This window comes from Somniosus microcephalus, chromosome 6, assembly GCF_052327205.1.
Source record: "Somniosus microcephalus isolate GS21.2 chromosome 6, FLI_Smic_1.0, whole genome shotgun sequence".
Lineage (NCBI taxonomy): Eukaryota > Metazoa > Chordata > Chondrichthyes > Squaliformes > Somniosidae > Somniosus > Somniosus microcephalus.
Window position 1 is genome coordinate 24,804,972 of NC_140992.1, and position 144,179 is coordinate 24,949,150.

Here is a 144,179-nt window from a genome sequence, read left to right on the forward strand (position 1 = left end):
TAGAATGTGAGTGTGTGTTCTGGCTATTAAGAAAGTAGTTTAGCAATTGAGTATATGTGTGGTGGCCATTCGGAAGAGAACACAGCCATGGAGTGGTGTGCATTGCTGACTGTTAGAAAGTGGAAGCAGTGAGAGAGGGTGCGTGTGTGCACATGCACTTGCGTGTTTGTGTGCTGGCTATTTGGAAGAAGGTGCAGTGAAGCAGTATGTGTGTATATGTTGTTTTAAATCGTGTTTCAGTAAGTTCATTGCGGATTGTCTTAATTTTTTAGGATGATCAATGTAGCATCAGCGAATTGTTTCCTGTACTGCTGACAACCCTGTCTGCTCAGCAGCAAACACGGTCATGGAGTTGCCATGGTTACTGCTGGTGCTTGCCGATGGTAAGACCATAGCGGTTTAATTATTTTTAAAAGTGCTGATGGCTTGCAGGGAAGATATTTCTAGTTGGGTTGTTGTGCTGTGCATGAATTCCGCAGGTACGAATAATAACAAAACAGCTATCACCTGCACTGTTACACCGTCTAATGCCTAAACTAACACATAGCTTTGAATGTGTTACAACACAGTTGCAAGCCACACCAAGGATGGCATAAACTGCAAGTGCGAGGCTTGTGTAGGTGTCACCTGATGCCTCGCCGCCCCATAAGGTGCTACTACCCGGAAGTAATCTCTTTGCTGGTCATTTTAACTCTTGGCGATTGTTGTGGGATTTCTCTCTGCCCCAAAGCAGACGGAGACGAGCGTGTACTGGTTCCAAATGATCTTTATTCAGGCATGTGCAGGGAGAGGCCCTCTCAGTCTGAGCTGAGACAGGAGTCTAACTTTTACATTCGAGCAGTTGGCTTATATACAACCTTACATCTTGTTTCCTTCACATCTTCAGGACTTGGCCAATTAATTGTCCAAGTCACGTACACTTAATCACATCTCCACAAAACACATCTTGTTTATCTCATTTGCCCTGTTTCCACATCTGCCATTGTTCTGCTCTTTAGATCTTATCCAATTTCGTACACTTAACCACATCTTCGCAAATCACATTGGAGGCCCATTGTTCAATGTATGGCCTCCTTGCCTTCTTTCACTCCCCCAATCATCATGTAATATGCTTTTTCCAACTGTCTTTGTTCTGCCAGACTTCTCCTTTATTACATCAGCCAGCTAGTTGTAATGTATATACCTTTAAGGGGGGAACTACTTTTTACAGCTCATCTATACTGCAGTACCGGCAGTGACCACACCTGTATATAGCACTGAGTAGTAATCTGTACAGACCAGTTCCCATGTGAGCCACGTTGAGTAAACACCTGTTATACCGTTCTCCTGCAGTCTGTGTCTTATTATACACAGGCACAACATTGGCGACAAGGCAAGTTCGAACCTACCTGCAACTCTGCATCACCTCCCGGGGATTCGTTCCTGGAGATCAGTGGACTGGAGGTCAAGGCCAGAGACTCGGGCGTCGACCACGGGCAACCGCCCAGTCATCCAGCAGAGACTCGAGAATTGCGGGGGAGGCTGTCGAGAGCCAGGCTTGGCTTTCCAGTCGAGGTGGTCCAGCGAAACGGGCTGGCAACAGGTAGTGTGCAGACCCTTCCCAGACAGCGGCGGGCTAGAGCCCGACCGAGCGGCACAGCAAAGGGCCGAGCAGCGTCGATGGGGGAGAGAGAGAGAGGGCAGAGCGCACAGGGCACAGCCGGTGTTCAGGGGCCGAGCAGCGTCGGAGAGAGGGAGAGAGAGAGACGCACAGAAACCCGCAAGGCGCCACCATTGCCACGAGGACCACCGAGAGCGGCGTTGGCAGCAGCGCAGGAGAAGCGCGCGAAACCTACAGGGCGCCGCCATTGCCACGAGAACCGCCGGGAGCGGCGTTGGCAGCAGCGGGGGAGGAAGGAAAGCACGGGAGACGCCATTTTAAGTCATTGGGAGACACCATTTTAAACCACACCCAAAATGCCGAAGAGTGGCAGTATCACCGCATTTGACAATGAAGTCAAAGATTGGACTACATATGTCGAATGAATAGAGGTATACTGCAAGGCAAATGAGGAGTCAGATGACAAGAAAGCGTCGGTTTTGTTAAATTTATTGGGTGCAAAGACGTATGGTTTATTACGAAATCTAGTAACCCCAATGAAGCCAATGGAAAAGAGTTTTGAAGACATAGTAACAATACTACAGGAACATTTAAACCCCACACCGCTGCTGATAGCAGAAAGATTCAAGTTTCACAAACGGAACAAGCATAAGGATGAAAGCAATGCTGATTATTTAACAGAACTGCGCAAACTATCGAAACACTGCCAGTTTGGAGCGGGACTGGCAGATACCTTAAGGGACAAGTTTGTGTGTGGGCTTCAAAGTGAAGGAACCCAGAAACGGCTTTTATCTGAAAAGGAACTTACGCTGGAAAAGGCTTTCAGCATTGCGGTATCATATGAAGCAGCAGCACGGGGCGCTGCAGAGATACAACAGAGACCGCAAGACTATGGCACAAACGAAATGTCATATAGAACAGAGAAGTGCTATCGCTGTGGCAGAACAACACATGACCAGAATGATTGCTGGTTCAAAGACAAAGTGTGCAGACAGTGTGGAAAAGTAGGACATATAGCACGAGTCTGCAGGTCAGGAAAGAAAACCAGCAAAAGAAACCTATCAAAGAAAAGTACAAGAAGGTACATAAGATGACGGAGAATAGTTCAGATGAACAATAGAGTGATAACGACTCCGAAAGCAGGGAACTGAGTTGTCTGAAATTACATAATGTGATCACAACGGAGGATCACCGAACCATTTGGGTCACTCTCAAGATAGCAGGAGTCCAGGTAAAGATGGAATTGGACACAGGATCAGCCCTAACAGTCATAAACTGACGGGACTACGAGCAGCTATTCTCACACATACCCTTGAGAGACACAAAAATTATTTTGAAGACATACACGGGGCAAAAAGTCTACCCCAAAGGAAAAATAAGGGTGACCGTTATATATAACGGTAAGGAAATACCAAAACTAGACCTGTATGTATTGCAAGATGGAGGACCACCATTACTGGGATGTGAATGGATCCGGAAAATATAACTGGATTGGCATTCCATATAGGCACTGACTGTGGCTGACAAAAAGGATGACGACGTCACACCTGGGCGACTGTCAAAGATTCTAACTGACGCGAAAGAAGTGTTCCAGCAAGGATTCGGAACACTAAAAGGCATGACAGCGACGATTAAAATTGAAGAAAACGCAAGCCCAACATTTTTTAAGGCCAGACCGGTACCTTATGCGATCCGCCCAGCCATCGAAGCAGAGCTGGAGAGTCTGGAACGTTCAGGGGTACTGTCCAAGGTAGACTGGAGTGAGTGGGCTACACCCATCGTCCCTGTGATGAAAAAGTCGTTGAGCAGCATGCCTGGGGAACCAAGGAAGGTTCGCATCTGTGGGGACTTTAAGGTAACAGTGAACCCGGTCCTTCACACCGTACAATATCCACTTCCGCGGATTGAAGATATTTTCGCCTCGCTATCTGGAGGGAAACGCTTCACTAAGATTGATCTGGCCCAGGCGTATCTGCAAATGGAGTTAGAAGAAGCATCAAAAAAATACCTCACAATCAACACCCACAAAGGTCTCTACCAATACAACCGGCTGGTATTTGGGGTAGCATCAGCTCCGGCTATTTGGCAGAGGGCAATGGAACAAGTCCTGCAAGGGATCCCAGGGACCCAGTGTTATTTGGACGACATCCTGGTCACGGGTGAAAATGACAGTGATCACCTTGCCAACCTGGAGCAGGTGCTCACTAGATTGCAGAAATATGGGCTCCAAGCTAACCGCCCCAAATGCGAGTTTTTTAGAAAACAGATCTTGTATTGTGACCACGTTATCGATAAAGAGGGGTTACAAAAGTCTCCAGAGAAGATTGAGGCAGTAGTCAAGGCTCCAGCACCGGAAAATGTGTCACAACTGAGGTCGTTCCTCAGGCTGGTAAACTACTACCATAAGTTCTTGCCAAATTTGTCTACAATACTACACCCACTGAACACCCTACTGCAAACTGGGGTGCCATGGAAGTGGAATGGCGAATGTAGACGAGCTTTCCAGAAGAGCAAAACACCAATCATACCGAAAGAGGTATTGGCCCATTACAACCCAGCATTACCAATTCGGTTGGCATGTGATGCGTCACCCTATGGCATTGGAGTGGTGCTGTCGCACAAATTCTCGGACGGCTCAGAGAGTCCAATAGCCTTTGCGTCACAATCACTATCCTCAGCCGAGCGTAACTACGCCCAGATTGACAGGGAGGCCCTCAGCCTAGTGTGGGGAGTGAAAAAGTTCAATCACTATCTGCACGGGCAGAAATTCACCTTGCTGACTGATCACCAGCCTCTTGTCTCCATTTTTAATCCGAAGAAGGGCGTTCCGGTGATGACTGCGTAACGACTACAAAGATGGTCACTTTTTCTAGGGGCGCACCACTATGAGATTGAATATAAGGGCACGAAACAGCATGGAAATGCTGATGGGCTATCACGCCTGCCACTGCCTACTGAGGAGGAAGCACCAGCAGTGGATCCTGTCGAAATATTCCATTCGACTATAGTTGAATACCTATCGGTAACTAACGCTTGTATCGAAAAGGAAACTCGAAATGATCCGACACTGTCTCGGGTATATGATTTGACGGTGAAGGGATGGCCAGCACATGGCAACTCACTGTTGCCAGCATTCTCGACAAGGAGAGAACAGCTGTCAGTGTGCCGGGGGACCTTGATGTGTGGATCCCGAGTGGTAATTCCACCCAAGTTAAGGGATAGCGTGCTCAATGAGCTTCATGAGGGTCATCTGAGAGGGGTAAAAATGAAAAGCCTAGCCAGGGCTTATGTGTGGTGGCCGGGAATCGATAAACAAATCGAGGACCTGACCAAGAGCTGCTCAGGATGCCAGAAAGTCCAAAATGCACCACCACAGGCCCCTCTACACCCATGGGAGTGGCCCTCATCTCCATGGCAGCGGGTGCATATTGATTTTGCTGGTCCATTAATGGACTCAATGTTTTTAATAGCCGTGGATGCGCACTCAAAATGGCCTGAGGTCATCAAAATGTCCTCCACCACGGAGAAAACTATTGCAGTCCTACGGACCATGTTTGCCAGGAATGGCTTGCCAGAACAGATTTGCTCTGACAACGGACCACAGTTTGTGTCCGAAGAGTTCCGGAGTCTTATGTTCTTTAATAAATAGACATTCTTATTATGAACACAGCTAGCTTTTGCTAGACACTTTTATTGAGCACATGTGGACTAGGTACAGTATCTGTAGAGGCTTCCATCTTGACTGCTGCCTTGTGGGTAGCCTAGTGCCTCATGGGTAATGTAGTCTTAATATACATACAGCTGGGTAGTGTAGTCTTATACATACAGCTATATACAGCTCTACACAGCTCTACGGCTCCACCTAGTGTCCACCATAGAATGACATGTTATTGATCATTACATCCCCCTTTCCTTGAGGTTTAACAAAACCAATATCAATCAACTTTCAAGAAAACAATAAAGATAATATCAGTAACACTTTTGTTAGTGCTCTATAAACATAAACATTTTCAAAACAGTCAACACATTTTCAAAGCTTTACATTGTACTCAAAGATTAAGTCTATCAGGCTTTTTTACTTCACGTGTGGATCTTCTCAACACGGGTAAGTCTGATGTGTCTTCATGAGATTGTTCTGGCGGTGAATGACAAGATGCAGTTGCGGCATTGTCATCAATCTGCTCTTGTATAGATCGAGGTCTCCTTGCGATCTTTGCTTGGAGAGGGTTTCAGTGTTTCCTTCACTCTTCATGCCATAACTCTCAATGTAGTCAATGCACTCTCGAAAAACTGCTGGCAGCTGGATCCCATCATACAGCATAGTCCTCTCAGCAACCTCGGCTAATGGAACACCAAAGATTGGCCTGAGGGAAGAAGGAGTATCCACCGGAACTGCTTCCTGCTCTGGTGCAGGCTTCTTCTTTTTCTTTTTCTCTTTCCACTGCTTAACAAAATCTGCTGCGGTTATATCTTTGGACTTTTTCTCCTTGTGTTTTTCCTCTTTGTGCTTTTCTTCCTTTGGCTTCTCTTGGACCTTAAAGTCTTTTTCTTTCTTCTTGGAGAAACTAGGCTTTTTGAAGACATGGATACCCTTTGGCCTTTTCATCCTTGATGGGCTCTCTGCTTCATCACCTGAGTCATCTGGTCTGCTTATGGCACAGTTTATACGGTAGACTCTCTTGACCAGTTCTAAGTCTTCACAAGCTTTGTCACCTAGTATTGAATCAAGTCTTTCAGCCACAACAGAAAACATGAGATGATGCACTTTGTCTTTGACTGTCACTTTAAGTCTGCATACACCTAAGCTATCTATTTTCTGTCCATTATAGCTCTTCAGTAGTACTGACTTTTTCTGTATTTTGGGCTTTTCTTTCATATTGTTAATGTCACTCATACTGATTAAGTTTGCTTTTGCCCCAGTGTCCAGTTTCAATGTAACTAATGCTCCATTTACCTGCAGTGGGATCATCCATTTGTCCACTTTTACTGCATTGACTTTATGTTCAGCATTGTCCATTTCTGAGGGCTGCACATTTTCTGTATCTTTTTTGATATCATCACATGACACCATTCCTACAAAAAATGTCTCACTTAAATCAGTGTCCTCAATCACATTAACTTGTTGCCCTTTCGTTGTTTTTACTTTTGAAAAGCATTGTTTGGCAAAGTGATTCTTTCCATTACACTTTGTGCACATTTTTCCAAATGCTGGGCATTGTCTTAACTGGTGTTTGTAACCACAGCGTATACAATTAAAAATTTCATCCTCCGATTGCTTTTCATTTCTGTTCTGCCCATGTTTCTTCCCCTTATAGGACACAGCACCGACAGCAGCATTATCACTCATTACAATTGCATCATTATTGATTTCACTGAAAGTCTTCGCGTGCTTTCGAGCTAGCTCGCTGGTTTGGCATATTTTCACCGCATTTTCCAAATTTAGTTCGGTTTCTCTCAACAGACGTTCCCTGACTTTTTTATCATGAATACCAAACACAATCTGGTCACGAATCATGGATGCTTTGAGCTCAGAGAAATTACATGTCTGTGCTTTCAGTTTCAGATCAGTTATAAAGCTATCAAAAGTCTCATTTTGCTGCTGTGTCTGAGAACAGAAGATGTATCTTTCATAGGTCTCATTCTTTTTGGGAGAGCAATGTGCATCAAATTTTTTAACACATCTTCTAATTTTTCTCTGTTCTCCTCTGGATTAAATACAAATGTATTAAATACCTCTATCGCCTGTGGGCCTGCAACCGTAAGCAGCAACACTATTTTTCTTGCGTCTGGCTTCATACCGAATCCGATGGCTGCAATGTAGAGTTCGAATTGTTGTTTAAGAGTCTGCCAATTGTAGTCAATGTTTCCTGTGAGTTTCAAACGCTCTGGTGGCTTCAAATTCTCCATGTCGCTTTTCACAATTTTCAGCAGATCTTCACCATCCTGGTACCATCTTATGTTCATTAATAAATAGACATTCTTATTATGAACACAGCTAGCTTTTGCTAGACACTTTTATTGAGCACATGTGGACTAGGTACAGTATCTGTAGAGGCTTTCATCTTGACTGCTGCCTTGTGGGTAGCCTAGTGCCTCATGGGTAATGTAGTATTAATATACATACAGCTGGGTAGTGTAGTCTTATACATACAGCTATATACAGCTCTACACAGCTCTATGGCTCCACCTAGTGTCCACTATAGAATGACATGTTATTGATCATTACACGGAGGTTCTTGAAAAAGAATGGGGTAAGGCATTATACATCCGCCCCGTATCATCCAGCCACAAATGGATTGGCTGAGAGGTTCGTACAAACCTTTAAGAAGGCAATAAAGGCTATGTACAATGACAACATTCCGCTGCAGCACAAGGTGGGCAATTTCCTGTTCGCCTACCGGAATGCGACACATGCAGTCACCAACCAGGCCCCAGCCATGATCTTTAACCGAAGGTTAAGATCTCGCCTGGATTTGCTCAGACCAAACGTATGAAGAGATGTTGAGAGTAAGCAATTCCAGCACATCCATGAGAAGCCAACAAGGAGCTTCAATGTAGAGCAACCAGTCTTGGCCCGCGACTATTGAACAGAAAAATGGCAGCCAGGAACGATATGCACACGGCAGGGCCCACTAATGTACACAGTGGACATTGGGGAGAGCATCGTGAGATGCCATGCTGACCAGATCCTAGAGTCACAGGAACAAGTCAACCCCATGCCTCGCCCATACGTACCTGGTGGTGAACCCGACGTACAGGTCGCATCTACCCCAGAAACAGTAGCATCGGAAGCTGATGAACCAACCAACGACAGGGGGCCAGAATCGCCTCCGCACCAAGAGCAAGACACTCGGGAAAGGTGCTATCCAGAAAGGATCAGGAAGCCTCCCCAAAGACTGAATATATAAATAGACTATTTTCAGCTAATGTTGCATGTTAAAAGTGTTAATTGTAATTAGTTTGATATTTAATTGTTAAATGAGTGTTATGGTACTGTTAATCTAAAAGGGGAGGAATTGTAATGTATATGCCTTTCTTTAAGGGGGGAACTACTTTTTACAGCTCATGTATACTGCAGTACCGGCAGTGACCACACCTGTATATAGCACTGAGTAGTAATCTGTACAGACCAGTTCGCGTGTGAGCCACGTTGAGTAAACACCTGTTATACCGTTCTCCTGCAGTCTGTGTCTTATTATACACAGACACAACACTAGTCAGTTAAGCTGCTAATCTAACTGTTAACCCCTTCAGTGATAGTGTAAAACGGGCGATATCGGACCAGCCGCCCGATATACACCCTGCCCGAAGTTCCTTTCCATCGACTTTAATGGAACTTCAACCATTGCCCAAAGTTAGAATTGCGCCCTTTATATGTTACTTTATATAACATTTAACGAAAAAATTATTATTTTATTAAATTGATAAGGGTTGAGCAGTAAGTTCTTGGTGGCAGGTACCAGTGACGATAGGTTGCGATTTGAAACTGAAGTGATCTTGTATCACTTGACTCATAAGTATAATTTTCTGAGTTCACTTAGCCGGAGAGAAGAATGGGCAGGAAAATGTGGACAGCTACTGCGCTGCAAATTTAAAGATAGCGTGCATTTAATTAAATGGGCCGCACCCCCACGGTAATATTTAGAGGGAGCATTGCTTGTGACCGCTTGGAAATTAGTACCAAATTAGAGGTAGGTTTGTGCTGTGGGGCCAAGTCGACTAGGATTGATATTGAGACTGTTCAAACCCAGTTCATGTTGGGCATTTGCGCCATTTCATCTACATCATGCTGCCACCATGTCCAACATTGAAAACAGTAAGAAAATGTGTGTATTATAATGTTCTGCAGCTAATATCACCAAAATATCTTGGGAGCAAACTAAAATGGTGAAAGTTCATACAGCGACCATGAACAGCTGTACAAGATTATATAAATCCTTGCATTTTATTGCAACATTATGGCTAACAGCTATGTGTTGTCACTATGTATTAAAACAGGACTCTGGTTGTCAATGCAGCGGTGTTGGTGAGTGGAGTTATCAGCGTGCACAGTTGGGGAAAAGCAATGGAAAATACGGAGAGAGAACACGACAGGGCCAGGCGTCTCACTGAAGGCAGCGTGGGATCAAGTACTTTGGAGGAGGCGCTCATTGGCTGTCACCTTAGGGTAGAAGCTGCGAGAGAGATTGATTGAAACAAAACCTTTTAAAATGGCTATCAACTGGTTGAAAGAACGGCGCTCACTACCCACGGTGCTGGAGCGTAAATCACAGGACAGACTTCTGCCACCCATTTGGAATTTCATGTGCTGGAAGTGAGCAGTGTGTACCATCACTGTCACACGGCAGTGACTGACAGCCAGAAGGATGTAAAAAGCTCATCGGCAGATACACACTGGCTGCACTGGGACAGCTGAAAGGGCTCTTTGTATATGAATAATGCCTCTTCCCAACTAATCTGTCACGGTTTTGATGGGCAGTTTTTGATCCCAAGTTATTACAGATCAAGCTTCAATTCTTCATTGTATGGAAAGTATTTGAGCTGAATATTATCACCGAGAGCCTATCAACTGACACAGAACGCTGGGGAGGTCATGCGCAGATTGCGACAGACATTTGTAATACCGACTTTCGGGGTAATTGACTAAGCCGGCTTGTGTTAAGTCCCATTAAAATGGGATGTTGGAGCATTGCAGCTATCTTTCCTGCTTTCCCCATTTTATCAGTGGGAATTGCAGAGGGGAGGGGTGGGGGGGGAGGTGTGTCCCCACAGCGAGGAAAGAGAAGTTGAGTCACCTCAAACCATGTTCCCTATCTTTCAGCAGCTGGATTAAGAACAGGAATAGCCAAGGGCTGGCAGCAGGGTGCCTGCTGCTCCTCGCAGCAAGAGAGTGACATGTGCTGCTCACCGTGGGGGTGGGTGGGGGGAAAAAATACGTGATTTCACCATCCTGTCAATGGTAGCTAAGAAACAAAACCTTTTTACAACTGGGCGGATAAAAAGCCTGATTTTTTTGTTTGTTTGTTTGTTGTTTGTTTAAAAAGACCTTTTAAAAAAAAAAGTCTGCCATCTCTCATTGACATCGCATGATATACACTTTACTGCTATGACTGGAAATGAAAATCGGGCGGTTTCTATAACGAGCAGCCAATCCACAATGCCAGGCAGGGTGGTAAGTTGAAAATCTAGCACAGTTTGTCTGGTATCAACCGTGGCTCATTTGGTAGCCCTTTCGCCTCTGATGGCATGAAGGTCGTGGATTCAAGGCCCACCCCACGACTTGCATGCAAAATCTCAGCTGACGTACTGAGGGAGTGCTGCACTGACAGAGGTGCTGGTCTAGAAACACAAGGGCCTGTTTTTCAGACAAGCTTCCACTAAAACAGGCTCATTGCATGCCCATCATATTGGATAGGCGTCCAGGGCACGTGCAAGAACTATGTGATTTATTTATGACACTGGGCTGCCTGACTCGCCATGTGATTAACTCACCCAGCAACCTGTGGAGCTAACAGGCAGGAAGGACCTTTCAGTGCTATTTAAAGGGCTCATCCACTGTATACAGGTTAGTTGCCAATTAGTCATTTGAGGCTGGTTAATTTCTGGGACCGCGCCTCAGCACACCTACAGCTCTGTGTGGGAACCGAGTGCAGGAGTGATGTGATGCTGTCGAAGCCCCTGTTAACCCTGGTCCCCCCCAAAGCCAAGATGCCAGCTGTCTGAGTTTCCATGGCAGTGTTAGCTGCTCTAGAAGCTGTCAGCAGAGGCTCCATCACCGTGGGTGCCACTGTCGTCTCCATGGAGCTGACCTTGGTCCATGTTGGACAGAGTGGTCTCTATGATCTGCACGAAGCCTTGACACAAGTTGGAGCTGGACTCCTACATGCTCAAAGCCATTGTGCGCAAGCTTGCTGGCTGGGTGCCTAGTGCACTTAGAATTTCCTGGTGTATGTCAATCAGCCTTCTACAGTAGCCTGAGCCCTTGAAGCCTGCATTTGAGTGCAGCAGAGCTAGAGTAGGATCGCACCCTCTGGTGAGCTGGCACCTGTAGTATCCTATCCCCCTGCCCTAGTTCCTGCACACTTGTGCCTGCCCGAGGATTCACAAGGTGAAGACCCCTCCTCTATTCTAGCCTCTAAACTACACGTGCTGCCAGTATCTGAGTTGGCGCTTCCTAGGGTCAGATCAAGTGACTTTGCATCTTCAGGAAGGCTGGCCTCCGCTTCCTGAAGGTGCAAAGGTATCTCCACATTTTCAGCGCCTGAAATGAAAGAGAGGTACAAGGGTTAGCTTGTAGTAAGAGTGGAGAAAGAAGTGGCTGCTGGAAGCAGCTGCAGTTTGTCACGCCGAGTGCGTAGGGCGAGATAGAAGTAAGAATGGAAAAAGAGGATAAGGTGTGAAGAAACCCTGCACAACGTTTCCTCCCGTATTGCCAGATGCCGTGGCCACGGCGCTCACCCTTGCCCTTGATGGCCAGTACATTTTCTTCCATTGGGGAGCCGCCGAGGCGAATCGCGAGTGATTAACTACAGTGACTTCAATGGCAAAGAAAATCAGGCGGGGTGTAAACTGAGCTGGCGATTTGCTAGCATCTGTTTTGCGCTAACGGCCGAAGACCAATTTCACCCCGTCATCTCTGCAATTCCCTCTCTAAATATTTCCACCTTTTTAAAAAGCTGCTCAAAACCCATCACCCCTCCTAATTCTCCCTTCCTGATTGGCTGTCTATTTTCCTTGTGCATATCTGTGAACCTCGTTGGGACGCCTTTTATTTTAAAGGGTGAGTTTGATGAATGGTAAATTAGGTGTGCACCATGCAAGTAATTTTCCAAAAAATTAATCCCTCTGGGGTTAAACGTAACATATGAGCACAATTTCTATATTATGTCAAAAGTGTTACACATATATAAATAGGGAATGCAAGTTGCTGCTGTTGAACGCCACCCTTTTTACAAGGCTGTTAAATACGTTTGGAGGATTACTTTCGCTTTCATTTTAGAGTTGCCAGTGATCATTGCAGCATTTGCGCTCTTAACAAGGAACAGACCCCTTTGCACATCTTCCATGCAAAAGCATGCAAAGTTGCTGGAGTAGAAAATAAGGAATTAGAAAAAGATTATGTAGCACTTCAGTTTTACGTGCTTTTGAATGAGGCTGTCTCCTTGATTAAACATCACACCAGCAGGATAACTTCATCCTGTCATGCTAAGACACAAAAATAAAAGAATTTCGCAAACCATGCCACCAATCCCTCACATTAAAATGTCATTGTCTTCTGCTTAAAGAGGATGTTTCAACGTCACCCAGTTGGCGATAGACATTGGTTATTATGACACAATGTCACAGGAAGCACCGAATTTTGTAATATAGTGTCAAAATATATCACACTGCAAGACTTTAAGAAAAAGTAAAAAAAAATAAAAGTAAAAATAAGAATAATCTGCCTCTGAACACTTACTGTTATTGCACGTCAAGTAAAAATACAGCATTAAGCATCTTTACAGCATAAAAATATAACTGAGCCGTTGTGACGCGCAGAAGGTGATCGTATCTCCACAAAATGGCCTTTGTTTGCTGAGAGAACCCTCCCTGTCAATCGTAAAGGACTGCCGGGTGAATTTGATTAATGGTAAATTAGATGTGGACCATACAAGTGATTTTCCAAAAATTAATCCCCCTCGGATTAAACGTAACATACATGAGCACAATTTCTATATTATATCAAATGTGTTATGCAAAAATCAATAGGGAAGTAGCTAATGGCAAATGACACTAAGATGGTTACAGTATTACCAAAGCATTGTAACTTGACAACTGTTCAGGTTCAGGTCTTGGATTTGATTGGAATTCCCCTATTTGCCCCAACAACACTCAAGAAGCTCAACACCATCCAGGACAAAGCAGTCCACTTGATCGGCACCCCATCCACCACCTTAAACATTCACTCCCTCCACCGCCGGCGTACCGTGGCTGCAGTGTGTACCATCTACAAGATGGACTGCAGCAACTCGCCAAGGCTTCTTCAGCAGCACCTTCCAAACCCGCGACAAGGGCAGCAGGTGCATGGGAACACCACCACCTACAAGTTCCCCTCCAAGTAACACACCATCCTGCCTTGGAAGTATATCGCCGATCCTTCATCATCGCTGGGTCAAAATCCTGGAACTCCCTCCCTAACAGCACTGTGGGAGCACCTTCACCACACGGACTGCAGCGGTTCAAGAAGGCGGCTCACCACCACCTTCTCAAGGGCAACTAGGGATGGGCAATAAATGCTGGCATTGCCAGCGACGCCTACATCCTATGAACGAATAAAAAAAAATAGTGGATTTAACTGTACAAGGTTCAAGTCATTGAACACAAAGGGCTGGATTTTGCTACGGGGGCGGGTTGGAGGTGGGAAACCCACATTCGGGCTTGTTGTCCCGCCTCCATGGAGATGTGGCCAACCCACTGGGTCTTCCTCTGATTGACCTTGTTGAGCCCGCCCTGTGGGCTCAGCAGGCCAATTAAGGGCCACCCGGCAACAGGTGACGTCAGAGATTGACATTTCATCTGTCAAAAGCTTAGGAAAATCCAGCCCAAATTGTAAACAAATTGAATTTTTTAAAGCAGCATCATACAGTAGTAGTAAATAGTGAATGCTGAAGAAAAGTTACCTTTATTTTGTAGTTGTTTTTTTAAAAAATCAGAAGAAACCTTAGGGGAGAAATTCGATACCGCCCTGTTTGGGGGCGCTAAATTTTGAAAGCTTTCCCTTAATTGGGTGTTAGTACTCCAGGAAGGAAGTCGAGCGCTAAATCAAGCGCTACCACATCCCTTCTGGAGTTCTAAACCATGCAGGAGGGGCGGTAGAGGAGTGTCCCGTGCAGCGCTGCCGGGATCCGAAGCTCCTTCCCTCCTTTAAAGGGAAGGGCCATCGCTGCAGGCTCTGCATTTCAACGATGTCACTCATCGCCGACGGCAGCCAGGATCCGTGACGACCAGCCCCAAGCATTCTAACAGAGTGCAGGGCCGATCAATCGCGGAGCCCCGAGCTCTCTAACAGAGTGCAGGGCCGATCAATCGCGGAGCCCGAGCTCTCTAACAGAGTGCAGGGCCGATCAATCGCGGAGCCCCGAGCATTCTAACAGAGTGCAGGGCCGATCATTTGCGGAGCCCCGAGCTCTCTAACAGAGTGCAGGGCCGATCAATCGTGGAGCCCCGAGCATTCTAACAGAGTGAGGGCCGATCAATCGCGGAGCCCCGAGCTCTCTAACAGAGTGCAGGGCCGATCAATCGCGGAGCCCCAAGCTCTCTAACGGAGTGCAGGGCCAATCAATCGCGGAGCCCCGAGCATTCTAACAGAGTGAGGGCCGATCAATCGCGGAGCCCCAAGCTCTCGAACAGAGTGCAGGGCCGATCAATCGCGGAGCCCCACGCTCTCGAACAGAGTGCAGGGCCGATCAATCGCCGCAGTTAAAAATGTTCAAACCGCAACCTAAGGGATGGAAACAAATTTTTTCTGCAGCCCAGCGGCCTTACCTTTTAATTACCGCTCCCGAGGCGCCCGGCCACCCGAACAACACCTCCTGCAGCTGTCGGTGTTATCGCCTGGCGATGCTGCAGGGGGCGGAACCGAATTTCGGGTCCAGGGCGCTGCCGGGACACTGCGCAGCCGGATGACGTCACGATCTCTGGGCGCAGGAGATCGTGGCGCTAGGGGTTACTGCCACTGCAAACCTCCAGGTGAATTTTGCAGGCGGCGGTACTATCGCCGCGCCCGGGCAGTAAGTCGTTAGCGCCCCGTTATCGCCCCCCGGAGGCGCTAACGGGAGGCACTAAGGTACCAAATTTCTCCCCCCCTTACATAGATACATAGATACATAGAAGATAGGAGCAGGAGTAGGCCATTCGGCCCTTCGTGCCTGCTCCGCCATTTAATGAGATCATGGCTGATCCTTTAATTCAGTATCCCGTCCCCGCCTTCTCTCCGTAACCCTTAACCCCTTTTGCCCGTAGAAATATATCTAAATCCCTCTTAAATATATTTAATGAGCTGGCGTACACTGCCCTCTGTGGCAATGAGTTCCACAGGTTCACCACTCTCTGAGTGAAGAAATTCCCCCTCATCTCTGTCCTAAATGGTTTAGCCCTTATCCTTAAATTATGTCCTCTAGTTCTGTTCTCACCCGCCAAGGGAAACATTCCTTCTGCATCCAGTCTGTCTAGACCTGTCAGAATTTTATACACTTCTATGAGGTCCCCTCTCAATCTTCTAAACTCCAGTGTGTACATCCCTAAACTACATAGTCTCTCCTCATAGGTCATTCCCGCCATTCCTGGTATCAGCCTGGTGAATCGCCGCTGCACCCCCTCCATGGCAAGAACATCCTTCCTCAGATGAGGCGACCAAAACTGTACACAGTACTCGAGGTGTGGTCTCACCAGTGCCCTGTACAGCTGCAGCAAGGTATCCCTGTTCCTGTATTCTAACCCTTTTGCTATGAAGGCCTTGACTCAACTATTTTGAGTAGTAGAAATCTGGAGCTCTCCCGCACCACCCCCCCACCCCCCTCACTCCTCACTCTGCACTCAATCATTGCCGATTCTTATGAAAGCATCACTGCATGTTGTCTGCATGTAAACATACCTGCTGTTGGCATTATTCATTTTTCAAAAATTACAATTTTTCAAATAATTTTTTTAATGCTTACTGCATGAGTGGGATATTCCGATTAATGTTTAAATCAGTGATAAGGTATAGAGGTAATTGTGATGGCTGTCACTAACAAAATTGTTCAGTTGTCTGGCATTTACTGCCATATCATAAAATTTCAAGAAAAAAAAATTATCCAATCCCCTCAAACTGACCTGATATTACATTCTGATTCAGATGGGCGTTTGGCTTTTAAAAAAAAAAATTCTCATAGCTTTTTTGTTCCAACATATAGGAGGCAGAACTGCCGTAGGAGTCTAAGAGCAGTTGATCTCATCAATTAGAAGGGGCAAATGGAGAACAGATTTAAAGTCTGCTTATCGCCTGCTGTCTGGAATCACAGGTACGTTAAAGTAACAGAGATTAAAAACCCATGAGTTTTAAGTAATTGTTCCAATTTTCTGGAAAGTGCTTTAAAACTTGCATTGGAAAAATTCAGCGCTTAATAGTCATATTTACCTGGTTTAAATTCTGATGATTTGGGTTTAAAGCCAGCTGCGTAAAGCCTAAACCTTTTTTGTAATGACATGAAATTAAATTTCACTTTACGGCTTTTTTGTACACATTCAGGGTAGTGTCTAAAATAACAAGACGCAGCAGCCTGCTCTTCAATATAAAAGAATAGTTCCTCAAATTCTCTCAGTGTAAACTATTCACAACAATGCTAATGCTTCAATAACTTGACTAGCGAATTAGTTATAATTTGACTTAAATTCATAAATTCCTTTGTAAGGTGTGTGTCTTTGCTGTTCATTTTTTTTAGTAAGATCTTTAATTTTAATTTAGTTTCACGCCATATTATTTGCATTTCTAAATTATTCGGAACACATACCATGACATACAGTATATAATATGGTAATAATGAATGATCCGGCATGTTTAATGCAAGATATGGGGATTTAAAGCTGATTAAAATATGAGGTGCAAAGCTTCTGCCTATGGTCTCGAGCACTCTTGATTTGAAGCTCAGCTCTCACTACTTTAACAAGGCTAGAGACTAGGGGCCTTTCATGATTTGAATACGGTAATGCAGATCTACATAAATGTACTTCGGGATAGTCTGTACATAATCTGTTAGCAGTGCTGAACCCCGCTACTAAGAATTTTGATAAGCTGTTTCAAACTCCTGCACACTTGTGGGTGACCGAACGCTCTGTATGGTAATTTGCCCAACGTTGCCTATCTCTGTGCAAAATATGCTAGAATATTTATTGTAACTCCCATGCAGATCTGATTATATTGCAATAAAGACGATTGAGCTGCAGCACACACAATCATTCTGTAGAAAAATGACAAAATAATTAAAACAAGCCATGGCAAAAAAGTAAAAGATTTCTAAGAACATTTGCAAAGATAATCACATGTTTAGCAACATCATGCTAAGTATTAGAAGTAATGTAAATTACTGATAATATATTTGACACTCGGGAGCGGATAGGTGAATTTTTTTACACAGAGGGTTGTTAGGACATGAAATGCCCTACTAGAAACAATGGTGAAAGCAGAATCCAGAATAGCTTTTAAAAGGGAAGTGGATAAAGATTTGAAAAAGGAAACAATAAAGATCTGGGAGAAGGACAGGGGAATGAGACTTAAGTGGATAGCTCTTTCTGAGAGTTAGCACGGGCATGATGGGCTGAATGGTCTCCTGTGCTGCAAGATTCTATGATTCTATAAAAATGGATGAGATGAATGACTTTACTCACCTGTATTTATCTTGTGATCTTGTAACCGAACATAATTGTGCCCTTGTCATTTACAAACAATCGGACTATCGTAAATGAACATAGTGTACAGTGTACCTGCGCTGTGGTGTGGATTTTCAGCTTACCACCCAGACATAAAACTGGCATTCCTAATCGTCCACCCAATATTCATTTCCATTGAGCAACTTTGTTAGATCAACTTGGCTGTCGTTTTCTTTAAATGTCTCTTGGTTCGATGCTGCGGTGGTTCGCAGAGTTCATGGTTCATTTCTGCAATTGATTGTCAGGCACTTTTCTTCATATTGGCCAAACTGCTGTGGCTGGCAGTATAATGACAGATAACTGTTTTTACTTTCTAAGAGGGCTTTAACCTCAGTGGCTTTTTTGCATGTTAGTTCCAATGAGCTTAAAGCTTCTTGTCACTTCCTACGTGATCTGGTTAAACTGCAGGTGTTGGAAATCTTTTTCCAGTGACTTGAGCAGAACAAATAGCTTTTGCAGTGAGAATAAGGAGTGAGAGGAATGGAAAATTACCTTGTAAAACACAAAGCTGGATAATGGAAATAGGCAAACACAAACATTCATAAATACAATTGTTTGTATGTTAAGAATGCTATCAAAACAGATACAATAATTGCACTATTCTTTCATTCACTAATATACTGATTTTATTATTGCCAGGCTGCCAGCTAAAAAAAAATTAGCGATTACTTAATAAACTTGCACTGGTTTCCTCACCATTGTGAAACCTACCTTGTGGATGTCATCATGCACCAATTATTGGAGCATCTTAACCATTGATGTCTGCCATGACACCTGATACAAACAAGAAATTGTACTGAAAATGGGATAACATTGCCTCTATGTGGACTGGATGGCACAATGAGTTGGGCACTGGTCTTTCACCTGGAAGCTGGATATGAAACCAGCCTAGATTATTGGGATGAAAGTCATTTGTCTGCTGCTTGTCAGCGTCCTTCATGAAGTGAGTTTGGACAGCTTCATTCCAGTTCGTACTCTGTATGAGCCCACAACACTAGCTCTAATTTGGCACTCCCACTCAAATTGGCCGTAAAGATATCTAGGCCTGGACTTTCCACTTCCACGGAGCTGGGGTGTGTCTCCGGCAGGACAGGACTTCTGCACGCCAGAGAGATGCGCCTCTGAATCTACCTGATCTTACGGTCATTTAAAAATGGGAGGTGGGGCCCCAGTCTCTGCCAGGAAGCCCTGCCGAAATGGGTGTCGGACAGCCCCTGTTCTGCCTGTTAAACAAGCAATTTGTTTTTACATTGCAACTTACCTTTTGCGCCGGTGCATTCCACCACCCTGATAGTGATGGCACAGGCCCTACCATACTGAGCCTTCTCTGAGCCCTATCCGCTGATCTTAGAAAATGCTTGACCCTAACAGGCATTCCTTGCTTCCAGCCCTCAAATGACACATATGTAGGGAAACGATACGTTCCCCTCATTTGCATGTCATTTCAATATACCCGCCCACCCCCGATCCACTAAAACATCAGCAGGGGGAAGAAGGGAAATTTCAGCCCTAGTGTATAAGTTTAACGCTGGGACAGTGAAATCATACTGGAGCTGTAAGTGCTCAATGGCGACACTGTCAAACGGTGACCCACTCCCTGGAGCTGCAACATTCGCCTTCAGTGAGCACGGAATCCACTCCTTCCCGCAACCGCCCCCCCCGCAAAAGAAAGTACAACATTAAACATACCCACTCCCATGAATTCTGCAGTTGACATTACATTTAAAGATAACAGATACACGGCAGTGATTGAGAGGCTTCAATGGCACCATGGTGCTCAGATGACAGTCATAGATCTCAAGCTTCGCTCAGGAGCTTTATGACACCCCCTGAACTCTTCAGGGAGATTGCTCATTTGTTATCCTTTATTCTGTGCACAATTGGTTTTTAGCAGCAAAAGTCAATTTTTTTTTATAAGAATCAGCTGAAAGGTGTCAGATGGACATGTTTGTAACAATGTGATTGTAATTGGAAATTCCATTGTGTGCCCTACATCTCCCTCAACGGGTCAAGAAAGATCAGTACTCACTGTTTTAACAAATAAAATGGGCTGCTAGCAGAAAGCATTAACAAAATGTGTTTGCCGGATTGCCTGACTTTGAATTGAAAATTGTGTGTGTTTTTTTTTAAGCTGTTATTCTTGCAGCACTGAAAGTGAATTGCTGGAACAATGCAAAAGGCAATTACCTTTCTATGTATTACAAGCAGTGGTATAAATAAAGAAGTACAGATTGATATATTGCGATTGTTTTCTTCATGTAACAATTGAACTTTGAAATGTAAAATAGCTCCCTTTGAAAATTGAATTCTAATATAAAATCTTTTACTATTCAATAGTGTTCTCCTACTCTCTAACGGTTTCTGTACCCCTCTCTGGCCGCGATTTCGCCGACCCAGGTGGGTCCGGGGTCGCTAGTGCAGTCCCAGTCTGCTGCCTACTCCAGCCCGCACTCTCCAAGTGATATTACGTTCATTGGGCTTGTTAAGTGTAAGATGTGTACATTTTTACTCCAGTCTAACAGTACTTAGAGTTTGAACCCGTATTGGAACAGACAACTCGAGACAAAGATCTCAGGGTAAATATTCTTTATTTAAAATCAACAGCTATTACAAACAAGTACAAGCGTACTAGCACCAGCGAGTGATCAGTTCGGCGGTGACCAGTAGGTTCTCTTCTCTGTGCGACCGATCAAGTCACCCGACTCACTGCAGCTGCCCCTAGTGTCTTTCGACTGCACTTTTAATACCCCAAAACTTAGCAGGCCACCCAATGCACACATGTCCCAGGCCACATTAACAATGGCCAGTAGTTGTTTTTCTTTCTCCTCTCCTTATCTGTTAGTCAGTGGGCCTCAAGGCCAGTTATGCCATTGCCTGAAGAAGTTCCTGTTAACAATGGCTCGAAGGTTTGTTTTACAGAACTCTCAAGGCCGACTTCCTCATCTGTGATTTTTACGGAATTTGCCCAGTAACACGGCCCTCAGTCTCTCAAGGTATGCTGGTCCATTAAATTTGATCAACTCTGAGTTTAGTCACGTTACGTTACAGCGAAGATGTATTCTTACAAAGTCCACCCTCAAGTGGCTGTGTACCAGAATGTTGGGTCACAGGCACTTACACCTCATCATCGTCCTCTACTTTCCGTGTCTTCTGTAACAGCTTGAACAACTTTCGCTGTTTGCGTCGCCTGTTAACGCAGCAAGTTATTATCAGTAAATATAACACAATCACCAGCTGAACAATGACCAAGACATGGGAGATAATCCTTATCCATGGGTGAACCTCGATATTCCTAACGATATCCCACCAGGATGAATCATTCCCAACCCTGGATATTTCCTTTCGTCGCTCATGGATTTCTTGGGCCAAGGTATTATAACGCTTCTGGGACTGATTGACGCACCTCATTAAATCTACCAAGTTTTCTTGCAGCGGTGGGATGTCACAGCCGAGCCGAGTCACACACTGGTGCAATTGCTCTTTTAACTCATCCTTTACAGTAATATTTACTTGCTTATGTGAATAAATGCTTAACAGCACCCGTGCCCCAAGTCTCACAGGTCTGACTGGGGTAAAACAAAAGGCTCCCGCCGCAATAGGACAAGTCAGTTCGTTACCGTACTGATATTCTCGGTGCATATTAGTCACACAATATTCCCGCTTCCCTCGATATGCAGATCGTACGGGGAGGTGCCACCCCGGAGTCACTTTCATGGTACAATTCCACACCACCCTATCCCAATTAAACCCGCAAGCGAGGGCTGCATGTTCCGCCACATTGTAGGGCAGATGAATGTATCCCGAGCTTGAGCGCATCCGGTAAGATCTGGGGCCACCCATTTGGTCCCATCCACTCGGGTCACATATTGTGGGGGTTCATCATACTCTACTAGGTGGTCTCCCCGACGCACCCCTATGTTCTCTACATGGAATAGAGGACTTGGGGACTGCGTTTTCAGGCAGAACAGGACCATCCCTAACAGGGTGATGTTCCTTTGCCTCTGCCAATCACACTCGTATTTCACCGGGTACACCTGTACCAATCCTTTGACTTAGCACATGGTAAGTGGACATCGCCATCAGATGTCGCTCAGTCACCCACGAGGGGAGCTTTCCCTCAGCAATGCACTGTAGGTTTTCTCGGGCTTGTTCCACCAACCAAGACCCATACATTATACACACATTGTTTCACTCGGCCTCATGAGAGGCATTCCTTTAAAACCTGAATTATCATCTTAGCATGAGATTCTAGATATTTACCACAATAACTTGGTCCTCCCCCAATCCTCCTGTTCCTGATCATTCACTTCATACAAAATTTTCCTTAAATGGTTTCTAACCATCTTTACAGATTGGACTAGGCTGACCAAATCAAGGCTATTAGTGAGGGAGGTTCCGGTGTTGAAGATGGTTGCAATGTTATTCACCAGGCTCCGTCGCCTTCTGGTATGATTCCCCTGGGCAGTAAACCAAGTACCATTTTCCCCAAATGTGCCATTAGACCCATAACCATCCCTAGGGTCAATGTGATATAATGGCTCCAATTCCGATTCCGCCAGCGTTTCACTGGTCTTTTCCCAAAATCCCTCTATCAGTTCCTGCATCATTTTTCTATAAAATTGTGCTGTTTCAGGCTTGCACCAACCAGGCAGCTCCAACTCGCTCAGATTCAACATTACCGGCACTACCTCATGGTGCATGTCGTGGTACAGCACCAATCGAGTGGGGATCACCACCAGCCCATTTGTTGGCCCCGGGGTGTGTCTGGTGCAACTTTCCTGGGCCTTCTGTGTTTTATTCATAGGGAGGGGAAGTTTAGGACGGACTTTCAATTCCACCGTGTGTATTATTCCGTTGTTGCATTCCTGCACATGATAGGTCATAGTGCAGTTTGGATGACTACTGTGTTGGCATGACCGCCTTTCCTGAATGTGCCATCGGTAGGGCACGATTTTGCCGTCACTATCTAGTTTGACAGGAATTTCACATTGTGGGGGCATCTCAACATTCGGTATCCCCAGGGGTCTTACACACCCGTAGATTCCCTCGTGTACCCGCCACCATCGTGGCCAACATAACATAGTCTCTCCATCACCTTCCGATTGAGTTGGGCTCTCCTGGTTCCCCCTAGGATCCCCTATCTGATTTACCCTTGTGTTGTTACCTGCCTTCTCTTGGATAAGCCATACACATGGCTGACTTGTAGTCCCACTCTTACACTTTACACATATCCCCCTCCCTTCTTGGACCTCATACGTGGTTACCCGTACTATTCCAGAGCAACTTGTTTCACACATGCCCGAGATGGATCGGAGGGTAACCTCCCGAGCGGTACCTCGGGGTGAAGTTACTGGGTCCATTGGTAATCTGACTGTCGTAACTTGAACCGCTGGGCCTACTTTCATATATAAGCTCCACCATCGTTACTATTGTTCCGCCGTACAGCACTCTGCCACACAGCAATCAAAATAGTCTCCTCATCTTTTCCCTGCCTTGTTCTGGCCTGTGGGAGAAGAGAACAAAAGCGAAGTGTTACTCCTGCTCCTGCATCACATCCACCCTACCATCGGCTACTCAGGCTCTATACTAACTATTTGCTGTCCTGCCTTGGCCGCTCCCGGGGCCGTTGCCTCAGATTGTAACCATGCTGTACCTGGGGAGACGCCGCGCCAGGCGGAGGTGCCTCATTGGGTGGGGGCGCTGCATTAGGCACCCCTTCTCCATCATGCCATTGGAGAGGATGGGCTCGAATTTCCAAGCCCCGAGGAGGTGGGTTTGGAGGTGGGAGTGGTAGGAAAATTGCAGAATCGGGGGGCAGGAACCCATCCCGCCCCCAACCCGCCTCTGTGCCAATGTTCCAGGAGGCGGGTATCTGACCTGTGCTGGGAACCGCCTCCCCAAGGCAGGAAGGGGATTAGTGCCAATTAACTGCCTGTTAACAGGTAGTTAACAGGCAGTTTTTTGCCTAATCCCTATTTTTAGCCCTGAAGTGTGGGCTTCCCGACGGCTCCGAACCACGCAAGTTAGCGAGGCGGACCGTCGGTCTGAAGGGTTGGAGGGGTCGAGATGTCCGTTGTGCAGGTGAGTGATGGGTGCATGTGTGCAGAGGTAAGTGTGTGAGGTAAGTGTAAAGTGTTTTAATAAGTTTTATTTACCTTTACTTTCTCCTGCAGGATTCCTTCCTTCAGTTCTCAGCTCACCGGCACAGAAAGCAGAATGGCCGCTGAACTGTCAAAAGCTGCAGCCTCTGCTTTCTGGTCTGGAGAGCTCGCTAACTGAGTCTGAATAGAAGGACTCAAGTTAGAAGACAGATTGTCAGTGTTTGACAGCTTCACAGAGCTGTCAAACGCTGATTTTTCATCTGTCAAAAGCTCTTGACAGATGAAATGTCAATCGCTGACGTCACCAGTAACCAGGTGTCCCTTAATTGGCCTGCTGAGCCCGCTGGGTGGGCTTAACAAGGTCAATCAAGGGAAAATCGTGTGGGTTGGCCACAAATCGATGGAGGCTGGACTACAACCCAAAAAGTAGAAGTCCCGCCTCCAAAAGCTCCCCATTGAAATTATTCAGCCTGTTGAGTCAGCCTCACCATGCTCATGATCGTGGCTTGCTGTCTTCTGGACCTGCTGGTGGGCTGAAAAAGCTTCATCTGGTTAATGTGAAACCATTTGATTTTCTTGGGTCATTGAACCGCGTACACCATAGGACTAGCTTTGTCGACAATGCTATACGGCCCCTTGCAGTAGGGTTCAAAGACGCCCACCCTTGCATAGTTTTGTACCATCGCCTGGCTTCCTACTTCCCACTCCTGGGGTTTACTCGGAGCCAAGTGTAGCCGATTGTGTCGGTGAGCCCTCCCGATGTTGTGGCCGGCCCTCAGGTGTACCTCCTTTAAAGTTTCCCAAAGGCCGCTCAGGAATTTATCCCTGGTCACCTCCTCCACCTGCTTGTCTGTCAAAGTGGGGACCAATAGATGTGTGGATGTTCACATGGGTCTCCCTGTTACCAATTCATGTGGGGAGTAACCCATTCCTTTGGACTCTTTACTGCGTATTCCCATAAGGATTAGGGGAAGTACCTCATCCCACCTGGTGGGCTTTTCGTTCAATTCTTTACGCAGAGCCAATTTCAATGTACGGTTCATTCTTTCCACAATTCCCGATGACTGCGGGTTGTGAGCCACGTGCCATTTCCCTTCAATCCCAAACAATTTCAGAGTGGCCTGCATCACCTGACCAGTGAAATGACTCCCTTGGTCTGATTCTACCACTCGAGGGAGCCCCCATTTGGAAAATATCTCCCTAACTAGGGTCTTGGCCGTCCACAATGCTGCGGCCGACTTACACGGGAAGCTTCTACCCACTTGGTAAAATTGTCCACTAGGACTAGGCAATACTTATTGCCCTTTGTGGTGGTAGGCAGAGGTCCAATAAAGCCTATCTGAACACACTGCCACGGTCTCTCAGACCGACAGGTATGTCCTAGATATTGCCAATCAAGTCAACCACAGCGGCTACCGTGGAAGCGCAGGCGGGAATGTTTTTAGTCAGGACTCTATAATCTATAGTCATTCGTCAAGAAGCATCTGGTTTCTTGACTGGCCAAATGGGGGAATTGACATGCATCGCGAGGGGCCCCAGTATCCCTTGCTCCATCAAGGATGCAACTGCCTTTTCCAAATCTCTCTCCGCTTCCTCAGGGAACGTGTATTGTTTATGTGGCCTGGACATTGGTTCTCCCTCTACGCGCACCTGCCACAGTCATGCTTGTGGGTAGCAAAAGTTTCCTTTGCATTCCGGACTACTTGGTATCTTTCGGGCAGCCTGGCCGCCAATGTTTCCAAGTCGTAAGGTTTGGCAGGCGCTACCACCCACGCTTCCCCAAGTCGCAGGGGTATTACTGAAGGGATATTTACTAGTCCTAGCCCCTTTGTGGCTATCCCGGATCAGGCGTATTTCTCAGACATTCACTTTCAACTAAATTTTGAGGTAGTCAAATCCTAAAGATGCTTAATTGGGTCTAAAGGTCCGGGCTATCTCTCCTTAAAGGAAAGGAACAACCCAAGAATGTTACTGTCCTCCAGATAGCGCTTAATACATTTAGCTAGACTGTAACATCCCAGATATTATGAGGGTCCGGAGAACTCCTTCAGAATTATGTAACTCTTCACCAAAGAGTGTACAGAGATTGAGTTTGCGAGTTATTGATACAGAAGACTTATGTGAGACAATTCTAAAAATATATAGAGATTTATTAAAAGAACCGACATGCAATTTACAGTTGGTGAATCAGTCAATCACAACATTAACAGTTCTAAAATGAGAAAAAATACGATCTTATTAACAGAGAATCTTACTTTTAAATCTTAACTTCGCTACAGTATTACAGTTCTTAAAGTTTTCTATACAGGATATCCATCAATATCAAATACCTTTGATTCCCGAAGTACAAAGAGTTGAAGACCACAGAGCCGCCTCTGTAGCTGAGAATCGCTTTGCCTGATTAAAGCGACTCTGCTATCCCATTTGAAACTTCAATATTTATACCCTTTTCCAGTTGCATTTCCTTTAAGGTTTTCTGCTGATGCAAGTCAATTATCCCTATTCTTCTTTCTGCTGACCTCTGCAATTCTTTACTGCTACATCAGCTTGTAATATTCCAGAATCTTGTCTCATCTCTAGATGTTCTGGGGTCATCATATAAAATGGTGTGAAGGGCAGGTGTCCCTTATTTTATATCATCTTTATGAGGGCAGATGTTCCTTATCTTATGTGCCATCTTTATGAAGTTTTAATTAGAACACCTTATCCAAGGTGGACCATTGTTTTTGTTCCCAAAAGTCAGCCTGTCGGAGCTTGTCTGTTTCAATAAGGTTATTTATTCGGGGTCAACAACTTTTCCTGTTTCAATAAGGCTAGAATTCTTTCATAAGATAGTATACTTTTCTAAATAGGTTATATGGCTTATTCCTTCACATTACAACTATTTCCTCGTTATTATCCACCCCACAGACAATTGTTAGCCATGTCCACTATGACATTGTGGGCCAGCATCCAGTCTGAACCTATCGCTCCCAGCCCTGGCTAGTCCCATTTTATTAGTATGCATGCCCACTTTGTTTGGAGGGGCCCTACCTTAAAACTCAAAGGTTTTGACTCCCCCAGCCGCTGAATCGCCCGTAAAACCTCCTAGGACGCAGGGGGTTCCACTTGACCAGGGAGACCTCATCGGAGAGGGAGAGTGGGCTACCGTACTTAATGCTCCAGTATCTGCTAAGTAGTCTCTGTGGTGATTATTCTTTATGTTTAGTAAGAAGTATTGTGATTGGTTGTTTGTTTCCTGCCTTGGGATATATGCTGTAATCTCATTGGTAGTTGATGTCATGTGATTTGTGGTGGCCATCTTAAATTCAGTTCTTTCCAGCCTTTAGTGGGGACTGGGTGTTGAAGATGTGCTACAGGATTTTTAAGTTAATAAATTGAAATAAAGAATAGATTTGCCTTTCTAATCTAGGCTTTATTAACTTAAAAATCCTGTAGCACATCTTCAACACCCAGTCCCAACTAAAGGCTGGAAAGAACTGAATTTAAGATGGCCACCACAAATCACATGACATCAACTACCAATGAGATTACAGCATATATCCCAAGGCAGGAAACAAACAACCAATCACAATACTTCTCACTAAACATAAAGAATAATCACCACAGTCTCCTCTCTCTCCCTTTACAACGATGTCTATGCACGGTCTTCCCCAATCATTGTACCTGAGTGGACACAAGTACTCGGGCTGGGCACGGCCCCTTCATGCTTGCGATTCCACGCTACCTCCCCTCTTTATCGCGTGGATTTTTCCCCGGGGCATCTCATCCCGTAATTCCCTTGTAAGGGTTGGGGGCTTCTTTAAACTGGTTTAAAGTAATTTTCCTGGTCTTGCAGCCTTTGCCTGCACTCATGCCAATTCCAATAAAACCAATTTTAAAACAGCGGTTACGAATCGCTACCCCTCCTTTAGTTCTGAGTGGAGGAACTTATAATTAATGATATTAAAATGGAACAAGTGGTTTGGATGAGAGAAAAATCAAGTTTTATTACCTAAATAAACTACAATCAAAAGAGTAAACTATACCACACGAACACAGTAATTACAGTAAAACTATATAACAGGGGGTTGCAGATGGCGAAAACGAGGGATACAATGGCTACAATGTTATTTAAACAATCTTAGCAATACCCTTAAATCACCACCCCTTAACCCCTGCTAGGTTGCCTTGTTGAGGAGTCAGAAACTCTGCTCACATGTGGTCCAGCGAAGTGAGAGAGAGAGAGAGAGACTCGCCTATGGTCCCAGGAAGTAAAGAGAGAGATAGCTTCTCAGCAGCTACCTTATATATCTGGTGAGACCCCCTCCCCCCTGCTGTTCTTCCCTGCAAGGGCTGTGTGCAAAATTCCCCGCCCAAAGGGTCCAATACACAAGAGAAAGCTGTGATTGGCTAACGCAAAGTGGTTAGACTGGGTTAATGTGTCTTCCGGAGCTCCCTGGGCTGAAACAAAAGAGAATGCAACAGCCCTATTGTCCAGTGCTGAGTGATTTCGAAACCCATTCAATTCTTAAACATTTCCCATTCAAGGTACAAAAGTCTCTTCTGCAGTTTAGATGTATCCACTCGATATACAAACAAATGCTAATAGCATTCAATTGCTTTGTAAACAAAGCATTGTCCTTTGTCTTTGGCCATGTGGTGACAGCCATTTTTATCCCTGGAAATTTAAAAGCACAACGCCCAGGGATTCTTTAATCAAAAAAATTGATCTTCAGAACTGTAAATTATTGCGAATTCTTATACCCTCAGGCAACCTTTCACGCACCTGGTAAATAACGTGGTCCTATCTTCTTGGGCGGGGGCACTTGGTCGGAGCTCCTCTGATTTGGGGGGTCTCCGACCTTCCTTTCTTCGGGAGCCGACAGCTACGCGCAAATTGTCCCACACCCCCACAATTGTAACATTCCCGTCCCTGGGCTCCCCCTTTTTGGGGTAGTCCCTTCTTGTTGCCACTTCCGAGGGGGGCCCCCTTTATCGGGTCCCTTCTCCTTCATTTCGCAGAGCTTGCCTTTCGGCTTATTCATCACCTTTTATCTACCTGGCGCACCTCGAAACGCAGGGTCATTTTCCTCAAGACCCTGGCTTCGGCATTTGCCCCATCCTCCGGGTCAAAATCCGCCATCGTGGCTTGCAAATAGGGCAGACTGTGGGAGATCAGAGTCCGCAACCAATGGTTATGCACTTCTCCGTTCAGGTCTGCTCTCCTTCCTGCCCCTCCCAGAGCTACATTATAGGTCGGCCATAGCCTGTCGGTGAATGCCGCCAGGTGTTCATTTGGGCCTTGTTCCACGTCCGCCACGGCCTTAAAAGGATCTCCTGTTCCTTGCCCCATCACCTAGGCAACCCTCAACTTCAATGCCTCATAAGTGTCTTCCCACCTTTTGCTCTCCGGTGGGAGACCGGCAAAGACACTGGGACTTAGGGAGAATAGCAGCAAGCGCTTGTTCTCCTCCATATCCACGCCGTTCAAAGCGGCCATCTGTTCTACCTCCAGATAATGCCCTTGGGGGTTCCCCTCCCTGCTCCAACTTCTTCAAATCACAAGACATCTTCCTTAACTCCTCCCTATTATATGGGACCTCAAATTCCCGATCTAACACACCCCGATCCCCTCCCCCTTTGCCAGGCATCAAGTACTGCCTTTGGCGCATTGGATTCATGGGCGGAGGCCGAGCTCCCTGGTCCCTTATCCGATTTGTCATCACCCCCTTTATCAACTTCACTATCACTTTCTTCATTTTCCTGTCCATTCTTCCCGAATGAGGGGCTCACGGCACATACAATGCCTCTTTGAATCTGCAACTTCTCCTCCAATTCCCTAATCTGCTTATTACATTCAGTGTGATCCCCACGGGTGCTCCGTTCCTCTAGAGCCTGTTTCTGAGTGACCCTAAATGCAACCTTCAGGTCCTCATTTACCTTTTCTGCCTGCTCTGCCTGATGTCTCTGCTTGGACACCTCCTCCGGCCAGACATCACACTGATCCTGGTTATTCATACACTGGCTCTCAGGGTACAGTCCTTTATTACACCATCTCTCCTTTGTCTTTTCAAACTCCTCTGCGAGCCTCTTCCTACTTTCCCTTTCTTTTTCTAATTCCCTCAGAAGTCAGTTTAACACCACTTCTCTATTATTCGCCAGATCTTCTATCTCCTTTCACATCTTAATTTTCATACACTCATCATTTTTTAACTGTCTCTGGTATGCCACTAACCAGATGGCTTTAATCCTCCCTAGCCGACACATGGACACTTGTGTCCATTGTCTGGCCTCAGAGACCGGGTCATCCCTGTCTATTATGACCCATACCCATCCATCCTTGAGGGGTAACTTCCTTGTCACGTATTTCGTGACTAACTCATCCATTGTCTTTGCCATTGTTTGTTCCGAGCAGGTCCCTGTTCGGGCGCCAAAGTCTGTAAGACATGTAAATTTTTACTCCAGTCTAACAGTACTTAGAGTTCAGACCCGTATTGGAACAGACAACTCGAGACAATGATCTCAGGGTAACTATTCTTTAATTAAAATCAACAGCGATCACAAACAAGTACAAGCATACATATGTACTGACATCAGCGAGTGATCAGCTCGGCGGTGACTAGTAGGTTCACTTCACTGTGCAACCGATCAAGTCGCCTGACTCTCTGCAGCAGCCCCTAGTATCTTTCGACTGCACTTTTTATACCCCAATACTTAGCAGACCACCCAACGGGTATGTGTCGCAGACCACATTAACAGTGGCCAGTAGTTGTTTTTCTTTCTCCATTCCTTATCTGTTAGTCAGTGGGCCTCAAGGCCGGTTCCGCCATTGTCTGAAGAAGTTCCTGGTAACAATGGCTCAAAGGTTTGTTTTACAGTACTCTCAAGGCCCACTTCCTTATCTGTGATTTTTATGGAATTTGCCCAATAACACGGCCCACAGTCTCTCAAGGTATGCCGGTCCATTAAATTTGGTCAACTCTGAGTTTAGTCAAGTTACTTTACAGCGATGATGTATTCTTACATAAGCCCGCCCGGTGAGGTTCCCGGCCAATGAAAAGGCAGCAGGTCTGATGACGTCATTTGATGATGCGTCATTAGCTGGTTTCCTTAAAGGGACCATGTCCAAATTGATTTTGACAGTTGTGCTGTCAGTGTTCTACAGCATTGAGGTGCTGCAAACACTGATAAGCACTGCACAAAGGTGCACGGCTGCACCCAGCCTCTCCCAAGACTCCCTCCATATGCTTATGGAGGGAGTCACGGCACGCAGTGAGATTCTCTTCCCTTCCAATGGGCGGAAGTGACCTCCCCAGGAGACCAACACAGCCTGGTTGCACATTGCACAGGAGGACACAAGCAGGTAAGTTGTCAGGAGGACCAGGCTGCAGTGGCGCAAATCTTTTAATGATCTCCGTAGATCACAAAATGTTACTGCCAGGCCACACGCAACCTCATCCTGCAGTGCCTCTCATCACATCCTCATCACTCTGCCTTCCCTACCCTACTCCTGCACATCCTTACTCACACCAACTTACCTTGCACCTCCACCCATCCCTCTCTATCTACATTATCACATCCCCATCTCACTAGCCACCCCTCACACTCACCCTCATCCTACTGCAAGCATACCAACTAACAACTCACAAGGGTAGGCACTTGGTGGTTTAGCCAATGTTCATGTGAAGTTTCTGGTAATGTGCTGTCAAACATTGAAATCTTTATTTTCAACACTTTGCGTCCTTGGACAGATTTATGTGCACCTTTGGAAGTGACTTAGTGAGTTGCAGTGAATGGTGAGACATAACGTCACCCCCTCCGCCCCCAATGGTGATGAGTGTGAAAGGAATGGCTTGGGCATTGTAGGGATGCTTTATGGTGCTGGTGTGGGGTGGTGCCAACCTCGTGCATCATATGGCAGCTAGGGTGTACAGCGTCAAGTGAAGTAAATCTGGACATGGTGAGGCCATCCCTGGCATCCCAGACAACAATGTGCACGGCTGATGATGTGTCCTGTGCAGCATCAGTTGATTGTGGAGAAGGTTGGTGTGGATGTTGGTGATGCTGGTGTGCCCAGTGATGCTGGTATGCCCAGTGATGCTGGTGTTGGGGCTGATCGTGTTGGGATTCTGAGGACCAAGGTGAGATTTATTCAAGGGCACCGATGTTGATTGAATAGATGGCAGGTGAGGTTGAGATGACAGAAGTGATCCGTCAATGGTGAGAGAAGTTGTTTGAAATGAGGTGACACTGGATAGAGAGTTTGCTCCAAACATTTGCAAGCTGCATAAAGCTTGTCTTCCAAATCTGTCTTCCAAATGCAGTAAACAACAGCTTTTAACCTTGGAAAGTGAAGACCTATGAATTGGGAGCTTTCATAGAACATTTGCAGCTGTCAGGTTAGTAAATCATTCCATGCTGACACAACACCCGACCTACTTACCTGACGTAATCGCCCCGCTCTGGGAAACTCGTGGAAAAGCTGGTAAAATAGTAAGTACATGGTAAACTCCTGCTAAACTACCTTTTAACAAGCTTTTAACTATCTAAATTGGCTGACCCGCTGCTTGGGAAACTAACACGGAGCCGGGTTGACATCAGGATACCGACCCGCTGTCAATCTTTTTGATTTTGACAGCAGACCCGCTTCCGAACCCGTACTCTGAGCGCCGGTAAAATTGTGGCCTCTGTCTTTTTTCCCCACTCCTGTCTCTATCTTTCTCTCCATACACACTTTTTGCACACTTTCTCTCTCAAACATTCTCTCGTTCTCATCTTAGTCTGTTTCATCCAAATCTCGGCTGCCCGTGTCCTAACTCGCACCAAGTCCCGTTCACCCATCACCCCTGTGCTCGCTGACCTACATTGGCTCCCGGTAAAACAATGCCTCGATTTCAAAATTCTCATCCTTGTTTTCAAATCCCTCCGTGGCCTCGTCCCTCCCTATCTCTGTAAACTCCTCCAGCCCCACAACCACCATCCCCACCCCCCGCCCTGAGATATCTGCGCTCCGCTACTTCTGCCCTCTTGAGCATCCTTGATTATAAAGAAGAAAGACTTGCATTTCTATAGCGCCTTTCATGACCGCCGGATGTCTCAAAGCGCTTTACAGCCAACGAAGTACTTTTGGAGTGTAGTCACTGTTGTACTCACTGTAGAACTTAGGCCGAGGCCCTAAGCTCTGGAATTCCCTGCCTAAACCCCTCCGTCTCTCTACCTCTCTTTCCTCCTTTAAGATGCTCCTTAAAACCTACCTCTTTGATGAAGCATTTTGGTTACCTGTCCTAATTTCTCCTTATGTGGCTCAGTGTCAAATTTTTTGTCTTATAATACTCCTGTGATGAGCCTTGGGACGTTTTACTATGTTAAAGGCGCTATATAAATGCAAGTTGTTTCTGACTTTTTCTGCATGTCTCACATTCTCGCTCTCTGCGTATTGCACATGTTTTCTATCTTTCTGTACATTTCTTTTCCTCATTCTCTTGCTCTTTCTCTTATCTACGGATGTCGGTAAAACATTTAAAAGAAATCAGATACCCGAAATTCCCAAATAGTAATGCAAAATAGTATTCATGATCTCATGAATGGCTCAAAAGATTCCAGATGATAAATAGAACAACAATGCTACTGACCCACTGAGTAACAGTGCTACAAAGATCTTTCGGAGCTAGTTAAAAATAACTTGTAGGCGGCAGCAGCAGCAGGTGTGCATTGTGGGAGGTTGGGCTTCCCAATTAGTGGCTGTTTTAAAGAAGGCAACTAACTACAGAAATAGGAGCAAAAGATGGCACAAAATTGTAATAAAAGGTTACATAGAAATGAAATGGTGCTATTAACATGGGTGGGCATCAGTGGGTCAGGGAATGGCAGCGGGAATCATATAGCACGGAAGGAGGTCATTCGGCCCGCCGTGACAGTGCTGGCTCCTTGAAAGTCCCAAGAACAGGCGGCTAAGCGAAATATGTAGGTGGCGACAATGAGTGGATCCTGTCAAACTTGGAGAACAAAATCAGAAAAGGTCTCAGTTTTACAAATGCAAATTAACACTGCCAGAAACAGATCTTAAGTCACCTGGTTGTCTATACTGTAAAATTCTACAATGAGCAGTGGCAACACAACATGCGATATGTGTAGATTTCTCAGGAGCTTGGTTTGGTGACACTTAAATAGGGAGATAGGGTGATCACACACCTGACTGACCAAAAAGAATCTGTTAGCAAGCTTTTAATTGCTGATTGATCCTTCTCACTCTTTTTTATGAACTGTTTCCAATAAGTCAACATTTTGAAGGTCCTTTTGTCCGTTGAATGGTGTTCCCAGCTGAAAGTAATAGCCTAACTATGGTCTCAACAGTAAGCTCTGTAGGATTAAACTAACCTGTATCATTTTATAATTAAATGCCCTTTATGTGCATCCCAGTATTTCATTAGTCTTGGTAAGAAGAGCTCTGCATTGATTTGATGTTTTCAGTGAATGGTCATTAATCACACCCAAATTTCTATATTTTCCACCTTTTGTCAGTAAACCCCCATTAATAATGCATTCATCTTTCCTTTGCTAATGCGAATTAACTTACATTTTCCCACTTTAAACTCTATCCCCCATTCCTTGGCCCATCTACTTAATTTGTCAGTCACACTTACATTAGTCATCTGGTTTCATAGCTTGGTGTTATCAACAAATATTATATTTATATTTACACAAGAAGTATTGCCTTCCATATTGTTTATGGATAGTATAATGGAAGATCTGAACAAGTTACTGCTCCTCATTTACCTGTTTCCTAATTACCAGGTAATTCACAATCTAGTTAACAAATTTCATAGAATCATAGAATGGGTACAGCACAGAAGGAGGCCATTCAGCCCATCAAGCCCGTGCCGGCTCGCTGCAAGAGCACTTCAGCTAGTCCCACTCCCCCGCCCTTTCCCCGTAGCCCTGCAAATGTTTTTCTTTCAGGTACTTATCCAACTCCCTTTTGAAAGCCGTGATTGAATCTGCCTCCACCACCCTTTCAGACAGTGCATTCCAGATCCTAACCACTCGCTGGGTGAAAAAGTTTTTTCTTATGTTGCCTTTGGTTCTTTATCCAATCACCTTAACTCTGTGTCCTCTGGTTCTCGACACTTCCGCCAATGGGAACAGTATCTCTCTAACTACTCTGTCCAGATCCCTCATGATTTTGAACACCTCTATCAAATCTCCTCTCAATCTTCTCTGCTCTCAGGAGAACAACCCCAGCTTCTCCAGTCTATCCACATAACTGAAGTTCCTCATCCCTGGAATCATTCTCGTAAATCTTTTCTGCATCCTCCCTAAGGCCTTCACGTCCTTCCTAAAGTGCGGTGCCATTAATTTGATATATTTCATCTTTTTTTGGAGTCTTAATGGACACCAAGCTAAAACTTTCTGAAAATCCAAGCATGTTTTATGGATTGGACATCCTTTTTCAACTAATTCAGTTACCTCCTCAAAGAACCTTAGTAGATTTGTGGGGCATGACCTGTTGCTTTTAAAACTATGCCGTCATCATCCACATCCTCATCAGAATCCTATGACTGTCCTGCACACCCCTTTTTAAAAACTAAGCTGGCTGTACCTAATTTCTTCTTTGCTCTTTAAATGAACATTGATAGCATGCTGTAAAATACTCTGGAGCATTTTTCCCTCTAGCAATGTTAGACTGACTGATCAATAATTCCATGATTTATAGCTTGCCTCACTTTTTTTGAATACTGAGATTATATGAATCATCCTCCAGTCTTATGCACAGCCCCTGTGCTTAGAGAACTGGAAAACATATTAAACAGAGCTTCCCTTATTTCCTTGAAGGTTCTAGGGTGTATCCAATCTGGTCCAGCTGCCCTCGTAGACATTTAATGCTTTGAGTTTCTTTACAACACATGCTTTAATGACCTTTACATATGTTATTGATTCCCAAGCCTGTTTGCCTGGATCTGGAATTTGCCCAAAGTTTTTATTTGTGAAGACTGATGTAAGAATTAATTTAATGCATCTGCCATTTCCTGATTCTTTGTGATATTTCTATCTAACACATTCCTTAAAGTTACTGTCTGGTCCAACACTCCAACTACATTGTCTATATCTTATGACTCTTTTTGGTGTCGTTGGCAATCTGTACTTATATTTCACTCTTGGGCGTCTAATTGTTTTAGCTCTCTTCATCTGACTTCCTAAGATTACCTCTCCTCACTACTTCTTGGTTTACAGGCAGAAATCAGGTCAACCAGATTGGAATAGTTGAGAAGAAAATTGGGTGAGGTGTAAAACGGGCTGAAGGTTCGCAATCACTTTTTTTCCGCCTGCCGATAAAAGTTTTAATTACCCCCCTTGTATATTGTGATTTTGCCTATCCAGGCAAGTGGAAAGTATTTTATCATACTCCTGACTGAGGGAGGTTAGGAGGTAAGCTACTTGTTGCAGAGTAGCTGCCTCTGCCCTGCTCTTCTAGCCATGGTCTTGATATAGTTGCTGCAGTTAAGCTATCAGGTCAGTGGTGATCCCCCCCCAGCTAATGTTAATAATGGGGAACTTGATGATAACAGTGCCATTAGGAGAAGTGGCTGGGATTTTCCATTGGAAATGAAAATAGGGCGAGGTGTAAAATGGGCTGCTGATTCGCTATCACTCATTTTTTGTCCAGTGATAAAAGTTAAAATTATCCCCTTGTGTTTTAGCTTCTTATGTTCACAGAAAGATAGGGATAAAACACTTCCAAACACAATAGGTGAGTCTAGCTAATAAATTGCTTATTGTTTACAGTGTTTTGAGAAAACAACTGCATTTTATTATTTTACTACATTTCATTTAGGTTGTTTTGGAGGTATTGGGCTGTGGAGGCAGGATTGGAGGCGTGTGGGGGTTAAAATCCTGAAATCGGGGGGCACGAACCCATCCCGACCCAACCCGCCTCCATGCCAGTTTCAAAGGAGGTGGGTACCCGACCCGCACTGGGACCCGCCTCCCCGAGGCGGGAAGGGGATTAGTGCCAATTAACTGCCTGTTAACAGGTAGTTAACAGGCAGTTTTTAGCCTAATCCCTATTTTCATTGTTGAAATGTGGGATTCCCGACGGCTCCAAACCATGCCAAGTTAGCGAGGCGGGCCATCGGGATGAAGGGCTTGTGGGGGTCGAGATGTCCGGTGTTCAGGTGAGTGATGGGTGCATGAGTGCAGAGGTAAGTGTGTTTGGTGTGTGTAAAGTGTTTAAAGAAGTTGTACTTACATTTACTTACCTTTACAGCCTTCCTTCCCTCAGGTCTCGGGAGTCCCTCATCTCACCGGCACAGAAAGCAGAATGGCCACGATCTGTCAAAAGTCCCAGCATTCAGCTTCCTGTTCTGGGGAGATCTCTAAATCCTCCTGACAGGAAGGAATTAACTTGGAGTACAGATTGTCAGTGTTTGACAGCTTCAAACAGCTGTCAAACGCTGATATTTCATCTGTCAAAAGGTCTTGACAGATGAAATATCAATCTGTGACGTCACCTGTTGCTGGGTGGTCCTTTATTGGCCTGCTGAGCCCATTGGGCGGACTCAATAAGGTCAATCATGTCAAAATTGCATGGGTTGGCTAGAACTCAATGGAGGCGGGACTACAACCCTGAAAGTTGTAGTTCCGCCTCCTACCCGACTCCTCAATGAAAATCCAGCCCATGGTCTTTCGGATGAGATGTTAAACCGAGGCCCCGTCTGCTCTTTCAGGTGGACGTAAAGGATCCCATGGCACTTTTGCGAAGAAGATCAGGGGAGTTATCCTCTGTGTCCTGGCCAATATTTATCCCTCAATCAACATCACTAAAACAGATTACCTGGTCATTATCACATTGCTGTTGTGGGAGCTTGCTGTGTGCAAATTGGCTGTTTTTCCTACATTACAACAGTGACTACACTTCAAAAAGTACTTCATTGGCTGTAAAGTGCTTTGGGCTGTCTGGTGGTCGTTCTTTTCTTTTTAATGTTTTTTAACCTCACTTTGCTTTAAAAACTCACCATTGAAAGTAACTCTTTTTCCAAATTCCTTCTTTAGAAAAATGGCCAAAAAATGCCAAAACGTGACAATCTCACTAAGAAGAGTATTTTCTATTAATGAACACAAAAAATAATGTTTTAAGAGTGTTGAAAACTTGAGCACTGTACAGTTCAGCGACCATGTGCATTAACACTGTCTCACTCTATTAGAAAAAGCATTTTATTTTTTGTCTGAGCAATTCATAGGATTTTGTGGTACTCTGTCGGTTACAGTGCAATTATTGGTTTTATTACATTTGGGATCTATTATGTGGTACTGTCTCAACTAAAGCAGCATTGTAACTAAAATTTACTATGTTCATTGTGAACTATGGCTATGAGGTTGACTGCAGATAAACATAAATATGATTCAAGGATACATTTGATATGAATAAGGATCTCTAATGTACCGAACCATTTTGAAATCACTCCAATGGAATTCCTGATCAAAGTATCCCACATAAATACAAAAAACTGATCAAGGCAGAAAGTTGGTCAGTAACAGTAGCTAAAGTCAATTACATTTGAAACAGCCAGATACTCTACATAGTCAATCACTTAAAATATATTACAAAAGCAAAATACTGCAGATGCTGGAAATCTGAAATAAAAACAGAAAATGCTGGAAATACTCAGCAGGTCAGGCAACATCTGTGGAGAGAGAAACTGAGTTAACGTTTCAGGTCGATGATTTATCTCTAACCTTTTCAAGTTCTGACGAAATGTCATCGATCTGAAATGTTAACTTTGTTTCTCTCTCCACAGATGCTGCCTGACCTGCTGAGTGTTTCCAGCATTTTATGTGTTTACAGGAAACCTCGCGATATCCGGCACCGACGGGACCGGCGTGATGCCGATCTATGAAAACTTCTGGACAGACCAGCGCTAATGTTGAAGGATACGGAGGTTTTCATCTCCATATCTGACAACAAACACTGTTGCTTAGCAACAGCTTGTAAACAGTCGGCCCGTACCTTGGAAGCATCTCTGTAGCTTAGCAACAGCTTCAGAGAGGCTTTCCAGAGACTGACTGTTTAAAAAAATGCTAGGAGAAGAAAAAAAAAGAAGAAAAACCTAACAAAACGGCTGCTGATTTCTGCTGTTAGGTCGAGGTTTCCGGACATACAACTTCCGGATAAACCAAAGTTTCCTGTATTACTTAAAATATATTGCTCATTGCTATCTGTTGTTTTGTTTTGATCGGATTGCGGAATGAGTGACTAAATAGGCTGTAAGATACAAAATTACCTGTTTCTATTTGTGTAATTTATAAAATGCATAATTAGTTCTTATATATACATTACCCTGTCATAGAAAAATAAGGGCGCACACCCTGGACCTACCCATATTTATGAGAACAAGCACACATGTAGAACAATGGATGGTAGATTGTTTTCAGGTGTATACCTAACCCTGCATTGCACATTATGTAAATCTGTAATTTATTTCCCCAAACATCCATTATTTTTGTTTTATGTATACAAATTACTTTATCCCGCGGTTTCCCTTAGTGGAACATAGTTGTCATCATGTTACGATGGGTTGACAACACAGGTAGAGAGGCTGTCAGTAATGAAGAGCAATGGCCATGTGATGCCAGGGATGCAGCATCACAATGGATGTTTGTTGTCAACAAACATAGGGAAGTAATCGGCATGTTCTGATGCAAGAATATGCAAATTGGAAATAAATTATTTTCAGAAAATGCAAGGGCATAAAATAATTTGCATATTGACATATTTCCTATACATTGTTTTTTTATATTGTACATAGGATAACACATGCAGCCAGCTACATTACAAGAAGAACGGAGTTCATAAATTCATAGCAAAGATTCGGCTGTGTGACTGAAACAGTTTGATCTTTTATTCTTATTTATACACTGGCTCTTTGAAAGTAATGAAAAGGAAAGTTATGGAAACAGATGACAGGGAAGTATGAAAGTGTCATTTCTGCTTAAAATGTGCATTGCTTAAGAATTGGTAGTTAAGGAAATATTTGTGCAAAATGGCACATCATTTAATAACCTATTCAAGTGTTATATTGCGACCGTTATCTAAATAATAAAACTGTAAATTAAAACTACACTGAGAAATAAGCCTTGAGCATCCACGCCCTACAGCAGGCAAGCACTACATGTGTCTGTAGTCTTTTAGGCAGGCAGAAATCAAAACCATCTGTAGGTCTTTGTTGTACATGCTGTGCCTCCAGCCTCTCTGTTGTTCCAAGGCCCTTTGCTTGCTTTAAGTGATGAATTTTCCAAATAGGAACAGAATTTACGTTTCAGCTGAAGCAAAAAGCGCTGATGTAGATTTTCGCTAGATCACAGAACATTTCTGTGTGCAGGAAATTATTGAGTTTTTTTTATTATTGGTTTTTATTGTACTTTTTTCACAGTGATATTTTTGTTCTAGTGTTAGAAATTAATTAGAGGTGAAGGCCTGAAGAGTGATGTGCTGTTTTCCCTGTGTTTCATTCATTTTCTTGTACAGCAATTCTAATTGCCTTTACACTCGGCATAATAATTCTTGTGCTTTTGAATGGAGAGTCTATCATTTGAAAATTTAATACAGCTACTGTGCTATCTGGGCAGTCTATCTACTTATTTATATGATGTGTTCAGCACTGATGAGAACTGGGATAGAATTATCAGCTTGAGGTAGAATTTATTCAAATTGTGATATATAAATGAAACCCATCAGAACTGTGGCACTGTACATGACCATACATCTTAATTAGTGACTGCACTTGGTACTATTAGACCTATACACACTGCTAAACATACTCATCAATGCAACTAATTCATGTTGCGCGCACATAACTTGCCAAGCTGATTTTTATTGTATGTTTCCAATTGTTATGTTTACTAAACAATGTGGCTGAACTATTTAGTCTTCTACATAAATGGGGCTGGGGAGAAGCAATACCGTTTGACTAATCTGCGCAACATGCTGGGGCCGTTTTTCGTCATTCTGGTGCCCTGATTTAGGGTAAGAGAAGGGCAGTAGAAGTTGGGAAATCCGTTGGAAATCAGTTCCACTGTGTTCCCTCTGGGTTTAAGGCCTCGTTCTATCATCCAATCCAGTCTAGGTGGGAGCTTCAGTACTGTGTGCACGAGAGGGTGAGGAAGGGCACCATTTTCTGACCCGTGGATACGCTGATGCTCAGTCTCCAACATGCCCAGTGAAACCTGGTGAGGACAAGGCCATAAGCAGACCTGCATGCGGGAGGACATTCAAAAGGTCCACACACTTTAAAAGTGAGTGCATTAGACTGTTAAAGGTCATTCTTGCAGGGGCTTTTTTTCCCAGCTGGCATGTGGGCTTTTGCCCCAAGCTCCCTTTATTGGCACCAGAAGGTTTGCCACCAGGAATCCTTTGCCCGATGCATCCAGAGGAAAAGTGGATCAGTGGAAGTATGTGCCAAGCAGATCAGGCTGCCCGAGAGGTGCTCTGTGCCCTCCCGCCTGCACCTGCACCCATGCCCCAATATCTGCAGCGAGAGGCAGTAACCGTACTTTGGCAGGTGTTGGTGGAGGCTCCGCTACCCAATGACAGCTGTGCCAGCAAATCCTTCCATGGCATCTCAGTGAGATGTGAATGTCTGTCTATCGCTCATCACAGCATCTCATGCTTCACGTGGTATTGTGTAAAAGAAGGAATGCTGGAGCGTTCCGGTACCAGCATTGCCTTTTTGGTGCATAGAAACATAGAAGATAGGAGCAGGATCATTCGGCCCCTCGAGCCTGTTCCGCCATTTAATGAGATCATGGCTGATCAACCAAATTCAGTACCCTGTCCCTGCTTTCTCCCCATATCCCTTGATCCCTTTAGCCTTAAGAAATATATCTAAATCCTTCTTGAATATATTTAATGAATTGGCCTCAACTGCCTTCTGTGGTAGAGAATTCCACAGGTTCACCACTCTCTGGGTGAAGAAATTCCTCCTCATCTCTGTCCTAAATGGCCTACCCCTTATCCTTAGACTGTGACCCCTGGTTCTGGACTCCCCCGCCATCGGAAACATCCTTCCTGCATCTAGTCCGTCTAGTCCTGTTAGAATTTTATAAGTTTCAATGAGATTCCCCTCTCATTCTTCTAAACTCCAGCGAGTATAAGCCCAATCGACACAATCTCTCTTCATACGTCATTCCTGCCATCCCAGGTATCAGTCTGGTGAATCTTTGCTGCACTCCCTCCATGGCAAGAACATCCTTCCTCAGATAAGGTGACCAAAACTGCACACAATACTCAAGGTGTGGTCTCACCAAGGCCCTGTACAACTGCAGCAAGACATCCTTGCTCCTGTACTCAAATCATCTCGCTATGAAGGCCAACATACCATTTGCCTTCTTAACCGCCTGCTGCACCTGCATGCTTACCTTCAGCGACTGGTGCACAAGGACACCCAGGTCTCCTGACAAAGTGCCACCAACCACGTCTGCAGGCAAATGGAGACTAGGAGACATCCATTAAATGTAGTACGAAGCAAAACATTATCTAAGGGGTTTAGACGGTAGAGAGCAGTTAATGATGGGGAAATGTTAAGAGTGATATTTATGATCAAAGGGTAAGACCAATCACAAACCCGTTTAAACATATAGAGGTTGGAATTCCTCTGGTCACTGTTGTAGTTATAACATCACAAATGTATACAACAGAGGGCACCTCTTCAAGAATGCACTTACAATGTTGCTACACCCAGCCACCAGGCTAATTCTTAGATACATCAAAATATGCTACATTTTTAAACTAAAATGATTGAGGCTCACTTAAAATGAACTGATAGCCCTGGATTGTATCATAGTTTATTCATTAGCCGAGCCCCAAATTTGAGTTACTATCTGTGATTCATTGAAATATATTTGTTTTCTATGGAGATTTCATGAATATTTGATTTTTGTTCAATGAATCATTGGTGACATATTTGCTATGTTGCTGGAGACTTAAGCATTTGATGCACTGCCACTTCACAAAGGTTTGTGATTGCAGTCGAGCCCCGATGACCTCACCTGTAGATCGATATATAAATATCTTCAGGAACTAGTGGCTGGTAAGCTGACAGAGTCTTGGTTAATTACCACAATTTAAAGGCCTTCGTTAAAAACAATCTTCTGACCAAGGCATTTGGCCTTCCTTTTGTTTTTCCTCAACCATTCATTTTTATACATCCTTCTAGTGGGTAATACCTGGCTTCCACTCTGCACCTTCCCTGATGGTATGCCTGAGATCAAGAACCCATCAGGTGGAGAATCAGCAACCATTGCATAAAAAATAATGCAGAAACTGAAGGACCATGCTTAAATTGGAACAAACAGTATGTGGTAACCTATTCACTATCAATCTTTAGCCCGCCACCAGGTTCATGGAGATACCTGTCTTTCTGGACCAACCAGTATTGTTTGTTTTCAGTTTATGCATTGTAATGATGGAAATGTATTGGTACAGAATAAAACTACTTGAACATAAGCAATAGTTTTATTACTGCAGTGTTAACCCTAAACAATTAAATAAGACACCTAAAACATTTTACTGTGCTTATACTGTTGTCTCCCTCCCCATTTGCTCCTTTTTATTCTTTCACCTTTTTAAATTTTAGGTTTAATTCTGCTCTTGAGGAAATAACATCCATGGGACTGTAGAAAACCCTACCAAAGAACATTTGACAAAATTATGCACACAAGGCTACTCATTAAGCTCAAAGTGGTAGGAATATTGGGTGAATTTTGGAAATGGTTACAACATTGGCTGAAGGGAAGAAAGCAACAGCTAGTTTGAAGAGCTTTAGTGGGGTGAGGGAGAGTGCAGAGTGAGGTCCTTTGGGCCCCTTCTATTTCTTCTTCACATCAATAACTTGAATTCAGAATATCAATGCAAATTGATCAAATTTGCAGATGATGCCAACCCAGCAGGGGCAATTGAATCTGAGGAGACAGCTTGGGAACTACAAAATAAGTTTGTATAAAATATGTGGGCAGAACAATGCCAGATAAAATTTAGTAAGGACTGGAGTAAAGTACTCCTCACGGGAAGGAATCATGAGTGGCATCTTCTCTTCTTAGGCAGTCCCTCGGAACCGAGGATGACTTGCTTCCACACTAAAAATGAGTTCTCAGGTGACTGATGAGTCCAATGCGAGACCTACAGTCTCTGTCACAGGTGGGGCAGACGGTGGTTGAAGGGGCGGGTGGGTGGGGTTCTAGGGTTGACTTGCGCTCCTTCCGTTGTTTGCGCTTGGCTTCTGCTTGCTCCCGGCGAAGAGACTCATAGAAACATAGAAACATAGAAGATAGGAGCAGGAGTAGGCCATTCGGCCCCTCGAGCCTGCTCCACCATTCAATGCGATCATGGCTGATCATCCAAATTCAGTACCCGGTCCCTGCTTTCGCTCCATACCTCTTGATCCCTTTAGCCTTAAGAAATATATTCAACTCCTTCTTGAATATATTTAATGAATTGGCCTCTACTGCCTTCTGTGGTAGAGAATTCCACAGGTTCACCACTCTCTAGGTGAAGAAATTCCTCCTCATCTCTGTCCTAAATGGCTTACCTCTTATCCTTAGACTGTGACCCCTGGTTCTGGACTCCCCCGCCATTGGGAACATCCTTCCTGCATCTAGTCTGTCTAGTCCTGTTAGAATTTTATAAGTTTCGATTAGATCCCCTCTCATTCTTCTAAACTCCAGCGAGTATAAGCCCAATCGACCCAATTGGGGGGGGGGGGGGGGGGGGAATTGAGTCACACCCCCTTTGGGGCGCTAACTTCGCCGGGGCGCTACGTTTAGAAATTCATTGGTAGCGCCCTGCCTCCCTCTTGGGGCACCGCGTTACTGCAGGCCTTCTTTCCCGACCCGGGGCCCAGCTGGGCCACCAGGGATCGGAGTCAAGAGAAGTGCTGGGCTCACGGAGCACAGCCGGCACTCCGCGGTGGGGGAGGGCTGGTAAGGAGTCCGAGGACAGCAACGGGGCCAGGTGCTGGCAGGCGGCCAGCAACAAAAATGGCCGCTCGCCTTTAATTAGCACCGCCCTGGCCGCAGGTAGGCCCCCCGACCCCGTCGGACATAGCATCCGGCGGTAAGTCAGGGGGCGCTACCGAAGATCGCGGCTGGGATGTGAGCGGGGTGCTGCGCATGGTGATGATGTAATCGCTGGTGGCGCAGTGCTGCGGGGCGCTAACGGTTACCGCCGCCGCTAATCTGCTGAATTTCACAGGAGGCATTGACGGCACCGTGCCTGGGCGCTAGTTGCTTTGCGCCCCATTAGCGCCCTCTTAACGGGTGGCGCAGAGCAACCGAATTTTTAAACCTTGAGGTGTTCGGCGCCTTCCCGGATGCTTCTCCTCCACTTTGTGTGGTCTTGGGCCAGGTATTCCCAGGTGTCCGTGGGGATGTTGCACTTTTTCAAGGAGGCTTTGAGGGTGTCCTTGAAGCATTTTCTCTGCCCACCTGGGGCTCTCTTGCCGTGTCCGAGCTCCGAGTAGAGGGCTTGCTTTGGGAGTCTCATATCGGGCATGTGGATGATGTGGCCCGTCCATCGGAGCTGATCGAGCGTGGCCAAATCTTCGATGCTGGGGATGTTGGCCTTAGCGAGAACACTGACGTTGGTGCGCCTATCCTGCCAATGGATTTGCAGGATCTTGCGGAGGCAGCGTTAGTGGTACCTCTCCAGTGCTTTGAGGTGCCTGCTGTACATGGTCCATGTCTGTGGCATAATTACTGCATGAATGGTGTTGCTATTTCTGAAGATGAAATTGAAAGAAATGTCTAACTACTGTAGAACAGCAATAAACAAAGTAAATAAAATGTTGAGTGTTGCGTTTGCAAGGATGACTCAACGACAGCATGTAGAAATCAACTCATGTCGTTTTAATGGCCGATCCAACTGCTCTTACAGGCCAAGGCAATCGAGTACCTATCACCAATGTCAGACATAATATAACAGCACTATCAAACTTCATGTGCTAGCAATGTCAGACATAATATAACAATAACAGCACTATCAAACTTCATGTGCTAGAGTAACTCTAATGCAGCACTGTAACCCAGTGTGCAGACATAACATTTCCTCCCCCCTCACAGAATTTCAAACATGAAATGTAGTGACAAAGTCCTGCAGGTGGCCAGGGCGAGAACGTGTACGAACAGGCCGAGGTGGGGACTGGTGAAGAGCAGGCCGAGGTGGGGACTGGTGAGGAGCAAGCCGAGGTGGGGACTGGTGAGGTTGTGGCTGAGGCACAATATCTGCTTGAGTGTTGGCTGGCTGAGCCACATGTGCATCCCGCCACTCTGGGGGTAAGGCTTGGGGGTTAGATCCGTGTAATCCTGCATCAGTGGGTGCTGGCACCTCCCGAAGGCGGCTGGCATGCCACCGAGAGCCGTCAGTGAGGCAGAAAGTGGCTGGTCCAAGTTGGCGGCTGATTTGGAGAGGGGAGGACCAGAATGAGGCCATCTTATTGTTGCGGTGAGGCCTGCGGGCTCTGACCCAATCGGAGACTGAGATGTTGGGCGCCTTGGCCCTCTTCGACTGGTCGAAGCGGAGTTTCATCTTCTCCTGCTGTCTGGCGACTGTGGCTTGAGCCCGTGGAGCAGGGCTCTGAGCTAGCGAGGGGCGGAGCCTGCCAAGGGGCAGCATGAGCTCACGGCCTAGCATGAGGGATGCGGGTGAGACCCCTGTAGTGGAATGCTGGGAGGCTCTGTAGTGCAGCAGTGTGTGGAGGAGGGCCTTGTCAAACGCACACCCCTGGGATAGGTGTGCTCTGAGGCCATTTTTCAGTGTCTCGTTAAAACGCTCCACCCCCTCATTTGACTCGGGGTGGTAGTACCTTGTGCGTATGTGACAGATGCCCTTGCTCTCAAGGTAGGAGGTGAGTTCCAAAGAGACCATTTGGGGGCCATTGTCTGTGGTGATGGCCTTTGGATGCCCCCAGCAGGAGAAGAGGGACTCAAGGATATCGATGATGGCCCGAGAGGTGACGGAGCCCACGGCAGTGACCTCTGGCCATTTTGAGTGCAGGTCATAGGTCACCACTAGGAACCGTTGATAGTGGGGGACACCATGGATCTCCCCGCAGATGTCCAGCTGCAGGTGCTCCCAGGGCTGAGAGGGCCAGGCAAGGGGTTGCAGGGGTGGAGGAGCTTGGTGGCCAGTCTTGCCACTTACAAGGCAGGCTGCACAGTCCTTGACCAGGGCCTCGATTTCCCTGTCAATACCCGGGCCATGGATAAAACACGCGCATGAAGGGCACTTGGGACCACAGTGCAGAGCCCACGTGCAACACAGGAGTCATTCCAGCAGGAGAGCTCCTCCTTAACTCTGGAGTAGGCAGACAGTTCCTCAGGCACCTTGCGAGGCCAGCCATCTCTGATAAAGGTGCACAGCTGGGAGAGGGCCGGATCCTGTTCAGAGGCCTCTTTGAGCTCCTGGAGAGAGACTATGGTTTGGAGAGGCGTGTGCAGCATTTGTATGATATCCTGTTCCACATGTTTGAAACCGACGAGTGGGACTGGGGCAGAGACAGTGTGGGAGAGCAGATCTGCATCAACATTGTCACGTCCTGGCGTGAACTGAAGACTGAAATTGTATTGGCAGATGTGGTCAGACCAGCGGTGTAGATGCAGTGGTCTGTGGCCCGTGCCGGATGTCGACAGCAGGGCAGTGAGAGCCTGATGATCGGTTCGCAGGGTGAAGGCACGGCTATACATGTACAGGTGCCACCACTCACATGCCCAGATGCGCCAGCACCTCACGCTCGCCTACTGGGTACTTCTGTTCAGTGGGGCTAAGGGTTCGGGAGGCAAAGGCGATTGGTTTCTCCATGCCCTTCTGTATCTGCGTCACAGGTGACGAGGGTGGGGCTGGCGACGTCAAAGTGAGCCAACACTGGAGGCGATGTGAGCTGCGATTTGAGGAGACGTACAGATTCCGTACAGGCTTGTGACCACACCCAGGGCTCATCCTTTTGCAGGAGCTGGCGCAGTGGGGCTGTGGTGGCTGAGTACTGGGGCAAAAACTTCAGGTAGCACCCAGTCATGCCAAGGAAGGAGGCAACCTGTGCTGCAGAGCTGGGTTCTGGGATGCTGTGAATGGCATCCACGTTTGACTGGAGTGGGGATATACCGTCAGCCGACAACCGAAACCCCACAAACTCGATCTCTGAAACCGCAAAGACACACTTTTCACCATTCAGTGTGAGCTTGTTTTGCTAGAGCCGTGAAATCTCTGTGAAGGCATTCGTCGTGAGTGGAGGTCAAGGGCCCATGCACGACGATGTCATCCAGGTAGATGGCCACCCCAGGGATGCCCGCGAGCACAGAGGACATCACCTTTTGGAAGCAGCTGGGTGCCAAGCTAAGTCCAAATGGCATCCTGGTGTACTGAAAGACGCTAGCATGTATCACAAAAGCAGTGAGGTCCCTGCTGCTGGGGTGGAGGGGAACCTATAGATAGCCCTGTTGAAGGTCCAGTTTCGAGAACAGGATGGAGCCATAGAACTGCGCTGTGAGTTCCTCTAACGTGGGCAGTGGATATTTGTCAGGCATTACGGCCTTATTCACTGCTCGAAGATCAACACAGACGCGTAGACCACCTGACTTTTTCTTTGCGACCACCAGGTTGGAGACCCATGGGGAGGCATCAACTGGTTCGATGATGCCAGCTTCCAGTAGCTGCTTTAGTTCAGCTGTGACCCCATCACGGAGAGCAAGCGGGATGCGGCGCAGTGGCTGAATGACAGGGGTAACGGTGGAGTCAACCATGGGCTGGTGGGTGAAGGCAGTCAGGCAGCCCAGACCCTCGAAGAGTGCTGGCCATGTTTGGCACCACGGTGAGGCGACGTGCAGAATTGCAGACCCGCCGGTGTCCAAGAGAGAAAAACCCAGGTCAGTGAAAAGATCCAGTCCCATCAGGTTAGCTCCTTGGTGTGCCACATGAAAACAAAAATCTGGCAAAACTTTTGTTCCATAGCGTACAGTGAGGTTGACTGAGCCCACTAGTTCAATTTTTGAACTACCATACCCGCAGAGGGCAGTGGAGGGCACAGAGAGTAGCAGGGAGCTGAAAAAATGTTTGAATGTGTCCACATTCAGCAGTGAGACACTGGTACCGGTATCCAACAACAGAGGAATGCACACATCATTCAGGTTAATTGTGCATGACTTGAAAGCCACTACTGGCCCAGAGCTCACGATGTGAATTATAGTGCTTGAGGATTGAGAGTGTTCATTTGTAGCAACAGAGGCAGAGCGGCAGACATTTGCAAAGTGATTTTGTTTTCCACAATTGCGACAGGCTTGGCCGCGCGTGGGGCAATTCTGCACTCTGGGAGCATGTGAACGAGTTCCACAGTTTCCACACTGTTGCTGCGGTAGCGCGCGTTGCTGCCGTCGCGCGAGTATTACAGTGTCAGAGCTGTTGGGGCCGAGGGCGCTGTCAGCGCTGGAGAAGCCGCTCACTGGATGTCTTGCTAGTTTCGCTGCGCATTCGGCTGCAGACTCCACTTGAAAGGCAATGTTAACTGCCTGTGACAACAACAGATTGTCGGACTCGAGTAACAGTCTTTCATGCACTCTCACGTTGTTGGTGTGCTCTATTAGTTGATCACGCATCATCTCGTCTTGTAGTGCACCAAACTTGCACGAGCTAGCTAACCCCCTCAAATTAGCCACGCACTGATGCACAGACTCACCAGGAAGTTGACGACGCTGTCTAAAAATGAATCACTGGAGGAAGGCGCTTTGTGGGGCAGCTTAACAGAGCCACAGCCACATCATATGTTTGTATTGAGTCTGCTGTCCATAATGTCCCAAGAACACGCTGGCCCTCCGCTCCCAAGCAATGGGATAACAGTGCCTGTTTCCGTGCTGCACTCACATTTTCTAGTCCGAGAGCGATGAGGTAGGTTTCAAAGGACTGTACCCAGCGAACCCCTGGGATCGGGGGCTCACCGGGTAGTGCAAGGAAGGGAGGAGGTGGTGGAAGAAAGATTTCAGCCATCCTCGTCGCCAAATGTTGCGTTTGCAAGGATGACTCAACGACAGCATGTAGAAATCAACTCGTGTCATTTTAATGGCCGATCCAACTGCTCTTACAGGCCAAGGCAATCGAGTACCTATCACCAATGTCAGACATAATATAATGATAACAGCACTATCAAACTTCATGTGCTAGAGTAACTCTAATGCAGCACTGTAACTCAGTGTGCAGACATAACATTGAGCTATACAACCAAAACAGTAAAGTAAAAAGCAGAGGAAACCATGTTTAAACTGTACAGTGCTCTGGTCAGGCCAGACCTTAAATATTGTGTTGAGTTCTATCACCAAGATACAAGGGAGACAATTCAAGTCATGGAAGCAGTTCAGAGAAAAGCCATGAGGCTGATCCCTAGAATCAGGATACTTGGGTATGAATAAAAACTACAGAAAAGTGGCCTTTTCAGGTTTCAAAAGAGGCAACTGAGAGGCGACCTTATAGGGGTATGTAAAATAGTAAACAGTAGATCTGGAAAATTACTTCAAGCTAAACCATGAAAGTAGGAAAGAGATATCGGCCGCGATTTCACCGACCGAGGCGAGTCTGGGATGGCTGGGGTCGTTGTCACGGTCCCAGCCCGCTGTCTACTGCAGCCTGCGCTCCAAGCGATTTTTTGTTGATTGAGCTTGTTAAGCCCCGCCCTACCAGGTCCCTGGCCAATTAATAGGAAGCGGGTCTGATGATGTAATTTGATGCTACGTCACCAGCTGGTTTCCTTAAAGGGACTGTGTCCAAATTGATCTTGACACTTCTGCTGTCAGTGTTCTACAGCATTGAGGTGCTGCAAACACTGACAAGCACTGCACAAAGGTGCACGGCTGCACCCAGGCTCTCCCATTACTCCCTCTATATGCTTATGGAGGGAGTAACAGCACGCAGGGAGGTTCTCTTCCCTTCCCATTGGTGGAAGAGTCCTCCCCAGGAGATCAACGCTGCCTGGTTGCAGATTGCACAGGAGGGCACAAGCAGGGATGTCGTCAGGAGGACCAGGCTGCAGCGGCGCAAACCTTTCAATGATCTGAGCAGATCACGAAACGTTACTGCCAAAGCACTCTGAACCTCATCCTGCTGTGCCACTCATCACATCCCCATCACTCTGCCATCCCTACCCTACTCCTGCATATCTTTACTCACACCAACTTACCTTGCACCTCCACCCATCCCTCTCTATCTACATTATCACTTCCCCATCTCACTAGCCACCCCTCTCACTCACCCTCAACCTACTGCAAGCATAACAACTAACAACACACAAGGGTAGGCACCTGCTGGTTTAGCCAATGTTCATGTGAAGTTTCTGTTAATGTGCTGTCAAACATTGAAATCTATATTTTCAATTATCTTATTGGACAGATCTGTGCTCACCTTTGGAAGTGTCTTAGTGAGTTCCAGTGAATGTTGAGACATAACTTCCCCCCCCCCCCGCCATTGTGATGAGTGTGTAAAGAATGGCATGGATATTGTAGGAATGCTTCATGGTGCTGGTGTGGGGTGGTGTCAACCTGGCGCATCATGTGGCATCCAGGAAGTACAGCGTCAAGTGAAGTAAATCTGGCCATGGTGATGCCATTGCTAGCCTCCCGGGCAGCAATGTTGTCGGGTGCTGATGCCCTGTGTCCTGTGCAGCATCAGGTGATTGCAGAGAAGGTTGGTATTGTTGTTGGTGATGTTGGTGTGCCTGGTGATGTGGCTGATCGTGGAGGGATTTAGAGGACCAAGGTGAGATTTTTTCAAGGGCACCGATGTTGCTGGAATAGATGGCAGCTGAAGTTGAGATGAGAGTGGTGAGAGTGCTTGCTCCAAGGTGGTGACAGTGAATAGAAAGTTTACTCCAAACACTTCCAAACTGCGTACAGCACAATAGTGTCTTCCAAGTCCTGAAGGCTCAAGCTTCTGACATTGGAAAGTGAACAGCTGTGAAATGGTAGCTTTCATACCACATTTGCAGCTGTCACGTATTAAGAGCAATGGGGAGACACGGGGGGAAAATTGGCTCGTGCCCCCTTTGGGGCGATAACTTCGCCGCGGCACTACTTTTAGCGCTCGGAAAAAGGTTAGCACCCCAGCGCCCAAAATTCAATGGCAGTGCCCCAAGTAGGAGGCGGGATTTCACGGGAGACGTTAGCGGCACCGCGCCCGAGTGCTAGTTGCTTTGCGCCCCATTAGCGCCCACTTGGGGCTCTAACGGGTGGCACAAAGGAACCCAATTTTTCCCCCATAAAGAACCCGACCTACTTACCTGACATTAATACGATAGCAAAATACTGCAGATGCTGGAAATCCGAAATAACAACAGAAAACACTGGAAAAACTCAGCAGGCCAGGCAGCATCCGTGGAGAGAGAAGCAGAGTTAATGTTTCATAGAAACATAGAAGATAGGAGCAGGAGTAGGCCATTCGGCCCCTCGAGCCTGCTCCGCCATTCAATTCGATCATGGCTGATCTTCCAAATTCAGTACCCGGTCCCTGCATTCTCCCCATACCCCTTGATCCCTTTAGCCTTAAGAAATATATCCAACTCCTTCTTGAATATATTTAATGAACTGGCCTCCACCGCCTTCTGTGGTAGAGAGTTCCACAGGTTCACCACTCTCTGGGTGAAGAAATTCCTCCTCATTTCTGTCCTAAATGGCCTACCCTTTATCCTTAGACTGTGTCCCCTGGTTCTGGACTCCCCGACCATCGGGAACATCCTTCCTGCATCTAGTCTGTCCAGTCCTGTCAGAATTTTATAAGTTTCAATGAAATCACCTCTCATTCTTCTAAACTCCAGCGAGTACAAGCCCAATCGACCCAATCTCTCCTCATACGTCATTCCTGCCATCCCAGATATCAGCCTGGTGAATCTTTGCTGAACTCCTTCCATGGCAAGAACATCCTTCCTCAGATAAGGTGACCAAAACTGCACACAATACTCAAGATGTGGTCTCACCAAGGCCCTGTACAACTGCAGCAAGACATCGTTGTTCCTGTACTCAAACACTCTCGCTACGAAGGCCAACATACCATTTGCCTTCTTAACCGCCTGCTGCACCTTCGAGCTTACATTCAGCAACTGGTGACAAGGACACCCAGGTCTCGTTGCACTTCCCCTTCTCCCAATCTACTGCCATTTAGATAATAATCTGTCTTCCTGTTTTTGCCACCAAAGTGGACAACCTCACATTTATCCACATTATATTGCATCTGCCATGTTTCTGCCCAATCACCCAACATGTCCAAATCATCCTGGAGTTTCTCGACATCCTCCTCACAGCACACACACCCACCCAGCTTTGTGTCGTCTGCAAATTTGGAGATATTACATCTAGTTCCCTTGTCTAGATCATTAATATATATTGTGAATAGCTGGGGTCCAAGGACCGATCCCTGCGGTACCCCACTAGTCACTGCCTGCCACTCAGAAAAAGACCTGTTTATTCCAACTCCTTGCTTTCTGTTTGCCAACCAGTTCTCTATCCAAGTCAATACATTGCCCGCAATCCCATGTGCCTTAACTATACACGCTAATCTCTTATGCGGGACCTTATCGAAGGCCTTCTGAAAGTCCAGATACACCACATCCACTGGTTCTCCCTTATCTATTCTACCAGTTACATCCTCAAAAAATTCCAGTAGATTAGTCAAGCACGATTTACCTTTTGTGAATCCATGTTGACTTTGTCCGATCCTGTCACTGTTTTCAAAGTGCTCTACTATTACATCTTTTATAATGGACTCTAGCATTTTCCCCACTACTGATGTCAGGCTTACCGGTCTGTAATTCCTTGTTTTCTCTCTACCACCTTTTTTGAATAGTGGGGTAACATTAGCTACCCTCCAATCCATGGGTACTGTTCCAGATTCCATCGAATGTTGGAAGATGATCAGCAATGCATCTACTATTTCTAGGGCCACTTCCTTAAGTACCCTAGGATGTAGATTATCAGGCCCTGGGGATTTATCGGCCTTCAATCCCATCAATTTCCCTAACACCATTTCCCTACAAATACTGTGTAATGAAATCTGTTTGTCTTGCCTGTATTCGTTTTGCACTCATGTATATTACCCTCCCCCACACAGTGTATAGTTTCACTTCCTCTTTCCTGACTAACCTGGAAGGTTCCAGGTCTTGGCTCTTGGCTCCGCCCCTGACTTCTCTTATTTAAAGATCCCAGGATCTGTATGACTCATTCCTGTGAGCCAGTCGGTGTGTTGAGATGTTAGCTCTGATCTTAGTCATTAAAAGCCAACTTGTTAAAGTCTATAACTTCTAGTTTTGTGGTTATTGAAGGCACATCAAATCGAATTAAATCCGGCAGAGACTGCTGGAGAAGGAGGTCCTGGACTTAAAAAAGGCAGTGGCCACTGCGCGATCGCTGGACGTGGCCCAGAAAAACTCTGACTCTTATTCTTCCGGCCATGCGGCCCTCACCGCCTCGTGTGCGCCAAGCGGGCCGCCATCTTGGAATCAGCCATCTTCCCCATCCATCTCAGACCAGCTCTATACCGCCGGAGTCCCCACACAGAAGTTCACCCAGGAGACCTACTACAGCGGCAATGTCTCGAGGCCCGAAATGCTACTTCTGTGGCCAGGCCAAGCACCCCAGACAACGATGCCCAGCGAAGGACGCTACATGCTTCAAATGTAAGAAAAAGGGGCATTTTAGCAAAGTCTGCAGGGGGAATCCGATTTCCAACTCCGTTACCGCCTCGTGCGTGCCGTACAGGCCGCCATCTTGGGATCCGCCATCTTTTCCCGACTCAACGGCCGCCCAGGGCCCAACAGTGGCTTCGATCACGGTGGCTCAATCCAGGCCACACCCGTTGACAAAATCTATGATGGACATACAGGTAAATGGTAATTTAACGAAATGTTTAATTGACTGTGGGAGTACCAAGAGTTTTATCCACCCTAGCCTGGTACGGCGGCACTCATTAACGGTAACCCCTACACAGAGCAGAATTGCTATGGCTGCTAAGCCCCACACTTCAGACATTTTGGGCTACTGTGTGGTAACACTGACTGTAAAAGGCACGGACTACAAGGATTTTAAACTCCTCGTGATGCCAGAACTCTGTGTTAATGTAATCTTGGGCCTGGACTTCCAGTGCCACCACGAAAGTGTCACGCTAGCATATGGCGGGTCCCAGCCACCACTCACAGTCTGTGGCCTATCAACCTTAAAAATCAGCCCGCCCTCTTTATTCGCTAATCTCGCTCCGAACTGTAGGCCCATAGCGACCAAAAGTAGACGGTACAGTCTGGAAGACAGACACTTTATCAAGGCGGAAGTGGACAGACTCCTGCGGGAAGGCATTATTGAATGCAGTACCAGTCCGTGGCGTGCCCAAGTAGTCATAGTTAAAAATAGCGAAAATAAATGGATGGTAATAAACTAGAAGATACCTACTCCTATCTGGACAATGTCACTATCTGCGGGCACAACCAGCAAGACCACGATCTAAATCTTGCGAGATTTTTAAAAACTGCCCTAAAGCTGAATCTAACCTACAACGAAGACAAATGTGTCTTCAACACAACCCGTCTCTGTATCCTCGGCTGTGTGGTGGAAGATGGGGTAATTGGACCAGACCCTGACCGATTACGCCCCCTAAAGGAACTGCCCCTGCCACACAATCCCAAAGCTTTAAAAAGGTGCCTGGGATTTTTTTCGTATTATGCCCAATGGGTGCCCAATTACTCTGATAAGGCCCGACCCCTCATTAAATCGACGTCCTTCCCACTATCAGTTGAAGCTCGGGAGGCTTTCACCAGTATCAAACAGGACATTGAAAGGGCTGCACTGTGTGCAGTGGACGAAAGCATTCCCTTTCAAGTCGAAAGCGATGCGTCAGACTTTGCCTTAGCTGCGACCCTCAATCAGGCTGGGAGACCTGTGGCCTTCTTCTCCCGAACCCTTCAGGGACCTGAAATCAGGCACTCTTCTGTCGAGAAGGAGGCACAGGCTATAGTGGAGGCAGTGCGGCACTGGAGACACTACCTAGCCGGCAAACGTTTCACCCTGCTCACCGACCAGCTTTCATGTTTAATAACAAACAAAGGGGGAAAATCAAGAATGACAAAATACTCAGGTGGAGGATCGAACTATCCACGTTCGACTATGATATTATGTACAGGCCGGGAGCCCTTAATGAACCCCCAGACGCCCTATCGCGGGGAATGTGTGCCAGCATTCATACGGACAAATTACAGGGTCTCCACAACGACCTCTGTCACCCAGGGGTCACCCGACTATACCATTTTATAAAGTCCCGCAATCTGCCCCACTCCATCGAGGAGGTCAGGGCAATGACCAGAGCCTGCCGCATCTGTGCGGAATGCAAGCCTCGTTTCTACAGGCCTGACCGTGCACAACTTATCAAAGCCACACGGCCATTCGAGCGCCTAAGTCTGGACTTCAAGGGACCCCCTTCCCTCTGCCGACCGTAACGTATACTTCCTCAATATCATCGATGAATATTCCCGCTTCCCCTTTGCCATTCCCTGCCCAGACATGACCAGTGCCACGGTCATCAATTGTCTCTGTAATCTATTCTGCATGTTTGGCATGCCGAACTACATACACAGCGATAGGGGGACGTCATTTATGAGTGACGAACTGTGCCAGTTCTTGCTCTCAAAGGGGATAGCCACTAGCAGAACCACTAGCTACAACCCCCGGGGTAATGGGCAAGTGGAAAGGGAGAATGCTACTGTTTGGAAGGCTGTCACGTTAGCCTTAAAGTCAAAAGGCCTTCCGACCTCCCGCTGGCAGGAAGTCCTCCCAGACGTGCTCCACTCCATAAGGTCTCTGTTATGTACAGCCACTAACGCTACCCCTCACGAAAAGATGTTCGTTTTCCCCCGGAAATCCACCTCGGGCCTATCTCTACCCGCGTGGCTGACGTCTCCGGGGACAGTACTATTGCGGAAGCACGTGAGAGGCCATAAAACGGACCCCCTTGTGGAAAAGGTACAGCTCCTCCATGCAAACCCTCAGTACGCCTATATCGAATACTCTGACGGGCGAGAGGACACTGTTTCCATAAAAGACCTCGCTCCCTCGGGGAGCGGAGAGAACGATGAGAGACTACCCGAGGAAGACCTACACCAAAAAGAGACAGGACGCCCAGAGGTATCAATACCCAACTTTAACCTGGAGGACACTGCAGATAACCTGGAAGACACTGCGGAGGCCCGGACAGCGGAGGAACCAGAATCCACTCCACTAGAGGCACCCCAACCGGCTTTGCGCCGATCACTGAGAACTGCAAAACCTCCTGACAGACTCACTTATACCAACTTTTAAGAAACATCACCCCGATGGACTAAATCTAAAGAAGGGGTGAATGTAATGAAATCTGTTTGTCTTGCCTGTATTCGTTTTGCACTCATGTATATTACCCTCCCCCACACGGTGTATAGTTTCACTTCCTCTTTCCTGACTAACCTGGAAGGTTCCAGGTCTTGGCTCTTGGCTCCGCCCCTGACTTCTCTTACTTAAAGATCCCAGGATCTGTATGACTCATTCCTGTGAGCCAGTCGGTGTGTTGAGATGTTAGCTCTGATCTTAGTGATTAAAAGCCAACTTGTTAAAGTCTATAACTTCTAGTTTTGTGGTTATTGAAGGCACATCATACTGATTTCTTTCAGTTCCTCCCTTTCATCAGACCCTATGTTCCCTGGCATCTCTGGGAGGTTATTTGTGTCCTCCTTTGTGAAGACAGAACCAAAATATGTATTTAGTTGGTCTGTCATTTCTTTGTTCCCCATTATAAATTCCCCTGATTCTGACTGCAAAGGACCTACGCTTGACTTCACCAATCTTTTTCTCTTCACATATCTATAAAAGCTTTTACAGTCAGTTTTAAGTTCCCTGCAAGCTTACTCTCATATTCTATTTTCCCCTTCTTCATTAATCCCTTTGTCCTCCTTTGTTGAATCCTAAATTGCTCCCAATCCTCAGGATTATTGCTTTTTCTGGCCAATTTATATGTCCTCTCCTTGGATCTTATGTTATCCCTAATTTCCCTTGTTAGCCACGGTTGAGTCACCCTTTTTGTTTTATTTTTATGCCAAACTGGGATGAACAAATTCTGTAGTTCATCCATGCGGTCTTTGAATGTTTGCCATTGCCTATCCACCGTCAACCCTTTGAGTGATATTCCCCAATCAATCCTACCCAACTCGCGCCTCAGACCATCGTAGTTTCCTTTATTTAAATTTAGGACCCTAGTCTCTGAGTCAACTACTTCATTCTCCATCTTAATGAAGAATTCGATCATATTACGATCGCTCCGACTCAAGGGGCCTCTTACAACAAGATTGCTAATTAATCCTTTCTCGTTACATAATACCCAGTCTAAGATGGCCTGATCTCTGGTTGGTTCCTCGACATATTGGACCAGGAAACCATCCCGTAAACACTCCAGAAATTCCTCCTCCACAGTGTTGTTACTAATTTGGTTAGCCCAATCTATATGTAGATTAAAGTCACCCATGATGACTGCTCTGCCCTTATTGCACGCTTCTTTAATTTCTCTTTTAATGCCATCCCCAACCTCCGCCTTACTGTTTGGAGGTCTATATACCACTCCCACTAATGTTTTCTGCCCCTTGGTATTTCTCAATTCTACCCATACAGATTCCACATCATCAGAGCTAATATCCTTCCTTTCAATTGTGTTAATGGAAAGCAAGTTTAGGGGCTGGGAAAAGGGGGAGGGGATGAAAGAACAAAAGGGAAGGTCAATGATAGGATAGAAAGCAGGAGAGATTAAGAGACATTGAGAGACATTGAGAGATATTCAAGGCAAGAGGAGGTGGTAATGGGACCCTAAACTTGCTTTCCATTTCCTGCTTTTTTCCAGTTCTGACGAAGGGTCATCGACCTGAAACGTTAACTCTGTTTCTCTCTCCACGGATCCTACCTGGCCTGCTGAGTTTTTCCAGTGTTTTCTGTTATTTTACTTACCTGACATGATTTCTGAACAACGTGAAGCCCATTAAAAACATGGGAAAATCGAAATAGGTTGGCAAAATAGTAGTTGTTTAACAAGCATTTAACTATCTTAAAAGTCTCCCCCGCCACTTGGTGCCGGGTCTGTTCTGAAATCGCAGACCCGACACTTTGAACTGGATTTTGTCAATGGGGCGCGTTGGAGGCAGGATTGCTGGTCGTTGGGTTTCAGTCCAGCCCTCAGCGATGTCTGATCAACCCACGCTATTTTCCCTTGATTGACCTTGTTAAGCCTGCCTTACTGGCCAAATAAGGGAAAGCTGGTGACAGAGGACGTCAGCGTATGACATTTCATCTGTCGAAATTTTTTTGACAGATGAATTGTTAGCGTTTGACAGCTTTGAGAAGCTGTCAAACACTAACAATCTCTGTTCTAAGGTGAGCCCTTGCACTGAAGGCACACCAAAACCTCTCTCTTCAGCAGAAAGCAGATGGCTGCTGCATCTGAGAATGCAGCAATAATTCTGTCATTTCTGCCGTTGAGATGAGGCACCTCCGAATCCCCAATGTTTAAAGCCTGCAGGTAGAAGCAAAGGTAAGGAAACTTTTTCCAATACTTTACACTCATCTCTCATACTTACCTCTCCACACTTGCACCCATCACTCACCTCTACAGCGGACTTTTCGATGCCTCTTACCCCCGCAGACCCACTGCTCGCCTCGCTGACCCTGGCGAGGTTCGCAGCTGTCGGGAAGCCCGCACTTGCTGGGGTAAAATGGGGATATGCCTCAAAACTGCCTGTTAACAACCTGTTAACAGGCAGTTAATTGGCTCTATTCCCCTTCCTGCTTCGAGGAGACAGGTCCCTGCGTGAGTCGGGGACCCGCCTCCCAGGAAGATGGCACGGAGGCAGTTTGGGAGCGGGGTTGGTACCCGCTCCCAGTTTCTGCCATTTTCCTGGCAGTCCCGCCTCCATACCCGCCTCCCCAGGACTGGGAAAATTCCCCCCTTTGGAAACTTACATGGAGGCAGGTTTGGAGTGGGTTCTCAACCCGCCGTCAATCATTTCGATTTTGACAGCGGACCTGCCTCCGACCCCGCCCTCTGAGCACCGGCAAAATCGCGGCCATAGGGAGGGAATTTTATCTCCCCCACACCTCCCCCCCTCACCACCCACCCTCCACCACCTCCCCTCAGTGGAAACTGGATGTGAAGACAGATAAAATGGAGCGGGAGAGCGCCCAATCCGACTGAGTGCATTTTTAAATTGTAGGTGCCAAAGCTGACAGGGTGCCTGCTTAAATATGCAGATAGGGTCCTGATGACACCATTGGGGTTCAACTGCAATCTTAACCCCAGGACTGTGTGGGAAAGTCCACATGGCTTGTCACCAGGCCAAAGCTGATGGGCAGTAGATCTAGGGCCAGAAGAGGCCCAAAAAGTTATGTTTTTGAAACATTTTTTGGGTTTCCTTGTGGGCCCTAATGAGCAACAACAACAACAACTTGCATTTATATAGCACCTTTAACACAGTAAAATGTCACACGGCGCTTCACAGGAGCAAGTATCAAACAAAATTTGACACAGAGTGACATAAGGAGGTATTAGGACAGTTGACCAAAACCTATGTCAAAGTGGTAGGTTTTAACGAGCATCTTAAAGGAGGAGGGAGATGTAGAGAGGCGGAGAGACTTAGGGAGGGAATTCCAGATCTTAGGGCCTAGGCAGATGAAGGCACGGCTGCCAATGGTGGAGCAATTAAAATCAGGGATGCTCAAGAGGCCAGAATTGGAGGATCGCAGAGATCTTGGAGGATTGTAGGGCTGAAGGAGGTTAGAGATAGGAAGGGATGAGGAGTGCTTCTCCGGGCCCCACAAGGAAACGTAGGGTTTCTCCTGCCCCAGGCATCCCTCCCCCTCTCCTGACCGTAATCCCCTCTGGACCCACCCCAATCAATTACCTTCAGGTCCCTGGCAATGGTCTCCGGACGCCCGAAATCCGGCTCCTGCCCGCTGGGCAGCTAGTGATTCCCATCAGGTTCTGGCAGAAGTCCGACCTCCAATATTAAAAACTATTATCGATTCTACTTTCACAACTGCTTTTTGTGTTGGCAATCCATAACCTGACAATCCTCCTAACGTCTCCTTTCATTCATTTGATGATAGTTTTGCATATATGCTGTTTATTTTCTGAGCAGTGAGAATCATTTTTCCTCATTTACCCTTTAAAAATTGTTCATAATTTTCAACACCTCTTGTGATAGAACCAATACTTTTACAATGTGACAGAATGAGAGGGTTTTTTTTTGTTGCAGTGCATATCACATGACAGGAAGAGATGGTAAAACTCGGGGGGTTTTGGGTAGGACGTATCACATGACAGGAAAGGACTGTGAAATAGAGGTTTTCTTTGCAAGATGTTCCCAGGTTACTTGCTGCTTTGTATATATTGTAGAACATCATTATCTATTTTTCTTATGAGGATACAGCTATTTTCCAAAAGATTAAAAGCTTCTAGTCAACATTCAAACAATTCAACTTAATCTTATTTTATCATTTCATTGTTGATGTTTGGCATTTTGATTTCCTCAAAGCAGCTACATCAATATATGGCCTCTTTTCAAATCTCTCTGTTAGATTTATATTCAGTCTCAAATTTTAAACATAAGATACATAAAGGCAGTGAGTTTTCCTTGCTGTTATTTTCCTTTGTATTTCTAGACAGCCTTCATGCGAGTACAATGTCTTTAATATCAAACATTTTAAATGATGCTTGAAATATCAGTCACTTGACTTTGATGTCACACACAATTAAATTCAACCCATCTTCCCTCAGTTAATAACAGCAATCTCACCAAGTCTAGTGCCTAATTAATACATGCTATTTGTCACATAGCAGTGACACATGTATTTCAGAGTGCCTGAAATGTTGTTTGGTGCTGAGGTGCAGCTAGCCAGCCCTGCGACAGTGAATCTGTCTTATGTTTGATTGGCTTTAATGATATCAAAAGGCTCCAGAGTCTTGTGTGTTCAAGCTGGGACTCGACAGTGCATAGAAGGTGTTACTGATGCGTTGGTTCCCTTTAGGCTGCTAAATGGTGAGGTATTTAGGAAGATATGTAGCTAGAACTGAAAGGTTCATACTCACTAATTCATTAAGGTGGACGACAGAAGGAGAAAAGACCATTCCTATGGTGATTTGTTTAACCTTGTCGGGGTTCTGCTGTTTTAAAGCTATGTGATACAATACACAGTCATAAATTTTCTTATTTTGCCTTATCTGTTTCATAACTCTTAATGTGAAGCTTTTCTTAAAAAAAGAAAATATTAGAAATTGCTGAAAGTAAATTGTAAACACCAGTTAAAACTGACAGAATAAGTGCTGGAGACATTTACCCATCAGAACATCAAAAAAAATAATAATAGTATTTTTCTCTCATTATTCTTCCTTTTATGCATCTGCTATTATAGATTCAAAGGATTTTTTTTTTTTACCAAATATGTGTTAGCAATAGCCGCAAAAGTGATTTGTAGAAAATTGCTGTATACAATTGTATTTATGTTAGGTGAATGTAAAATGTTAATAGCCTGATGCTTTCTCAGGAGGAGCAGATGGATGCAGCTGATGATCAGACTAAAAGATTAAAATTGGAGGGTATCTTACAGAGCTTTGAGAAATGAGTTTTTACTTTTGTAAGGAGAAAGTATAAGCTTGGAAAGGGATGTGCTTAACGTACGCCTATCAGAATCCTTTCCCACTTTTTTATTTAACAGAAGCATTAACCCATTTATCTTGCGTGTATTCAAATAAATTAGTGGAGAGAAATTTAGGATAAGTATGTTCAGCAATTGTACAATAACAATATTGCAGTCACTTTTAGTCTTTTATAGCATGTTTCATTAATAACTAACATACACTAATCTGATTATTTCACACACATTTTTCCAAAGACATTAATAAATTGGAATGTATGCAAAATGTCAGCAGTGAAAGTGCCACAAAAAGCTCGACATTGTTTGTGCAGAGGACTAACAGTGCCTGAACAGAGATGTACACTATTTATCGAGCTGCTATACCCATCTGAGATGTTTGACAAATGAACACCAACTCCTTCATCACCAATTCAGCTGGTACTGTTCTGAAATAGTGTTTTTTCTTTATAGTGAGCATCAACCTTACCTGATTTTTACAGCATGTTCGTACATGAGTTGACACAGAGACGTAACATTAGCTGTACCAGATGTGAGTTAGAGTGGATGCATTCGAGGGAATACAAACCTCCAGCTGGGTATGATTTGTGTTATTGGGTTTGTCCTCCTACCAAGTGGTGTTATGGAAATGGGGTCAGGTTGTAGGGATGCTGCATCCCACAGTGGCTTTACCTCTATGCTGGCACAGATTCAATTAACTTATTGAAATCCAGGAGTCATTTTCTAATATGTGTATTATGATGAAAGATAGCGAGTTGAGCGTGTGAGAATGGGAAGAGAAAAGAAAACATTAACGAGAGTGAGTGCAAGAGGTCTGTGAAGAGGAGAACTAATGGCGGATCAAGGAAAAGACTGAGTGTGGGAGGGAAAGGGTCAGCACGTGCACGAGAAGCTGCATCCATCTTAACGGATAGGTATGATGCTGCACAAACATACTGGCGTAGACTTTCAACCGACTGCCCAGGCATAAAGATGATGTTGTCAATTGGCCATGCGTTATAGACACTGCCAGATTTTGATTTCCATTGTAAATCGGGCAGCTTCTATAATGGGCGGCCCACATGCAATGCCAGTTTTCCGCCCGAGCGTTAAGTTGAAAATCTACCCCACTGTCTTATGCTAATGAATTTATCCCAAGTACCGGAAAAGATAAAGCCAGTCATATAAGTCAAGATAAATCTGTTAGAGTTTTTTTGAAGCTGTAACTAATAGGATAGATAAGGGGGAACCAGTGGATGTAGTGTATTTGGATTTTCAAAAAGCATTTGATAAGGTGCCACACAAGAGGTTATTAGACAAAATTAGGACTCATGGTATTGGGAGTAATATATTAGCATGGATTGCAAATTGGTTAATGGGCAGAAAACAGAGAGTAGGAATAAACTGGACTTTTTCGGGTTGGCAGGCTGTAACTAGTGGGGTACCGCAAGGATCAGTACTTGGACCCCAGCTATTCACAATCTATATTAATGACTTGATGAAGGGACTGAGTGTAATGTATCCAAGTTTGCTGATGATACAAAGTTAGGTGGAAAAGTAAGCTGTGATGAGGACACAAAGAGGCTGCAGAGAGATAGAGAGGTTGGCTGAGTGGGCAAGAACATGACAAATGGAATACAATGTGGGGAAGTGTGAAGTTATCTACTTTGGTAGGAAAAACAAAAAAGCAGAATATTTTTTGAATGGTGAGAGACTGGGAAATGTTTGCAATCAAAACGACTTGGGTGTCCTTGTACATGAATCACAGAAAGTTAACATGCAGGTGCAGCAAGCAATTAAGACAGCAAATGGTATGTTAGCTTTTGTTACAAAGGGATTAGAGTATAAGAGTAATTCTTAAGGGGCTTGACAGGGTTAATGTTGAGAAAATGTTTCCCCTGGCTGGGGAGTCTAGAACACGGGGTCACAGTCTCAGAATAAGAGGTCGGCCATTTAGGACCGAGATGAGGAGAAATCTCTTCACTCAAATGGTTGTGAATCTCTGGAATTCTCTACCCCAGAGGGCTGTGGATGCTCAGTCATTGGGTATATTCAAGACAGAGATCGATACATTTTTGGGAACTAAGGGAATTAAGTAATATGGGGATTGGGCGGGAAGGTGGAGTTGAGGTAGAAGATCAGCCATGATCTTATTGAATGGCGGAGCAGGCTCGAAGGGCCAAATGGCCAACTCCTGCTCCTATTTCTTATGTTCTTATGTTATGTTCTTAAATGAATCATGCAGTTAGCTGTGTAGCTTGTCAATCCTGTCTTTAGAATAAATAGCTGTTCCCTAAAATAGCAATTGTAAGTTAATAAGTATGAATAGATCTTTGAAAGAATGATAGTTTGGAATATTTTAGGCTTTTGCAATAATTATACGGCAACGATAATTGATGACACAGAATTCTTTAATAGTTCATAATGCCATGACAAATCTGGCCCATTTTAGTACTTTCAGCATTAATTCCTTGGAAATTATACTGGAATGCATTTAGTTTGAATAAAAATCAAGATAACTATTTGGATTGGAGGTTGAATAATTGCTCAGGTTTGCAGTGCCTTTTGGAGCAGGAGGTTTTTGTTAATAGAAGGTTATGACTCTTTCCTGCAAATGCAAACATGTACATTAGTGGCGATATGGGATAGGCTACTGCCCCTCCACACTACCAACCAGTACATGACTCTGCAACATATGCTTTATAATGAATACCTTCAGCTCCATAATATTTCTGACAACAAAGTGATGCCATAATACATAAATTGGATGTAGAACGATTGGTATTTGTTAGAATTTTGTACTTAATTGTTTAAGATATTTATAAGATGTCCCATCTTGGGTGTTAATTGAGACACCCCAGTGGAATTGGAATATTTCCATTTATCAGATCTGCATCTGTACTGACTGAAAATCAGTTGGTATATGAGGAACTGCCCCTATAAAGAAATATCAATATGTATTGTGCTCCCATTAAATGTAATCAGTGCTGTAACAGTATATTGTCATGGCATGAATAGGGAGATTAAGTGGTACTTCATTACTGTAAATGTGAAATTCTGTTAATTAAAAATCTTTTGTAATTTGCAAATTATTTAATAGAATAATTTAATTAGGAACATATTGCCAAGAAAATAAAGGCCGTGACACTGGGGAAGAATGTTATTAACTATTCTAGAATATATTCCCAAATACGAAGAAACTTTGCTCTCTGAGCATATACTTTGGTAATTAACTGCACAAGGATAAGATAGGCTTGACAGGATAAAGATATATCTGTTCCTCATCGCCAATGCAAATTACAAATGCATTTATGAAAGCTGTCTGTTACGTTAAAGGATGTTGAATGAATATCTTACCCCAACACAAAGCCATATTTCTTTTTTCTGAATTGCTTTGTAGAATTACAGCACAGAAGGAAGCCATTCAGCCCATCACCCCTGTGCCACTGCTAACTCTACAGCTACAGTAATCCCATTTCCACAACTTTCTCAGTTTCCTTTCATGTTCATTTTTTTCAAATATTTATCCAAATTCCATTTTAAATTATGTCTTTGCCTCAAAAGCCATTTGTGGTGAAGCATTCCAGGGGTGTGATCGGTGGCTTAAAGAGGCTGGTAACGAATCGACCTCCCATTTTACACCCTGTCACCTTTTTATTACCACCGCAGATCAGTTTCATCCCCTCCTTGAGAAAAAAAAAGTCTCCTTTAACTTTCCCCTTTATTCTTTTAGTGGAATTCCTGAGACGATGCCCTTGTGTTACTGATTTGCGAACTATTGGAAACAATCTCTCTTAGGGACAAAATTAAAAACCTCTGGTAGATTCCCTGTACATTTCTCTGTTCCAGTCGAAAAAATAATTCATTTTTTTGACACTTTCTTCATAACTATAACTTCTCATTTTTGCTATGCTCAAACTGCATGTAGCTTGGGCATAAAACTGGCATTGCGTGTGGGCTGTCCATTATTGAAGCCAGTTGATGGCATAACCAAGGGGCGCGATCTTACAAAAGGTAAATCGTGCTTGACTAATCTACTGGAATTTTTTGAGGATGTAACTGGTAGAATAGATAAGGGAGAACCAGTGGATGTGGTGTATTTGTACTTTCAGAAGGCCTTCGATAAGGTCCCGCATAAGAGATTAGCGTGTAAAGTTAAGGCACATGGGATTGGGGGCAAGGTATTGACTTGGATAGAGAACTGGTTGGCAGACAGAAAGCAAAGAGTTGGAATAAATGGGTCTTTTTCGGAGTGGCAGGCAGTGACTAGTGGGGTACCACAGGGATCAGTCCTTGGACCCCAGCTATTCACAATATATATTAATGATCTTGACAAGGGAACTAGATGTAATATCTCCAAATTTGCAGACGACACAAAGCTGGGTGGGCGTGTGTGCTGTGAGGAGGATGCCGAGAAACTCCAGGATGATTTGGACAGGTTGGGTGATTGGGCAAAAGTATGGCAGATGCAATATAACGTGGATAAATGTGCCACTTTGGTGGCAAAAACAGGAAGGCAGATTAATATCTGAATGTTAATAGATTGGGAGAAGGGGAAGTGCAACGAGACCTGGGTTTCCTTGTGCACCAGTCGCTGAAGGTAAGCATGCAGGTGCAGCAGGCGGTTACGAAGGCAAATGGTATGTTGGCCTTCGTAGAGAGAGGGTTTGAGTACAGGAACAGGGATGTCTTGCTGCAGTTGTACAGGGCCTTGGTGAGACCACACCTTGAGTATTGTGTGCAGTTTTGGTCGCCTTATCTGAGGAAGGATCTTCTTGCCATGGAGGGAGTTCAGCGAAGATTCACCAGGCTGATACCTGGGATGGCAGGAATGACGTATGAGGAGAGATTGGGTCGATTGGGCTTGTACTCGCTGGAGTTTAGAAGAATGAGAGGGGAACTCATTGAAACTTATAAAATTCTGACAGGACTGGACAGACTAGATGCAGGAAGGATGTTCCCGATGGTCGGGGAGTCCAGAACCAGGGGTCACAGTCTAAGGATAAGGGGTAGACCATTTAGGACAGAAATGAGGAGGAATTTCTTCACCCAGAGAGTGGTGAACCTGTGGAATTCTCTACCACAGAAGGCAGTAGAGGCCAATACATTAAATATATTCAAGAAGGAGTTGGATATATTACTTAAGGCTAAAGGGATCCAGGGGTATGGGGAGAAAGCAGGGACCGGGTACTGAATTTGGATGATCAGCCATGATTGCATTGAATGGCGGAGCAGGCTCGAGGGGCCGAATGGCCTGCTCCTGCTCCTATCTTCTATGATCTTACCTTTTGGTGTGAATTGGGAGTTCAGATCAGCCATGGTCTTATTTAATGGCGGATCAGGCTCGAGGGGCCAAATGACCTGCTCCTGCTCCTACGTCTTATGTTCTTATGGGAGTGGGTCAGCTGACTTGCGGGTTCCGATCCCGCTCCCAAAGACTCCCGACGCACAGACGTAATTTTACGTAAATTGGCCTTGCACACTGCGGGCTTGCCAGCCAATTAAGAGAAAGCCGGTGTCAGATGACGTCAGTTGATGACGCGACATCTGCCGGTTTTCTTAAACAACGCTCGAGGATGTTTAATTTCCAATACTACTTAAGACCATGGCATTCAAACTTCACTTTAGTGCACATTAATCTGGGTATTCATCACAAAACCCAGGCAGGTTGGAGAAGGTGTTGGAACTTATTACATGAAGGATGTCTACTTTAATTTATTTAACAAATCTTGGGCAATAATGGATGGCCAGTTGTGCACATGTCAGGAATTTTACCACAGCATTGATTACTTTGGTATAAAATGATGTCAAGTGCTAAAATGGTTCCTTGCATTGCGTGAAGTTCTTTATTACCATTAAGTCAGCAGGCTAGAAAATACTGAAAATTATGCTTTAACTGATAGTTATTCCTACCAGCAACTAGAAAAGAGAGACTGTGCAGAGTGAGCAGAGACAATATATACTGAGAAAAGATAGACACAGTGTACATCCGGCACAGGCACGATGGGCCGAATGGCCTCCTTCTGCACTGTATGATTCTATGATACTAAGAAAATATAGATATTATAAACGAACTGTAGACACAGTGGGAACTACAAAGAGAGAAGAGGAGCAAGGCGGAAAAAAACAGGCTTTTACAGCATTGTGATAACCCAGCTCCGCATTTGTATTGTTTTAACAAAGATCCATTAATGGTTAACTTCTCATTACCTTTATTGTTGGGAAACACATTTCTGAAGCAATAATAATCCTTTTTGGTTCTTGCAAGCTAATTCAATGTGGGCATTGGATAGAAGTCTATAATAAAGTGTAACAAGCATTCTTCGTTGTGCTTAATTAAGAATCATTAAAACATATGCACTTCGAGGGAGAGAAGTATTTTTAATGTAAAGTACTCATCCCATACAGTTTATTTAAAAGAAAATTATTTATCTTACTCATTAGGAACAATCACGCAACAGCAGCAGCCTGCTGGAGGCCACCAGCCAGAAAAGAGTCACCTAGATGACACATCCCAGTCTTGGACGGTGATCTCCGAGCTCCAAAGCAATTTAAAAACTGTTGTGTGCATTTGGGAGTCACCACCAGTATTTAAATTGCTTTGGAGATAAATCAAGTCTTGACCAGTACTGACTTCTGTTCTGGATCAACATCCAGGAACTGGGAAGTATGCCAATCCGTATTTGTACAATGAAAGCCGTTTTACTGACACACTTTATCTGTCAGCAAAGCAGATCTCTTTCAGCAGTGAGACTAACCATGGTTGGGCTGCCAGTGAGCAATACAACAACAACAACTTGCATTTATACAGCGCCTATAACGTAGTAAAACATCCCAAGGTGCTTCACAGGAGTGTTATTAAACAAAATTTCACACCGAGTCACATAAGGAGATATTAGGACAGGTGACTAAAAGCAAAGAGGTAGGTTTTAAGGAGTGCCTTAAAGGAGGAGAACGAGGTAGAGAGGCAGAGAGGTTTACATAAGAACATAAGAAGTAGGAGCAGGAGTAGGCCAGACGGCCCCTCGGGCCTGCTCCGCCATTCAATAGGATCATGGCTGATCCGAACTTAGACTCACGTCCACTTCCCTGCCCTCTCCCCGTAACCCCTTATTCCCTTATCAGCCAGGAAACTGTCTATCTCCGTTTTAAATTTATTTAATGTCGCAGCTGAAGGCACGGCCACCAATGGCAGACCAATTTAAATTGGGGATGGGCAAGAGGCCAGAATTGGAGGAGCGCAGAGATCTCGGAGGGTAGTAGGGCTGGAGGAGGTTACAGAAATAGGGAGGGCTGAGGCCATGGAGAGAATTGAAAACATGGATAAGAATTTTAAAATTGAGCCTTTGTAGCACTGGGAGCCAGTGTAAGTCAGCAAGCACAGGGGTGATGGATGAAAGGGACTTGGTGCGAGACAATGTGTGATTGCTTGTACCAGATAGCAGAATAAACTTATTATTTAAAAAATATGTTGGAGTAGGACTTCACATTGAAAGAGCTCCTTATCTGTCATCCTGAAAGAACATAAGAAATGGAAGCAGGAGTAGGCCATACGTCCCCTCGAGCCTACTTTCTTTTTATTCATTCGTGGTATCTGTGCGTCACTATCAAGACCAGCATTTATTGCCCATCCCTAATTGCCCTTGAGAATGTGGCGGTGAGCTGCCGCCTTGAATCGCTGCAGTCCATGTGGTGAAGGTACTCCCACAGTGCTGTTAGGGAGGGAGTTCCAGGATTTTGACACAGTGACGATGAAGGATCGGCGATATACTTCCAAGTCAGGATGGTGTGTGACTTGGAGGGGAACTTGAGGTGGTGGCGTTCCCAAGCACCTGCTGCCCTTGTCCTTCTAGGTGGAAGAGGTCGCGGGTTTGGGAAGTGCTGCCGAAGGAGCCTTGGCGAGTTGCTGCAGTGCATCTTATAGATGGTACACTCTGCAACCACGGTACGCCGGTGGTGGAGGGAGTGAATGTTTAATGGGGTGGATGAGGTGCCAATCAAGCGGGCTGCTTTGTCCTGGATGGTGTTGAGCTTCTTGAGTGTTGTTGGGGCTGCACTCATCCAGGCAAGTGGAGAGTATTCCATCACACTCCTTACTTGTGCCTTGTAGATGGTGGAAAGGCTTTGGGGAGTCAGGAAGTGCCATTAGGGATGGGCAATAAATGCTGGCCTTGCCAGCGACGCCCAGATCCCATGAATGAATAAAAATAAAGTGGACTCGAGGGGCCGTATGGCCTACTTCTGCTCCTATTTCTTATGTTCTTTAAGGACGACAGATACGGAGTTCTGCCATTCAATACGATCATGGCTGATCATACTTCAACTCCACTTTCCCACCCTATCCCCATATCCCTTGATTCCCCTTGTGATATTCTTCTTTAAAGGGGAATCGTTGTTGTTACTGGAAAGTCATTGGCATAACTTTCTAATGTAGTTTGTCAACAACCCATTACAAAATACTATTATAATACTTCCAGAGGTTGTCAATTGACCTGCAGCTGTGGTGTTCTCTGTCCCTCCCGAAACTAACAATGATCACCCTTTGAAGCAAACATTGGTGAGATGCTCATCTTAATTACTTAACTGTCATTCATCTATAACCAGGTTATGGGTACAGAAGATAGAAACAAGATCAAGGAGGCAGGTGGAATTGCTTGCTATTCATCCAACATCTGAATCACCAGTTTGCCAGCAAATCCAATTTGCCACAATTATGTAAGGAGTCTGAGCCCCAAGGCTGTTTCTAACTCCAACCCTAATGCCAGTCTTTGAAGAAGTGTCCCAGTCTCGAGGTTGCCTGTAATGTGAAATCTTTAGTCCCTCTTTGTTGACATGTCCCAACTCCAAGCCAGGCTGTCACTCCAGCTGACTAGCCTCGACTGGGAGGAGTTTCCAGAATCCAGAACGTTCACCCCTCCTAATGGGAGGATGATACCTGATGGTGAGAAATTAATAGTGCAAAGGGAGAAGGTGAAATTAATCAGAAAACAGGAGCGTTGAATATTTATGGTTAACAGTTAAAAGATTGAACATGGAGGGAAAAACTCAATTACATAAAAGTGGAGACTACTTCAGAAATAGTTTCAGCTTTCTATTCTTTCTTTCTATATAGAGGCACTGGCGAAGGTGCAAAAATGATTTACTAGAATGCTACCAGACTGAGAGCTTGTACCTATCAGGATTAGATTGAACAGGTTGGGGCTCTTTCCTCTGGAAAAGAGAAGGCTGAGGGGTGACCTGATAGAGGTCTTTAAGATTATGAAAGGGTTTGATAGGGTAGGCATAGAGAAGATATTTCCACTTGTGGGGGCGACCAGAGCTAGGGGCCAAAAATATAAGATAGTCACTAATAAATCCAATAGGGAATTCAGGAGAAACGTCTTTACCAGAGAATGGTTAGAAGGTGGAAATCGCTACCACAGGGAGTGGTTCAGGCAAATAGCATTTAAGGGGAAGCTGGATAAATACATGAGGGAGAAAGGAATAGAAAGATAAGTTGATGGGGTGAGATGAAGTAGGGTGGGAGGGGGCTTCTGTGGCACATAAAGATCGGCGTGGACCAGTAGGGCCAAATGGCCTGTTTCTATGCTGTAAATACTTTGTAATACTTTGTAAATATAAGGATCGATTTTAACCTAGCCAGGCTGGCGGGAATGCTGCAGGTGGGGGGAGGGGGGTTCAGCCCCTGAACCCCACCATTTTAATTTGCCTTAATTCAAGCATGGGAAGGCCACCTGCTTCAGGAGCAGGGGGGACCTAATTCCATTGGCAAAGTCTTTCAAGACAGAGATCGATAGATTTTTGGATATTAAGGGAATCAAGTGATATGGGGTGGGAAAGAGGAGATGAGGTAGAAGATCAGCCATGATCTTATTGAATGGTGGAGCAGGCTCGAAGGGCCAAATGGCCGACTCCTGCTCTTCTTGTGTTTTTTCAGTCCTGACGAAGGGTTTCAACCTGAAATGTTGACTCTATTTCTCTCTCCACGGATGTTGCCTGGCCTGCTGAGTTTTTCCAGCATTTTCTGTTGTTATTTCAGATTTCCAGCATCCGCAGTATTTTGCTGTCGTCCTGCTCCTATTTCTTATGTTCTTGTGTCTCAATTACATTCTCGGGACGCACACAGCATTTTAACTGCAGGTGTGACTAAGGCCCACACAGTCTCCAATCTGTCAGCAAAAGATGGCAGCAGCGAGGATCCAGCCACGGGGGTCCCAGGTAGGTCCGTTTTTTTTTAAGCAGCCTTTGGGCTGGATTTTCCACCGGGGTGGGTTTGTCACTGTTGGTAGGTCAGTCTACGATTTATATCTGCTGTCTAACCTGCAGACAGTGGCACTGCTTTAGAGAAGGAAGAAAAATTGGCCACTTTCACCAGTCCCACACGCCCACTGTCATTTACACGTGTTGGGGCGATCATGGGTTGAGCGGTTGAGATCCTTGCTGAGAGTGGGGGTGGTGGGGAGGAAACATTTCCAGCACCATCTTCAGGGGCAGGGATCTGGCGTTGGGCCTCCCCAACTCAATATCCTACTCCATATTCCCTTCTGCTCTGTTCTCCCACCTTTTTTCAGGCAGTATAGTGGAGGAAGATTCATCCCTTCATGTCCTCTGGCCATCCCAACGTGCTTCACAGCCAGTGATGTAATCCCTTGAAATGCAGTCATGGTTGTTATGTAGATAAATGTAGCAGCCAAATTGTCCACAGCAAAGGCTCACAAATAGCAATGAGATAAAAAAGCAGTTGGCTTTGGTTGAGGGATAAATTGCTGGCTGGTGTTAGGTCCGTGGTTCAGTGGATAAATAATCACACGGATGCTGTACATTAACAAATAACAGGTCTTTACTGGAGGAGGGTAATCTCTAGACTGGGGTACAGAGGCATGCACACAGCTTATATACCGGTGTGGTCACTGCCGGTACTACAGTATACAGGAGCTGTAAAAAGTAGTTCTGACTTAAAGGCACATACACTACAATTCCTCCCCTTTTAGATTAATAATACCCCCTTAATATTCAAATAACAATTACATTTTTACAAGTACATTAGATAACAAAAGTCCATTTATAGATTCAGTCTTTGGGGCGGCTTCCTGACCCTTTCGGGATAGCGCCTTTCCAGAGGTTCTTGTTCTTGGTGCAGAGGCAATTCTGACCCCTTTTCATCGGGTAGTTCATCGGGTTCCACTGCTACTGGGTCTGACGTAGATGCTACCATTATGTCGGGTTCATCCCCAGGTACTCGAGACATGGGGTTGACGCGTTCCTGTGACGCTATGATCTGATCGACGTGGCGTCTCACAATGTTCTCCCCGATGTCCACTGTGTACATTAATGGCCCCTGCCTTGTACATATCGTTCCGGCTTGCCACTTCTCTGTTCGATAGTCACGGGCCAAGACTGGTTGCCCTACATTGAAGCTCCTTGTCGGCTTCTCATTGATGTGCTGGAATTGTTTGTCCTCAACATTTCTTTGCACAGTGAGTCGCCATGTGTTGGCCATCCCCTCACCGTCAATTCATATACCCGTGACAGCGTCGGATCATTGCGGGTCTCCTTCTCTATATCCGCGTTTGTTACTGGCAATCGTTCAATTATCGATGAATAAAATATCTCGATAGGGTCCACTTCTGGTGCTTCCTCCACAGTAGGCAGTGGCAGGCGCGATAACCCATCCGCGTTCCCATGCTGTTTCGTGCCTTTATATTCTATTTCATATTGATTCACCCCTAGAAACAGGGACCATCTTTGTAACCGCTGTGCAGTCATTACTGGCACGCCCTTCTTAGGATTAAAGATGGAGACAAGTGGTTGGTGGTCAGTCAGCAAGGTGAACGTCTGCCCATGCAGATAGTGGTTGAATTTTTTTACTCCCCATACTAGGCTGAGGGCCTCCCTGTCAATCTGGGCGTAGTTGCGCTCGGCTGAGGTTAGTGACCGAGACGCAAAGGCTACTGGCCTCTCCAACCCGTCTGGGAATTTGTGCGACAGCACCGCTCCAATGCCGTAGGGTGATGCATCACATGCCAAACAAATTGGTAGTGCTGGGTTGAAATGGGCCAACACCTCTTTTGATGTGATCAATTATTTACATTTCTGGAAAGCTCGTCTACGTTCGTCATCCCACTTCCATGGTACCCCTGTTTGCAGTAGGGTGTTCAGCGGGTGTAATACCGTAGACAAATTTGGTAAGAACTTGTGGTAATAGTTTACCAGCCCGAGGAACGACCTCAGTTGTGACACATTTTCCGGTGCTGGAGCCTTGACTACCGCCTCAATCTTGTCAGGGGACTTATGTAACCCCTCTTCATCGATGACGTGGCCGCAATACGAGATCTGTTTCTGGAAAAACTCGCACTTGTGGCGATTAGCTCGTAGCCCATACTCCTTTAATCTGGTGAGCACCTTCTCCAAGTTAGCGAGGTGATCACCGTCATTTTCGCCCGTGACCAAGATGTCGTCCAAATAACACTGGGTCCCTGGAATCCCTTGCAGGACCTGATCCATCGCCCTTTGCCAGATAGCCGGAGCCGAGGCTACTCCAAACACCAGCCGGTTGTATTGATAGAGACCTTTATGAGTGTTGATCGTAAGGTAATGTTTCGAAGCTTCTTCTACCTCCATTTGCAGGTACGCCTGGGCTAGATCAATTTTGGTGAAGCGTTTACCACCAGATAGCGAGGCGAAAATATCCTCAATTCGTGGAAGCGGATATTGCACCGTGTGAAGGACTGGGTTCACTGTCACCTTAAAATCCCCACAGATGCGGACCTTCTTTGGTTCCCCAGCCGTATTACTCAACGACCTCTTCATTACAGGAATGATGGGTATAGCCCACTCGCTCCAGTCCACTTTGGACAGTACTCCTGAACGTTCCAACCCTTCCAGCTCTGCTTCAACAGCTGGTCTGATTGCATAAGGCACTGGTCTGGCCTTCAGAAACTTTGGGCTTGCATTTTCCTCTATTTTAATTGTTGCTGTTATTCCTTTTAGTGTTCCTAGTCCCTCCTGGAACACTTCTTTTGCGTCAGTTAGCATTTGTGACAGTCGTCCAGGTGTGACGTCGTCATCCTTTTTGGCCTCAACCTTCAGTGCCTGTATGGAATGCCAATCTAATTGTATCTTCCGGATCCATTCACGTCCTAGCAGTGGTGGTCCTCCATTTGGCAATACATATATATCCATTTTAGGTATTTCCTGGCCTTTATATGTCACTTTCACCCTTATTTTTCCTTTGGGGTAGACTTTTTGCCCCGTATACATCTTCAAGACAATCTCTGTAGCTTTCAAGGGTATGTGTGAAAATAGCCGCTTGTAGTCTCTTTGATTTATGACTGTTAGAGCTGACCCTGTGTCCAATTCCATTTCCACTTGGACTCCGTCTATCTTGAGTGTAACCCAGATAGTCTGGTGATCCTCCATTTCGGTTACATTATGTAGTTTCAGACAACCCAGCTCCTTGATTCCGGAGTCTGTGTCACTTTTCTGTTCATCTGAACCACTGTCCATCACCTGGTGTACCTTTTTGTACTTCTCCTGTGGAGATTTCTTACTGTTGGTTTTCTTCCCAGACCTGCAGACTCTTGCTATGTGTCCTGCTTTCCCACACTGTCTGCACACTTGGTCCTTGAACCAACAATCTTTCTGGTCATGTGTTGTTCTGCCACAGCGATAGCACTTCCCTGTTCCATAGGTCATTTCGTTGGTGCCATACTCTTGCGGTCTCCGTTGTATCTCTGCAGCGCCCCTTGTGGCTGCTTCATGTGATACTGCCATACTGAAAGCTTTGTCCAGCGTAAGGTCCTTTTCTGATAGAAGCCGTTTCTGGGTTCCTTCACTTTGTAGCCCACACACAAACTTGTCCCTTAACGTGTCTGCTAGTCCCGCTCCAAACTGGCAGTATTTCGATAGCTTGCGCAGTTCCGTTAGGTACTCAGCATTGCTTTCGTCTTTGTGTTGGTTCCTTTTATGGAACTTAAATCGTTCTGCTATCAGCAGCGGTGTGGGGTTTAAGTGGTCCTGTAGGATTTCTACTATGCTTTCAAAATTCTAGTTTACCAGCTTCTCTGGGGTTATTAGATTTCGCAGTAACCCATAAGTTTTTGCACCCATGGAATTTAACAGAACCAGTGCTTTATTAGCATCTGGCACTTCATTCGCCCTGCAGTACACCTCAATATGTTCCACATATGTCGCCCAATCTTCGACTTCATTGTCGAACATAGAGATACTGCCACTCTTCGGCATCCTTGGTTGTGCGTGAACTATCACCAATGGCGCCTCCCGCGCTTCCCCTTCTTCTCTGCTGGCACAAAATGGCGTCTCCCGCCCTTTCCTTCCTTCCTGTGCTCGCCCTTCTTCTCCACTGCGGCTTCTCAAAATGGCGTCTCCCGCGCTCTTCCTTCTTCTCCGCGGCTCAATGGCGCCTCCCGCGCTCTCCCTGCTTCTCCGCGGCTCAATGGCATCTCCCGTGCTCTCCCTGCTTCTCCGCGGCTCAATGGCGTCTCCCCTTGCTTCGCCCCGCCGACCCTGATCAGCCCGTGATCCCTGGCTGTGCTCTGCGCGTTCTTCTCTTGATATTTGTCGACGCCACTCAGTCTAGAACCCGGCTGTTTCTTACCCTCTCTCTCTCCGGTTTGCAGTATTTTCCCTCGACGCTGCTCGGTGTTCAACCCCCGGCTGTGCCCTGTGCTCTTCACCCTCTTTCTTACCCCGTCGACACTGCTCGGCTCTCTCTCTGCCGTCGGTCGGCTCCAGCCGCCGCTGCTCGGGAAGGGTCTGCTCTGGACCTGTCGTCAGTCTCTTACTGCTCGTTGTGGCTGGGGAACCAAGCCCGGCTCTCCACAGCCTCCCCAGCGAAGTTGGATCTCTGCCTGACTGCTGGGCGGTTGCTCGTGGTCGACGCCCGTGTTCCTGGCCTCGACTATTTCTTTTTTTTTATGTTGCAGGTAGATTCGAATCGACACTCGTCGCCACTGTTAGATCCATGGTTCAGTGGATAAATAATCACACGGATGCTGTACACTACAGCTGGGACATCAGGAAAACTCCCCTGCTCTTCTTTGAATAGCATCATGAGACTGACGTAAGAAAACTACTAGGCACTTGGTCTAAGCGTTAAACAAAGCTTTAATCAACTGTTTTACAACATGGAGGTCTAGTTGTGTCCTTCCCTAGTTCCTGTTAAGAATGTCCTGCGCAACTATGTCGTGCCCGAGTATTTATACTCTCCCTGGACAGCGCCACCCGTAGGCCGCTCAGTATTATTTCATAAGTCTTTCTTCCATGAATGACTGATTCATGTCAGAGACCTTCTACAAGCACCGAAAAAAAACCTGTTTGGTATTTCATCTAAAAAATAGCACCTATGCAAATTCAGCTCTCCCTCAATACTGCACTGAAGTGTAAGCTTAAGAAAGAAAGGACTTGCATTTATATAGCACCTTTTGCGACCTCACAGCCAATGAAGTAATTTAGAAGTGTAGTTACTGTTGTAAGCAGTGAAATGCAGCAACTAATTTGCACACTGCATGATTCCACAACCAGCAATGAGATAAATGACCAGATAATCTGTTAAGGTGATGTTGGTTGAGGGATAAATGCTGGTAAGGACACCAGGAGGAATCCCCTGCTCCTCTTCGAATAGCACCATGGGATCTTTTGGGGGAGAAATTCGGTATCTTGAATTATCGGCCGTGCGCAAAGTTTAGCGCCTGGCGTTAATTATCGCCTCCAACTGCAAACTTGGCTTTTATCGCCCCTGGAGGTGATTGGAGCACTAAATCAGGCGCTAACACCTCTCTTAAGGCGCTAACACCGAGGAGCAAGGCACTACCTCAGAGCGCTAGCGAAGCTCATGTGATGTCAGTCAGCAATGGAACACAGACACACTGGCGCTGGCCAGTTCTTAAAGGGGAGGGTCGATCTTGCTCTCCATCCACACCCTGCTCATTGCCGCCTTGAATCTCGGCCTGGAGAGACCTGTACATCAAATCTGCTGGAAAGAACAATGGAGAGACCCAGGGAAAGAGCTCAGAGCGCAGCCCCCATAGTCTCTTCTAAATCGATGCAAGGAAGGTGAAATCAAAATGAATCTGCAAAGTGCTGCTCAGTACCCAAAACTCCTTCACACAGCGTTGAATCTCTCCAGAAGTCTCTCTCTCTCTCTCTCTCAGAATGCGTGGTGCAAGAATGTCGCCGACAAAAAAAGGCAGGAAGCGGTCGCCATTAAATAGCGCTCCCCCAGTCCCTTCCCGACTGCAAAACGCTCCCCTCAATCTGTCATTGCTAGCGGCAGGTGGTAAGGCAGGAGGCACCACTCAATATCCAGTCCAGGGCGCTACCGGGGCGTTGCACGCTCAACTGACGTCACGATCTGCCGGCGCAGAAGATCGTGGCAGTAGTGTTTAGCGCCGCCGCAAAATGTCTGGTCAATTTCTCAAGTGGCACAAACATCGCCGCACCCGGGCGCTAGTTGCTTTGCGCCCCACTTAGGGCACTAGCGGGAGGCGCAAAGCAACCAAATTTTTCCCTCCTTATGTCCACTTGAGAAGACAGACAGGGCCTCAGTTTAACATCTCATCCGAAAGACGACACGTGCAATGGTATATGTTATTTGTGGGAGGGCAGGTATGGGGCTGGAGGAGGTTGCAGAGATAGAGTGGGGTGAGGCCATGGAGAGATTTGAAGAGAATTAGGATTTTAAATTTAATGAGCTGGGGGAGGGCCAACCAATGTAAGCCAGTGAGGACTGGAGTGATGGGCAACCGGGACTAAAAAAGTGTAGGGCAGAACGAAACAGTGCAAAGCAGTCTGAAATATAGTTTATATTGAGCTGTATAGTGCTAGTGGTGTTAGAAACTGCATGGTGCTCCTCTGGGTTCCTTAAATTACATTGTCATTAAATTTCCTCTTTGTTGAGGAGATAGTAATGCAACAGAGCAGAAAGCTTCTCTCATATACAAGTTCTGCACGGGGATTAGCTAATCAGAACTGTCGGTTTCCTGAACCTATGAATTGTATTTTCTTTTCATTTATTACTTAATAAAACATTTCCTTAATAGAGAAGTGGGCAAAATAATTACATCCTTCCTATCTACTATAAGAAGAGCAATCAGCAGGAACTTTCTATTCTTGAAGACATCGTCAGCTCATAGTACAATAAACAAATAACCGTGAGCATGTTGCAACTGCTGCATTGCTCAGCAAAAGAACATGGTTTTTTTTCTTCTTGAAGTTTCATTTTGCAACAGGTTGTCTTCTTTAGTTTGGAAGATCTGGCAGTTTAGATTGTGATGAAATATATGCCTTCATCACCCCCTGTGTTTTACCTGCTTTGTATTGTGTGTGTACCGCCCCCTTTTTCCTATTGTGTGTATTGGCTACGCCCCTGTCTCTTGCCATATAAAGGTCTCAAGAGCTGTATGAGTCATTCTAGCAGGCGAACCCGATGTGCAAAGACCTGCAAAGTTCTTAGTGATTAAAAGCCTTTAGTTGAATCTTTAAACTCCTTGTCTTTGAGTTATCGATGGCACATCATAGATCACAGGTTACTCCACGGAATTCCTTAAGTTCAGCTTCATAATCAGTTATGGCAGACTCGTTTGCTACCTGCCGCGTTTTGCCAGTTTTACGCCCAGTCCAAGCTGGAGCAGTCCACAAAAACAAATCTACAAGCTCAGTAGTGACGGGACGGCTGGAGTGACAGGCAGCCCAGGAATTCAAACTTCAAACCTTCTGAGTGTGAGCCATGAGGCACACTCTACCATCTGTATTACTGCACTGCCTCAGGCAAACATTGCATTGTAGCAGTTTGAATTTGGAATAGTTTCCCAGCAGCAATACGGGTTGTTTAAATTTGTTTTTTTTAACTATTTGCTGAGCAGTTGTTGGTGTGTATATATGAAGGGGATTTAACTTGAGCCCTAGCTAAAATAAATATCTCTGACATCACTCACGTGCCAGGTGAATCCCAGGGGAAAAGTGGAATTGGAAAACAAACGCAGTTACTTAGAATGGATCAGGATGCTTTACTGCATTTGTGCATCAAATACTCCCAGTTAAGGTGTAAGAGGGGTCAGATGCAGAGCAAAGCTTCCAGTAATTCGACCCATGGGGTCTTCACCCCAGATAGACCTCCCTCCAACTCCTCACTCCCCTCACCAGTGTGAGATTTCCATTTCCCACAACCTTTCCCTATGGCCAAGTCAGGCCGTCAACTTAGTGCCAATTTGCGCTGAATTCTCTAAACTTTCTGCTGTGGACATATGCCCACCAAAAAAATAATGTTTTGAGATGGCACCATCTTATTTCATTTAATGTCGGAAAATCCTTAAAGCTGACAGTGGGATGATTTTTTTTCATCTGATCAGTCTGAACTGGATTCAAGGTTAAATGACAGTGTGCCAGTCCATTGCACCCCTCAGCTCCCAGTGCTGGCTTTTAAAGCAATGACATTAATTATAGGACCTACATGTTAGGTTAGGTGATTTTTTTATTTTGACAACAAAATGCCTCAGAAGAACAGTGGAAACCATCTTACCTGACTGATTAAAGTGTCTTTCATATCTCAAAAGTTCCTAATAAAATGGATTATAAAAAATTGCTTTTGTAAGTTTTTATTGAACAAATATGAAAGCATATAAAAGATATTGTGGGAGAAATTCGGTATCGTCCCGTTTGGGGCGCAATTATCGGCCGAGCGCAAAGTTTAGCGCCTGGCGCTAATTATCGCCTCCGACTGCAAACTTGGCTTTTATCGCCCCTGGAGGTGATTGGAACGCTAAATCAGGCGCTGCACACCTGTCTTAAGGTGCAAAGGCCGAGGAGCGAGGCGCTAACTCAGAGCGCAGGCGCAGCGCAGGTGATGTCAGTTAGCGATGGAACACAGACACACTGGCGCCGGACAGTTCTTAAAGGGGAGGGTCGATCTTGCTCTCCAGCCACACCCTGCTCATTGGAGTCTTGAATCTCGGCCTGGAGAGACCTGTGATTACATTTTCCACCAAGGACTATGGAGAGGGTGAGAGAACGAGCTCAGAGCTTTAGCGAGCAGGCCTTGGAGTCTCTGGTTGGCACGGTGGAGCACAGAAGATCTATACGCTACCCTGAGAGTGGCAGGAGGCCTTTGCCGTGCGACTACAGAAGAGTGTGGAGGGAGGTGGCTCAGCACGTCTCCTTCAGGAGCATGGTGCCCAGGACCCATAATCAATATCGCAAAAAGTTCAATGACCTCACTCGGGTCATCAGGGTGAGTGGCTTTTTTTCAATACCTCTCCATCCCTCCATCTCAACCTCACTCTATGGCCAGAGGGTCTTAAAATCCCAATGCCCAACACTCATCCAACATCTATGGCCCTCTCATGAAACACACACACACATTCCACACCTTGCATATATTAATGGCTATTCAATTATGGGAGGCACATCAGGCCAGACCATGGCTGTATATTTATGCAGACACTGTCCTTTTTCTTGCAGGCCAAGCTATCTCACAACAGGAGACAGCAGCAATGGACAGTTGGAGGGCAGCCTCAGCTGCAACCCCTCAGCGATCTTGAGGCACGTGTCCACAGGATTGTGGCAAGCCAGGTGATCGGTCCCGTCGCCCCTGGAGAGGCCGACCCCGTTCGGGACAGCAATGGCAAGGTCATCGGCTTTCTCTCCTCTCTCATTCCACTTGTCCCTCACAACACCAGCCTTTGATACTTTCAATCCAACTTACTAAATCGCTCCACTCCTTCCTCCCTTACTGCCCCCCTGTCCTGACGCTAAAGTCACTCTTGTACCTCCCTGCTTTCAGATGATGATTCACCAGCTGAAGAGACGGGCCCTCAAGCTGCCAGTGGGTGCAAAGCCGCAGGCGAGGAGGAAGAGGAAGCCGGAGCATCTGCGCCACCCTCTCCCGAGGAAGCCCATGCCCACACTTGGACCACGCCTTCCCTGGAGGGGAGCAGGGGGGAAGGGTCTGATGAGGGTGAAGCTCTGGGACCCAGCGGGCTGCAGCAACGCGATGTGGCTAGGGAAGCTCGGGGGCCTTCTCCCCGAGAGGGGAGTAGGCCAGCAAGTCCTGCTGCACTGGACGCAGAGGAGGAGCGGCTCATCGCTGAAATGAACACCCAGGTGGTGGATATGCACACTCAGCTCATGGGTGCAGTGGGAAGGGTGCCCGAATGCATTGATGCACTGGCAAGGAGTGTGGAGCACTCTGCAGCCACCCATGCAGAGTTGGTGCAGTTTGCAGCCGGGCCCTCCAGGCCCAGAGCTGGTTGAGGCCATCCTTCAAGGGCATCTGTAGTCTCAGGTTCTAATAACCAGCAGCCTTCCACCAGCTTTGCTGCAGCCACTGGGGCCCCATTATGGAGGAGCAGTAGGGTGGGAAGGGGGGAAGTGTGCAAGGGAAGGAGATCACCCTCGAAGGGCAAAAAGTAGGAGGTGTGACAAAATGTTGGGAATTTTTTTATTAAAGGCCGAGGTTCGTGTTCAAACTTTAGTTTAGTGTTTTGGACATTATCTCCACGTTGTGAGAACCAGTTATGTTAATTAATGATTTTTTGTATTCAAAATGTACAGGTTTGGCCTTTGGAATCATTGCTGCCTTGGTCGGCTTTGGGGTTGCGAGTTGCTTTCCATCATGTTGTTCTCCATGCCAGAAGCCATTTCCTCTGTAGGGGTCTAGAAGCGGCTTGCTATCAGCCGTTGATGGACGGCCCTTGCAGTTTCAACATTGTGGACCTCCCTCCCGCTTTGGTGCTGCTGATGATCATCCTCCTCCTCTTCCTCCTTCTCTTCCTCCTCCTCCGGCGGTGCTCCAAGGACTGGTGGCATTGGCTGGGTCCTGAGGATTGCCAGGTTATGAAGAATGCAGCACACAACTATGAAGAGGGAGACTCGCTCAGGCGAGTACTGCAGGGCTTCTCCTGGGTGGTCCAGACAGCGGAACCGTTGCTTGAGCACGCCGATCGTCTGCTCAATGATGTTCCTGGTGGCGAGAGGGCTCTCATTGTACCACAGCTCAGCAGGGGTGTTGAGGTTACGGAGCGGTGTCATCAGCCAGGTGCAGAGTGGATAACCCTTGTCCCCGAGGAGCAAACCACTTGGCTGATGCGGTGCCTGGAAAAGTTCTGGTACGGCATCATGGCTGCTGCCAGCATAGCGGGCATTGACAGCGAGTATCAGCTGTCTGTGGTCACAGACCAACTGGACGTTTAAGGAGTGGAACCCCTTGCGGTTTCGGAAAACCTCTGCATTCTCATGCGGTGCCCGCAATGCCACATGCGTGCAGTCAATGGCGTCCTGCACCATGGGGAAGCCCGCTACCCTCGCAAAGCCCAATGTGCGTTCATGCTATTTGGCCCGAGTCATCAGGAAAGAGATGTACTGGCGTCTCCTTTTATAGAGGGCATTTGTGACCTGACAGATACAGCAATGGACCGCGAACTGGGAGATATTGGCAATGTCCCCAGTAGCTGCTTGAAAGGAGCCGGTGGCATAAATATTCAGAGCCACTGTGAGCTTCACTGCCACCGACAGAGATGTCCTGGTCCTCAGTTGAGGCTGCAGATCTGACTGCAGCAGGTGGCAGAGCTCAGTGACCACCTCCTTGCTGAAGCGCAGCCTGCGCAAACACTGCTCCTCAGACAAATTAATGTAGGAGAATTGTTCCCGGAATACCCTGGGAGGGTAAGGTCTCCTGTGCAGAGGTCTGTTGGCCCTCCTCTGTCTGGCCATGATTGCCACTCTCTCTCTGCGTCTCTGTTGCCTCCGATTCTGGAGGCGCAGGACGATGCCCCGAATCAGTGCAGCCCCCATAGTCTCTTGACAATCGAAGTAATGAAGGTCAAATTCAAAAGTACCTGCAAAGTGATGCTCAGTAGCCAAAGCTACTTCACACAGCGTTGATTCTATCCAGAAGTCTCTCCTTCTCTCTCTCAGAATCTCTCTCTGTCAGAATGAGTGGTGCAAAGATGTCTACCAGAGAAAGAGCCAGGAAGAGGCTGCCTTTAAATAGCGCCCCCCCCCAGCCCCTCACCGACTGGGAAACGTTCCAGTCTCCCTGTCGTTGCTTGTGCCAGGTGGAAAGGAGGGGGGCGCCACTCAATATCCGGTCCGGGGCGCCACCAGGGCGTTGCAAGCTCGACTGACATCATGATCTCCGGGTGCAGGAGATCAGGGAGGTAAACTTTTGCGCTGCCGCAAAGACTCTAGTCAATTTCGTGAGCGGCGCAAACATCGCCGCGTCCGGGCGCTAGTTGCTTTGCGCCCCATTAGCGCCCGGGAGGCGCAAACCAACCGAATTTTTCCCCCATGTATGTTTGTTGCATTTATACAGAACAAACATCTCACATTCTATAAACATGATTTAAAAAAGGACAATTGAAACCATAATACCATGGTGTCAGCTGTGGCTCAGTGGGTAGCACTCTCGCTGAGATATTAAATCGAAGCCCCATTTTCCCTCTCAGGTGGATGCCAAAGATCCCATGGCACCTTTTGAAGAAGCGCAGGGGAGTTCTCCCCGGTGTCCTGGCCAACATCACTAAAAACAGAATATCTGGTCATTATCACATTGCTGTTTGTGGGAGCTTGCTGTGTGCAAATTGGCTGCCGCGTTTCCCACATTACAACAGTGACTCCACTTCAAAAAAGCACGTCATTGTCTGTAGAGCGCTTTGGGATGTCCTGAGGTTGTGAAAGCTGCTATATAAATGCAAGTTCTTTCTTTATTTAAATACAGTAGATCTTTTGAGCTTGTTACATAGTTCTGTGTTCCTCAATGTATTGCTTCACCCTGTCTTGAAAGTGGGGACTATTAAACTTCGCACTAAATTGTCTCTAAGCAGTTCCACACCCACTCATTTCTATTGTTTTTTTTGTCCTTGCCTTAAAAATGATATACTTGAGATTTTCTATTTGTATAAGTTGAAACATCAGTGGAATTTTGTTGAAGTTTGTTTCTTACCAAAGGCAAAGGATTCTTCTTCATGGCATTAATAGAGCTGTCTGAACCAGCTGGCCTTTATAACCCAGGATACAGATCATTGCCAGATTGCCTAAAATGTAGAGTAACACCATCAATTTTTAAAAAGTACATTTAATTTCTCCAAAAGGAGTGTACCTTAGGAAGTAAATGAGAAGAGTACCCTTTGACACTCTCACCTACAACATACGGAGGAGTAAACACTCATATGTTTAAGATGGCTGTCTTGTGTAGACTGTATTTTAATGCATCACAGACTTGTACTGTTATAACTGCGGCAAATCTGGACACATCGTTCGGAGATGCAAGGCGGAGAACTGTGGGGTGAGTCACAAAGGCCCCACCCGCTATGTGTGCGGCAGAAGGAAGCCCCTTGAGTGACGAGGAGATGGGAGAAGGAGAAGGAGCAGGAGGTGTGAGTGGAGCGGCTGGAGGAGCGGAGCAGGCAGAGGACACAGCTGGTGAATGGAAGGAGAAAAGAGCGCAGGAAGAGGCAGAAAATTGCAGAGCAGAGAACAGGATGGAGATGGTGGAAAACACAAGTACAGTGATAAAGGACAAAGACAGCAGAGGGCAGCACGGGTCGAGGGCAGAGTCGAGCCAGAATACGGTTCAGCTCTCCCTAAAGAATCTGTGGTCCGCGGGGGGGGAGAGGAGGTTGGAGTGGGGTGCGTGATAAATGTAAGTACTCCAAAGAAAGATGGGGAGTCGGATATCTCGGTGAGCAGGAGGGGGTAAGACAAGGAGAGGGTGTGAGAGGCAGGAGCCTTAAAGGGGCAGCAAGACAGAAGCGGGGAGACAAAGACGCCAGAAAGGATTAAGATAGGTGCAGATGCGCCATTGTCCCAGAGAGAGAAGAAACGGGGAACAAGGGTCAGCGGTGGAGATGAGGCCAAAGGGAGTGGCACTGTTGGAGAAACTGTGATAGCAGGAAGACTCTCGAAGGGAGATTATCTATCTGATGGGGAGCAGGGACGGGATGTTACAGAAGAACTTGAGAGTGAGGAGTCAGAGGGGGATAGAGACATGGAAGTGGGAGGGTGGGGTGGCAACATGTGGAAAGGGAAAGATTAGTGAGGGGCAGAAGGAGGGAGAATGGGCAGCTCCTCAGCCCAAACCTAATGTAAGGAAGAGGCTGCAGGGAAGGTTCAAACAGGAGGTGAAAAAGAGCCGGAGGCTGCAGGAGAAAGCAACAGCTGTCCGAAAAGTTGGAAAGGAGCATGAGAGGAGGGAAGGGCCAGAGATTAAATGATGGGGGGATTATCAGGCACACTTCCCTTATTCAGAGTCAAGGTTACTGATCAATTTTTAAAGTACAATAAATTAGTATATGTTATGGGAGACAAATTAAACTTCAGGTTTTGATGTGTGGTGATCATTGCTTCAGATATGTGGTGGAGGAATGGCTGTGCAGAGTGGCGGAATGGATTTGTATGATACAATGGAATGATCCCGATGTCGTAAATGTTTTTAATGTTCAATAAATAATATATAATAAAAAAAGTGAGTAGCAATCTCACCTCTGAGTCAGAAGGTTGTGGGTTCAAGTCCCACTCCAGAGACTTGAGCACACAAAGCTAGGTTGACACTCCAGTGCAGTGCTGAGGGAGTGCTGCACTGTCAGAGGTGCCGTCTTTTGGATGAGACGTTAAACTGACATCTGCTCTCTCAGGTGGATGGAAACGATCCCATGGCACTGTTTCTTTGAAGAAGAGCAGGGGAGTTACCCCCGGTGTCCTGTTCAATTATTAGCTCTCAGTGAACATCACTAAAAAACAGCGTTCATCATTGAACAAACTTTAAAAAAGTTTTTGAAAGTTTCTTAAAAATTGCAATTTTAATTAAAATGGAGAAATTTGACACTCCACAAAATTAAAATTAGTTTTTCAGGGCCATAACATTTGTTTAGCAGTCAATACGCTGTTAAACCCGTTACACCTAATCCAACAAGGTTTATCTTTCAATGGGGTATTTAACCGCGATATTACCACGGTGGCATAGTGGTTAGCACTGTTGCCTCACAGCGCCAGGGACCCGGGTTCGAATCCGGCCTCGGGCGACTGTCTGTGTGGAGTTTGCACATTCTCCCCGTGTTTGCGTGGGTTTCCTCCGGGTGCTCCGGTTTCCTCCCACCGTCCAAAGATGTGCGGGTTAGGTTGATTGGCTATGATAAATTGACCCTTAGTGTTAGGGGGATAGGGTGGGATGTGTGTTGGTGTAGGGGTTATGGGGATCGGGTGGGATATGTGTCGGTGCAGGCTCGATGGGCCGAAATGGCCTCTATCTGCACTGTGGGGTTTCTGTGATTTCTGTGAAGAGCCGAAGTTTTCATCAGTTTCACTAATTTCACTGATAACATTGATTTCCGGCTAATGGAGGGGCCAGCACAGCGCAGCCAGTGTAGGAGCAGTGAATCACCGTCCGCAACTTCAGGATCTCCGCTTTAGGATGCGCACGTGCTCAATCCTGAAGTTGCGGTCAGTTTCAAAGGGGTAATAACAGCGGGTGCGTTCGCTGTTATTACCCACTGCAGATTCCAGGCCATTATCTGGCCATTATCACATTGCTGTTTGTGGGAGCTTGCTGTGCGCAAATTGGCTGCAGCGTTTCCTACATTACAACAGTGACTACACTTCAAAAAGTACTTCCTTGACTGGAAAGCACTTTTGGGACGTCCTGAGGTCGTGAAAGGCGCTGTAGAAAGGCAATTCTTTTTCTATAGAAATACAGAAAAAAATCTGGAGTTTAAAATTCTTCTGATATTGTCCTCACAACCTGGTCCAGATCATAGAGAAACCTAATGCCTTTGTAGACTTCCTCAGATCTCCTCGCAGACTCCCTGAGGGTCTGCAGATGCCAGTTGATGAACTTGCGGCCTAGAGCTACCCTGCGCCCTGGAAAAAACAATAGTAACAATCAAAAGATAAATACTTTAGTCCTGATGGTTCTGTGCCACTTGCGAGTAAGAGCTTCACAAGTTACACAGCCTTGTGTGTTCAGAACATTAAGATGGTATTCCATGGTCAGTTATCCACTGAGTACCTAATACTTAGGCAGATGCACAGCTTACGTTGAAACGTTTAATCCAAAAATAAACCAGTTCCCGAAGTGCAATGCAGCGATTCACGTTTCTTTCTGCATCATACTCGCCCAGAAAGATGTGGGGGAGGCAGATTTAACAAAGCAGCGCAGCGGCCCTGGATGAAATTGCAAATCACATGGAATTAATAAGTGTGAAAAATCCATTTTTGGAAATGGGAGGAGCTTGTAAACTGACTCAGGTTCCTTTCTAGTTTATTGATGGTTTTCATAAGGGGGAGAAAAATAAATGCAAATTGCAGTTATCATTAGTTGTGCTTTTTTTTACTTTAAAAAGCAGTGTAAACAACTATTTTCAGTGAAAGTGTCGTGTTCCAGCAATCAGTCAGGGTGTTTTCATACAGTAATTTTAGCTTTCTCTCAGCATGTGGTAACAGAACATACTGTAGTTTTTTCTGCCTTTGACAGGGCAGTCATTCCACGTACCTCTTATATCCGTCCCCATTTATTTTTCATATATATGCAAAAGAACTGACATGGTCTTCTTTACATTTTCGTGCTTTTGCTGTACATCTGCAAAGCATGTTGTGGGGGAGCAGCTCGCACGAATGATGGACTTTATCTACCAAGCTACGTCTTGTTAGATTCCCCAGCCTTTGAAAATGTGGTTTCTTTACTGGATGAACAGACTAATGTACCGTGCACCAGTGTAGAATTATTTGATGCAACGTTGAAAGAGTCAATTCATTCGCATAATTCTACATGTAATACCATGACTTTAAGGTAGCTCAACATTCCTGCCGACCCAACATATTATGTCACTTTGACAAGTTAATCGTACTCGTGTATAATTAACTACATTTCATGACAAAGTGAACTTTTGTACCTGTGCATCACAGCTTGCTTTTATAAGAATCTAATATCGGTGCTTTTAAGAAGTGGTGTTTCACTGGGCACCTTTACCATTTAAATACACTGAGATGGAACAACATTAATGTTGTGTTACATCTGGAGTCCTTGACTGAATAAAAGTGGGAAAGGAGTGTACTGTACAGCACACACAGCATGGACACTGTTTATATCTCTCGGGGGATCCCCAGGTATCGCTGCAGTAATGCTATTTTAAACTTGGTGGTAACCCACTGGTATAACCACCAGAAAATATCCAGTTTCTGCCCTTTTCCTGATCTCAGTGGTGAAAAGCTGTAGAGCCGTGAATCATAGTAAGGGATTTGCTCCTCAGCGGGCAGATTAAACATCTTGACCTGAAAATTGAATAGCGCCTATCTGGGGTTAAGACGCCGTTTCTCATGCACTAAATGGGCGCCTAAGCCGCCAATATTGTGGGCAGGACGCGCATGCTCATTACGAGCCAGAGGTGCGCCGCCTGCCATATTGGTGTAGGCAAAAATAAATAGGCGTCTAGGGCCTATGCCTAAACCAGGCGTTAGGCCCTATGCATATTCAAATAAGGGGCATGTTTGAGGCCCCAACTGCAATATTGGGTTGCCCTGAACGCAGCCGCCCTCAGTGTTAAAAATATATTTACCTGCCTGCTGAGTTGATGCTGCTCATGTTTCCACATTCCACCGCCGGCAACTGATTCCCCGCCCCCGCCACCCCCCATCACTGCTGCTAATGCTCCCCGATCGCACCGGCCTCAACCCCCCTCAGGTCCCACCTCTACTCTTCCGATCACTGCCAACCACTACCCACCCTTCCCGATCGCCGCTGACCGATAACCACCCCCCCCCCCCACCGATCACCCCTCTTGCCGGTCAATCACCTTCCCAGTCCCCCTTTATGGACTTACCTGAGAGTCGCTGTTGGCGTTGCAGCGGTCCCACCTTCGAGTCCATTAGGTGACTGCAGTTCACCGGCTTGATGATAATGAGGCCTGAGGCCCAGTATTACGTGGGCCTTGGGCCTGTCCATTCAGGCACAAGGAATGATCCTTGCACTAGACCCTGCCTGCCCGATTATGGTCGTGTTCGAATTTCTAGACCCTGCTTATCTCTATCTCTGTTTTGGAGCCCCACAAATAGGAGCCAGCAAAGGATTCTGTCTTTGCTGGGACCTAAAATTATTCTGTTTCAGCCATTCCATCGGGGAGCCATTGAACAGAAACCAGATTTTGCCTTACAGAGAGCATAATAAGATCATAAGCCTACTAGCAACTGGTTAGAAATCAGCACTAATGTAGCCTACCTAGTAAAGCAATGTAAATCAACTAGGTTTGCAAAGTTTTATAATGAAACTGCACCAATTCGCTATTATCTTTTATGTTGTAAATGATTGCATATTTATTCGATAATTGCACAGAGGATTTGCTGAAAATGTGACTCCAGTATAAGAACAACAGATTATTGAGTGCTTTGTAGTTTGTGACTGTGATTAGGGTGCTGGCATTAAGCCATAAAGAAGTAATGACCTTTGCAATTGTCATGAGATCCTGAGATTCCCATCTCACTCAATGATGTTTTGATTATATTACAATTCATCTCCCATTTCAATACCCATGGAAAACAAGTGAGAAGCTTTGCCATCCTTGGTTTGAAGTTCGGGTGGATTTGGGGAGGCTGGTATGTACATAATTGGAAAAAAAAACATGAAGCTGTTTTGTGATGTCCATGCAAGCAACACAGTTGTTAATTTCCCTGTTTGGTTGACTGTGAGTAGTGGTTTCAGGGTTTGTTAGAAAGTGACAATCCCATCTAACTAATCAGGTCTCTCAAAAATGACACCATTCTATTTAATGATCTAGATAGACACCTGTTGTGTTTGTACCGCTATACACAACTACATAAAATAATAAAGCAGCAGAGACTGAGAGTAACTTCAAGTGATCTTCACTGGGTAACTGGAACTTCGGCACTGCCTATACAAATCGATACGCGTCTGTTATATACGCTCGCAACTAAGGATGTACATCCGTAAAACAAAGTAGTCCCCTAACACCCTTGTTAGCTTTTTAGGGGTTTTTCCGGTCTTTTTTTTAACAGTAGATTTTTTGGGGGAGTGGTTCAGCATCTCTGATCATATTCTTAGGTGAGCCCACATTCCCTATATCCCAGAGAATGCTTTTACTTGCCCCGATCTAGGTAATTCATAGACTGCCCAGGGATCAAAGTGAGAATCCTCCACCTTATTTGCACTTACTGGTTTCATCCCATACCCTAACTTGATCTCCTTTGATTTTGTGAAATGGAAGAATATCACTACACTAAACTGCGACTTAACTGGCAAACAAATTTATTCAACATTAAAAGAACAAGTGAATCGTAGCAATGACACAATGTACATTTTATAGTAGTTATTAAGTTGAACTATATCCTTGAGTGAGATAAATTAACAAGTACTGCTGTCCTAAACTATATCTTTAATGGGGGCAGACTTTGAGGGAATTAATTGGAACTTAATACTGGTTTAGAGAAGTACAGAAGAAAAGTAGGAAGTATTTAAGGAGCTGTTGCTAAGTCTACAATTGGAAATGGGCAGTGAGAAATTTCACAGAGCTTTATCTCCTTGTGGTTGGCTGCCTCCCTCAAGGGATTGAACGGGTTGGGTGGAGTTCATGATTGGCAAATTGTGCATGCTTATGAAGGAAACAGAAATGATGGGCCAAAGAGTCGTTTCATATTCCATACTTTCTTGGGTGTTTTAGTAACCTTCTTGGGTGTTTTAGTAACCTTATGATTATAATATGTACTGGCCATTTTTGTCTATCTCATACAGTTTCTCAGTCTTGTTATTTTCTGCTGTGGTTCTATATGAGGCAAGGAAGTTGCTGGGGCCAAGCGTTATGTTGGCAAACTCTTCCCTTCTATGTGTTTTATGTGTGGTGGTTCTTGTGTCCATGGATACAAATATCTCGCCCCTTTCAATAATAATATTGATAAAACAGAGGCTGAGTATTGTGTGTAAGGGGTCGAGTATTTAGACCCTGTGAGTTTGTACACTAAGCTGACAGCTGAGAGCAGTGCACAATAATATGCATGGGAGTTAACAATATTATGCTGTTGATGACTTAACATTAGGGATGTGGGTGTTGGTAATGTTTCCCTTATATTGTAACACCTGGAAACAGTAGTGCTATGTACAACATAGCAATCATCCATTATGGCCAAAGGTTACCCATTTCTGACATAGGTTTGGTACTTCAGAAACAAATTTGAGAGCCTGTGTGAAAATGCAAATTGAGCTCATGAGGTGAATATAATAAAAGCGGGCCATGTTGAAGTTTGCAATTGCTTAGGACATTTAATTAATTGCAAACTTCAACATGGTCTGCTTTTATTATATTATGCAAATAGTGTACATAGATCCCATTCAGAGCTATCACTAGCAAATATCTTGCGAAACCCAGAAAGAGGGTCCCAACAATGATGGGGGTGATTTTCTCAATGGGGAGCTTTTGGAGGCGGGACTCCCACTTGTCGGGTTGCAGTTCCGCCTCCATCAACTTCTAGCCAACCCACACTATTTTCCACGTGGGCTTAGCAGGCTAATTAAGGGAAAGCCGGTTGCAGAGAACGTCAACGTATGACGTTTCATCTGTCAAAAATTTTTGACAGATGAATTGTCATCGTTTGACAGCCCTGTGAAGCTGTCAAACAGTGACATTCTCTGTAGTTTGATGAGGTCTTGAATTCAAGACCTCATCAAACATCTTTCTTTTGCAGAAATGAGATGGTTGTTGCAGGAGAATGCAACGGCCATCTGTTATCTCTACCGCGGAGGTGCGAGACTCTCCGCATACCCACCGACTGAAGCCTGCAGGAAGGAACAAAGGTAAGTGCACTTTTTCTAACACTTTGCACTTACCTCAGATACTCACCTCTCCATACTTGCACCCATCATTCATCTCCACAGCACATTTTTGGTCCCCTCTATCCCCCGCAGACCCCCTACTCGCCTCGGTGACCTGGCGGGATTCGGAGCCTTCGGGAAGCCCGCACTTGTGTGGGCAAAAAGGGGCTAATCCTATTTCCTGCCTGTTAATTACCTGTTAACAGGCAGTTAAGTGGATGTAATCCCTTCCCGCCTCCAAGGAGACGGGGCTCAGCGCGGGGCGGCTAATCGCCTCCTGGCAAGATGGCATGGAGGCAAGTTGGGGGCGGGTTGGGCTCCCGCCCCCAAATTCTGCCATTTTCCTGGCATAGAAACATAGAAGATAGGAGCAGGTGTAGGCCATTCAGCCCCTCGAGCCTGCTCTGCCATTTAATGAGATCATGGCTGATCATCCAAATTCAGTGCCCTGTCCCTGCTTTCTCCCCATATCCCTTGATCCCTTTAGCCTTAAGAAATATATCTAACTCCTTCTTGAATATATTTAATGAAATGGCCTCAACTGCCCTGTGTGGCAGAGAATTCCACAGGTTCACCACTCTCTGGGTGAAACAATTCCTCCTCATCTCTCTCCTAAATGGCTTACCCCTTATCTTTAGGCTATGACCCCTGGTTTTGGACTCCCCCGCCATTGGGAACATCCTTCCTGCATCTAGTCTGTCTAGTCCTGTTAGAATAATAAGTTTCAATGAGATCCCCTCTCATTCTTCTAAACTCCAGCGAATATAAGCCCAATCGACCCAATCTCTCCTCATACGTCATTCCTGCCATCCCAGGTATCAGTCTGGTGAATCTTCACTGCACTCCCTCTGTTGAATCCGTGATTCTTAAAGTATGATGTTTTCCAATAACTAGACAGAGGTTGTAACTTAACAATCAACAGGTGTTTACTGGAGGAGGGTAGTCTAAAGACTAACAGTACAGAGGCATGCTCAAGGCTTATATACAGGTGTGGTCACTGCTGGTACTACAGTATACAGGAGCTGTAAAAGTAGTTCTCTCTTAAAGGTATATACACTACAATTCCTCCCCTTTTAGATTAACAGTACACATACCATTCAAATAACAGTTAACACTTCAACATGCACATTAAACTGAAATAGTCCATTTATAGATTCATTCTTTGGGGCGGCTTCCTGATCCTTTCTGGATAGCGCCTTTCCTGAGGTTCTTGTTCTTGGTGCGGAGGCGATTCTGGCCCCCTTTCGTCGGTTAGTTCATCAGTTTCCGCTGCTACTGTTTCTGAGGTAGATGCTACCGGTATGTCGGGTTCATCCCCAGGTACGCGAGTCATGGGATTGACTCATTCCTGTGACGCTAGGATCTGGTCGACGTGGCATCTCACAATGTTCTCCCCGACATCCACTGTGTACATTAATGGCCCCTGCCGTGTGCATATCGTTCCGGGTTGCCATTTCTCTGTTCGGTAGTCGCGGGCCAAGACTGGTTGTCCTACATTGAAGCTCCTTGTCGGCTTCTCATTGATGTGCTGGAATTGCTTATCCTCAACATTTCTTCGCACATTTGGTCTGAGCAAATCCAGACGAGATCTCAACCTTCGGTTAAAGAACATCATGGCCGGGGTCTGGTTGGTAACTGCATGTGTCGCATTTCTGTAGGCTAACAGGAAATTGTCCACCTTATGCTGTAGTGGAATTTCATCATCGCACATGGCCCTTATCGCCTTTTTAAAGGTTTGTATGAACCTCTCAGCCAATCCATTTGTGGCTGGATGATACGGGGCGGATGTGTAATGCCTTACCCCATTCCTTCTCATAAATTTTCGAAACTCTTCGGACACAAACCGTGGTCCGTTATCAGAGCAAATCTGCTCTGGCAAGCCATTCCTGGCAAATATGGTCTGTAGGACTGCAATCATTTTCTCTGTAGTGGTTGAGGACATTTTTATCACCTCAGGCCATTTCGAGTGTGCATCCACTGCTATTAAGAACATTGAGTCCATGAATGGACCAGCAAAATCAATATGCACCCGTTGCCATGGAGAGGAGGGCCACTCCCATGGGTGTAGAGGGGCATGTGGTGGTGCATTTTGGACCTTCTGGCATCCTGAGCAGCTCTTTGTTAGGTCCTCGATTTGTTGATCGATCCCCGGCCACCACACATAAGCCCTAGCAAGGCTTTTAATTTTCACCCCTCCCAGATGACCTTCGTGAAGCTCATTGAGCACTCTCTCACTTAACTTGGGTGGAATTACCACTCAGGATCCACACATCACTGTCCCCTGGCATACTGACAGCTGTTCTCTTCTGGATGAGAATGCTGGCAACAGTGAGTCGCCATGTGTTGGCCATCCCTTCACTGCCAAATCATATACCCGAGACAGTGTCGGATCATTGCGGGTCTCCTTCTCTATATCCGCGTTAGTTACTGGCAATCGTTCAATTATCGACGAATAAAATATTTCGATAGGGTCCACTGCTGGTGCTTCCTCCACCGTAGGCAGTGGCAGGCATGATAGCCCATCAGTGTTTCCATGCTGTTTCATGCCCTTATACTCTATTTCATATTGGTTCGCCCCCTAGAAAAAGTGACCATCTTTGTAGCCGTTGTGCAGTCATCACCGGAACACCCTTCTTTGGATTAAAGATGGAAACAAGTGGTTGGTGGTCAGTCAGCAAGGTGAACTTCTGCCCATGCAGATCGTGGTTGAATTTTTTTACTCCCCATACTAGGCTGAGGGCCTCCCTGTCGATCTAGGCGTAGTTGCGCTCGGCTGAGGTTAGTGACCGAGACGCAAAGGCTACTGGCCTCTCCAACCCGTCTGGGAATTTGTGCGACAGCACCGCTCCAATACCATAGGGTGATGCATCACATGCCAACTGAATTGGTAGTGCTGGGTTGAAATGGGCCAACACCTCTTTTGATGTGATCAATTCTTTGCACTTCTGGAAAGCTCGTTTACATTCGTCATTCCACTTCCATGGTTCCCCCGTTTGCAGTAGGGTGTTCAGTGGGTGTAATACTGTAGACAAATTTGGTAAGAACTTATGGTAGTAGTTCACCAGCCCGAGGAACGACCTCAGTTGTGACACATTTTCCGGTGCTGGAGCCTTGACTACTGCCTCAATCTTTTCAGGGGACTTATGTAACCCCTCTTCATCAATAACGTGGCCACAATATGAGGTCTGCTTCTGGAAAAACTCGCACTTGTGGCGATTAGCTCGTAGCCCATATTCCTTTAATCTAGTGAGCACCTTCTCCAGGTTGGCAAGGTGATCACTGTCATTTTTGTCCGTGACCAGGATGTCGTCCAAATAACACTGGGTCCATGGAATCCCTTGCAGGACTTGATCCATTGCCCTTTGCCAAATAGCCGGAGCCGATGCTACCCCGAACACCAGCCGGTTGTATTGGTAGAGACCTTTATGAGTGTTGATCGTGAGGTATTATTTCGAGGCTTCTTCTACCTCCATTTGCAAGTACGCCTGGGCCAGATCAATTTTGGTGAAGCGTTTACCTCCAGATAGCGAGGCGAAAATATCCTCAATCCGTGGAAGCAGATATTGTACCGTGTGAAGGACTGGGTTCACTGTCACCTTAAAATCCCCACAAATGCGGACCTTCTTTGGTTCCCCAGGCGTATTACTCAATGACCTCTTCATTACAGGAACGACGGGTGTAGCCCACTCGCTCCAGTCTACTTTGGAGAGTACTCCTGAACGTTCCAACTCTTCCAGCTCTGCTTCGACGGCTGGTCGGATCGCATAAGGCACCGGTCTGGCCTTAAAAATCTTTGGGCTTGCATTTTCCTCTATTTTAATCGTCGCTGTTATGCGTTTTAGTGTTCCGAGTCCCTCCTGGAACACTTCTTGTGCGTCAGTTAGCATTTTTGACAGTCGGCCAGGTGTGACGTCGTCATCCTTTTTGGCCTCAACCTTCAGTGCCTGTATGGAATGCCAATCTAATTGTATCTTCCGGATCCATTCACGTCCTAGTAGTGGTGGTCCTCCATCTGGCAATACATATAGGTCCATTTTAGGTATTTCCTGGCCTTTGTATATCACGTTCACCCTTATTTTTCTTTTGGGGTAGACTTTTTGCCCCATGTACGTCTTCAAGACAATCTCTGTAGCTTTCAAGGATATATGTGAAAATAGCTGCTTGTAGTCCCTTTGGTTTATGACTGTTAGGGCTGATCCTGTGTCCAATTCCATTTTCACTTGGACTCCGTCTATCTTGAGCGTGACCCAGATAGTCTGGTGATCCTCCATTTTGATTACCTTATGTAGTTTCAGACAATCCAGCTCCTTGCTTCCGGAGTCTGTATCACTTTTATGTTCGTCTGAACTACTGTCCATCACCTTGTGTACCTTTTTGTACTTCTCCTGTGGAGATTTCTTGCTGCTGGTTTTCTTCCCTGACCTGCAGACTCTTGCTATGTGTCCTGCTTTTCCACACTGTCTGCACACTTGGTCCTTGAACCAACAATCCTTCTGGTCATGTGTTGTTCTGCCGCAGCGATAACACTTCCCTGCTCCATATGACATTTCATTGGTGCCATATTCTTGCGGTCTCTGTTGTATCTCTGCAGCGCCCCGTGCGGCTGCTTCATGTGATACTGCCATGCTGAAAGCCTTGTCCAGCGTAAGATCCTTTTCTGATAGAAGCCGTTTCTGGGTTCCTTCACTTTGAAGCCCACACACAAACTTGTCCCTTAACGTATCTGCTAGTCCCACTCCAAACTGGCAGTGTTTCCATAGCTTGCGCAGTTCTGTTAAGTATTCAGCATTACTTTCGTCTTTATGCTGGTTCCTTTTGTGGAACTTAAATCTTTCTGCTATCAGCAGCGGTGTGGGGTTTAAGTGGTCCTGAAGGATTTCCACTATGCTTTCGAAATTCTTATCCACTGGCTTATTGATGTGCCAAATAACTGCCCGAATCCGTGAAGTTAAAGCTTAAGACTGAAGGCTTTTATTAAGTAAGAATCATGGCAGAGTTAACAGAGTTCATCATCGACCGAGCCCTTGGTAGAACATACCAGAAGAGGGGCGGGGCCAGGGAGGAGTATTAGTGGTTCCCCCGGTGGAACATTCCAGACATTACAAGTACAAGTACAACAACAACAATACAAATATCAGAACACAGAGTTATTTCATCACATTCACCCCCTGCTATAGATTCAGTCTGTCAGGAGGTCTGATAATCCTCTGGGAATGACGTAACTCTTGCTGAGGCTCCTCCCAGAGTACTAACTCCGGTTCATTCGAATTCCCAGAATCATCAGTATTCTCCACACTGAGGGTTTGTGTCTCTGAAGGTCCAATACCATGATTGAAAACTCTACTCTCAGAGTCAAACTCTTTTCGAGCTCCAGCAGGTGCAAGATCTTTAATAGAGACCGTATCCTCTCGCCCATCCGAATATTGAATATACGCATACTGGGGATTAGCATGGAGGAGTTGTACTTCCTCCACCAGTGGATCAGTCTTGTGGCCTCTCACATGTCTGCGCAACAACACAGGACCCGTGGTCGTCAACCATGTGGATAATGATACTCCATTAGTAGCTTTTCTTGGAAAACTAAACATCCTTTCATGAGGGGTGGCATTCGTCGCTGTACACAAAAGAGACCTTATGGAATGCAGCACGTCTGGCAGGACATCCTGCCAGCGAGAGGTCGGCAGGCCTCGTGACTTCAGAGACAGTACGATAGCCTTCCACACTGTCGCATTTTATTTCTCGACCTGCCCATTACCACGAGGGTTATAGCTGGTAGTTCTACTCGTTGCAATCCCCTTCGATAGCAAAAACTGTCGTAATTCTTTGCTCATAAAGGGAGAACCCCTATCACTATGTATATAGTTAGGCATGCCGAACAAGGAAAACAGTTGGCAGAGGCATTTAATTACAACAGCACTAGTCACATCCGGACAGGGGATAACAAAAGGGAACCGAGAGTACTCGTCTATAATAATAAGAAAATAGACATTACGGTCGCTCGATGGAAGGGGACCTTTAAAATCGAGACTCAAACGCTCAAATGGCCGAGTTGCTTTAATAAGATGAGCTGGCTCGGACGGCTTATAGAAGCGGGGTTTGCATTCAGCACAAACATGACAGGTTCTGGTCATTGTCCGGACCTCCTCAATAGAGTAGGGTAGATTGTGGGACTTAATGAAGTGGTTCATTTTGGTAACCCCAGGGTGGCAGAGTGCGTCATGGGGACTTTGAAGCTTATCTGTACCTAGACTAGCACATACTCCTCATGACAAAGCATCCGATGGCTCATTAAATACTCCAGGCCTGTACTGAATATCATAGTCATATGTTGACAGTTCTATTCGCCATCTTAAAATCTTATCATTTTTGATCTTGCCTCTCTGCTTAGTGTTGAACATAAAGGCCACGGATCACTGGTCAGTAATGAGCGTAAAACGTTGGCCAGCGAGATAATGTCTCCAATACCTGACTGCTTCGATAATCGCCTGTGCCTCCTTTTCCACTGAAGAATGTCGAACTTCTGGTCCTTGCAATGTACGAGAGAAGAAAGCTACTGGTCTACCAGCTTGGTTAAGAGTTGCTGCCAACGCAAAATCAGATGCATCACTTTCCACTTGAAAAGGGATCTTCTCATCCACGGCACATACCACTGCCTTCTCAATGTCCCGTTTGATATTAAGGAAAGCCTCCTGAGCTTCCGCCGATAGCGGAAAAGACGTCGACTTAATAAGAGGTCGGACTTTATCTGAGTAGCTAGCCACCCACTGGGCATAGTACGAGAAGAATCCCAGACACCTTCTTAAAGCTTTTACAGTATGAGGTAAAGGTAATTCCTTAAGTGGGCGTAATCTTTCAGGGTCTGGCCCGATTACCCCATTCTCCACAACACAACCAAGAATACACAGACGTGTAGTATTGAAGGTACACTTGTTTTCGTTGTAGGTCAGGTTTAACCTCTTTGCAGTCTCTAGGAACTTTGCGAGATTTTGATCATGCTCCCATTGGTCACGCCCACAGATGGTAACATTGTCCAGGTACGGGAATGTTGCTTCCAATGCGTATTCATCCACCATACGATCCATCTCCCGTTGGAAGATGGATACCCCATTCGTCACTCCAAAGGGCACCCGAAGGAATTGGTACAGGCGCCCATTAGCTTCGAAGGCCGTATAAGGTCGGTCTTCTATTTTGATTGGGAGTTGATGGTAGGCAGACTTTAAATCAATGGTGGAGAACACGTGGTACTGAGCTATCTGGTTCACCATCTCAGAAATACGAGGCAAAGGATAGGCGTCTAATTGGGTATACAAGTTTATAGTCTGGCTATAATCAACCACAAGCCTTTTCTTCTCATTAGTTTTAACCACCACCACCTGGGCACGCCACGGGCTACCACTGTGTTCGATGATTCCCTCCCATTGAAGCCTTTCCACTTCCTCTTTCATAAATGTTTTATCTTCTGAACTATACCGTCGACTCTTAGTCGCTATAGGTCTACAATTAAGAGCAAGGTTCGCAAACAAAGAAGGCGGACTTATGTTTAAAGTAGAAAGGCCGCAGACTGTGAGTGGAGGCTGATATCCACCATACTTAAGGGTAACGCTCTCATGCTGACACTGGAAGTCCAAGCCTAATATTAAGTTCACACACAACTGAGGTAATATGAGGAGTTTAAAGTCCTTATACTCCGTATCCTTAATGGTCAATGTGACTTTACAATATCCAGTTACCTCCGAAGTAAGGGATTTGGACGCCATCACAATTTCACTTCGAGTAGGATACACCTTCAATGAACAGGAGTTAACAAGGTTGGGGTGTATAAAACTTTCAGTACTGCCACAGTCTATCAAACACCCAGTAGGACGACCATTAATCTTGATGTCCATCATAGATTTTGACAAGGAGCACGGTATGGTCTGGTCAACCGTAGCCAAGGCTAGAGTAAAACGATAGGCGGCAGCAGAGAAGACCTCGGGTACAGGATTACCCTTACACACCTTACTAAAATGCCCCCGTTTCTTACATTTAAAACAGGTAGCCTCTCTGGCTGGGCAACTTTGCCTGGGGTGTTTAGATTGGCCACAAAAATAACACTTAGACCCATGGGGCACAGCCGCAACAATAGGATTAAGTAGGGGCTCCATTGGTGTTATGGATGCCTCCATACTCGGAACACACGAGGCTGAGAGAGATGCATGGGCTGATGCATACACTTCTGAATTCTTCTGGGCTACATCTAACGATCGAGCAGCAGCGACAACCGTTTTTAAAACTAACGAGTCGTTCTCGAGGAGTCTCTGTCTAATATAATTAGATCGGAGGCCAGATATGAAAGAATCGCGGATGGCTTCTTCCTGATACACTATGGCAGAGACAGCCTTGTAGTTGCAACCCTTAGCCAAAGCCTTAAGGTCCTGCAGGAAGTCGTCCAGAGATTCCTCGGGTAATTGCCTGCGAGTAGACAGGAGATCCTGGCGTATACTTCGTTAACCGACTTAAGGTACTGGGTTTTAAGAGCTGCGAGGGCCTCTTCATATGTAGTAATATCTTCAATTATAGAGTAAGTTTGATGACTTACCAAGTTGGTTAGAAGACCCAACTTGTTAACCGTCGAATCGAACGATGCGATGAAGTGTTCAAAACATCGCAGCCAATGCGTAAATTTCTTCGATGCGTCTGCCGAATGCGGATCGATATCCAGACGCTCTGGTTTCAAAAATCAATCCATCTTCCAAAAGTTGTTACTTAATAAAATTGATGTGCCAAATAACTGCCTGAATCCGTGAAGTTAAAGCTTAAGACTGAAGGCTTTTATTAAGTAAGAATCATGGCAGAGTTAACAGAGTTCATCATCGACCGAGCCCTTGGTAGAACATACCAGAAGAGGGGCGGGGCCAGGGAGGAGTATTAGTGGTTCCCCCCGGTGGAACATTCCAGACATTACAAGTACAAGTACAACAACAACAACAACAACAATACAAATATCAGAACATAGAGTTATTTCATCACACTTCTCTGGGGTTATTAGGTTTCACATTAAGCCATAAGCTTTTGCACCCATGGAATTTAACAAAACCAGTGCTTTCCTAGCATCTGGCACTTCATTCGCCCTGCAGTACACCTCAATGCGTTCCACATATGTCGCCCAATCTTCGACTTCATTGTCGAACGCAGTGATACTGCCACTCTTCGGCATCCCTGGGTGTGATTAAACTGCCTAAAATGGCATCTCCCGCGCTCTCCCTTCTTCTCCGCTGGCACAAAATGGCATCTCCCGCGCTTTCCTTTCTTCCCGCGCTCGCCCTTCTTCTCCGCTGCGGCTTCTAAAATGGCGTCTCCCGCGCTCTCCCTTCTTCTCCGCGGCTCAATGGCATCTCCCGCGCTTCCTTTCTTTCCCCCGCGGACGCTGTTCAGCCCTTGAGCCCTGGCTGTGCTCTACGCGTTCTCCTGTGCGCCTCTCCCGTTGCCGCCGCTTGGTCCTGAACCCGGCTGCTGCTTTACCCTCTCTCTCTCTTTTTTGTTTTTCCTCGACGCCACTCGGTTTTCAACCCCCGGCTGCGCCCTGTGCGCTTCACCCTCTCTCTTACCCCGTCGACGCTGCTCGGCCTTTTCTGTGCCGTCGGTCGGCTCCAGCCGCCACTGACCGGGAAGGGTCTGCGCTGTACCTGTTGTCAGTCTGTTGCTGGATCATCGTGGCTGGGGAACCAAGCCAGGCTCTCCACAGCCTCCCCTGCGATGTTCACTCTCTGCCGGATGACTGGGTGGTTGCTCGTGGTCGACGCCCGTGCTTCTGGCCTCGACTTTCTTCCACCGCCCTCCCGGAGCGAATCCTTGAAAGGAAATGCAGAGTTGCAGGTAGATTCGAATCGACCTCGTCGCTACTGTTGAATCCGTGATTCTTAAAGTATGATGTTTTCCAATAACTAGACGGAGGCTGTAACTTAACAATCAACAGGTGTTTACTGGAGGAGGGTAGTCTAAAGACTAACAGTACAGAGGCATGCTCAAGGCTTATATACAGGTGTGGTCACTGCCGGTACTACAGTATACAGGAGCTGTAAAAGTAGTTCTCTCTTACAGGTACATACACTACACCCTCCATGGCAAGAACATCCTTCCTCAGATAAGATGACTAAAACTGTACACAATACTCAAGGTGTGGTCTCACCAAGGCCCTGTACAACTGCAGCAAGACATCCTTGCTCCTGTACTTGAATGCTCTCGCTATGAAGACCAACATACCATTTGCCTTCTTAACCGCCTGCTGCACCTGCATGCTTACCTTCAGCGACTGGTGCACAAGGACACCCAGGTCTTGTTACACTTCCCCTTCTCCCAATCTATTGCCATTCAGATAATAATCTGCCTTTCTGTTTTTGCCACCAAAATGGATAACCTCGCACTTATCCACATGGCAGATGCAGTATAATCACCCAACATGTCCAAATCATACTGGAGTTTCTCGGCATCCTCCTCACAGCACACACGCCCACCCAGCTTTGTGTCATCTGCAAACTTGGAGATATTACATCTAGTTCCCTCGTCTAGATCATTAATATATATTGTGAATGGCTGGGGTCCTAGCACCGATCCCTGCGGTACCCCACTAGTCACTGCCTGCCACTCGGAAAAAGACCCATTTATTCCAACTCTTTGCTTCCTGTCTGCCAACCAGTTCTCTATCCAAGACAGTATCTTACCTCCAATCCCATGTACTTTAACTTTACATGCTAATCTCTTATGCAGCACCTTATCGAAAGCCTTCTGAAAGTCCAAATACACCACATCCACTGGTTCTCCCTTATCTATTCTACCAGTTACACCCTCAAAATATTCCAGTAGGTTAGTCAAGCACGATTTACCTTTTGTAAATCCATGTTGACTTTGTCCGATCCGGTCACTGTTTTCCAAGTGCTCTACTATTACATCTTTTATAATGGACTCTAGCATTTTCCCCACTACCGATGTCAGGCTTACTGGTCTATAATTCCCCGCAGTCCCGCCTCCATACCCGCCTCCCCAGGGCTGGCAAGATCGCGCCCAATGTTGCTGCTGTTGTGACTGGCATCGGTCTTTCAGATGAGCAGTACAATGAATGGGATGTTTGGACACATGGATAAAAGACTCTTGGTGAACCTTATCGAAGGAAAAGGGTGTTGGAGTCTGGAATGTCAAACCTGGAACTAAAAGAGTTGCAATGCCTAAGAAGGTTGAGGCTATCCAGAGAGGCAATCATTGAACTGTTTCAAATAAAAGCAGATAACCTGCAAGACTTTCTTGTGACTGCAACCAAAAAGCATTGGTGTCCTCAAGCAATGATTCCAGTGTCTTGACAGCTCATTGGGGCTTAAAAGAATGACCCAGAATGCTGAGAATGATTGTGGTTTCATATGTACTGAATAATCTTAACAACAAAAAAGTGATTGATATTGATCTTAATGGGAAATGCATCCACGCCAAATGCTCACACCAACAGATAGCGTTAACACGAGAGGCTAGAGACATTCTGATTGTCACCTATCTGGCTCATATCAGGACACATACAAAATCCGTCTTACTAACTTTCCATCTGTAGTAAACATTACATAGACTTGCACATAACAAATAGTGCATATTGTCTTTTGGGACAAATCAATCTGGTGCACAAAATTACCTTTTTGTCTTTCCACACTTATGTTTTGCTACAACAAAGGTCATTGGAGAGGAACTTTGGCTAACTTTTTCCTGATATAACCAAGTGACAGTGAGGTCAGCTGTAGTGCACCTACTGCCACCTCAGCTAGGAGCAGCCAGTACAACAGAGAATCCACCTGGGATCTTCCTGGTCTGTGTGCCTCAGTACCCCTTGATTGCAGGGAAATTATATCTGAAGTGCATATTATAAATAGGGATATACATATATAAATAAATAGTTTTGGTCAAATAAGCAGAAAAAACCCAATTAAAATAAAAGTGCTGACTGACTTGAGGCTTAATTCCCTCTTTGTCTACTTGCCAGTTTCACCACTTAATTATGTTACACACTAATGATTTATTTGATAAAACAACAGTTGGCAAAGACTGAGTAGGGATTTGTGGCTTCAAAGGAGAGGACGATTAATGAGAAAGTGTTAAAAGATGTTTGAAGACGGGGGGTAATTTTAACCTAACCCCCCTGGGTGGTGGGGGGGGGAGGGGGAGCGGGTGCGGGACTGACAGGATTTGGTTGGCCGCCCGTTTTACACCCCGCCCGATTTTACTCTCTATTGAAGTAAGCTAGAGTTAAATCGGGCTGGGTGTAAAATGATACTGAGTGCTGGTGACACCAAAAAAGTGCTGGCTTTGGAAAGTTACAATTTGAGCCCAATTCATTGCTGTGGTGAAAGAAAGTTCGTATTACTAACAGTGCCAGCTAAGGAATGCTAGATTGGAAGTTACTATCGGTTATATTACTGTACAAACCATAGAACCGTGGAAGTTTACAGCACAGAAAGAGGCCATTCAGTCCACCATTTCTGGGCCAGATCTTGGCTAGACCAATCCAAAGCTAATCCCACCGCCTGTTCTTTCCCATAGCCTTGGATTTTACTCCAAATACTTATTCACTTTTTCCTTGATGTGATGGGGGTCTGCCTCAACTATTCCATGAGGCAAAGCATTCCATGATCCAACAGCTGTCTGCATTAAGAAAGGTCTCCTAACCTCTCACCTCACTCTCGATGCCAATCTTAAATTGATGGTCCCTTGTGACTAACTCCCCAAACAGAGTGAATAGTCTTTCCGTATTCACCCATTCAAAATACTTTGGGCAGGATTTTAACTCAGGTGCGGGATGGTGTCGTGTTATCCGCATTTCGTGTTATCCACCCGAATCTAAATGGATGTGGGAGATTGATGCAATTTTAACTTAATTGTCCAATTGATTTCCAACGTGTGGGAACCCTTGGCAAATGGGTTTTTCCTGACTGAAAGTCGCCTCCGATGACGTCATTATTGCTGCTGCATTTAAGGTCTACAGCAAGCCTTGCTTCTTCTGCAGGCTGCCAAGCTTTCTCCGTTTGGTGTGAGAGACCTGCAGGAAAGATGACAAGCGGGAGGCCCAGATCAGCTCCTCGCTTCGACGAGGTGGCCCTGCAGGCATTGGTGGATGGGGCTAGGGCCAACAGGGAGGTGCTCTTCCCTTCCTCAGGGAGGAAGAGGCCTCCAACTCAGACCAAGGCAGTGTGGTTGCAGATGGCTGAGGAGGTCAACTCCTTGGGAGTCACCCGCAGAACCTGGATTCAGTGCTGGAAAAGATTTCATGACCTTCAGCGCACTGGAAAAGTGAGTATGAATTTCCCATCACCCTCAATCTGATCCCCATTGCCTTTCCTCACCTGCACTCAGCTTCAGCAATCTCTTCCTCCACATCCCACTTGACACTGACATCCATGCACCCTTACCCATTCCCTCGCTCTCTATGCTCACATTCACATAACTATTCCACCATGCAGCCCTCACACTCCCTATCACTGTGATGTTTTGAACACAACTGACAACACACAGGGAGGGCCCTTGGTCTTGCAACCTCACTCCATTTTTGTCTCCTTCTAAGTATCTATGCTATGCAATCCCTACACTCACTCCTTCGTTCTTACTCAACCTCCACTTGTCTCCCTCATTGCAAGAAAAGAGAGCTCACAACAAAAGAGAGCGAGCCAGGACAGGAGGAGGGCCACCCTCATTAGCCCAGCTCACCCCCTGGGAGGAGGCTGTCCTGAAAATAGTGGGAATGGAGGATGATGCACAAGTAGGGGATGGACAGACGGGTGCAACACAGCAAGCTGGTGACAGAGAAGTTTCCCATTTCTCTCTTTGACTTTGCATGAGTTGCTGATAATGATTGTGAAGCTCTAACAGATGGACTTATGAGCATCTGCAAAAAGCAATGCGCATGTAGCCTTGGCATCACATCTCTGACTCTTTCCTTTACTCCCCCACAGGACCATCACAAGCATCTGTCCCCCCTAGCCAGGAAGAAGAGGCTAAGCAGCCAGACTCCTCAGAGGAAGCTGCAGCCTCTGAGGGCACAGCGTCACCAGAAATCTGCGCACCCAGCACCAGCGCAGACACTCACACCTCGGTAGGACCTTAGGGACATAGAGTAGTGTTGTCACTGTTTTGTTTTCTTCTTGGGTTCAATAAAGACTCATTTATTGAAAGAGAAAGTTGTTTTAATCTAAAGTCTATTCAACTCTTTTTAACAGCCTTTTTACAGAACACTCTATACTGTGATGCAGCTAGAATCAAAGTGAAAGTAAAACTCTCTGCCTTGCTTCTCTTGGTCACATGACCTCTGCTGGTCAGGCATAAGTAATCAATACCTGCAATCATGCTATTAAGACATCATAATCGAACAGGCAAATAACATCACTATTTGCTGATATCATTACATCTCCCTTTCTTAAAACAAAAGTATTTTACTTTTAACTAACAACATGTTTTCTTTGTATTAATCTGCATTTTAACTGTAACACTTAATGAACTTACATTATCATTATCATGATCAAGGTTTTTTACCCTTGCTTTGTGTGTTCACATGAAATATGTCAATACACTAGAACTAGAAGAAAGAATAAGATAACATTACTTCCTTCTTTAACAATAGTCCTTAAATTTGCTCAATGAGTCTCTCAGGAGGCTTCACGTGTCTTGAGGATTTTCTGATTGATTGTCCTTGAATCTGAGTTGTTGCCTCAGATGATTGGTTCTCAGCTGTGTGACCAGGTTGTTCAACAGTATCAGTCTCTTGACCTGCTGTGGCTGGTCCCATGAGAAGATCTCGACGATTTCTTCTCAGAACAGCACCCTCATCTGTCTGAATGGTGTATGATCTTGGTTGAACTTCACTCAGGACAGTTCCCTTCTGAGTCCATGTGTTTGTTTTGTCTTTCAACCTTACTTGGTCACCAGTGTGGAGTTCAGGTAGGTTTTGTGTTCCTCTGTCATAGTAGTACTTTTGCTTTTCTTTCTGTTGCTCTTTGAACTTCCTCACTTTCTCCCCCTCTTTTGTTTTCAGGAGGTTCTCCGGGATGGGTAGGTTTGACCTTAGCCGACGTCCCATCAGGAGTTGGGCTGGTGACATACCACACTCGAGCGGCGTTGTGCGGTATACAAGCATGCTCTGGTCGAAGTCAGTTCCACTGTCTTTTGCCTTGTACTTCAGTCTTTTCACTGTGTTTGCGGGCTCTCCTGGGTCAACAGCTCTGGACAACGTGTCTGCTGTATACATCAGCTTACCCGGTGTGTACGCAACATTCAGTTCATCATAGACTGTCTCTCTTTCACTTTCCACAACGAGGACTCTCTTTACCAGGTTCAGTCTCTCACAGGCTTTTAACCCTAGTATGGCTTGCACATCCTTTGGCACCACGATTAATGCTAGCGTGTGCTCTCTGTCCTTGTGTGTTACTTTGACAATGCATCTTCCTTTCACTGGTATATCAGTACCTGAGTATCCGGTCACTTTCACTTGTATTCTATGTAACTTTGGTCTGGGTCTAATTCTCTTAAAATCGGTCTCTGATATCACATTAACTTGTGCTCCAGTATCCAATTTAAATGGAATGTGTATATCGTTCACTTTTAGTGTCAACATCCAGTCTCTTTCTTCTCTTTTGTGTTCAGACACAACATCTACATGGAATTCCTCTATGTCGCTTTCATTTTCGTTTGCTGGCCACGTCTCTTTTTTCACATTGGCGCTCTCTTTGTTAAACGGTTTGTATCCGTTCTTTCTCACTGCATCCACGTTGCAGCTACTGTCACTGAACAGCTCCTTTGCCTGCAACTTCACAGTCTCTGTAACCCTACACAGTGCTATGGCTTTTCCCAGGTCTAGATCTTGCTCTCTTAGCAGCCCTTCCCTTAGATCATTAGCTGGAATACCACACACCAGTCTGTCTTTTATCAGCGAGTCTGTGAGTCCCCCAAATTCACACGATTTGCTCCGGTGTCTCAGTTCAGTCACATACTGATCAATAGTCTCGCCGATTTTCTGTACACATGTGAAAAATTTGTGCCTCTCAAACGTAACGTTGCATTTCGGTATGCAGTAGGCCTCAAACTGTTCCATTATTTTATCTAGCTTCATTTTGTCTCCATCAACAGCAAATGTGAAATTATTATACACCTCCAGCGCTTCATCACCCACGACATGCAAGAACAGTGACGCTTTTACTTTATCACTTTTCTCTTCAGCTCCGATTGCTGATAAATACAACTCTACACGTTGTTTGAACCTCCTCCAATTTTCAGCCACATTACCTGACAATTGAAGGGTGGCTGGTGGGTGTAAACCTCCCATGTTTTCACTTCGTTAGCTATTCTCTAATGGTAAGCAACGATGTTCTCTTTTGGCTTGCTAATCTGTGGAGAGCTGATTTCGCTTACTTGCCACAACTGCTTGCACTGTCCCATCAAGTTGCTAACTTCAGATTTTTTCTTTTTTTTTTCTTTTTCTCTTTCAATCCTCTTCTGACACCATGTTTTGTTTTCTTCTTGGGTTCAATAAAGACTCATTTATTGAAAGAGAAAGTTGTTTTAATCTAAAGTCTATTCAACTCTTTTTAACAGCCTTTTTACAGAACACTCTATACTGTGATGCAGCTAGAATCAAAGTGAAAGTAAAACTCTCTGCCTTGCTTCTCTCGGTCACATGACCTCTGCTGGTCAGGCATAAGTAATCAATACCTGCAATCATGCTATTAAGACATCATAATCGAACAGGCAAATAACATCACTATTTGCTGATATCATTACAGTCACCTGGTGTATCACAGCTCACAAGTGAGCATCAGCAGATTGTGGAGACAGGGACAGCAGTGGAGAGTCCTAGTCGGAGGGCGCAGGACTCTGCCAGATCGGCTCAGCAGCATGTCGACCCTCTGCCTCTGGGTCCATCCATGAAATCAGCGGTGATGGAACTTCAGGCACAGATGCAGGAGTCTCTGGCAGGTTTTGTCTCTAGGGTCGCTGCGAGCATGGAGTGAATGGAGGAGTCCATAGCGAACATGACCAGAGCCTTTGTGGAGTCATTGGCACATGAATGCATCACCACAGAAAGGATGGCTACCTCCGTGGAAAGGATGGCTACCATAGAGGAGAGGATGGCTACGGAAGAGGAGAGGATGGCTACGACCATGGAGAAGCTTAGTCGCCAGGGTATGGAAAACATGGTCATTGTTCAGAATAGAATGACATCTCTTGAGGAGCGATGGGCATCTATTGAACAGAGAAACCAGACCTTCATGGAAGTCCTTCTGAGTAGGACTGTCATTGCAGGTACGGGTCCCCATGGCCCCCCTGATGTGCAGCAAGGTGCTCTCCAGCCACTTGCAGGCGCTGAGGGTGACCTGACCCATGAGAAGAAGGTTGGTGGCAGACCTCAAGGAAGTGGGGGCTCCTCTCCAAGCACTCACACTTCCATGCCACTGCAGAGCCCTCGGTCAGAGCCCCACCAGAGTCCACACCCAACTGAGATCGGCGTATGAACCCTTGCACAGCTGCAGGAGCAGCAGACTGTTGACGAGCCCTCACAGGGTCGCAACCCCAGTGGACGCCCGCCAAAGGTGTTGAGACAGGAGCAGCAGCAAAGTGAGCAAGGGGCCTCCACATCTGCTGAAGCCACAGGGGAGGCACCACGTAGGAGCACGCGTAAGAGGAAAATTCTGCACAAATAATCACAAGAGTAGTCACTTGGGTGCAATTTTGTGTTTACTGTAAAAATGCCATCACTTCGTTATTGTCCATAAAAATTCTGATGGGAAATGTTGCAGTTGTGGCGTCTGTCATTTCGCTATTGGGACTTCCACATTGAGGGCTTAGGAATACTTGCAACTGTCAGTATGGTGGTCAGAGTGCTAGGAATTCTCTGGTTCTTGGCCATTGTCAATGCTCAGGTAAGAAGCTGCGAGGCAAAAGTGCTTGATTGATTAGGCTAAGCAAATCTGGCCAGGATGAGTGCATTCCTTGCATCCCGGGCAGCAATGTTCTTGTGTAATGCTACCGCTGGTTGATGGGCCTCTGCAGGATGTTCGTTTTCACACTCCTCCTCCTCCTCCTCCTCCTCATCTGAGGAGGATATGTGAGGAGTCACTTGGTCCTCAGGAATCTGCAAGCCATGACGCTGTGCCATGACTTCGATCAGAGTTGGGCGAGAGCTGGAAGCGGACACAGGCCGCAGTTTCGCAGCAGCAGGTTTCTCAACATCTCAACACAAAAGCAAAATACAGCGGATGCTGGAAATCTGAAACAAAAACAGAAAATGCTGGAATACGCAGCAGCCATGGTTGGGCCGTTTTCCTTTTGTGTTTTTGCGCCAGAAAGGAATGTATCGGTAGGAGGGGAGGCGGCCAGCGGACCGAGGGTGGGAAAAGCAGGCCCTGGAAGGTCGGACACCGCGGGAGGCTCGGAGGTCAGACCGGGTGGAAGGAGAGCCAGGGAGAAGCAGGCCCCGGGACGTCGGTACCACGGCGGCTGAAGATTGTCAGGCAGGAGTGCGGGAAAGGCGGAGCGAGGCGAGAGCGGACCCTATTGTGATGGCGCCGATGAAGATGGCTGCCCTCCTTGCGGGCTCTGTGCGTACCAGGCAGCTAAGTGTCCTTTGCTGCTTGGTGCGCTCGGCTCGTTAAGAAAAAAGCATTTCACTGACTGGATTTCACTTGTTGTATTTGGTTATGTGACAAATAAAATTGAAATTGAAGAAATTGAAATTGAAATTGTTGTGAAGTGCACAGCAAAGCACGACGATTCTGGAGACCTTGGCTGCTGAGTACTGCAGGGCTCCACCTGATCTATCCAGGCATCTGAAGCACATCTTCAGCAAACCGATGGTTTGCTCGATTATGGCTCTGGTGGACATGTGGCTGGAGTTGTAGCTCTCCTCAGCTTCGTTGGATGGTCTCCTCAATGGTGTCATTAGCCATGTCCTCAGGGGATAGCCCTTGTCTCCAAGTAGCCATCCGTTAACTTGGTCTGGTGGACTGAATAGCGGAGGCACACTAGACTGGCGCAGTATGAAGGAGTCATGGCAACTGCCAGGGTACTTGGCACAAACATGCAAAATTTCCTTCTTGTGGTCACACACCAGCTGAACGTTAAGGGAGTGAAAGCCCTTGTGGTTGACAAAAATACCTGGATTGCGATGGGGTGCCCTAAGGGCCACATGTGTGCAGTCAATGATGCCCTGCACCCTTGGAAAGCCTGTCAGATGAGCTAATCCAACCGCTCGCGCCATGATACTTACTCAATCCTTGGTGAAATGGATGTGATTGTGCGCGAGGGCAAAGAGGGCATCGGTTACCTGCGTGATGCAAGTGTGTGCGGTTGCCTGGGAGATGCCGCTGATGTCTACTGCTGATCCCTGGAATGAGCCTGAGGCAAAAAAGTTGAGTGCGGTGGTGACTTTGACGGCCACTGGTAATGCTTGTCCACCTGGTCCTCTGGGCAGCAGGTCTTGCTGTAGCATTGCGCAGATGTCAGTCACTACCTCTCGTGAAAGTCGGAGCCACCTTTGGCACTGCTGCTCAGACATGTTGAGATAGCAGACCCTGTATCTGTAGACCCTGTTTGGGCGGTATCTCCTGCGCCGACGGGCTTCCAGGCGTTGGCCCCTTCTGGCCTGTGCAGCTTCAGGTGGGTGAGCAGCAGCCTGGCACTCCTGCTGCTGCTGCTGTTGTTGGTGCTGCTGTTGTTCCTGGTTCTGCTGGTGCCGTGGCTGGTGCTCGAGCTCCTCTAATGCCCAGATGGGAAGGAAATAAATGGCTCCCATGCTTCTGGTATATGCCTCAGTTGAGGAAGCGCTGAGTGAAGGTGGCGAGAGGGGTTTCCCAGGAGGTCACACTGGAGATGGGTGTCAGGCTCCAACCTTCCACAGGTATGGTTAAGCCTTCTAAAAGTTGCCCCAGACCTGAGACCACTAAGTCCTGCCACCTGCAAATCATGGCTGGTCAAATCTCCTCTTTAATGGTTGACCTGCAGTTGATAGTCAGCAATCCAATAGTGCTCCCGCCAGGTTTCACCATCGTGTTTCCCACCAGGCGTGTTTCACATGGGAAAAGGGTTAAATTCGCAAGGGCCTTTCAAAATAGGATTATAGAGGTCATTTAGTGGTTGTTAAGGGCCTTAACGACCAGTCCCGCCTGTTGGATGCGGGACGGAGTCGGGACCATCAGACACGACTGAGTTAAAATTGCTCGGAGTCAGGAACCAGGCCGGGGGGGCGGGGGGGTCCCCGCACGCCAGTTTTTGCGATTTTAACCCCCTGCCCGCCTCAAAGCCCGCCTCACGGCACAATGAAAATCCTGCCCTTTGTCATTTAAAAAAATTCTATTATATTTACGTTTATCCTTCTCTGCATAATTGGTATTGTCCCGGGCAGGGAGGTGGGGTGGGATGTGATGGGGAGGGGAGAGGGAAGAGAGAATTTGATCACACCTGCTGGGCCAACGCTACCTTCGCATGGGCCTACTGCTGGGCGGCTGGAGCACTAGCCTGAGTCAGGCGGCGAGCCCTATGATTCTGTAGAAGGTATATAATAATAGTATATATTTTATAAAGACATGGAAACAAAATTGATATTTTACAACCAGATGCTAATACAGCGACTTTGCTGAAGGAAAATGCAAACGTGAATTGGAATGAATAATTTATCGAGGAAAATAGACACGGTCCTAACAATCATTTCCTGCATTACTTGACTGCTTTGATGTTTTTCTACTGCTTCATTTTAGCCTCTAATTTGTCTGGGTTGGGCATAACGGCAGCTGTTGAAAATATTACTTTTGCCGTATTACATCTAATGAAATACTTAATGGGCAATGTTGCTATCTGTCATTGCACAAACTGCACAGAAAGGTAGTCATCGCTTTGAAGTATCTCTGCAATTATAGGTTTTAACCTTGCAGGTCAACGCTTGATTATTTACACAAAACTGACGTAATTCTGCCTCAATCCCATGCCTTGTGTGTATGCGAGGACTGCATGGTCTCCAGCAGAGTGCGTTTCTGATGCTTTGTGAGACGACATTGATCTGAGCTTGATAGGGTTCGGCAACATTGCACGGATTCACTTTGTATTTTTTTGTTGCACCGTTCTACGGCACAAAACATTAGTTAGCAAGCAGACAGTTGTGTCCTGCCATCCACAAAGGGCACACCAGAAAAGTGAACGGAGAAGAAAAAAAATCAAAATGAGGAAAAAAGGAAATAGGTGACGATAACTGGGTTGCTGGAAATGAGGCCAGCTTCACAAAGTAAAACTGACCCACAATATTTATTAGCCAGGAGTTATGACCAAACATTGTGCGGCTGTGTATGAGAATAGGTTTATGCCTTAGCACAGCTTGGTGCCTTTTTCCACATGTTTTATTTTTTATGATCTAAAGCAAAGAAAATATATATTTTCCAGCAACAAGACTTTTAAATCAAATTGATAAGAAGCCAGTGGTCTAGAATGTTAATGGGTGCTTGTCAGAAATGACACTCTCAATTTGTGCATTGAGTTCTGGCTTAGCCAAGAACTGAACCATGCAAGCAGGCGGCCAGCAAAAAAAAAAAAGAGAATACCTAGTTTATAATCGTGATAGACCTGCATGCAATGTGACCATAAAAGTCACAACTGCCAGCTCAGGTGGAAAAATGTTAGAGAGAGAAATGTATTCAATAAATAGAAAACACAGCATGGAGCTGAAAAGTGCGCGTGTGAAACAGGTCAGGAGATTCAAATAAAGGAAATGGGAGGTAGCTGGAGCATGAGTGTACATTAAACAGTAGTGCTCATAGCTTGAGATGTAAGTGTTCCTCTGGGAGCTTGACTCTTGTTTATCTTGATATTGCGTCAGTTCACAGGCTAAAGGAAACACAATTTACCTGGTTTTCATTTCAGTTTGCCTAGATTTAATGAGTATCCTTTCTGAATATATTACCTTTGTACATTATATGCATCAGGTACAAATGCAAGGGGGAGAATAATAACGACAGCTTATAAATTACTTGTCTAGTGGTACTTAAGTTCAGATGCAGAAATACCTGGATCATACTTTTTTGCATGTTAAAGGTTAGCGGAAGCAAATTTTATTTATCACGGTTCTCATCAGCGTTCATCCTTAACTGCTTTACTTCACACTGATGAACAACGTGAAGACCCTCATGGATATAAGTATTGATTATTTGAAAATTTAACCGTGCCATTTTTGTAAGACCAAAAAGTGTATCGTCATCATCGCGTGGCAACCATTAGGGTGAAACATTGGACACCAAAAGACCCACATCAAAAAGATTGCATGACCGCAAGTTTCAATGTATTATGGCAGGTCATTTCACAGTGTGGATTGCAGACCTGGTTTGGATCATTTCTTGACCTTGATGCTGTGCAGACCCTGGTCTGCGAAACTTGTATTGATAGCCTATCATTACCAGGAAAGCAGTGACAGCCTTCATAATGTTTAAAGCCCTTTGCCCAAATCAGAGTTGAAAATACAAGAAAGCGAGATGTCAAGTCGCTATTTACTGTTGCTGTTGCTGATGCGTTACCGTATCTCTTAAATCACATGTACAACAATTATTAATTAAATATTAATCATTTGAGATAATCTATATGAATTGCTATGATAAATGTTTTAACAAAATGTGATGAATTTCTTAATAATATGACGAGCTTTAGTTTTGGAATTTAAATTGAATTTGAGCAGATAAACACAAAAAAGCCATTAAATGAGCACTTCAGACTTAATTAATTAAGACTTTTAAAAGTATAAATAGACCAAAATATTTGTATAACTCCTTACCATGTCTCTCAGAAATGCTCCACAGCAATTCACATCCAAGTAATTAATTTGAAGTAGAGTGACAGTAACGTAGGCAATGTCACCTCTGGTTCAAAAGATTGTAGGTTCAAGCCCGAGTATGGAGTACATAATCTAGGCTGATACTTCAGTGCATTACTGAGGGAGTGCTGCATGTCAGAGGTGCTGTTTTTTACAAGATGTTAAATCGAGGCCCTGTCTGCCTGCTCAGGTGGACATAAGTGATACCATGGCACCATTCAAAGAAGAATAGAGAGTTCTTCTGATGTCCTAGCCAACATTCTTCCCTGAACCAACACCAGCAAAAAAGAGATTAACTAGTTGTTTATTCATTTGTGGGACCTTGCTATAATTGCCTATGTAACAACAGAAACTGCACTTGAAAAGTAATCGATTGGGGTCATGATAAGGAGCCATATCAATACAAGTTCACTGTTCGAACATTTGCAAACATGGCAGATCCCACAAACATCATGGGATGAATGGTCAGTGTTGGCTAGAACACTGGGAGAACCCCCTGCCTTCCGTGGGATCTTTAACATCAAATGGAGCCTCAGGTGTAGCATTTTATTTGAAGGACAGCACCTCCAAACAAGCAACAATCCCTCAGTATTGTAGGAAGTGTCAGCCTAAACTATGTACTTGAGTCCTGAAATGGGGATGAACCCAGATCCTGATTTAGAGTCAAGAGTGGAGCATAAATGCCAGCCTGGACTGGCTGGGCCGAATGGCCTGTTTCTGTCCTGTATATCCTATGTAATCCCACGTAATAAGATTATTATCTGAGCATGTTAACCAGTGTGCTGAAATTGTTCCCTGGGACATCAACCCCTTTTTTTGTATTTGATTTAAAATATCATAATGAAAAACATAAATTATGGCCAAGAGAATGATCTGATAAATATACACATGTGTGGGAAAATACCAGTAAAAACAGAAGTCATATTCAACAGATAAAATATCACAACAGCAAAGTATAGCATGTTATGATATATTTATTAAGCTTTCAAGTGAGAAAGTGTTTCTGTTTTTTCTCTAGCCCAAGTATATCAATTAATTTGCTATATGATGCCATGTCACATAACTCTTGAAATGAGGGGCGGAATCACCGAATATATATTAGTCTTCGTGTACTGTTAGCACTCAATAGAGTTTTTTTGCAAGAGGTCATATTTTGGGCATTATTGTTACTCAGTTGTATTTTACAATGTGACTTAATTGCAGACATTAAACATTACCGCTCAAGTAGAAAATCAGCAATTAAGCCAATAATTAAGGGGTAGAATAGACAAAATTATACCCAGAAATGATTTTTGCTTGACTTAGATGTCTTTGAGTGGTAACTATACGTCCAATTGAAACCCATTTAAAGTTTAACACCTCCCTTCTTCAGAGAAATGTTTACATGCCAATTCGCTTTGCATTTCCTGCTGCATGTGAAAGTGAAGAGATTTCTAAGAAGTACTGTAATTAATTAACAATGACTGTGATGCAATCACTGAAGTACTTTAGGATCTGCTAGCAATGTACGATTTTTTAAAAATAACCTACAATGATTAAAATATAGTATACAGTACACTTCCAGTAAGCTCTGGAATTCCCTCCCTAAACCTCTCTGTCTCTCTGCCTCTCTTGCCTCCTTTAAGTTGCTCCTTAAAACCTACCTCTTTGGCCACTTGTCCTAATATCTCCTGTTGCAGCTTGGTGTCAAATTTTGTTTGATAACGCTTCTGTGAAGCACCTTGGGATGTTTTATTACGTTAAAGATGCTATATAAATGCAAGTTGTTTTTGTGCTTAATGGGACAGTGGCAGCTATTAGATAGTTGGAAATTGCACTCTATCCCAATATTGTAATGAATTACCTGTATTGTGTCAACCCATCTTGTACATCCATATATTAAGGAACTGAGACTCATGGGTGAAGGTGTGATGCATTTGTCCGAGCACTGCAGGAAATGTAAAGGCAGCGCACAGTGCCATCTCGCAGGAACACCTCTGTATTTTTGTTTTATTTTGAAACAAAAATCAGTTTAATGACATTATGGAAAAGAACTGATGAAAAACCTCCAAAGTGATCCCACCACCAAACGCATCTTCCCCTCCCCTCCCCTTTCAGCATTCTGTAGGGACCGCTCCCTCCGAGACACCCAAGTCCACTCCTCTATCACCCCCAACAGCCCTTCCCCTTCGCCCGGCACCTTCCCGTGCAAGCGCAAGAGATGTAACACCTGCCCCTGTACCTCCCCCCTTCCCACTGTCCAGGGCCCCAAACACCCCTTCCAGGTGAAACAGCGATTTACTTGTACTTCTTGCAATCTAGTATACTGTATTCGCTGCTCACGATGCGGTCTCCTCTACATTGGGGAGACCAAATGCTTTGCGGAACACCTCCGTTCAGTCTGTAAGGGTGACCCCGAGCTTCCGGTCACCTGTCATTTTAATTCATCGCTCCATTCCCACTCGGACCTCACCGTCCTTAGCCTCCTGCATTGTTCCACGGAAGTTCAATGTAAACTCGAGGAACAGCACCTCATCTTCCGATTAGGCACTTAGCAGCCTTCTGGACTCAATATCGAGTTCAACAATTTCAGATCATAACCTCGGCCCCTATTACATTTTTACTTCTATTTTTTTCCACACCTTTGTTTTGGGTCTTCCCTTTCCCCCCCGCCCCTTTCCTTTTTTTTCTCTCTCCCACATGGCAGCTCTGTCTCATCCTGCCAGTACACTTCACACCTAATCTCAGCCGTCTTTTGTCTCCACGTGTCCTATTACCATCTCGTCTGGTTTTGAATACCTCTTAATGTCTCTTTTACTTCTTTTGTTCTGTCGCAGCCCTGCCTTCGATCTATTTTATTTCCTTTCCAGTTTTGAAAAAGGGGTTCGACCCGAAACGTCAACTCTAATTTCTCTCCACGGATGTTGTCTGGCCTGCTGAGTTTTTCCAGCATTTTCTGTTGTTATTTATGATGAAAAATTATGTTACGTAATACCAGTTGATCATCTTAGAAGTCATGATGAGTTATTGTAGTTCCTCTTGCAGCGGGGAATGTCTACAACTCAGTGTGAAAATTTTGAAGCATTTCTATCTTGTTTTGGTCTGGTCGCTGTCCCTTTAACTCAGGCACAGAGCACGGTCATTTAAAAGACACCTGCACAGCTTCAACTATATCATAGAATAGTACTGCACAGAAGGAGGCCATTCAGCCCATCGAGTCTGCGCTGGCTCTTTCGAAGAGCAATCTCATTAGTCCCACTTCCCCGCTCTTTCCCCATATCCCTGCAATTTTTTCTCTTTCAAGTATTTGTCAAATTCCCTTTTAAAAGTTACTATTGAATCTGTTTTCCGTCACTCTTCCGGCAGTGCATTCCAAATCCTAACCACTCGTTGCGTAAAAAAGAATTTCCTCGCGTCACCTCCGGTTCTTTTGCCAATCAATGTCCATTTCGATGGACGGGTCACATTGTCCACATGCCCGATACGAGACTCCCAAAACAAGTGCTCTACTCGGAGCTCCGGCACGACAAGAGAGCCCCAGGTGGGCAGAGGAAACGCTTCAAGGACACCCTCAAAGCCTCCTTGAAAAAGTGTAACATCCCCACCGACATCTGGGAATCCCTGGCCCAAGACCGCACAAAGTGGAGGGGAAGCATCCGGGAAGGCGCCGAACATCTCAAGTCTCTTCGCCGGGAGCAAGCAGAAGCCAAGCGCAGGCAGCGCAAGGAGCGCACGTCAACCCAAGCACCCCACCCACCCGTCCCTTCAACCACCGTCTGCCCCACCTGTGACAGAGACTGTAGGTCCCGCATTGGTCTCATCAGTCACCTGCAAACTCATTTTTAATGTGGAAGCAAGTCATCCTCGGTTCTGAGGGACTGCCTAAGAAGAAGACTATTGAATCTGTTTTCCGCCACTCTATCCAGCAGTGCTTTCCAAATCCTAACCACTCGCGTAAAAAATAATTTCCTCGTGTCGCCTCTGGTTCCTTTGCCAATCCCCTTAAAACTGTTATCGACCCTTCAGCCATTGGAAACAGTTTTTCTTTATTTACTCTATCTAAACCCCTCATCATTTTAAACATCTCTATCAAATCTCCTCTTGGCCTTCTCTGCTCTAAGGAGAACAACCCCAGCTTCTCCAGTCCATCCATGTAACTGTAGTCCCTCATCCCTGGAACCAATCTAGTACATCTATTCTGTATGCTCTCCAAAGCCTTCTTGTTTTTCTAAAGTGTGGTGCCCAGAATTGGACACACTATTCCAGCTGGGGCTGAAATAGTATTTTAAACAACAGCTACTTGCATTTACATAGTGCTTTTTGTTATGTATTGTGTGTTCTCCTCCCACCTGTGGTGGCGCTGTCAAAGCAGATACATGGTTGGGTATTCTCTTGGTTAAGTTTAGCTCTCTTTCTTCGGAACTCTCCAGAACTTCCCTTTCCCTTCAAATAAAGCACTTCATGTTTGAATCTCTGAGTTCTGAGTTCTAATTGTGTCTAGGTAAAAAGGTACTGACACAATAAAGTGGCGATGAGGAGCGGATGAATCTGCGTACGTTACGGGTGCAGTGAGTAAACAGTGAGAAACGTGAGATGGCTACTATATTAGGAAACATCGGTGATTTTGATGAAAATGTGGAGCAATGGAGCGCTTATACGGAACGTTTTGACTATTTTGTCTTGGCGAATGCGGTGGCAAACGAAAAGGTCATGCCTACTGTAAAGTCTGTGGGTTGTGCAGTTAATAAATACACAGACTTCAGAAGTAACAAACAAACAGGTCTTTACTATTGAAGGTCCGGGCGAATCTGCCCCAGCAATCCTGCCACAACACTTATATACTGGTGTGGTCACTATCGGTATTACAGTATACAGAAGCCAAACAAATAGTGCCACACCTAAAGTAGTTCTCTTAAAGGTGAACGGTTACATTCAATAGTTCCCTTAAAGGTAGACAGGTACATACACTACAATCCTCCCTTTTTAGCTTATTACTTACAGAGTCTCCGTTAAACATACATATCTTCAACTTCCTATAAACAAATTACAGATATAATCTCGGTGGAGTCAATGTCATATAAAACAATTTACAGATACAATCTCGGTGGGAACAGTTCACAGGTTCAGTCTCTGCGGAAACAGTTCATAGATTCAGTCTCTGATCTTGACTCATTCCGAACAACATTTCTTTGGTGTAGCCGGTTCACCTGGCTAGCGTGACTCCTCCATAGCCTTTTTCTTGATGTAACAGCTTGAACTTTCGTCCTGTTGAACCAGCAGTGCGGACTTTTACAACCAACTGGCTGTCTTGACATTTTCCAGTTTTTCAACTAATTTAGCTCCTTTCGTAGTGTTCCGCCTGAGATGGTAGAAGTGCTAATATTTTAGACAGTTATTATCTTCTGCTTCTTCTTTTTCTTTTCTGCCTTTTTGAAACTCTCGGAGCTCCTTTCTCGGCTGCCAGCTGTAGCGCCACCAACTCTCTATGTTCCTTAGACCTTAAGTGCTTCCTCCGGATTTCAGCACTTTGGGAGTTTTCATCACAAGCTGGGCAGACCACATCCTCGTAATATTCAGTGTCACTCAACAGGTCATGGTAATATTCGGGTTCGTCCTGAGTTAGGCCAGCGAGAGAGCCTTCTTCTTCCTCCTCACCCGTCTGGACGTTAGCTGACGGTGGTTCCTTCCCTAGACATCTTTCTTGAAAAGACTTCTTCATGCATTCATATTCATCCCGCTCTTCCTGGGTTGTCTGCCATTCCTTCACTACTGACCTCATTTGTGAGTTCAATACCTTCCCTTCCACCGGGGATTGCGGTATCAGGCTATTTAATCCTTCTACTGAAGCAGCTGTTTCAACATTCTTCTGTTCACATTGACGTGATTCAACGAACTCTTCATAGAGTAAACTGTAACACAAAATCTGTGTTGCCACCTCAGTTATTTCTGTAACTTTTGGGAGCTCCGAATTCCTTCCCTTTGCAGATTGAAGCTCGTGTTCCCATTGTGGAGTCTTGTCTCTCAGCATGTGAAGGAGTTGGCTGACCGTTAACTCTTCCGCGGGGACTCTGTGGATCAGAGTCTTCACCATTTCATCCACCTTTCCCTCCAATGCTTTCACCTTCCTTTCCTCTTGTACTTTGGTTTCAAGCGCTCGAAGAAGTTGCGCCTTGATGCTCCCAAGCTCATGTTCAGAGCCCATTCTTACAGTCTCTGTGTTTCTTACAGTTTCCTTCCCTTCCACTGAAAGGATTCCCAGTTGACTCTGCTCTTCAAGTCGTTGAACCTCGGTCATTGCCGCCTCATATTTGTCTTGGGTTTCCTCCAATATTTTTATGAGTTCTTGGACATCTTGTCTTTCATGTTCTGCCATGTCTTTCACCGCTAAATTCTCATCTATGGATGGAACTTCTACCGATGAGTCTGTCTTGGCCTTGAGCTCATCAAGAATTTCCTGCAGCCTTTGGACTTCTTGCTCATGTTCAACCTTTAGTTGTTCATATGCTTCTACTGAAACTAGCTTTTCGGAGGTTGCCGAGTTAATCCCCTCCAGAATTGTAGCCTGGGCCTGTTCATACTGTTCTTTCCACTTCTCACACTCTGCTTGTAAGGAGTCGTAGAGAAGAACTGGAATAAAATCCCGGCTTCCTGAAGATTCCTCTTCATTTGCTTCTTTCGCAATTTCCTGTTGGAGTTCAGCCAAGGCTGCTATGCTATCTGCCTCTTGAAGTCTCACTGCCATCAAATCTTCTTTATTCTTGCAGTCTATCTCAGTCATTTTCCCTTTATTTTCATTTAACTGAGTGATAAGCTCCTCTTGCGACATGGCCACATTATTCACATCAGGTAAAGAAGCATTTCTCTTTTCCATGTCCAAGATTTTTTTCTGCATCTCTTTAAGTGCACACTGCGATTCAGCTTCTCTTAACCTTGCCTGCACTAGCTCCGTCTCCAATTGCAGAACAAAATCCTCAGTGTAGCGTGGTTTGCCTTTATGCTGTATCTCTAGATCATGCAAATATTCTAACTCCTGAACATCATAAGGGAGGTGTGATCAGTAATTGGTCATGATGGCTCTATGGTCGCTCTCTGCTTGAGCCAGCAGGTTCTGTTGTCTTTCCAGACTCTCCCATTCGGTGTCATAGAACTTTTTCATTGTTTTCATCTCTTGTACGAGACGGTAACTTAATTGTTCGAATTGTTGTCGTACTTTGAAATAACGTTGAGTTCGAGCTCGGTGTTCCTCCGTAATGTATATGTCTGTGACTTGAACAGACTCAGAATTCTCTGTCTTTATGCACGCCATCGTTTTTCCAACCTTAGTCAGTGAGTTCATGTTAACCTTGTTTTTCATATGTGGGCTGGACTTATCGTCTTCCGGCTCAGAGCCTGAGCTGCTTGTCTGCACCGAGTCCTCACTCGTCATTGCTTGTAGGTAGTGCCATTCCATGTCTATTTTCTTGATCCACTCCCGTCCTAGAAGTGGTGGTCCTCCCTCATGTAGTACATACAAGTTCATTCTTGGGTGTTCTTTACCCCTATCTCTCACCTTGACTCTTATTTTTCCCATGGGGTATACTTTATGCCCCGTGTATGTCTGCAATACGAACTTGGTATCTCTTAAGGGTATGTGTGAGAATAGCCGGTGGTAATCCCCTCGATTTATGACTGATACAGCTGATCCAGTGTCCAACTCCATTTTCACTTGGACTCCAGCTATTTTTAGCATGACCCAGATAGTTTGTAGGTCAGCTTCCTTACTCACATGGTGGATACTCAGACTACCCAGCTCCTGGCCGTTTGGATCTGAGTCTGGATTCTGTTCGTCTGAACTCTTCTCAGCCCCCTTGTATACCTTGTTGTACTTTTCTTGTGATGGCTTCCTTTGGTTGTTGGTCTTCTTCCCTGACCGGCATACCTTAGCGATGTGACCCAGTTTGCCACATTTCCTACATTCTTGGTTCTTAAACCAGCATTGATTCTGGTCGTGTGTTGTCTTCCCACAACGATAGCATTTTGTTGTACTCGAGGTAATTTGGTCCACCCCGAGCGCCGCCGCCTTTAGTTGCATTTCCGCCGTTCCTTTCGCTGCGGCTTCGTGTGATGCGGCTATAAGGACAGCCCTGTCAAGTGTAAGGTCGTTCTCTTCTAGTAGGCGCTTTTGCGTCCCTTCCTTGGACAATCCGCCTACGAACTTGTCTCGCAGTGCCTCTGTCAGATTCCCTCCGAACTGGCAGTATTTCGCTAGCCTACGCAGTTCGACCAAGTATTCTGCGTTGTTTTCGTCTTTCCGTTGCGTTCTTGCATAGAATTTGAATCGTTCAGCCAACATCAACGGTGTGGGGTTCAAGTGGTCCTTCAGAACAACCACAATCTCTTCGAAAGACTGATCCGCCGGTTTAGCTGGTGCTAGTAAATCCTTCAAGAGCCCGTATGTCTTTGCGCCCATCGAGTTTAACAATGTTATCGCCTTGTCGTCTTCCTCTATTTTGTTGGCTTCACAATAGATCTCGATGCGTTCCACGTACGTGGCCCAGTCTTCTATCTCAGAATTAAAATCATTAATATTCCCTCGCTTAGGCATCTTTCTTCCCTTGGGAGCAGCACCAGTATTTCTTTAAGTATTCTTATTTATTTGTTTATTTCTAAGATGGCGGTTTTCCCGCGAATATGGCGGTTTCCCGCTCTTCCTTTCTCTCCCCGCCCACTTCAATGGCGGTATGTCAATCAAGATGGCGGTTTTCCCGCGAAAATGGCGGTTTCCCGCTCTTCCTTTCTCGCCCCGCCCACTTCAATGGCGGTTTCCCGCTTCTGGCGTCTTCTCCGCCTAATGGCGGCTTCCCGCGTTTCTTCCCGGTGGAAGGGGTATGCTTCCCCCCACAGCGGACAGGTTCAGCCGCTGGCTGGCTACCGCACAGCCTCTCTCTCCGTACCCAGCTCTTTCGCTCTCTCACCCGCACGTTCGGTGTTACCGGCCCTGGGTACCCCGTTGGTGGAGAACAGCTCAGCTGCTGGACTAGCTCTCGCGCAGTCTCTCACCCCGTTTTCGGCTGTGTCTCTCACCCACTCCCGCACGTTCGGTTTTGCCGGCTCTGAGTACCCCGTTGGTGGAGAACAGCTCAGCCGCTGGACTGGCTCCTCGCAGTCTCTCTCTCCGCACCCGGCTCTCACCCGCACGGTTCCCGTTCGCCTCCCCAGCCCTCTCGCAGACCGGTGTTTCCCTCCCCGGCTGCGGCTGGGTTTCTCTTCCCGCGCCTACTCGCAGGCTCAGCGCTTCGTGGCTGCGGTCGCTGCCCGGATTTTTCCCGCCGATCGCGGTCCGGCTGTCACCCGACGCCGTTGGACCCGACTTTTGGCCGGCACAGCTCCCCCTCGACCGAGGTCGAGTGCTCTGCCCTTATCCTCCGGATACTTCTACACCTTCCCCTACTCACAGTCTCTTCGGCCGCCTTGTTTCTTGCTGGTCGGCTCACTCCGCACCGTGGCAGAAGGGTAGTCAGTGCCTGTTGCTGATACAGCTTTTGTTGTTAGTCTTCCTGCTTTCTGTTGTTGCAGCCTCGTGTTTTCTTTTGGTAGCACGACGAGGGCGGTTGTCTCTCTTCGACGCTCTTCGTTGCTTTTGGTAATCTTGCCGCAGGGTACGATCGGACTCGTCGCCACTGTAAAGTCTGTGGGTTGTGCAGTTAATAAATACACAGACTTCAGAAGTAACAAACAAACAGGTCTTTACTATTCGAAGGTCCGGGCGAATCTGCCCCAGCAATCCTGCCACAACACTTATATACTGGTGTGGTCACTATCAGTATTACAGTATACAGAAGCCAAACAAATAGTGCCACACCTAAAGTAGTTCTCTTAAAGGTGAACGGTTACATTCAATAGTTCCCTTAAAGGTAGACGGGTACATACACTACACCTACCTTTTTGAGTGTAATGGGGCCGAAGACATTCAATTTACTTCGCAGCCTTGTGCAGCCAGATAAGCCAGGAACTAAAACATATAAGCAACTAGTGGAAATTCTTGGAGCACATTTTTCACCAAAACCTCTGGTTATTGCTGAGAGATTTAGATTTCACAAACGGAATCAAGAGGAGGGGGAATCAGTGACGGTGTTTATTGCTGCTTTAAAAAGGTTGTTGGAACACTGCCAGTTCAAGGAGGTGCTGAATGACACCATTAGAGACAGACTTGTGTGTGGTGTGCAAAGTGCAGCCACACAGAAGCGCCTTCTTATTGAGGACAACCTTATTCTTGAAAAGGCCATTGAAGTTAGTGTCTCCATGGAGATGGCGGAAAAGGAGGCTCACCAGTTGAGTTCAACAGGGAGAGTTCACAAGGTGTCGTCTGAACCTAAAGGTGCACGGAACGGCACATGTTACCGTTGTGGGAAAACGGGCCATCACGCTAATGACTGCTGGTGTACGGAGCTGGAATGCCGAAATTGTGGCAAAAAGGGTCACATTGAATGCGCCTGTAGAGGTAAAAAAAAGAACAGACAGAGCTGGGAAGCATGGAAGCAAAATGTCTGTATTTGGACAAGAGAGGAAAAAGAGTGTTCATTCAGTGCAGTATGATGGAACAAGCAAAACAGAGGGGAGCGACACCTCTGAGGAGGAAGAGGTGCACATACTGATGGTTGCAGGTGGTTCAAATGGCTACTGGGTGTCACCACTGGTGGAGGGACAATCAGTGCGGATGGAGGTGGACACAGGCGTGGCTGTGTCCCTTGTTTCAGACACTGTCTACAACAAAATGCTAAAGCATCTTATCCTTCAGCCAACAAACATTGTGCTAAAGACATATACCGGCGAACCTGTGGCCATGAGAGGCGCCATTGAGGTGACAGTTAAATTGAACGGACAGACTGCAAAACTGCCACTATATGTGGTAAAGGGAAATTACCCATCGCTACTGGGACGTGCTTGGCTAGAGAAAATCACACTGGACTGGCCTGCAGTCCTCATGATGTCAAAAGGGGAGTCAGGTCTGACTGCAGTATTAAACAAACATGCAGAACTCTTCAATGGGGAACTTGGGAGCATGAAAAAGATCAGCGTGAGACTGGACATTAAACCTGACAGCAAGCCGAAGTTTCACAAAGCCCGACCTGTACCCTATGCAATTAGGCCAAAAGTTGAGGCTAACTTGGAGGCCTTAGTCGAGAATGGAGTCCTGGAGCCTGTGAGCGTGAGCAAATGGGCCACACCCATTGTTCCTGTCCTGAAAAAGGATGGATCTGTTCGAATCTGCGGGGATTTTAAAGTGACTACTAACCCGGTGCTGTCTGCGGAACAGTACCCTCTTCCCCTCATTGATGATCTTTTTACGGGCCTGGCCGGAGGGCAAAAGTTCAGCAAAATAGACTTATGCCAGGCTTATCTACAAATGCATGTCGATGACAAATCAAAGGAGCTGCTGACAATTGTGACACACAAGGGGCTATACAGGTACTGCCGCCTTCCGTTTGGAATTACGTTGGCCCCTGCTCTATTCCAAAGGGCAATGGATCAGATTTTGAGTGGACTGCCAGGAGTCCAGTGCTACCTGGACGACATCCTTGTCACTGGGACAAATGAGGAGGATCATCTTCTGAACTTGGATGCGACACTACAACGACTGAAAAAGTACGGACTCAGAGTTCGTAAAGACAAATGTGAATTCTTTCAGTCTTCAGTTGAGTACCTGGGGCATGTGATTGACGCTACTGGCCTGCATAAGGCGCCGTCAAAGGTCAAGGCGATCGTGGAGGCCCCAGCACCCCAGAATGTGAGCCAGTTACGTTCATTTCTGGGGCTACTTAACTACTATGGGAAGTTTATTCCAGACTTAGCAACATTGCTGAAGCTGTTACATCAGTTGCTATGTCAAGGCAAAACATGGAAATGGACTGAACTGTGCAACGAAGCTTTCGCCCAAGCAAAGGGAGCATTGCTGAAATCGGAGGTCCTGACACACTTCGACCCAAAGCTACCCGTGCAGCTAGCATGTGATGCATCACCATATGGTGTGGGAGCAGTCATATCCCACATCATGCCTTCGGGTGAAGAGAAACCTATCGCCTTCGCATCACGCACCTTGAACAAGGCCGAGAGTAACTATGCGCAGATCGAGCGCGAGGCCTTGGGAATCGTTTTTGGAATTCGAAAATTTCATCAGTACCTGTTTGGGAGAAGGTTTACACTCCTGACGGACGACCGTCCATTGACTTCAATCTTCGGGCCCCACACCAGAATTCCGTCTCTCGCTGCAAGCAGGATGCAAAGATGGGCTTTACTGTTGTCAGGACACACATACGACACCAAATATTGCAAATCAGACTTGCACGGCAACGCAGACGGTCTCTCGAGGCTACCCTTGCCTGTTACTCGCCCAGAGCCTCGTCAGATAGACATCTTCTACTTTAGACAAGTGGAGGGAGCACCTGTCACTGCAGTTCAGGTGCGAAGGTACACCCGCAACGATCCAGTCCTGTCTGAGGTAATGGACGATGTCATTCGAGGGAGAGCTGTAGGAGATTCTCCTAGTTTGAAACCTTACGTTTCAAAAAGAAATGAGCTCTCCGTCCAGGCAGGTTGTCTTCTTTGGGGACGCTGTGTCATCATTCCGCCACCTCTGAGGGAACCTATACTGCAACAATTTCATACAGGCCACAGTGGGATGGTTCGGATGAAGGAAATGGCAAGAAGCTACTTCTGGTGGCCAGGTCTCGATGGGAATATTGAGGAGAAAGCCAAAACATGTTCCCCATGTTCCACAGCTGGCAACCCTACACCCCTGGGATTGGCCTGCAGAAGTGTGGCAGCGAGTACATGTGGACTTCACCGGTCCTTTCAAAGAGAAGATGTTTATGCTGGTTGTGGACGCTCGTAGCAAGTGGCCGGAGGTCGCTGTGATGAGGTCTACCACAGCAGAGAAAACAATTGAGAAACTTGGTGAGATGTTCAGCCGTTATGGCTCACCGGAACAACTCGTAAGTGACAACGGTCCATAATTTGTATCACAGGAGTTTGCAACCTTCCTGCATGTGAATGGTGTCCAACACATCAGGTCTGCGCCCTATCATCCCTCTACTAACGGCCAGGGAGAAAGGTTCGTGCAAACTTTGAAGCACGCCTTGAAGGCATCGCAAGGTCAGGGCTCAATCCACCAACGTCTGAACAGCTTCCTGTTGTCCTACAGGAACGAGCCGCATGCCACAACCAAAACTTCCCCCGCTTCGCTCATGATGAAGAGGCAGTTGCGGACAAGTTTTGACTTACTCAAACCTCCAAGGGCAGAGCAGGTTGTCCATCGCCAACAACAAGCTCAAGTTGAAAAGAGAGAGAAAAGAGCCAAGGAGAGACGGTTTCATCCGGGAAAGCACGTCCTAGCTCGAAACTACAACACTGGACCGAAATGGGTTCCTGCTACGGTGATCGCGCAGACGGGCCCTGTGTCTTACACGGTTGAGACTGCTGAGGACATCGTCTGGAGAAGACACACAGATCAACTGTTGCTAGGAGCAGAGACAGCCACAGAGGCTCCAACGGCTGGTTGGCCTGAACTGTTTCCGGATGATACCGCAAACCAGCATCCTTTGCCACAGTGCTCTTCTCCAGCAGGAAGTCAAAGAGACTGTTCCACCTGTGCAAACTCCTGTCTTTCGACTGACACAAGCGCCTTCTCCATCTAGGCCTGTGTCAATGCCTACTGCTGTGGAAGCCAGCGATGACCGCTGGTATCTTGTCAGAGAGCGGCGGCCTCCAAGACGCTTGGATCTGTAGGCTTAGCGACGTACCCACAAGACTGGGGCAGAATAAACCCCAGGGTAAAGTCAGGGGTTGAGGTAGTCTACCTCTACCCTAGGTTAGTTGAGTGCATTGAAAGTAACTTACCTGTTGAGGAATAATGTGGACCTTCCATTTAAGAGTGGAGGAATATGTTATGTATTGTGTGTTCTCCTCCCACCTGTGGTGGCGCTGTCACAGCAGATACATGGTTGGGTGTTCTCTTGGTTAAGTTTAGCTCTCTTTGTTCGGACCTCTCCAGAACTTCCCTTTCCCTTCGAATAAAGCACTTCATGTTTGAATCTCTGAGTTCTGAGTTCTAATTGTGTCTAGGTAAAAAGGTACCGACACAATACTTTTAATGTAGCAAAATGTCCCACAGCGCTTAATAAGAGGGTTATCAATAAAATTTTTGACACCAACCACAAAAGGAGAGATCAGGACAGATGACTAGAAGCTTGGTCAAAGAGGTAGATTTTAAGGAGCATCTTAAAGGAGGTAGAGAGACAGAGAGGTTTAGGGATGGAATCTTAAGGGAGGGAATTCCAGAGCTTAGGGCCCAGGCAGCTGAAAGCACGGCCACCAATGGTGGAGCGATTAAAATCGAGGACGCGCAAGGTGCCAGAATTGGAGGAGCGCAGAGATTTCGAAGGCTTGCTGGGCTGGAGGAGCTTACAGAGATAGGGAGGGGCGAGGCCATGGAGGGATTTGAAAACTAGGATGAGAATTTTAAAATTGAGGCGCTGTCAGGTGCATTATATATGTGAAGTTTGTTGTTGATGGTGTTTGCCTGATAACCAGGCTTGAGAGGAAGTCTGACACACAATAATCAAATACGTACAGACTTTGTGATTGGTTCGATTATGAATTTGACAGTCTGTTATTTTTTGAATGAGGCTGGCAGTTCAGAATCTCTAATGAAGCTTTGGCAACAGATCAAGGGCTAGAAAAAATTAGCAAAATGAGTGAAGTTAAATCAAACTCAAATCTTCATAGAATAGCAGGCAGTTTTTCATTAGCTCCCACAGCTTGTAAGAAGACAAGAAACTGTGCATATACCAGTTCTTTATAGAGAAACAGGTTAACATATAGATTTGCTACCTTTTTATTGTTTTCTCTTTTGAGGAGGCTGATGATTAAAATTTGTTCTATATTTTACGTTAATATTTACCTCTTCCTTGTTTACTTAAAAAGATTGCTGAATAGTTTAAAACTAAAATAAGAATGCTGTGATGTTCTTCACCTTTTGAGGACTGGAGATAAATCATGAGGAGCCATAGAATAATTCTAGCTGTTTAAAATGATTGACAGACCTGGGCTTTCCGTTTGTTGTCCTGGGCACATAACTAGATATTGGGGCCCGTGAAGACAATCTCAAAGGCATAGCAGGGTAGGGAGTCACCTGATGGGAGTGATCTAAATACAAGAGATGAAAACAATCTAACAGGCACCTAGGCCTCAGTGATTCCTGATAGTCTTTGAGATAGGTCAAAGCAGCCTGGTTAACCAGAATCGCTGAACATAAGCTTTAGAAATGGGAAAAGGCCATTCGGCCCAATAAGCCTGTCCCTATTTGATAAACCAATCCCAACGGCCCACCCTCTCACTATATTTCTCTTTCCAGAAATGCATCAACTTGCCTCTTGAACCCATATTTATGGTGTGTTTTATAACTTACTTCACGACTCTATTACCTTCACAGAAATCACAGAAACCCCACAGTGCAGATAGAGGCCATTTCGGCCCATCGAGCCTGCACCGACACCTATCCCACCCGATCCCCGTAACCCCTACACCAACACATATCCCACCCTATCCCCGTAACCCCACGTATTAAATCCCCCTAACACTAAGGGTCAATTTATCATAGCCAATCATCCTAACCCGCACATCTTTGGACTGTGGGAGGAAACCGGAGCACCCGGAGGAAACCCACGCAAACACGGGGAGAATGTGCAAACTCCACACAGACAGTCACCCGAGGCCGGATTCGAACCCGGGTCCCTGGCGCTGTGAGGCAACAGTGCTAACCACTATGCCACCGTGCACCTTACGAGTGCACTTCCCTTCTTACATCTAACTAATATTTAACTTGCGTCCTCTGGTATTTGAGTCCTTCAGAATAGTGAATAATTTGTAGCCAAAAACTGGTAAGCTTTCTGTCAGTTTAATTGGCTCACAGTTCCTGACAGTGCCTTAAGCACATCTTTCATATAAATTTTTCTAACACGATACACTGCTGCTGTTAACTTATTTCTCACTTTGAATTATCATTTTTGAGTTTCACACATGCAAAACATTAATCCTGTGAGCAGTGAAATTATCAATTACACTTCCTAAAGTAAAAAGAGCTTTACTTATGGCTCGTAAATTATGAAGTAACGTACAGATACAACGCTGGATTATACAATCAGTTCCAACGGCAGTGAAATTATCAATTACACCCCCTAAGATTTAAAAAAAGGGCTTTAATTATGGCTCATAAATTATATGGTAGTCTACAGATTTAATTTTGGATTTTGTAATCTGTTCCAAATCTTAATAAAGCTTCGCACAAAGCACCATGGACCCAAGTTACAGGCCCTCCATGTCCATCGGTTAATTTTCTAATGCATCCTAATGGATGGAAAATCGTGGGCCCACAATATGGGCATGTATCTGAGTTCCTGATAAGCACACCCAGCGTACAATGTTCTGTGAAAGGAGCGCTTGAGGTGAAAAAAATTTACCCGGTTATCAATCAGATTTCAAATTGTTCTACAGCACAAAACTTACACTTAGAAAATGTCCCAAGCTACTTTGCAGAGAGTAAGGCAAGAGATGTTGATCCGTGAAGGGGGAGATTTTAAAAAACTATTTATTCTGGGGATGCAGGGGCTCTGGCACGCCCGGCATTTATTGGCCACCCCCAGTTGCCCGTGAGAAGGTAGGCTTTCTTCTCGAAATGCTGCGGTCAGCATGGCTGTAGTGGTTTAAAAGAACTGAATGGCTTGCTCGGTCCTATAGAAAGGGTCAGCCATGTTAGGACTGGAGTCACACAAAGGCCAGACCAGACAAGGATGGCAGGTTACTTTTCCCTAAAGAACATCAGTGAACCAGTTGGGTTTTTATGACAATCCAACAGCTTCGTGGTCAGTTGTACTGATTTTTTATTCTCTGATTTTTAAAAAAAAACTGAATTCAAAATCTCAAGCTGCCGTGGTGGGATTTGAATTTATGACTAATAGTCCGGGCCTCTGGATTACTAGTCCAGTAACATAACTGCGTCACTACCATACCCCCTTTAAGAAGAAGTGATTTTGAGGAGGTTTTTAAAGGTAGAGGAGTTGAGGAGGGACTTCCAGAGAGTAGGGTCAATGCAGCAGATGTCTGTGCTCTTAATAGTGAGGAAAGGGAAGAGAGAAACAGAAAGCCAGTGTGTGTGGAAACGTATGAACTACAAAAACGAAGGGCAGGATAAGGCCAACTGGTCCGTTGAGCCTGTCCCCATACAGGTGTGGTCCGATTTATGCACAGCATGATCCCCATCTACCCCCTTCACCCCCCGACCCTCCACCCTCACCACTACCAACCAGTCACCTTGTAGCCTGGTTCCAGGAAACCATGGTGACCCAGAGACGCTTCCCCCAATATCCCACCTACCAATTAGACGCTGTGATATCAGCCATACTCAGGAACTCCTCCAACACCCTTTTGAATGCTTGCAGTGTATCTGCACTCACTGCATGAACTGGCAACTTGTTTCAAAGATTGATGGGGGTAATTTTAACCTACCCGGCCACTTCCGGTTTTAACGGAAGCAAGTCAGGGCAGGCGACCAATCCGCTCTCAGGAGGCGGGTCAGTCATTGCTGCGTGCCTCCATGTTTACATGGAGAGAAGGGCTGGATCCATCAGGTAAGTGCATTTATAGCAATGTTTGTGGGCCTGAAGGAGGAGTGTTTCTTCCAGGTCCAACAAGCTACCCTCTTCACAGACCTCGTCATCAGCCGACCCCTCTCCCATCTCCCCAACAATCTCCGCCCTGTCCTCCGTGATCTACCCCCGGCTTCCACGATCTCCACGCCTCCCCTAACATCCACGGTCCCCCCGCCCCCCGACATCCATGGTCCCCCCGCCCCCCGACATCCACGGTCTCCACCCCCCACCCCAACCTGCATGATCCACCCCGACCTCCACGATCACCCCCACCCCGACCTCCATGATTGCCCTCCACCCCGACCTCCACGATCCCCCCCACCCCGACCTCCACGATTGCCCCCCACCCTGACCTCCACGATCCCCCCACCCTGACCTCCACGATCCCCCCACCCCGACCTCCACGATCCCCCCACCCCGACCTCCACGATCCCCCCCACCCCGAACTCCACGATCCCCCCCACCCCGAACTCCACGATCCCCCCACCCCGACCGCCACGATCCCCCCCCCACCCAACCTCCACAATCCCCCTCACCCCGACCTCCAGGGTCCCCCTACCCCGACCTCTACGATCCCCCCCACCACAACCTCCACGATCCCCCCACCACAACCTCCACGATCCCCCCACCCCGACCTCCACGATCCCCCCACCCCGACCTCCACGATCCCCCCTCCCCGACCTCCACGATCCCCCCACCCCGACCTCCACGATCCCCCCTCCCCGACCTCCACGATCCCCCCACACCCCGACCTCCACGATCCCCCCCACCCCAACCTCCACGATCCCCCCCACCCCGACCTCCACGATCCCCCCCACCCCGACCTCCACGATCCCCCCCACCCCGACCTCCACGATCCCACCCCCCCCACCCCGACCTCCACGATCCCACCCCCCCACCCCGACCGCCATGATCCCACCCTCCCCCACCCCGACCTCCACGATCCCCCCCCCACCCCGACCTCCACGATCCCACCCTCCCCCCACCCCGACCGCCACGATCCCCCCCACCCTGACCTCCACGATCCCACCCCCCCCACCCCGACCTCCACAATCCCACCCCCCCCACCCCGACCTCCACAATCCCACCCCCCCACCCCGACCTTCACGATCCCACCACCCCCACCCCGACCTCCACGATCCCACCTCCCCCACCCCGACCTCCACGATCCCCCCAACCCCGACCTCCACAATCCCCACCTCCCCCTCCCCGACCTCCACGATCCCACCCTCCCCCCACCCTGACCTCCACGATTTCCACCCCTTCCCCACGATCTCTCCCTCCTTTCCGCTCCCCAGCCTTGTGCAGCAGGCTTTCCTGCCCGACAGGCACACAGCCTGTCAATCAGGCTGGTTGTCGGGCGGGAAACCTTCAGAAAGATTTGTAGGGCGTCCTGCTGTTCTTTTCAGCAGGATGTCTGAGAAACGCCCCACCCTGCTCTTTTCAAGGCCCTGAGCAAATATCTGGGCCGATGATTCCCTGTCAAAAGAAATACTTCCTGACATCTAATCTCGTTCAATGCTTACATAATTTATATACTCATGTACCCTGGCCCTCCCTAGCCTGACTAACTCAAATAACTTAGCAACATTGGCCAAATCTAATACTTTTATTATTTTAAGGACCTCAATCAAATCTCCTCTAAATCTACGTTTTTCTAGAGTAAGAAGTCCCAGCTCTTTAAGCCAATTGTGATAAGTACACGCTGTAAATTAGCTATCAATCTAGTGGCCCTCATCTGAACTTTTTTCAGGGCTTCTATGTCACCTAATATGTGAGGGGACAAAAACTGGATACAGTGGGAGAGAAATTGGACAGGGATACACCCATTTTTTAGGCCGCGACGCAGACAAAATGGGATCCAAAAGTTGTGTCGTGATCTCTCACCCCCTCAATTGACCTCAGAGGTGCGCCTCGCACAATATTGAATCAGGTGACTTTTAGTCACCCAGGGTGCCCACCTTAAACAGGGTAGCTGGCTGATTTGGTTGTTGGTCCTAATCCAGTTGTAGGTTCCCAGTGGAAAATCGGACAGCAATGAGGCGGAGCTTGTGCTGTGCAAGCTCTGGACTAGTTCTTCTGGTCTAGAGTGACGTCACCAGCAGTCCTTAAAGGGTGGACCACTGAAGAAAAGCCAAAAAAAACATTGAAAGTGTTTGTACTTTGTGGAGTCGGAAGGAGCAGCAGCGCTCCCCCGTAGAACATAAGAACATAAGAAATAGGAGCAGGAATCGGCCACATTCAATAAGATCATGGCTGATCTTGGGCTCAAAGCCACTTCCCTGCCCGCTCCCCATAACCCTTCATTCCCTTATCTTGCAAAAATCTGTCTATCTCCACCTTAAATGTATTTAATGACCCAGCCTCCACGGCTCTCTGGGGCAGAGAATTCCACAGAGTTACGACCCTCTGAGAGAAGAAATTCCTCCTCATCTCAGTTCTAAAAGGGTGACCCTTTAATGTGAAACTATGCCCCCGAGTTTTAGATTGCCCCATGAGGGGAAACATCCTCTCTGCATCTACCTTGTCGAGCCCCCTCAGTATCTTATATGTTTCAATACAATCACCACTCATTCTTCTAAATTCCAATGAGTATAGGCCCAACCTGCTCAGGTTGGGTCAAGTAGAGATTTCATGATGCTTGTCATACAAGGTTTTGCTGAAAATCCAAATAAGGCTCTGGTAGGAATGAATATGCTCTTAGCCCCTGATGAGCATTTGATGCCTCCTCCAGGGACCAAACAGTCTTTCTAGTGACAGCGAACAATGGAAGATTGGGCATAAACATAGTATTGTATGCTGGCTCGGAACAGGTGTTGACACTCCTTCAAAAGGACATAAAATGTGACTTCTGAGCCTGTAGGATAATCAGAACTCCTTTGATCGTATTGATCAAAGGGGTCCTTTTGTGGTCTAATTGTCGTTTTAATGGCAAACTAAGTCTTGTGTTTATGTAATATGCTGCATTAACATGCAAATTTATTACAACACACTGTGCTCAACATTTTCCCGATTTAAAATGCCATCATAAATTACAGACTTTATGGAACGTTTACCCTTCATGAAAAAATAACAGCTAGAATAAAGTCAATTCTGCTAAATAGATACTTTTGAAGAGTAGAAAAAAGATTATTTGTATTAGTGTAAATAAATTTGTATTATTTAATATTTCACCATGTGAAACTTCAATATGTGTTCCAAAACTATTCCATCATTACTATCATCTTTAACAAATCCATTTAGCCCCTTTTCTTTTCTTCAACCAGCCTTGTAGTTTAGATTTAGAGTATATTTTTATCATTACACTTGCTATAATACCACCATTGAAATCAATAGAGTCATAGTCATAGAGTCAAAGGCCGCGATTTTTCCTATCGATGCGGCTTGGGAGCGGGACAGCTGCCTTCCAGGTTCCAGTCCCGCCCCCAATGACATCAGATGCACAGACGCGATTTTGCGTCAATTGGCCTTGTTAAGCCCGCTCTGTGGGCTTGCTGGCCAATTAAGTGGAAGCCGGTCTCAGATGATGTCAGTTGATGATGCATCATCTGCCAGTTTTCTTAAAGGGGCCATGCACACTTTTCTTTGACAGCTGATTTCTCAGTGTTTGACAGCATTGAGGTGTTGCAAACACTGACAATCACTATATAAAGGTGAGCCCTTGCACCCAGGCTCTCCAATGACTCCCTCCTCAGGCTAGAACAGATGACAGCTGCAGGTGAGGTTACAGAAGCGATCTGTCACTGGTGAGAGAGGTTCTCCCAATGAGGCGGAACTACACATACAATCCAAAACTTGTCACCTACAGAAAAGAGTAAATGCATTAAAAATGATTTTCTCAAAATGTTCTTACCTCTGAAACTCACCAGTGCACCATTGGATCCTTCACACCACTTCTGCAGCTGTCATCAATGCAGAAACATTACAAGCAGTTAAGTGGCTATAACCCTCTTCCCGCCGCTAGGTGTCGGGTCCATGCGCAAATCGGGGACCCGACACCTGGGAAGTTTGTTTGGAGGTGGGTTGACAGTGGGTTTCCGACCTGCTGTCAATCTTTGTGATTTTGCCGGATGTCCCACCTACAAACCCGGCCCCTGAGCGCCGGCAAAATTCCGGCCATAGTGTCATAACGGCACAGAAGGAGACCATTTGGCCCATCGAGTCCGTGCCAGCTCTCTGTAGAGCAATCCAGTCAGTCCCATTCCCCCGCTCTATCCCCGTAGCCCTTCAAGTTTATTTCCCTCAAGTGCCTATCCAGTCTCCCCTTGAAAACATTGAGTGTCTCCACTTCCACCACTTCCATCGGCAGCGAGTTCCAGGTCCTCACCACTCGCTGCGTAAAAATGTTTTTCCTCACGTCCCCCCTGTATCTCTTACCCAAAACCTTAAATCTGTGTCCCCTAGTCCTTGTACCATCAACTAGTGGGAACAGCTTTTCCCCGTCTAGCCTATCCAAACCCGTCATAATCTTGTACATCTCTATGAAATCACCCCTCAATCTCCTTTGGTCTAATGAAAACAAATCCAGCTTTTCCAACCTATCCTTGTAGCTAAGATCCCCCATCCCTGAAAACATTCTGGTAAATCTCCTCTGCACCCTCTCAAGTGCTTTCACATCCTTCCTAAAGTGTGGGGACCAGAACTGGAAGCAATGCTCCAGTTGCGGCCTAACCAGCGCTTTATAAAGGTTCAACATAACTTCTCTACTTTTGCACTCCATACCTCTATTTATGAAGCCCAAGATCCCATATGCTTTGCTAACCACTCTCTCAATATGTCCTGCCATCTTCGGGGACCTATGCACATTAACTCCCAGGAACCCACTGCCCCTGCAGACTCTTTAAAACTGTGCCATTCAGTGTATATTGCCTCTCCCTGTTCCTTCTGCCAAAATGCATCACCCCGCACTTCTCTGTATTAAATTCTATCTGCCACTTGTCTGCCCATTCTGCTAGCCTTTCTATGTCCTGTTGCAGTCGATTGGTATCATCCTCACTGTTTACCACACCCCCAAGTTTGGTGTTATAGAAACATAGAAGATAGGAGCAGGAGTAGGCCATTCGGCCCCTCGAGCCTGCTCCGCCATTCAATGCAATCATGGCTGATCATCCAAATTCAGTACCCTGCCCCTGCCTTCTCCCCATATCCCTTGATCCCTTTAGCCTTACGAAATACATCTAACTCCTCCTTGAATATATTTAATGAATTGGCCTCAACTGCCTTCTGTGGTAGAGAATTCCACAGGTTCACCACTCTCTGGGTGAAGAAATTCCTCGTCATCTCTGTCCTAAATGGCTTACCCCTTATCCTTAGACTGTGACCCCTGGTTCTGGACTCCTGACCATCGGGAACATCCTTCCTGCATTTAGTCTGTCTAGTCCTGTTAGAATTTTATAAGTTTCAATGAGATCCCCTCTCATTCTTCTAAACTCCAGCGAGTATAAGCCCAATTGATCCAATCTCTCCTCATACGTCATTCCTGCCATCCCAGGTATCAGTCTGGTGAATCTTCGCTGCACTCCCTCCATGGCAAGAACATCCTTCCTCAGATAAGGCGATCAAAACTGCACACAATACTCAAGATGGGATCTCACCAAGGCCCTGTACAACTACAGCAAGACATCCTTGTTCCTGTACTCGAACCCTCTCGCTATGAAGGCCAACATACCATTTGCCTTCTTAACCGCCTGCTGCACCTGCATGCTTACCTTCAGCGACTGGTGCACAAGGACACCCAGGTCTCATTGCACTTCCCCTTCTCCCAATCTATTGCCGTTCAGATCAGTGTCATTGTCAAATTTTGAAATTCTACTCTGTATTCCAATATCCAGGTCATTTATATATATCAAAAAAAGCAGTGGTCCCAGCACTGACCCTTGGGGAACACCACTGTCCACCATCCTCCAGTCTGAAAAACAGCCATTTACCACAACTCGCTGTTTTCTATCATTAAACCAATTCCTTATCCAAGCTGCCACTGACCCACCTATTCCATGAGCCTCAATTTTGTTAACCAGCCTTCTATGTGGTATTTTGTCAAACGCCTTCCTAAAATCCATGTAAACAACATCCATTGAATTCCCTTCATCAATCCTACCTGTTACTTCATCAAAAAATTCAATTAGATTAGTTAAACAAATCCGTGTTGGCTCTCCTTAATTAGCTTAAACCTCTCCAAGTGCCCGTTAATTTTTCCCTTGATTATTGTTTCTAAAAATTTACCCACCACTGATGTTAAACTGACCGGCCTGTAGTTACTAGGATTGTCCTTACACCCTTTCTTGAATAATGGTGTCACATTTGCCACTTTCCAATCCTCAGGCACCTCCCCCGCATCTAGGGAAGATTGGAAAATTATGGCAAGCCCTTCCAGTATCTCCTCCCCCAATTCCCTTAGCAACCTGGGATGCAAGCCATCTGGACCAGGTGACTTATCCACTCTAAGCATGCCCAGCCTTTCCAGTACATCCTGTCTATCTATTTTCACCCCTTCCATTGCTTCCACCTTTTCCACTTCTACCGATATTTTGTCAGCATCCACCTCCTTAGTAAAGATCGATACAAAGTACTCATTGAGTATTCTAGCCTTGCCCTGTGCCTCTAAGCATATATCACTTTATTTCCCCCTAATAGGCCCCACCCCGCCTCTTACTACCCGCTTACTTTTTACATGCCGGTAGAAGATTTTTGGGTTCCCTTTTATGTTAACCGCCATTCTACTCTCATATTCTCTCTTTGGCAATCTTATTTCCATCTTCACTTCCCCTCTCAACTTATTGTATTTGGTCTGGTTCTCTCTTGATGAATTCACCTGACATGCATCATACACCCTTTTTTTTTTGTTTCATCATCTTCTCTATCTTCCTCGTCATCCAAGGAGCCCTTGCTTTGGTTCCCTTACCCGTCCCTCTTGTTGAAATGTACCTAGCCTGTACTTGGAACATCTCCTCCTTAAAGATCTCCCATTGTTCCATTACAGTTTTTCTTGCCAGTCTTTGGTTCCATTTTACTCTGGCTAGATCCTTTCACAGCCTATTGAAGTTAGCCCTATTCCAGTTTAGAAGTTCCACTCTAGATTGTTCCTTGCTCCTCTCCATTGCTAATCTAAATCTTATGCTATGATGATCACTCGTACCCAAGTGTTCTCCCACTAACACTTGGCCGACCTGACACACCTCATTCCCCAGCACCAGATCCAGCAATGCCCCCTTCCTTGTTGGGCCAAGAACATACTGGGCAAGGAAATTCTCCTGAACACATTTTAGAAATTCCTCCCCCTCCTTTCCCTTTACCCTAGCATTATCACAATCGATATTTCGGTAATTAAGGTCCCCCAATATCACCACTCTATAGCTCTTGCATATCTCTGCGATTTCCCTTCAGATTTGCTCCTCTACCTCCCTCTCACTATTTGGAGGCCTATAGAATACCCTAAATAGTGTGATCATACCCTTTTTGCTCCTCAACTCTAACCAAATGGATTCTGTCCTTGTCCCCTCAAGAACATCCTCCCTTTCCAAAACTACAATGTCTTCCTTAATCAGCACTGCCACCCCACCTTCCTTTTTTCCTTCCCTATCTTTTCTGAACACCTTGTACCCTTGAATATTAAGTGCCCAGTCCTCACCATTTTTAAGACACCTTTCCATAAGTGCCAGAACATCATATTGCCACACGGCTATTTGTGTTTGTAGCTCACCAACCTTATTCACCACACTTTGTGCGTTTACATACATGCATTCTAAACCCATTTTTGAATTTTTCGTAGTCTTAGTCTGCTCCTATCTAATATGGCACTACTACCGCCTCTAGTACTATCTTCTCTAGTACTATCCAACACACTCACTCTTTTATGCACCTTATTCCTCTTTCTACTCCTATATGTTGGTGCCCATGCCCCTGCCAAGCTAGTTTAAACCCTCCCCAACAGCACTAGCAAACCTCCCTGCGGGAATATTGGTCCCAGCTCTGTTGAGGTGTAACCCGTGCGGCTTGTATAGGTTCCATCTTCCCCAGAAACGGTCCCAATGCCTCAGGAATCTAAAGCCCTCCCGCCTGCACCATCTCTCCAGCCATGTATTCATCTGTTCTATCCTCCTATTCCTGTACTCACTAGCACATGGCACCGGGAGTAATCCAGAGATTACTACTTTTGATGTCCTGCTTTTTAAATCCCTTTCCTAGCTCTCTATAGTCTGCCTGCAGGACTTCATCCCTCTTTCTGCCTATGTCGTTGGTATCGATATGGACAACAACCTTTGGCTGTTCACCCTCTCCCCCCTCAGAGAGTCCTGCAGCCGCTCAGTGACATCCTTGACCCTGGCACCAGGGAGGCAACATACCATCCTGGAGTCACGCCTGCATCCACAGAAACCAGAAACACCTATCTGTTCCCCTAACCAATGAATCCCCTATCATTATTGCTCTTCCACTCTTCTTCCTCCCCCCCGCCACCCGTGGTGCCGTGGCCTTGGCTCTGGCTGCTCTCCCCAGAGGAACCATCACCCCCACCAGTTTCCAGAACTGTGAACCGGTTAGCGAGCAAGATGCACTCTGGGGATTCCCTACCTGCCTGGTCCCCCTTCTCTGTCTGGTAGTCACCCATTCCCTCTCTGCCTGCACATTCTGAGGCTGCGGGATGACCACTTCTAGAAACGTGTTTTCCAAGTATTTCTCAGCCTCGCAGATGCACTGTAGTGACTCCAGCTGCCGCTCAAGCTCCGAAACCCGACACTTCCTGCACACATGGTCGTCCAGGCTGCAAGAAGCATCCAGGATGTCCCACATGGCACAGGATGTGCAAATCACGGGACTGAGCTGCCCTGCCATGCCTCTATTTACCAGACTATGGAGGTAATTTAGCAGAAATAAACTTTAAACTTAACAAGAAACACTCAACAGCTACCCACCAATCAGCACATCTCTCTATTAGATAGGCTATGAACTACTTAGCAGAAATATACTCAAAACAAAACAAAAAAAACTTACCACAAATACTCACCCGATACTCACCCCTCAGCTCCCTTGTGCCAGCGACACCTTTGAATTCTGACGTCACTCCTTCATTGTGTCGCCTTCTGACTGTCTCCCTCGCAGGTAGTCCACTGACTCAGACTCCCAGGCCTCTGCTCCGCGCTGCCTTTATCCCCGGTCTCCGGCTCTGTTCCTCCCGTAGGTCTGCACACTCAGACTGATAGAATAAAATTTTAATTGTTACAGGTTCTGATGTAAGAAAAAGGAGGCTTACCATCAAGTAACTTTAAAGTAAGCTTTAAGTAACTTATAAACACACTATATACAAGAGAGGTCTTTACCATGCCTCTGGTAGAAGCCTCTTACAATACTGAACAGACCAGTATTTATACCAGTCCAACAGGAAGTGACACATGACAGGAAGTGAGGTATGTACACAGTTCATAGTTCATAGTTCACAGTTCACAGGAAGTGATGACATAACTTCCCGGAAGTTATTATTTTTATCACATTCTTCCCTCCTGCAGGTTTAGGAGGCTGTGGTCTACCTTTTGGTCCGCAGCCGCCGAACAAGGAAGAGTCGCACCCGTTTGGATTCCCGTCGTAGAGGGTCGCTGGTCCGCTTACATGCGGTTGGCCATTGGCCAGAGTCCGTGTGGCCTGGATTGCCCTGTGAAGGGTCGGGGAGATCATGGCTTCGAGTACGAGCCCCAATAGGTTCAAAGTCAGACTGCCTCTGTTCAGAGGGAGGTGCAGAGCTGGTCTGTGGCAGACCAGTACTTTCATGCGTGGTACTGGGAGGGTCGCAACCTTGAGCACGGGGTTCTACCGGCACCAAGCTAGTTGGTGTCCGATCAGGATCCTGGAGAGGGGTACCCGATAGGTCCCAAGAGTTTCCTGGTGAAATGCCATCACCCGATGTCCCACTAGGTCCTGGTGGGCAGGGAGCCAGATCCCGTAATGATACGGTAGATTCTCGGCCGTCGGAATATCGTATGTTTGCATAGGTGGGGTTGGCATCGGTTAGTTCGACCTCGTCTACAAGAGGGTCATTTTT